The sequence below is a fragment of the Lygodium microphyllum genome, chromosome 2, assembly GCF_053477565.2.
Source record: "Lygodium microphyllum isolate KBCC chromosome 2, Lygodium_microphyllum_v1.1.10, whole genome shotgun sequence".
NCBI classification, from domain to species: Eukaryota; Viridiplantae; Streptophyta; class Polypodiopsida; order Schizaeales; family Lygodiaceae; genus Lygodium; species Lygodium microphyllum.
In genome coordinates this window covers 154,468,999-154,613,177 of record NC_141136.1, presented here as the reverse complement: position 1 = coordinate 154,613,177, position 144,179 = coordinate 154,468,999, and the positions used below count along the sequence as shown (strand labels likewise).

The window sequence follows — 144,179 nt, the reverse complement described above, 5'->3', positions numbered from 1 at the left end:
TATTCCGGCACACAGTTCTTCCTGTATTAATTTCCAAGTCCATTTTCAAGCCCATTTTTGGGGTTTTTCCCATGTGAACGCGGCCTATCTCAATCAAAACTGTGTTTTGTCATGATAATGTTGTTGGTGACCTTGTTTTACACAATTTTCCTTCTTTTCGCACTTCGTTCCGATACGCGGATTTTCCAATATTAATACCCATATGTGTCTTCGAGTTTTTTTTTGCATTTTTTCCATGTGAACACCCTGATTTTTCCCTGGACCCGGTGTTGCATATTTCCATCATTTTTCTCTCGTCTCCCGGCATATTTTTCCTTTTTACGGATTTTTGATCCGACAAACGGTTTGGATTTTATTAATTTTTCTTTCTTTTTCCCGTGTGATCGTGTTTCTCGTGTCGCACATGAATGCGCTTGTTTTCTGTTTTACGCTCCTCGGGATGCCCCGTGGCGTCCATGGTTTGCACGTCACCGTCCTTGCCAGTTTGACCCCATCACTACAAATTTTTTTACCCCTGCCCGCGCATGCACACGGGTCAGGGGTGCGTTTCTTGCCCCTCTAGTTTCCTCTTTTTTAAATTATTTATTTATTTTCCATTTAACAAAAACAAAAATAAGAAAAACAAAAACAACCACAAAAAAAAAACAAAACAAAACAAACAACTACCACAACAACACAACCTAATCCTAATAATACTTGACCGAAAAAAGAAAGAACAACACGAAAGAAAACAAACAAGAAGAAGAAAAAAAAACACACAAAACCAAAGAAATAGGAAAAAGAAAAAAAAAACAGAAGAACACAGAAAAAGAAAAAGAAAAAAAAACCACAAGAAGAAACCAAAAAACAAAGAAAAAAATAGAGAAATTTTAAGAAAAAGAAAGAACACAAAAAAAAAAGACAAGAAGAAAAAAAAAACAACAAAAAGAAAGAGAAAAAAAAAGAAAAAAAAACACCCTTGCCTGTTGATCGTTGCGATCTCGCGTCCATCCCCTTCCTCCCTCCTTCTTCCTCCCCCCTCCTTCTTTCTTCCCCTTCTTCTCTTCTCCTTCCCCTTCTTCTCCCCCCTCGGCAGTGACAGTGTCGTCGCCACCTTGTGCCGCGTCACCTCCCGCGGAACGCTGCCGTCGCGCCACCCTGTGCCCCGTCGCCACCTTGCGTTGTCACCTCTCGCAGAACACCCCCATCAGCGCCGGTGCCGCCACCACCAGAACCTCCTTCTCCTCCACCTCTTCATCTTCCACCACCGCCTGCGCCGCCACTAGAACCTCCTTCTCCTCCACCTCTTCGTTCTCCTCCCGTCGCCCCCATGCTCCTCTTCCTCCTCCTCCTCCTCCACCACCACCCAACCCTGCTGGTTAGTACTAACCTCACCTTAGTTAGTAACTAACCTTACATTAGTTAGTAATTAACTTAACACTAGTTCATAATCAAACTAACCTCAGTTAGTTAACCCCCCAAACTAACCTCAGTTAGTTAAACCCCCCCAAACTAACCTTAGTTAGTTACCTCCCCCCCCCCAAAACTAACCTCTATTAGTTAACCCCCCCACTAACCTTAGTTAGTTCACCCCCCAACTAGCCCTAGTTAATTTAACTATACCTGGTTAGTCTCCACCCTAACCTAGTTAACCCTAACTACCCTAACCTACCTAACTAACCAGACCCTGACTACCCTGACCTACCTAACTAACTAGACCCTGACCTACCTAACTAACCAGACCTTGACTACCCTAACTAGACCTAACTAACCCGACTTGACTAAACTGACCTACCTAGACTAACCAGACTTAATTGACTTGACTTGAACTCACTTAACCAACTAACCTCATTTAACTAACTTCATTGATTTACTCAACTAAATTAACTTAATCGACTTTATCAGACTAAGCTAACCTAATTCACCTAATCTATTCAGTTAGCCCCCGTTCCTGCCTTTTCTTCTCCTTTGTTTTCCTGCTGAGTACAAGTGTGCTAGTGGGCGTTCACGCGCGAGGACGCGCTTTCGACTTGTCCATGCGGTGGAGTATTGCAGATCCACCATTCACATGCAATCATCCTTCGCTGTTCACACGCAGCCCGGTCAGTGGTCTTTGTTTTTGTTTGATTGGATTCATTGCTTTTGGGAGACTACTCCGTGCGCCTTCAGTTTATTGCATACACACCCCTACCAGGTATTTATTTTGTGAGCTTTATTCATTTTCATTACCCCATTAACCACAATTAATTGCTAAAATAAACTATTTTTCACCCACCTTTTCCATGCGCGTTCGCGCTAAACACACAATTTAATAAATAAAAATCAACCAGCCGTTCACTTTGCACGCACTATGTGCGCTTAAGAGGCACCTTAATTTTTAATAAAAATGAACCAGCCGTCACAACAAAGCACGCATTGGCAAAAAAACGCTCCACATCACTATTAATGTTTAATTAATGAATTTGCATTTAGAGACCCAGTCTGGGAATCGTAGTCGGGGTTTCGATAAAGCACTGTTTCACCCTAATAAATTGTAATTAAAATTTTAAGAAGGAACCGCCATTTTCTTATTAAGGTTTATAACTTAATAAAATGTCACCCATTGTTAATAATTTCTTGAAATGAACCCTTCATTAAAACAAATTCCCCTCACTGCACTTTTTTTTCCTCTTTTTAATAAATATGCTTTGTGGGATGGGCGTGTAAAGTCCTCTAAGTTGAAATTGATGGTCAAGGTTATGGTCAGGTCTTGATTTATATTTTTATGGTATTCTGGTTTGTCTGTGTTACGATTACGGGTACGGTTTGTAGTTTTCTTTTTTTCTTGCCTGATATGGGGATTTGGGTACCTGTTTGTTGCATTGAATGAAGTTTTCGGTTGCATATGTGTAGAGGTCATGCCAAAAAAAATTTAGAATGTGTATTGTTCGGGGTGGTAAATGGGTTAGCTATGTCTGTGTATGTGTGTCCTTATTTTGATTGATTCCTTTTTGATAGCCCTTTAGTTGTTTTGTAGGCATTCTTTGTGATTGTTTGTGTTGTGATGTGTGTGTTTTCCATCTGAATAGCACCTCACGCTCCTCCTCCTATCTAGTATGTCCCACTGGTCAGTAGGGATCATTCTTCCCTATTGGCTTTTGAGCCTATAGCGAAAGCAGGACTTGTGACTTTCATGGCTGCTTCATTTCCACTGATTCCAGATGATCCATCCTTGTGTGATGAGTTCCTTGCCTCATACAGCAAGAAGTCGGGAAAAGGTTCATGGTGCTTCCATGATATTGACAACCCAAGGGTTAGGGAAGGCTTTGTCTCTTTCCTACAAAGGAGAGCCCTTTGTTACAGCTAGACAATTATTCTCCAACAATGAGATTTTCAAGCTGTTACAGAAGCAGACCAAGGAAATTTTGGATGTCAAGAAAGTGATCAACACTTTAGGAGTCTCTTTTTCCATGATCACTGATCCTCTGTGGAAGTTGGTCTGCCAGTTTCTCCAAGACAGGTTTATGCCTGCCAAAACACCATCCCATTACTTGTCCAAAGAGCTCTTCACAGCTTCTAGGATGGTGTTAAAAGGAGTGGCTATTGATTGGAGCACTTACATGCTTACAAAGATGGATCAACATTTTGTCAAAGTAACCAAGAGAAATGTCACAAATGTCACATATGGTTCCTACTTGAATGCTTTCTTGACATACTTGGGCCTAAAGAAGGGTATGCTACCACCTCTTCCGTCTGATCCAATACCTCCCCCTCCACCTTCAGAAGAGTCAGAACCTATTGACATAGAGGATCTTGATTCTCCTCCTCCACTGGTCATTCAGCGAAAACACTTGAAGCGTGTGGCAGATAAAACTCCTTCAGTTCTTCCTTCAGTTACAATTCCTGCTACATCTGGCAGTGACCTCCCTGCTTACCTCACATGTAACAATTTGTTCAGAGCACATAGAGAGGGTTCCTTGGACATATCAGTCCCTTCACTGAAAATTCTAGTATCAGGAGATGCCATTCCATTCCTTTGTAAAGACATCCAGAGTTCGATTGAACTTTCAGTGGCAGCCTGTGTTCAACAGCTATATGCTTCCTTTTATGAAGAACCGATGATGCAGTCCAAAGACCAGTTGTATAAGGCAACATCAGAATTAGCCTTTGCTAAAGACACACTTGCAAATCTGTTTAAGCAAATGGAGCAACAAACCCAAATGATTGAGACTCAGAGAGAAGAAATATATTCTTTGAAGATTCAGTTAACAAAAGCTCAATCAGAGATCACTAAAATCTCAGAGGAGAAGGAGAGGATATCCAAAGAAGCTCAAGAGTTTCAAACTCTTTTAGATGCAAAACTCTTAGCCTTACAAACTGCTCATGGCACGGTGGAATCACAAGCTTCCCAAATCAAGCAGTTGCAAGACCAGCTGACACAGTCATGGTCTGTTCCTCCAAGCCCCAATGTTCCTCTAATTCCTTCTATCTCTAAGCAGAACTTGGCAGTTCTCCAGAGACAGTGTCCATTATTCCAAGATAAAGTGAAAAGATTGCAGTCCAGGATGGATTTGTTATGGTCGACATTTGAGCATTTCCAGGAACATGTTCCTCCAGACCATTCTTTCTTTGTCCATTATCAATTGCAAAAGTTGGCATTTTACATGAAGCTTTCAACGATGGGTCTTCCTCTTCCAGAGGATGGTTGGAGTGGGGCTTGGTCTCCTGAGTTACTGACAAAAGTGATCCGTATGGTGTTTGAAGATTTTGTGACGACGAATACCATGTTGCTGTCATATATGTATCTACGAGGTGATCTGTTGATTCCAGATGAAATAGATATGGCCTGGTATGTGGGGGATGTGGTTTTGCAAGCTGTCTTGTATGTCAACTATTTAGAGTTGCGAATAGATGACATATTCCAGTGTTACTCTTCAAAAGTGGCTACTTGTCCTAACAATTTCTGGCACTCAATGATTGATTCTGTGGTCCTGAATCAACGTCAGAACATAGCTTCTACCTATGTATAGAGCACTAACCAACTGAGGGTGGATCTCTTAGCTTACCTTTCCAAAAACCATCCATTTGATTCAACCTTTTTTTATTCCTATCAGAGAAGATCTGTCTTAGATCCCTCTATTCCTAGCCTTCTATACTACCAACAAATGGCTCATCACTGTGATACCTATCTTTCCCTTTATCAAATCAATTCAACAGCAATCTTACCTCTTATTTTCCAACCTCAATCTTTTCCTCAAATTCCCATATTTACATATTGTTCTTTTATCGAAGATAGAGTATTTTCCCCTTCTCCACCATGCCCTTCTCCATCTATCCATATACCTTCTATTTTTCATGTTTATCAATTAACACCTTTCCTAACTGATTCCCTTAAATTTTTAGCCACTCCTTCTTTAACTTATTCCTCCTTTTAAGATTTTGCCTACCCCTCTCTTCATCCACTTTTACTTATTCCACTTCCATCTCCCACCACTTCTATTTCTCAACCCCCTCAATTGGTTAGTGAATACGAAGGGTTTGATCAGTAGATTGCCAGAAGACGAGTATGGAGCTCAACTAATTCTCTTATAGGACCTCAGATAAATTGGCCAATAATTCTAGGAGATTGGACAACTGCCAGTCAAGCATACCAGAACTACCTTCATTTTGCTCACCAATATTCACAATCTCTAGATCCTTCAGTGAGATTGACAACTCATTTTGCTTGGTATCTAGCATACATGCATAGGCATTCCCATAATGATCAAAAGGCCATTCCAAAACTTTGTATGAATGTCAATGTGAAGATTGACTCCCACCAGTTGGATGTCTTGTATTTTCATGCCCTATGTCTACCTGGCAGATACCTTGGCTAAAAAGGATGTGCTGCCTGCAGTTCTTTCAAAATCCTCCAAAGACATCTGTAGATGAATCCTTCTTCATGGATCGTTTTCGAAACCACCAAGCCTTTAAAAGGGATCATCTTCATTGATGCCTTTGCAATGTATTTTGGATAATTCTTAATTATATATATCTCTTTTTGGAGGTGTCATTCAGATGGTTGTATTAGTGTTTGTGTGTGTGTTGTAGTAATTGTATGTGATGAGTTTGTGCTGATTGAGAATAATTTGTTTGAGAGCTCTTTTCAAACTATTGATGGTGATGGTGGATGGACGCCTATGCTGGAAAGCTAAAGAAAAACCTCTCATATCCTTTACAATTTTGTTATGGCTTTTAAATGATTAATCAGATGAGTTAATGAATAACGAAAGTTTTCCTTTAGTAGTTTTTTCTATCAGATACAGGTGATAAGTTGGGGTCGTGGTTTGGAGAGATTATTGAAGATCCGACGGAATATAAATTTGAGCTCTTTAATGAACTTATATTCTTCTTTTCCTTAGATTGCGAGGATGCTTCCTTTCTAAGTGTGGGGATATGTTGAGAGTGGAAAAAGACTGAATTTTTAACTAACTTTTGTTATTTTTGAGGACTAAATGATTGATTTTTGATGGATTTAGAGTGATGTATGGTTGTTAATGGACGTATTTGAGAGTGTTTTGGATGATATTGATTAAGTTTTGGAAGTTCATGATGACTTTTAGTGGAGATATGAAGCTCTATGATGTTCTGTTGAGGTTCCAATTGGTTCTGTATACCTTCTGTATAGCTTCTATTTTGCTTTGATTTTCTTCTGTATGAAGCATGGATTGATGATTAATGAAGATTGAGATCTTTTGGAAGCTTATTGAATAGTTTTTGATAGTATGGAATGGTTTGAGTATGAGTTATGAGGTTCTGATGACCTTCTGTAACCCTCTATAGAGACTCTGTCTCTGCTCTGTCTCTATATTGTAACTGTACTGTAGCTGCTCTGATGGTGTACTGTAACTGTTCTGTAGACCTTATGTAAGTGTTCTGTAGAATGTATGTGTGACTTTGGAAAATTTTTCTAACCTTTGGAAAGGATGAATCTAAGTTCAAAAGAGCTAAAACAAGTGGAAGAAGCAGCTACTGAAGACTGAAGAGAAGACTAAGTGATAGTGGCAGTAGTGAGCTGTGAAAAGACACTGTAGTGGCTCTGGTGACTCTTCATATCAAACATACCTCTTGGGAGGTGCATCCACGACCTAAGAAGGATTATTGAGAGTTATTATGAGAGTATTGAAGTGAGGATATGATGTACTGTTAATAGAGAGAGAGAGAGAGAGAGAGAGAGAGTCAGAGATAGTCAATTCTATTAAAATAGTGTAACTATATATGAGAGATTGAGAGAGAGAACTATGAAGACATTTAATATGAATGCTATGTGATTGATTTCCATTCAAAAGATGGTGTATTATTTTATGTTCTTTGTTCTATTGATGGATTCTATGAAGATATTGAAGATTATGGTTGATTCTATCAAATCCGTGGGAGAAATCTACTATGATACTGCATGAAGAATTGTTGTTTTCTTTGTTTTGATGATCAAAAGAATGAAATAAAAGCTTGTTGATATTACAAGATAGATTTTCTTACAAGATAATTCATTTTTCCTTGGTGTTCCTCTTGGGGCTCCAACACGCCCTCAGTAGTAACAATCTGCATGATGGCTTTGAGTTGGTACTTCAGGTTGGGGTACTCCCTTTTCTAGCAAGGACAGGGAGTTTGATTCTGAGTCGGAAGTCAACTCAAGTAGTGATCTTGAGATTCCTCAACCTTCCAGGACTAGACACACCAAGGGGGATCTACCTGTCCACCTAAGGCGCAAATAGCTAAGGAAGGAACAATGAAAGCTACGTAAGGAAACATAGGCAGAGGATTAGCGAAAACCACAAGACCTACCAAAGCGATTCATGAAATTCAAAAAAGGAGATAGGGTAGTGATCTTGCTGGGCAAGCAAATGAACCAATCGAAGGGCTTGCCAATGTCGAAGAAGTCAATTTAGCGAGGGAAGGGGTGACAAATCAACCTGTCTTTATAGCCGATGACTTGACTGAGGAAGAGGAAGCAAGTCTCATTGCTCTCTTATGAGAGTATATAAATGTATTTGCTTGGTCTCTAAAAGAGCTCAAACGGGTAGACCCAAGTGTAGTGACTCACAACATATCCATGACACCAGACACAATATCGGTCAAGCAACGACTATATCCCATGAATCCAAGGCAGACCCATGCCGTCAAGGAAGAAATTGACAAGCTAATGATAGTAGAATTCATCTACAAAATTGAGCACACGGATTGGGTTTTGGTCATAGTCATCATATTGAAGAAGAATGGAAAGATTAGGGTGTACGTCAATTACAAGAAGGTAAATGCGACTACAAAGAGAGATAACTATCCATTTTCCATACACCTATCACATGCTCGAGAGAGTGGCTAGCAAAGAGGCCTACAATTTTCTGGTCTCTAGATACAATCAGGTGCAAGCGCATCCTAAGGATAGGCATAAGACCGCATTTGCCATCGAGTGGAGCATCTTTGCCTACATAGTCATGCCTTTCAGGTTGACTAACATGCTAGCTACATTTCAAAGACTTATGTGCACTATATTCAAATATATTCTTAGGAAAGAGTTAGAGGTCTTCGTAGGGATGACCTATGTGTTCACTCTACTTAGAGGAAATACTTAGATAGACTCTAAGCGGTTTTTGAATGGTGTCAACTATATTATCTCTCATTGAACCCCTTGAAGTACCAATTTTGGGTGAAGCACGAATGCATCCTAGAACATGTAGTGTTGAAGAATGCCATTGGCACAGATTTCTTGAAGGTCAAGGTTATTATCGATCTTCCACCACCAACTAATTACAAGGGCATTCAATGCTTCTTAGGCCATACAAGATATTATTGGTTGTTTGTGTTGAACTATGCATTGATTGCTAAACCTCTATACAAGATGTTGATCATATTCGAATGGACCGAGGAATGCCAATGCACGTATGAGGAACTGAAAAGGGCTCTAACCACAGCACCAATTCTACAAGTCCCAAATTGGACACTCACGTTCCATGTGCACATTGACGTTTCGAAATTCACCGTAGGAGCTGTTTTGTGCCAACTTGATGAACACAACCTAGATTACCCATTGAGCTTTGCTAGCAGACAACTCACTGAAATCGAAATCAATTACTCAACAATGGAGAGAGAGGGTTTGGCCAGGGTATTTGCTGTAAAGAAATTTTGGCATTATTTTTTGGCTACGCCTTTTACCTTCTTTGTTGAACATCAAGCCTTATTATATCTTGTTAATAAACCTTGCACTACAGGATGCATCTCTTGATGGCTACTTCTGCTTTTAGAATTTGACTTCTTGGTGGTGGTATGTAAAGGGAAGCAGCACTACATGGCTGATCATATGTCTCGCATCCCCACAGGAGAATCCGCTGGGCAAAAGCATTGTAGACGAACTGTCAGACGCATACCTATTCAGCTTGTCCAATGAAAGGGATTTGTTTAGAGCTGACGTATTGGGAAGATGACATAGTTCAAGTGCTGGAGCACAAACTACCTGAACAACCAATAGAAAAGGCCCCCGACTTAGGCAGCTCATCGTAAAGATCCAACCCTATCAGTTGATAGCAGGCCAACTCTACAAGTTGGGGCAAGATGGATTGCTGCACAAATGTGTGTATGAGCATGAAATGAATGACATACTCACAAAGGCACATGGTGGAATCAGAGGACGACACTCCTATGGAGATATGACATCCCGCAAGGTGCTACAATACCAACTATGGTGGCCCACTCTTTTCCAAGTTGCAGCACAATTTGTAAAGCATTGTGAGTGCCAATGGACTAAGGTCCCTATTCATAAGGATCACATGGAGCTAACCCCAATCATCGCATGACAACCCTTCAAGAAATGGGGTATTGATTTCATTGGACCCATTAGTCTCATGGCATAGTATTCACAAGTTAAATACATCATTGTCGCAACCAATTATCTAACAAAATGGGTAAAAGCACTCACTATGAGGAGAAATGACGCTAGCACCACTACCAAGTTCTTATGGAAGCAAGTGATCTCATGGTTTGGTTGCCCCATCGAACTTGTTAGTGACCAAGGCACACACTTCATCAACAACGAAGTGATAGCTCATCTCTTATCCACCTTCCTGATCATCCATCAGAAGTCTTCACCTTATTACCCTCAAGAAAATGGCCAAGCTGAATCCACAAATAAAATTTTGGTGAATGTCTTGACTAAGGTGGTCTCTACTTCGCGCAATGACTAGGATAACAAGTGGTTAGACTCCCTTCAGGTTGACCTATGGAACTAAGGCAATTCTACACTTAGAATTCTTCATTCCTAGCCTACGGATAGCCCTTCAAGAGAGATGGGATGGGAAGGAGGCATGGATGGAACTATTATTTCTGCTTGAATACTTAACGGAAACTCAGCTTCTAGCCACCCATGTGCTAATATATGAGAAGGCCCGACGCAAAAGCTAGTTTGACAAGCATATCAAGCAGTGAAACTTTGAACAGAGTGACTTAGTACTGCTATACTCAATCAAGGGACATAAATAGAAAATAAAGTTTAGGGAGTTAGGACCTTTCAGAGTTCGGGCCATTAGCCAAACTGGCAACATGGAACTCGAAACCCTAGAATGTGGGAGGATAGGCTTCTTCAATGTGGCAACCGCATAAAGAAGTACCACCCTCACATGCACCCACTGCATGAGCCCTCAATGCTGGAGTCCCGTATCAATGTACAAGTAGTCACCATCACTGACATGGATGATGAGGATGACATTGTAGAACCAATCTACCTAAGCATAATGATCACTGCCAAGCACACATGCACCCTCAAAGCATTAATCAATGAGGGAGCTGGCTTTGATGTCTTAACTCATGATCATTAGGCCCAAATTGGCAAACTGCAGTTATAGCCCACCAACGCTAAACTCAGCTCATATGGGGGCCGATCATACGCACTCTTGGGAAAGTGTAAGGTTGCAATTTCTATCGAGTCTGAAAGCATGCCGATAATCTTTTATGTGTTGCCCAACACTAAAGATCTAGGCATGGAGTCGCTGTTAGGATGAACCTTTAAGAAGCAAGCTCATTGTAATGTCGACTACGAGTTGCAACATATCCACCTATCCATGAGCAACATCCGAATAGTTACAGCTTTCAGCAAGGGCTGCGTGGCTCCTTCCAAGTCTGCAAAGCCACCGATGGAGAAACCTGCCGCCAAGTCTAAGGAGGGGGGTGGTGCTTCGTCATAACCCCACCAAACCTCAAGACTAGCAAATCACTGAAGTCAAAGCTAAAGCCCATGAGCCAAAGCTTCAATGGATGCCTAAACAGCAACAATTGCCACCTAGGGGCAGATGCCCACAACCCCGTAAGGCTAAGAACTCCACCTCATGCCCTAGGAGGCCAAGACGCAACTATAGACATCGATGTACGGTCAAGCCGCGATGGGTTCCCAAGACCCTATTGTGAGTGCAAGGCTATTACGAGGGTAACATCTAGATATGGATTCCTAGGGCCAAAATGACCTAAGGCACTAATCGAACGCCACCCTTGACCACACAAACCCACATGCCACACCCAAGGCCAAGGCCGCAAAAGCCTTTGGATTCAAAGTCTTCAAAATCACCAATACACAAACCAGTGAAAACTAAGTGAGTATATCGACCCAAACTGCAGCCTGCCTCCCACATACATGCCAAGACTAGTCCTCCAACTCATGGAACATCACCCAAATGTAGCAATGCATTATCAACAGCCACAACCTAGCCTACTATCAAAAGGCCCAACTGCAAGCTCAGGAACAACCAAAGTGGCCACCATCCAACTGATGAACCCTCTAGTTCAATCAAACCCTTACACCCTCTTATGAGCAATGATCAATTTTTATTGTGGCCCTGGACTTATCGGAGAACATAGGGGATGACTTGGTTGCATGTCTTAGGCGCTTAGATGCCACCTTCATGTCGCTTGCTTAAAGCTATGACCGCTTGGACTTGGGACTCTTGGACAAGCCTATAGCGACACAAGTACGAATACTCACATGTTCTTGGGAAGAATTGGAATTTGTGTTTGTCAAGGCTTCTGAGGCAGCTGAGGAGTTGATTGCCACTGATGTTTCCCGCGAACAAGTGAAGAAACAAAGCCTAATCACCTCATATGACAAGCGCATATCTTATGCCAATGATCAAGAGATAGAAGACTTGAAACAGCTTGTTGCTAGCAACTCCCCTTTCTTGAAAAAATGGTACACTCTTTGCCTTCAATGGGAGCTTGAGGGATGTCAAATCATGACAAATGCCGAGCAACAATGCGCAATCAAAACATTGGAGTACGACTGAACTTATGTCGCTCCAATCTCTTATAGACTATTAACGACCATTCGTGACCCCATGGAAGAACACATTCAGGGAAAACCCTACTTAGATTTCATCCTCGTCGAGAAGGAACTAAACATTGCTAATCACGTAGACTCCGGTGACTTCTTGCTCGATGTCCTTACTTACATCACCCAAGTAGGCATCCAACCTTCCGACATGGACCGGTATGCTCATATGGAATATAATCCAAACTTCTATGCTTGGCTCATGCAAAAGTAAAACACTAAGAGTATGTGATGAAGTCCCTTAATCCTAGACCCCTTTAATCCTAGGGAAGGATTCTTCTTATTTTAGAAGGGGGAGGGGGTAAGGTGAATCGAAATCAAATCAAACACCTAAGGAAACAAGAAAAATACAAACACATCTTAAAAGACTACATCCAATTCTAAGAACAGAAAAGGAAGGAAAATATTAAATAACGATTGAGAAAAATGTCACAAACTTTGAAATAAATCTTAGAAGGGAAGTCTATTTCTGTACTAAAAACATTTCAATTCAGCAAGCATGAAGTTTTTCTTCCAGTGAGTGATTGTTTTGAAAAGCACTAATGACAAACCATGGCTTATGATAGAAGCTGAAGATGTCGTAGCAAGACTGAGCCCATCACCTTCCCTTCACGAAAGAGGAAAGAGCAAAGTACGGCCTCTCCCTTGAAAATTGGGTGTACATCCAACTCAAATTTAGGAGCATTCACAACATCGAAGAGGTGGTGACCAGTGAGGAGGCTGTCAAGAGGATTGTAGACTAGTGCAACCTTGCCAAGTACATTGAAAAGTTTGGACAAGAGCCTGTGACCACACTAGCTGTGTGGAATTCCTGAGGATATATGACCCCGACAAGGAGAGTGGGACAATAACTGTGGGAAGTATAGAAGGAATCAAGCAAGTGCAGGTTCTGCTCAGTAAGGCCTTGGTGGAGAAGGCACTTGGATTGGAACCGAATGTGGAAAAGAGGAAAAAAAGAGACGTTTATGCCATGCTGAGGATGAGAAGGAGAGAGTCTTGACGAATGATGTCATAAGCATCTAGACACAGAAGTCACATTGCAGGCCAAGGTGATCCACTCCCTCTTCTCCAGTCAAAGGTACAACTTGCTCATGCATAGGATCAGTGTGCCCCTGCTGGAGAGCATGGTAGATCACTCATTGGATGAGGTGGATTGGAATTGCTACTTGTGGAAAAATATTGACCAATCCGCTAGAGCACTAGCCCTTGGAAGCAGATTGACGGGTGGAGAATCCCCAACGTTAAAAGGAGCTAAGAGGAAGAAGCCCTCAATCAAAGCCATGTTCATTGGGTATGGAGGAATCTTAACTGCTCTTATCCAAGAGGTGATAAAAGAGGCATAGGACGAGGAAGAAGAAGCAGATGAAAGGCCTAACAAGTCACCTCCTCGTCGCGACAAAAAACAATCAAGTGAGAGGACTATTAGTGAAGAGGACGAAGAGCAAGAAGCTCAATCCAGCAGAAGGAAAGCAAAGACGACTAAAGAGAAAACAACGCAGACAAAGCAAGAGGAATAAAGGAAGAAAAAGGAGAAAGAAAATTCGCAAAAAGTCAAGGAAGAGTCAAAACAACAGGCGTAGGAAAAGAAGAGAGAGAAGAGTTTGAGAGGCTGGCAGCAGAGTCAAAAAGAGCCGAAGAAGAGAGGAAGAGAAAGGCCATTGAAGAGGAGGAGGAATTGAAGAGGAAGGAAGAGGAGGACATCGCGCTAGCCACGTGCTTGTCCATCGAATAGCAAGGTAGGTTAGATGAGTTGGGTACCTTGAGCCCACAAAGAGATGAAGGCCCAAGCTCGAGTGCACAGGTGACAAACATGAAGCCACCGACAGAGACTAAAAGGGAAGGGCAAAGCCCCTATTGACCCCATCCCAACCCTCTTGATACCCACCACCATAGCAACAACGCCCACTCAGAGCACCCTAGCCATGGTCGATTCCACTAACCTCATGGCCTGGGTACAATATTTTGTTAACAAGGAACTAGCTCAGGCAAAGGGCATGGAAACCACGACTGTAGGGCAAAAAAGACCGACATCAATAGCAGATGCCAAGTCAAGGCAGGATGCTAAGCAGCAAAAGGTGGAAGTCTCCACAACTCCCATCCCCACAACTATGATGCCACCTGCTAACTACTTCGAGTATGTTACGGAGCTACTCTCCCAATTGGAGAAAGCCAAGGAGGAAAAAAGAATAGGGATGACTGAGTTGGAAGCCGAGAAGGAGTTGATGGTGGCCTTCCAGCTGGAAAAGACCAGGTAGGTGGCCATGCACAAAAAGGAAATACACGAGCTAAGAGAGGCACTCAGAACAAAGAAAGGAGACAACGGACAGTGGAAGGCAAGGTTGGCCAAACAAGAGCAAAGCTTCATGAGGATGCAGCAAAATGTTGCAGATCTGGGAGATCTGTATAAAGAACTAGAGGCAAAAATGGAAAATCTTAGGGATGCTACCATAACATTGGAAGCATATAGACAAGAGCATACCCTCAGATTGCACAAAAAAATAGAAAATTTGAAACAAGAGGCAACCTAGGAACATGAGGAACAACAAAGGCTCAAAAGAGAAATTGAAAACCAGGAACAGAGGCTCATGGTATTGGCTCAGAGGCAAGGGGAGAGCTCTGGGGAGATGACGAAGAGAGCAAAAGAGTGGGCAACCCACAATGAAGAGAGAGTGAGAACCCTAGCGCCCCATCTAGCTTAGGTGGAGAAAGACAAGGTAGTCACTGAAAGCAAAGCAAAGGCTGCCTAAGTGGGTTTCCAAACACAACAATGCACCTTCCTGGATACCTTGTTGGATGTCACAAAAGTGGAGGAGGGAGAATCCATAGAAGCTATCAAGAAAAAGCTAGGAATGGCATGTAGGGCCCTAAGGGCACGCCTCCTGTAGATGCCGCCATAACCTATGGGAGTTGGCCTTAGCATGGAAGAGCAGCATCACTATCTCTTATTGGTAGGCCTAGCTCCACAAGAAGTGGACACACTTGGATTCACTGAAGGAGAATAGCAAGAGCCAAGGCAAGAGGAGGAGGTGGACATGAACTTTGAAATGGGGCTGCACAAGGAAGAGCTTGTCCTACCACCTCCTTCCCCACGGCCTGATGAGCAGCGACACGCAGATTCATCTACAGAAAGAAAGGTAGCACTGAGAGAAAGAAGAAAATAAATGGTGGAGGAAACAAGAAGAAAATGGAATGCCAAATGAGTAAGGGCACCCCCGACACCTATCCCACCATGTGAGGACGATTCCCCAGCAAGCTTCCACGCCAACCTTGTAATTTGGGAAAAGCAAGAAATGGTCAAGAACCCCTTCGACTTTAATTTCCAATTCCCCACCACCCTACATAGATTTTTTCCCATCAAGGTGGTGGAGGAGGTGATTAATATCCATCTTTTGCTTAGGGAGGTGATTAATTACCTCACTCTAATGATGAAGACTAGCTTATGTCATAACTATGTAACTCAATACACAAAAAAAGGGGTGCAAAGAAAATGGAAATGGAAAGAGATATCACACAAGACTAGGAGCTGCACATCGATCACAGTCACTGCACCTAGGGGTTCTCAATTTAGGCACATCCGATGGCCTCAGTCGAGCTCTGTGTCTAACCCCCTAGCCCCTTTTTGACCCCCCCACTACCATGCTCAAGGCACCTCAAGGGTAGGACATACCTAGGGAGGTAACACTTGCCTATAGTTACATGTCACCCTAAGCTACCTGCACCACACCCCCTTATGCACACAATGGGTCCTCAAGTGGGGGACAACAACCCAAATCCCAGTTCCACTAGCACCGCACGGCATAGTAGACACCCCTAGGTAGTGCACCTTCTTTTCTTTTCAAGTACAAACAAAGGCCTCCACCACCTTAACCGGGTGATCCATTCTTCCCAAGTCCAATTCCCCTGAGACCCCATCAACATCAACTCACACATCCGTGCTTTCTCATCGAACCTTCACCAACTCAAAAATGAAAGTTTTCTGGAACCAGCACCCGCTTAAGAATAGGGCTATCTTATGTGACGACGTCACCATGTAGGCGAAACAGAACAGAAATAGACCGAGGCAATCCCAATCAAAAAGTGAATGAAGAAGCTCAATTAGAACAGTGCAGGAGAAGGCAACTACGGAGGACAAAAAGATGGATCCGTCTAAAATCATCTTTAATTTCAAAAGTGGATCCACCCATCAGTCTCTCTCCATGTAGGGATCCGTCCAACATGATATTCAATTTCCAAGGACAAATCCCCTCAATACCATTAGTAAACAGGGATCCATCTCAACTTTATCTCCAATTTCAAGGGCCAGTCCACCCAACACCAAGCCTTGCAAGGGCTTGTATACCAACTCAAAAAGCCACGCAGCTACACCCATCCCTCCTACCAACCACTCCACATTAGTGCCATGGGACTGGCACTAAACTAGGAGGAGGGGGATAATGTTAACCTCAGCTCGAGATAGAAGAAGCGGGTCGGAGAACAAGCAAAGGTGCAAGGACGGCCTCTAAAATTAAGTTAAAAGGCAAAAGTACATTTTTAAGTGAAAGGCGCCCCAAAATTTCTGTAAAAGAGCACCAAGCTCGCTCATATGCAAATTATAAAATGGTAGATGGGCATACGCTAAAGAAATAGGCCAAGTAGAAGGGAATGGAAAAGAGGGCCATGTAAAAAAGGGGATGACCACCCATGGGATTTTAGGGCATGTATATAAAGTTTAAAAAGTGAATGAAAGCTCAGTCTTTGGTGTGTGGCAACAAGATACTCTTCTTCTTCTCTTCTTCTTTCCTCTTGCTTGCTTGTGTGTGCTTGAGAGAGGGAGTGTGAGAGTGTGAGGGAGTGATTGTGTGAGGGTGAGGGATCAAGAAGCTCTCCACCATCTCCTCTCTTCTTCTTATCTTATCTTATCTTATCTTATCTTATCTTATCTTATCTTCTCTTCTCTTCTCTTCTCTTCTCTTCTCTTCTCTTCTCTTCTCTTCTCTTCTCTTAGGTAAGCTTACTACACTCTGATAGGATCGAAGGCATGTCGGCTAGGTGAGAGTTAGCCATAGGTGCTCACTTGAAATGCTTGAACGAATAAGCAGTCCGTGGGTCTTGGCAGTTGAGCGTGAGCTCCCTACACATGTTGTGTGTACAAAGGTATGTTTCATGTGTGCTATAAATGACAATAGACATGTCACCAATTCTCATAATATCCTTCTGTTCTCACCTCTCAGTTGTTTGAATAAAGGACTGGTCATGCTCAACCCTCACTATCTCACACTCTATTAAGAGAATGTTAGAGGATCACTTGATTCCTCGTACCCATTGATTGATCCTAGCAATCACTTGCGCATAGTTTTGCATGCCTTGTACACAATTGATGGTGCAACTCGTGTCCTGCTAGTGCTGGCATATGATGTGAGAACAAAAGGCCAAGGAACCCTATATCATTATGCATAGAACTGATCGTGCATTGTGCATTGAGAGACTCATCTTTTGCATGCAATGTTCATGTTTACACATCTAGCCTCTCATTGATTTGAAGGGAAAAGATTGGTCATTCACCCCACACTTTGTCTCATGCTCTATTGAGAAATATAAAAGGCAACCCTTATTCACTTTCCCATCTAGTTAGGATGAAAACTCACATCACTTAATTGTTTGTCACTAGAGATCCACTTGTTTATGATTGCAAAGACTCGATGTCAATGAAGAGATTGACCAAGATAGGTAGCCCATGTATCACAAACTTTTACTAATCTTAGAGGTTTTGCATATCATAGGATTAAATGTACAACAATGTTCAAATAGTTAGTGTACCTAGGGAGGCATTGTGGATTAGAAGGTGTATAGTGAAGAGCAAGAAGGGAGGTGGCTTAGGAATTGTGTCCACAATTGTTGACAAAAGATTGTTGCACCTAGGGAGACGGACATTACTCAAAGAAATGACCGTTCTTTGTCTTGGTGTTGAGCTTTTGAAAGTCTACATAAACACAAAGTTTTCCATTCTTCTTGAGTACGACCACAATGGGTAAAACCCATTCACTGTTGGCCACTAGATAAATAAACTTTGCTTCTAAGAGGTTTAGCAACTCAATCTTCACCAAAGCAATGTAATTAGGATTCAATTTACATTGACATTGACTTATTGGCTAGGCATCAAGCTCCAAGTTCATGTGATGCTAACATGTCGTGGGATGTATCTCCTTCAGTAGGTCACGTAGGGCCACTAGCTCCTCTTCGGGAGGAGCACTACCCATATCTGAGCTTCTATGGTTTTCCAATTTGGTGCTCTTTGGCATAGGGTAGATTATAATCAATCATTATCAATCTTCTCTTAGGATTTCAATACGTTTATTCTTCTTTGTCTGATTCTTTACTAGAAGTTTTTGGCACACCATTGCACAACAAACAGAAGGTTTCAATCCACGACTAGGACAATAGGAACCACTGATAAAGGGAATCTTGTTTTGATTGATCTACTTTTGGTACATCATGTGCATATTTTGGGGGATCATTAATCACTCAAGCCAAGTACATCATTGTTGCCGCAAACTATCTCACCAAGTGGATGGATGCTTGAGCAAATCGCAAAAATGATGCTGGAACCATGGTCAAGTTCCTTTTGGAGCAAGTAGTCTCATGGTTTGGTTGCCCCATAGAATTGGTTAGTGACCAAGGCACCCACTTCATCAATGAAGTGATCACTCACTTGTTATCCACCTTAATAATCCACAAGAATTCCTCACCATATTATCCTCAAGCCAACGGTCAAGTTGAGTCCATGAACAAGATCTTGGTGAATGTTCTAAGAAAAGTAGTCTCTGCTTCATGCAGTGATTGGTACAACAAGCTCATGGTAGCTTTTTGAGTATATAGAATGGCCCATAAAATAGCCATAGGACAGACCCCACTTAGATTGACCTACATAATCGAAGCTATTTTACTAGTAGAATCCTTTGTTCCAAGCTTGAGAATAGTAGCCAAAGAGAGATGGGAGGGTCAAGAAGCATGGAAAAACCAGTCAGTGGATTTGGAACACCTATCATGTGAGACTCATCTCATTGCAACCCATACTCTAATTTGTGAAAAGGCATAACATAAGAGTTGGTTTGACAAACACGTCAAACAACGAGAATTTAGGCAAGGAGACCTAGTCTTACTGTACTCTGTCAAAGGGACACAAGTAGAAAATGAAATTTAGGGGATTGGGACCTTTCAAGATTTGCAATATCAGTAGAATGAGCAATGTGGAACTCAAAACTTAGAGGGGAAGGGCATGGGCTTTTTCAACGGAAGTTGCATAATAATGTAGTACCCTCCTTCACATCCACTTCATGAACCTCCAATGATGATAGGACCACCATAAAATGTGAGAGTTGCAACCATCACAGAACTAGAGGAGTAGGGCGAGGAAGTAGTGGCACCAGCCTACCTGCAAATATTCGTGATTGCCCAAAAGGCATACACCCTTGATGCACTAATTGATGAGAGAGGTGACTCAAATATCTTAACTCATGAACATTGGACCACCATGGATCAACCCCAATTGCAACTGACCAATGTGAAACTTAGCCAGTTTAGGATGTAATCCTATCCACTCTTGGGAAAATACAAACTAATGATTTCTATCAAGATCAAGAGCCTACCCATTGTCTTTTATGTGCTACCTAACAAGCAAAGTGTTGGTAAGGAATCACTGTTGGGATGCATGTTCAAAAAACAAGCTCATTGTGATGCTGACTATGACTCATAGCATATTCACCTTACCATCGATAATGTTAGAATAGTAATGGCTTTCAGCAAGGGTACCATAGCCATCCAAAAAGCATGTAGTGCCACCAATAGCTAAACCTAGTATCAACCCTAAGAAGGGGGTAGTACACCACAACGTACACCCATTGCAAAGTATCACCACCTCTAGAAACCACACCCAAAGCTATGGACCAAATGCTCGAGTGGGTCCCAAAGTAGAGCCCATAAATTCAAATTCATAGTTTACATGCCTCAAACTCTAGGCCTAAACAATTGAGTTGGCACTCCTATAGCTCATAAGTGACTAGGCAGTGCTAGGTTCCAAAATCCCTATTGCAATCCCAAGGCTACTATGAAGGTAACAACTTGAGGTGGGTACCTAAACTCTCAAGTGCCATGTATGATCCTCAATCTCATGCCCCAAAAACCAAGGCCCAAAATGTCAACCAAAAACAAGGGAGGAGAAAGACCAAAAATAAGGGTACTCAATCCATGAGTGCTTCAATGGTCTATTGATCCAAAGCTCAGCCAAGCGTCCATGGGAAAAACATCCATGGGCAACCACTCATGAATGAGCTCCCACCTAATGACTCTAAGGTGATCACCACTACAAAACCCGATGACAAAGCGTCTTCTCAAACCAAACTTACCACACCCAATGAGAATCCCAAGGTGGAAATACCATGGCCCAACTTGTCTAGTCCAACTAAACAGAAGCCACTAATAGGCCTTATGCCATCATAGCAGCATTGATCCATTCTTGAAGTGGCTTCCAACATGGCTATGGACACGGGGGATGACTTAATAATGTGCATTCGACGATTGGACTTAACCTTCATGTTATTTTCTAGAAGTTATGAATGTTTGGACCTTCAGATACTTGACAAACCTATAGTTTATGAGGTACATTCCTTGCCATGTTCTTAGGAAGAATACAAATTCATTTTCATTAAGGCCCCCACTATTGTAGATGAAATGATTTGGCAATAAAATTTTGTGAGAAGAGGCCTTAAGTCAACATTAATCACATCCTTCAAGAAAAGAAAAATTCCCATGCTACCACACATGAACTTGTTGATCTCCAATGATTAGTCAAGTTTGAGTCCAATTTCTTATGCAAGTGGTATATTTTGTGCATTTCATGGCCTCGAGAGGGTTATCAAATCATGACCAATGCGAAGCAACGACGTGCCATCAAGACTTCTGAGTATGAACAAACATATGTGGCCCCAACTTCATTTAGGGTGTTAGCTATGAGAAGGAATCAACCATTAGAAGATAACATCATGCTCCACCGATACTTGGACACGATCCTAATGGAGAAGAAACTCCACATTGCAAGTTGATTCAACTACGGTGACCTCTTGATTGATGTATTAACTTATATCACACAAGTGGGAATGCGTCCATAGGATATGGATTGTTATGCGACCCTAGAGTATAAACCCAAGTTTTACAACTGGCTCTTAAAAAAATTAAGGCACACCTCCACAATCCTAGGAAGGATTGGCTATAATCCAGGAAGCCCTAGGAGAGGTGGAAAGAGAACAAGTAGTAGTGGAAATCTTGGAGCCATCACCAATCCAGAGGAGCATTGCTCCCCCACTTAAGCGAGCCCACCTATTTCACTCTTAGTAGAAGAGTAGCAGGAGGATGAAATCAACGAGGATCAGTAGGAAAAAACGGAATGAGCTGCTCATGAGAGAAGGAGGCTGACCGGCCCACTCAACCACAAGGAACCTCTAGTGAAAGGACGATCAAGGAGACGAGTAGCAAGACTCAAAGCTATCAATCTAGGGTGGGAGAAGGAAGATCACACTGAAAATTCCCCTCAGGAGAACCTAGTCCACCTCTGAAGAAAACAAAGAAGTGCAGAAGGTAAAAGAGGAATCAAAGAGGCTTGAAGAGGAGCACAAGAAGAAACAAGAAGAGGAGGAATGATTAAGGCAACAAGAGGAGGAATAGATAGCATTGACTATTAGGAGATCGGTGGAGCAACCCTCTTGATCTTAAGAATTAGCAATGATGAGCCCCATGCAAGAAGATGTGCCAGTAGGCACAAGTGTTGTAGTAGAAGAGGTAGGGCAAAGCCTAGTGGCAGAAACCAAGAGAAAGGTGCCTCTACACACAATCTTGCCTATCATGGTCACCTTGACAGTCATACCAATGCAAGGAACCGCTGAAGGGGTAGTCAATAAAAGCAATATTATAGCTTGGGTGCAGTATTTAGTGAGAAAAGTGCAAGAGATTATACTTGCATCTAGCGAAAGAGCCCCCCTTGTGTAGGAACAAAAAGGCCAACATCCTTGCCGATACCAAATCATGCCAAGGGCCAAAGGTACCGCATTTGGAAGTGTCAAGTACTTCAATGCCTTCAGCCCTACTGTGCGGAATAGTGAAGAATACGATGAGTTGGTGAAAGAACTTCATAGCCAACTTGATAAGATGAGACTGAGGAGAAAAAGACCATACTTTCAAAGCTGGAAGAAGAGAAGAATGCCTTTGTAGCCTACAGGATAGAGAAAAGGAGAGTGATGACCATCTTAAACAGGGAGATGATTGCCTTGAAAGATACTTGAAAGGCAAGTCAAGGAGAAGAGAGCTTAAAAGATGTGTATGATGAAGAAAGAGACCAATCGCATGGCCCTACAAGAAATGTGTGCCTTCAACTCTAGGAAATATAGATGCCTGGAGCTGGAAAATGAGGAGCTAAAAAGGCAAAGAGAGGAGGCAAGAAAAGAGCTACACGTGGCAAGGACGCGAAAGGATGAAGAGGCCATAAAGAAGTTGGTAGAGATGTACAACCAACTTCAAGTAGCACTCCATGAATAGATAGTACTACGGGAGCAAGGAGAGTGCCAAAACCAGGAACAACAATAAATGCATATATTGTGGCACAAATAAGAGCAAGTAATATATATTGTGTCCAACATATCACGCAATGAAGAGAAGGAGAAACACTTGAGGAAGTAAAAGGAAAATTAAAGATGACGAGGAGAGAACTGCAACATGAGTTCCATGCCAAGGCATCCAAGCCTAGCACTAGCTTGGGAGTGGAGGAGCAACGAGCCCATCTGATCTTAGTTGGCTTAACCTTGCAAGAAATTGACTTACTAGGGTTTGGGGAGCCGGAGTAGTGAGCGCAGCTACTTCCACAAGAGCCGATGGAGCCAATCCAAGATGAAGGGCTAGATATTTTGAGCATGACCAGGAAGAGAAAGAACAAGTGCATGAACAGAGCCCCCCTCTGTAACCACAAGCACAACCAAAAGAGCAAGGGGAGGAAGCCATACCACCTGAAAGGATGGTGGAGCAAATGCAGAGAGCAGATGGAATAAGGCCATAGGAAGCTCCAAGCCAAGCCATTGAAAGTTACATAGGTGGCCATCCCTCAAAGCAAGGAGCACGACCTCATAAACTAGGACCAGGCACTTGCAGTGTGGGAGCAAAAGAGAACCAAACTTTCCCTTTCCAATTTTGCTTCACCTTTCCGCATATGTTGAACATGGTACTATTTCCAAGGGTGGTGAAGGACGTAATAGAGATCTCGATGAGGCTAGAAAGGAGATGAGGCCTGGATGGCTTTTTGGAGTACCCTACCACACAAACAAGATGATCCTACCTACATGCCCTACTTGAGGAGGATTAGAGTTGAGTTCAACTGGGAGATGCATGGTAGGTATGACTTCCCTTTGATCTACAACGTGAATTCCTTGACCCTTGAAGAAAGCCTGATCTTCATTGAAAGGGACGTCCGCCCTATCAATAACAAGCTTCCTCAAAGAATTGCCTAGATCCTGTTTTCATTATCATCTATAACTATCTTTGCTTGATGCGAATACTATTAAGACAAAAACCTACCACAGAGAAGAGTGGTTATCGTCCCTCTTTTTTGATATTAATGTAGGAATATATAGCTTTGTAATGGTTTGCCTCATGATGAGAGCCACCCTCTTGCTAGCATTTTGTATGAACCTATTAGAAGACATGAGTGACAGTAGATTCATTGTGTATAACCATCCATTTTTGTTATCTACACCACTCAATGTAAGAGCTAACTTGAAGGGGTATATGTAGAGCAGGGCCTTCCCAAGCAAATCCTTGAAGCCTCCAAGCAGCTTGGCCTCTACATGTGAACGAGATGCCACTTAATATGCTCCCTTTGTAATTCAAAAAAAAAAAGGAGAAAGGAAAAGAACAAGGAAGAGAAAAAGAAGAAAAAATATTGCACAAAGAAAAGAAAGGAAAGAAGTAAAAAACGAAAGAAACACAAAAATAAAATTAGTCCATCTGTACCCTATGAGCATCACCATCACTGCACCTAGGGACCATCCTAGCCCTCCCCCACTTCACAACTTAGGGCACAGTAAGGGTAGGACATGATCGACAGACTTGTCTCCCTAAGTCACTTACAACACCTCCATTTACATGAACTAAGTCCTTAAGTGTGGAACAACAACTTAGGCTTGCCTATAACCAATCTCCCAGTTCCACCATCACTTGCACAATGCACTACACAGTAAGGTAGACACAACCCCCTAAGAAGTGCACTCTTTTTCTTTTTAAGAACATTGTACGACAGTGCAAAAAGCCAACACCTACGGAGGCCTTCTTTAACCAATCATCTATTGCCATCGACAACCTCCCAAACTCACTTCCTAGAGTATTCCCAACATGATCCACCTCTCCAAAGGTCCCAATGATTCCACACTAATCCTCTATAATTTCAGCTCGTACCATTAGGTGCCATGGGACTAGCACCTAGCTAGAGGGGGGGTAATGTTACATCCTCAAAAGACCAAGACAAAAAAGTCAAAAAATAAAAAATGGAAGACAAACCTAAGGCAAGAGGAAGATGGAGGACAAAGGCGCTCATAAAGATCCAAAGACACGAAGTGCAATAAAAAGTCTCAAATGTAAAAGGGAGCACATAATATTAAGCATACCCTAATATGTTAGCAATAAAACTACCAGGCGCATTGCAATTCATTTTGTAAAAGAGTGTCAAGCTCTCTCCCATGCAAGTTGCAAGAAATGAGGGTGTGGAATGAGGCCTATGCTAAAAAGAAGGAGAAGGAAAGAGAGTAGAGGAATGGACAAAGGCTGGGAACAAAGACTGGACCAAAAAGGGGATGGCCACCCAAGGAGGGGATAGGGCATGTATAAAAGTTAAGAAATGAATGAAGAAGCTCATTCTTGCATGTGGCTAAACTTGTTCTCTTTTTTCTTCTTGCTCTTACTTCCTTCTTGTGCACGAGAGAGGGAGAGAGGGAGTGAGAGAGAGAGTGTGTGTGTGTATGTGAGAGAGTGAGGGACTGTGGAGAAGCTCTTCTTCTCCTCTCTTCATCTTCATCTTCTTCTCTTCTCCCTTCTTGTGTAGATGGCTATGGAGGTCAAAGCTTGGAGCTTGCTTGAGAGTGCATCACAAATCATGGAGCTATTGGCGGATTTGTGGGAGGCACTCAATCGGATTCAAAGGTAAGCTCACTACATTTGTGTGTGGAAGAGTGCACACGGCTATGTGAGAGGTAGCCATAGCTCTTGGCTTGAAACACTTGAAGCAATAAGAGGTCCGTGGGTCTTGGTGGGTTGCTCACAAGAGTGACAAAATAAATACATCACTTTTTATCAAAATTATAAGCCTTGTCTATCACAACCCATGCTTTTATTAGATGACCTATAGCAAGGAAAAATGAAATATCCATATTTACAAAGTGCTTGGATATATGATGGCCTACATCTAAAGGAGCATGTATCAAGGTTTCCAGACCCAAATTTTCTCCTCAAAGTTATGATGGTTGACCTTTCTTTTTTATTCTACTTGAAGAGGTTGAACAAATCATGCAATGAAGGATTCGATGCAAGCTAGGGTTACAAGGTCAAGTGTTTCTTTGCATTTTTCTTCTATTACTCTAAGAGCTTGAACTTGTACTATTCTTTTGTCATGCTGTGGCTTGATCTAAAATACTTCTAGGAATAACTATGATTGCAATACATTGTTTATACGTCAGAGTGCACATCATTATCTTGAGTGCTAAAGGCCATCACCACAATTACCTTCTAATCACCATGATTGCAACTTGGATCAACATGACTGGTGTAAAACACCTCATTTATAGCTCTAAGTCCACCTCGTGTGTTGTGCACGAGATCCTTAGTTGATATTTGGAACTAAATTTGCATTGAAAATAGAGCAATGTTTGACTCTTAGCAAGTCCACAAAAGGTAGAGCATATGTGAGTTTGAAGTCTATAGTCCTTGAAGTGCTGAATTCAACTTTTATCTTAGACATTATGCTTTGAAGAGTGATCTTGGTGCTTGTGTAAAAAAATACAATTGACTATTAACTAAGATTGTGTCTTAAGTACTTTTGAGACGAATTCCATATCAAGTACTTGGCCTAAAAGGCTAGACATATCAAGTACCTTGCCTAAAAGACTAAACTTAAAAAAAGTATATAGCCTAGACTTATGAAATCTTGTGATAATCCTCTTGGACACTAAAAGAGTATCAGTCAATTTGAATTGAGATTAGAAACCCTAGAAGACCACTTGGCAACCAAACTATAAGACTTTTAGATCTTGCAAGGAAATTATGGGACCAAGCTTTAATGACCCACTTGTGTACAAGGGCATATGATTAAGATAATGATCACGCTTGTAGTAATGAGGTTTGACATCCAAATTTTAATTCTAGACTTAATATAAACTTGCAAGTAGAGTGCCATGACCTATAAAGACCCTAAGCAAGACATTGGAAGTCTTCTTGACCATTTACTAAGGCCAAAGAATGGCCTAGATCCACCTCAATGACATTTAATATATTATTAATAGTTTAGACCTAAAGAGCTAGTCAGGACTAACACTAGAAAGAGGGGGCAAAAGAGCTTCAACTACATAATACCAGAATCAAGTGGAGTGTAAAGTAAATGTTTCAAAGGACTACCAAAGTAGGGGACCTAGATTGTATAAATCAAGGAGCAAAAGAACAAAAACCTACCTTTCGCACTTGAGAAGCAAGACTTGCTTGAAGCATCTTAGAGAGAAAGTGCTATACGGTAATTTGTATTGTAACATACTCTGACCTTTGTACATCGTGCACAAACAATGGCTAAAAGTCTCTTCACAAGGAAATAAATTCCTCCATAGGGATCTTGTCCCTATGATGGTAGACTTTATAGAGGAACTCTTAAGCCACGGAGAGCGTCTTAGGATATCTGAAGCATGTATTAATCATTTTATTGAGGCCTTGAATCATAGTTCAGTAAGTATTATAGAAGGTCAATGACATACCTTGAGTGAGATACACTAAGATACAAGCCTCTAAAGTAGTAAGCCAAAACCTCATAAAGAGTATATTTTTTGGACTTGTTAACAAACAAGAGGCTAAAAAAATAGATGAGAACATGATGAAATGAAAATAATGATCAAACTATTAGGAGTTGCTAGAACCTCCACAGACTCCTTGCCAGATCTATTGATTACAAAGGGCATGAATAAGTCCAAAACTACAAAAAAATTTGGCCATATTGATGCTAAATGGCTTAAGAGTAATCCCAAAAACTAAGAAATAAGCTAAGATTCCCATTATAACTACCATATTTTAAAAAAATGAAGTTGGAGATGATCCATATAATTTTGTGGAACAATTCTAGCAAGTTTATGAGGCTAATAACCTCAAGTTAGTGATATGAATAACTCACAACTAATGGCTTAGAAGCAACCCCAACCTGTGTTTATAAGTTGGGTAGGGGGTTTTACTTGGTGTGTAACCACCCTCATATACCACTTCCTCTGATAGTTTCAAAGGTTCAACATCCCTTATATAAGAGAGGGGATGACTACCATTTGATAGCTCATACAATGTATCTACATGCTATCCAAAAACTCCATCAACAATTCTATTCCATAGAGCCACCATAATGTGTGTGTGTGTGTGTGTGTGTGTGTGTGTGTGTGTGTGTGTGTGTGTGTGTGTGTGTGTGTGTGTGTGTGTGTGTGTGCGCGCGTGTGTGCGCGCGTGTGTGCGCGCGTGTGCGTGTGCGTGTGCGTGAGCGTGCGCGTGCGCGTGCGCGCGCGTGCGTGCGTGTGCGTGTGCGTGCGTGTGCGTGTGCGTGTGCGTGTGTGAGAGAGAGAGAGATTTTGTTTTTGTGCACACACGTGCATGTGTGTGGGAGGGAGAGTATGCCTTTGCAGATCTTCTATCAATCCAATTTGCCAAGATTATCCTCACTCTTGAAAGTTACCATACTTTTGGAGGAGAGCTTGGATTCTACAACTTCGTATTGCTCTAAAGACATGTTTGAGGGATTATGTGTAAGAACTTGAAACTATCACGAAGCACTCAAATCCCAATGAAGCCCTTGCAATTGTGCTCGCTCCAAGGAGACATCCCAACACCACTACTTCCAAATACAAACCTAGGTTGAGCCTAGAAGCAAATTAGATAACCAAGCAATTAGTTACTTCTAGGATTTATAATAAGAGAAACTATGGACTAGATTATGAATTAAAAGATGACCTAAAGCATGTAGAAACTATATGATTATATGACTTATTATTGAAAAATGATGTATCTAAACTTGAGAAAGTTCGAGGCAACCTGAAGCCTTCTAATGGGAAAAGGAGGACTGTTACAAAGCCTAAATCAAAGGAAACAAGTAAAGGATTCTTGCCTACCTAACTCAAAAATGTAGGATATAGAAATAAGTCAAAATCCTAACCCAACCCTAGTAACCTAGCATGGAAACAAACCAATCCTAGAGAAAAAACTCATGAAGGGACCCCAATAAAGACCACAAGTCATTATAGCCCATTGTAAATCCTTAATATCCATCTCCCTTAAGAGGGATATTTTAGTGAGGTTTGTTTTTTAAGAAGTATGGACATTCTTAAGATCCTCCAAGGAGGATTACCCGCAGTCATTAACAAGTGTTTATTCACTCTTCATGAGTAGAATTGGAATGTTATCCTTAAAGGATTGCAAGTATATACATCATTGAGTAAAGATTGGAATCAGGATGTGGTTTCTCATTAAGTAGAATGATTTCTTGGAAATGACTTATTTTGTCCTTGGCTATTTGTTCCTAGTTCATACTTGTCATGGTAAGAGGATCCCTTAAAGATGGAGTCAAGTGCAAATTCTGAATTTTATGTTCTATTGTTGAATGTTCTTTTTTAGATGTGACTATTATATGATATTCCATTGAGGCTAAGGTATGAACATTGTTTAACAATAATATGCAATGCCTTGAAGAACAGCTTGATTTTTATGGAAGGAGTGTCTTGTTAGATGAGTTGGGCTACTTGCCTTGATTGTATGTGATACGCTATGGAATGTGATACGCCTTGATTGCCTTGATTGTTAGATGAGTTGTCACTTTTGCTATTCAAAACCTTGTATTGAGTATTTATGTCCAACAAAATAAAATGATGCAATCGTGTACTAAACTCATTTTATTTTCTTAGGTTTTAAATCTCATGCACCAAATATATCTCATTTTTCCAAGTCTTGGATCTAACTTATCTTGATGCACTTGAAAACAATGTACATAAGAAGAAGCTCTTTCTTAAGTAACAATTGCCTCCCTAAAACATGGGGAGGGCACAAAATCTTAACAAGATCCAAAAGTTTAGATTCTAGTATAAACATGCTTTCTAGAATAAATTTCTCTAGAAAAAGCTAGCCAGCCTTTCACCATACCATAATGAGGGTCATTGAAGATTTCTAAACTCAAGTTGACATTAAGGAGGAAAAAGCACTCACACTTGCTCCTTGCTTAATATAATTGAATTTGGTAGCCTCAAACATCTTGAGAGAACTACTATTGCCTCTTGACATTTTGAAACATTATCATGGTGGTAGTAAAAGGTTCATAAGTTACACTTATAGTTCAAAGGAAATCAATAACTTCTTTGGCCTCCAAATTGTCAATCATTGTAGTATGTTCGTGTTATGATAATTGCCCAAAAAAAAAAATTCCAAACATCAAAAAAAAATTCCAACAAGTTTCTTGAGTTTATCAAGGTTTTCACATCAACAATACAATAAAACCCATGAGGAAACTCTCACAGCAAGTTCCACCCATCTCACATGAGATCTAGTTTACTCCTAGATAAATCCATCTATGGCTATGTCTTGAGATTCTTAAATCTATGTTATGCCTTAAGACATTAATTTTCTCAAATCATAGCAATGGTTGACTCTTTCCAACTCGGTACTATGTTATATATTGGGTTGATAGGATCTGACATCAAAAACTTTTGGCAATGTTTGTTTTGTAGGCTAAATGTGGCTCTAGGCACACAAGTAGGGAGAGCGAGAGCATTCTCAAGTTTCTTAGATGTAATGGGCTTTAATAGATTGGTTTTTACTACCTACTCTACTTGCATTGAAGTTTTGCCAACAAAGGGGCTTAATAGGCTGGTTACTACTAACTACAATCACATACAACGTCCATCAACATTATTCTTAATTGTTAAAGGAGTCATTCGTAATTGTGAGATGGATCAAATTCATTTTGTGTGATGTTCCTTTAACACGATTCTTAACACCTTAAAGAGTTGTTTGTAGATATGAGGTGACTTAAAATGCATGTTGTATGAGGCTTCTTGGCACCTAAGCATTTCTTTCCAACAATTGCATGTTGTATGAGGATTTTTCTTTTAAGTCATTTATTAAGAGTTTATCATGTTGTTTATTTTCCTTATAATTGCTTATGTTTTGTTTATTTCCTTTTTGGTTTGTGGTGGAGGTCAAATGTGAACATTGAGTTTTTCATTCTTGCTCAACTATGTGGTAGATACGTTTTCTTTAATGCAACAATATTTATATAATCACTAATAAATAGGTGGTAAGCTTGTCTCAACAATAGCAATAACATGATCTTCTTTTTATAAGCTAGATAACATCTTCAGAATCCAAGAGACCACATTATAAGTAATACAATTAGTTTATGGAAACCAAGTAGCACGGTTAAAGGCTTTTTGTTTCTAGCATCTAATAAATATATAAGAATAAACCCTCTTAGTAACTAGCCACTTATTTAACCTTGCTTTCTGCTTTGAGTTTCACTTTGGGAAGTGGCATCTCATTAATGCTAGGTGACCTAGCCCTAGCTTAAGCAATAATCTTTTGTATCGTCCCATACATGTGTTGCTTGACTGAGGTGAATCAATTGATCAATCAATTTCTCTTCACCACATGTAAACTAGTAGCTACATTGGAGCCTTCTGCTTTGAGTTTCACTTTGGGAAGTGGCATCTCATTAACGCTAGGTGACCTAGCCCTAGCTTAAGCAATAATATTTTGTATCGTCCCATACATGTGTTGCTTGACTAAGGTGAATCAATTGATCAATCAATTTCCCTTCACCACATGTAAACTAGTAGCTGCATTGGAGCCTTCTGCTTTGAGTTTCACTTTGGGAAGTGGCATCTCATTAATGCTAGGTGACCTAGCCCTAGCTTAAGCAATAATATTTTGTATCGTCCCATACATGCGTTGCTTGACCGAGGTGAATCAATTGATCAATCAATTTCCCTTCACCACATGTAAACTAGTAGCTGCATTGGAGCCTTCTCAATACTCTCTCGGATGCTAGTTGAGACTGTTGTGAAGACTCTTAGATGCGTGGGAAGGGATTGAAAGAGTCCTTAGAGGATCTTTTTTTGGCTTAGAGATGAAGCAAAGTTTTCCATAACATTAGCTGGGAGAAAATAACCCATCATTGAGAATTTGTGCCTTGACATTTGCATTATCATCAACAAAGATTTACACACTATAGGCACAGAGCTTTCAAGTATCAGAAGTCCTCTTAGAGCCTTCTTTTGAACCATCAAATCCATGTTCTTGAGAAGTGAGCTCAATAGTCTATAGATGAGTGGAATCAAGGGCCATCCCTATGGAATGGAACACTTGAAAATGAAAAGTATCCTATCCATTATTACAAAGACATGGCATTAGAGAAAAGAGCACACCTGCTCTACAAAACCTAGAGTGAAAACCCACTTTTGTTAGAACTAGTATGGTAAAGTCCAAGCATACTTTGTTATACATTGTCTCAAGGCCAAGATTAATGAGAACAAACTTTTGCTTAGAATCAATCCAAAACACAAAATTCGAGATGTCTTCTTAAAATTTTCCACCCATGAAAAAACTTGAATTGCTTGGGACAAATGACCTCCATCGATAGGAATTTTATTCAACATGACAAAGCTTTGCTTAGTATTTTATAGATCACGTTCAAAAAAGTGATAGGATGCCAATTTTGTCACAAAACCCTCCTCATGGTTTTGGCCAAGTGTAATCTTGATTACACCAGTGTTAACATGCTCATACATCGTCCCCCTCTTGTAGACCTTGTTGAGCATTCGTGTGAGATCTTTCTCACAAACCTCTCAACACCACCGAAAGAAATCCACGAGAAGGACATCTTGGCCCAGTTATGGCATAGCTTTGAAAAAAGGTATAGCTTGGTCATAATAGTCATATTTAGTAATTTGAACTTTTCTAAATGCTAGAGAGAAAATTATTAAACACCAAAGCAATATTTTTGTCTCCTCTGTATGTGACACCATCCTCATTAGTCACCTCTATGATTAAATCATGCACTCAATTCTTCCTCACAACTTTGAAGAAGACTATCAAAGAGAAATTCGCTAGCCTTATCTATTGAATTCAAGATTGAACTCTTGCAATGTTGAGTCAAGACTCCTACTCCTTTTGAAAATTCTCAATCTCTTGCAATATAGTAACAATAATATGATCATGACTCATGAGAGAAAGAGCCAATAGCAATGATAAGGCCATCGTTTACCCTGATTTCTAGAGGGAACATCTTGCTTATTCTCCTAGTCTTCTCTTTGACATATTATTTATAAGCTCACATAATGGCTACAAGTTTTTTATCCCAACAAAAAATAGGGTCCTCACAAGATTGCATATTAGTCTAAACATTAATGATGTAGGACTTGAAAGATAAATGAGAGAGAAAAGAGCAATTAAACTTGAAAGATGGGGGCCCCTTTTGCAACTTGTCACTAGATAGGCATACAAACTTTAGGAAAACCGGAAAGTGATTAGAGGCAAAGAGCTTAGAGACAACCTCTACTTCCATGCCAAGGTCTAGATATCTAGTAGCCCCCCATAGAGGTGTAAGTCGAATAGAGACAAGAAGCCATTCAAGAGTCACCTCTATAGTTATTCCTCCATGTAAATTGCTTGAGACCACCATCCCCTCTCAAAAGAGTCGTTAGGTCCATTAACTACTTAAGTTTGCAAAATTCAATCCATGCATCCAACTCAAGTAAATATGTGTGGAAAAGAGGAAACTATGAGATACTTGCTTTGGAATGGCTGCATCACAACCGATGAATAGTAAGAGACTCTACCTCATTTTGTCTTTCAAGAGTAGGATAACATTGGTATGGATTTTTTTCTATCTCATGAAGTTGGAGCACATGAAAAGCTTATGCAAGTGCATCTCCAAACGTTAGAGTTTTGGTTCTCCAAACAATCAGGGAGGCAACAATCAAAATAATTTTTTTGAGGGGGTATTGGAATGAATATTAGTTGGACTTAGAAACTACATTTCTAAATGGTGATTTTCATGAGGAAGTGTATGTTTTTTAGCCTTATAGTTTTCTGGAAAAGAGCAAAAAAACAAAGTGTGTAAATTGAAAAATGCATTGTATGGTCTAAAGCAAGCACATCAACTTGGTATGAGAATACATATGCATACTTGAATGCCTTGTTTTTCGAATAGTCCAAGGGAGAGCACTCTATATGTCAAAAATGAGGGTGATGTGCTTGTGATCATTGTGGTTTACATTGATGACATGTTACTTAACATTGGTCCTATAATGAGACACGTATTGTTGATTTAAGGTTGAGTTAAATTCAACTTTTCACATGTCGTATTTGGGCCTTTTTATCATTATTTGGACATTTAGTTCATGTAATTTGATGGAGATATTTCTTTGTACGAAAAAAAGTATGTTGAGACATTATTCCAGAGATTGGTGTTGACGATTGCATATTTGCTCCTAAAGAGACAAGTTTAAAGTTGAGCCTTCATGAAGATGAAGACTACTTTGATGTCTTTCTTTATTAGCAAGCTATCCGATGATTATATGCATGAGGAGACCTAATATTTAGTTTCCAGTCTCACAGATGATTTGCTTTATGCATAGCCTAGGCACCAAGCACTAATAGGCAGTGAAGTAGATCTTTTACTACTTGAGTGGTATATGGTATCTTGGGTTGTCTTATCTCGGGAAAGGATCATTACCACTAGATTACATGCTTTTTTGGATTCTAACTACGCTAATCATTATGATGCTCGTGTATTTTACGAATGGTTTTTGCCTCATGATTGGTAGCTCATGTATTTTGTGGTTGAGCAAGAAGTAGCTCACTTTGGCCACTTCTAATTGTGAAGCTAAGTACATAGTAGCTTTCACTACTATATTTGAGTGTGTTTAGCTTAGATGCCTCTTGGCATTTGGGTGTTGCACAGTCATTTACTACCACAATCTTCACTGATAATCAAGGCACATTGGCAATTACATGCAATCCAATGTTCCATGCACATTCTAAGTACGTTAAGGTGCATTAACATTATGTTAGGGAGACACACACACACACACACTCTCTCTCTCTCTCTCTCTCTCTCTCTCTCTCTCTCTCTCTCTCTCTCTCTCTCTCTCTCTCTCTGTATCTATCTATTTGAATGCTTAACACTTATTAAATATGAAATATAAAGTAATAATAATATATATCAACATATATGATAATACATATTACGATTAGCATATTGTATATTGATATGTATCATAAATAACATTAACAATAGTAATTTTCATAAGGTTAATAATATGATATTGATACCTTGATATTAAAGTTTTCACAGATTGATACTTTGTAAATGTCAATAATAGTAATGATTCTAATATGAACATTATATATTCAAGCAACGTATATCAAGTGTATTATGATAAATGTATATTCTCAATTGATAGCATATACATACATACATACATACATACCCCTCCCCCCCACCCACCCATCTAGGTATGTATGTAAGCAAATCATATATTTCATATTTTATATTACTAATAGTAATATTTAAAATGTTAATATTAATATTAATACCTTAATATCATATGTTTAATAAACTTGATGGCCAACAGTTGTGCACTCTCATCCACCCGCAACCACATCGGATTGCTCTTGCCTATCATCCAACTCTACCACCCAACCACCCACTCTCATTCACTTATGGCCATCCCGGACTGTTCCCGACACCTACTTGTTACAAATCCTCCTCATTGATGGCCCTACTTGTAGACTTAGCCTGATACATGCGCATCACAAATTATTCTTCGTGGCAGCTTTGTCGGTTCAAGGGTTGGCATGATTCGTTGTCTCGGATTGTCTTGTGTCAACAAGCCCTAGATCAACATCGAGAACAGTGTTGCTGTGAAAGGGGTAGTTTCCACGACGATGCTCCACATTATCATAATCTTTAACGTAGTGGACGTCTCTGGGCCACTATCAACGATGACAAAGCCATCATCAACTTGAGCACATAGCAATTATACATGTTATTGTAATGGACGTTGAGGTGCCATCCAAGACACTCGAGCCATCAACCTCAACGTTTGTGCTCGAATGCATTAGTGCTCCATAGCTAGCACTTGCACGTCAATATCCAAAAATTCCAATTAATATGTGTATAAAAGATATTTGATCCAATCAATTGTCTCTTTGAAATGAGGCTTTAGCAGCAAGAACAAAGTGGCCATTGCTAGAGTAAGGCCCCTTATAATATACACAATGTGGATAGATGACTTCGTTGATAGGGCCCTTAAAATAGACCATGCAGATGGATGACTTGGTTGATAGATATCTAATTTCAATTGATTTATGATGATAGTTGTGTGAATATTTATATTGGATGTGTTCACATGTGGAGAATGTCTACATTCAGTCCTTGTCAAAGAATGTGAGATGGGTGGTTCCAAGCCATGTGTCAGTCTTGGTTGAAAAACAAAAGTTATGTTGTTGCTATTATGTGGCAAATCTAATTACGATTTGTTTAGAAATTCAGCATGTGGTCTCCAAAGTGATAGCCTTGTGGTAAATCTTATAATTCCTAACCTACCGATTGTAGATTCAAGACCCCCCAAGGTACATTATGGGTAGGGACACCTATGTTCACATGGAGTGTTCATACAGTCGTCGAGGCTCTTGCCCCTTGAACACTCGGATGAACCATCCTCCTTGGCGGGTGGCCCAAGGAGGAGGTTCCTAGTTGACATCAAGCTTTGCCATATGCTTGGCTCATGAATTATCCTTGGGGTCCACAAGAGATGCCTATGTTGTTCCATGGATAATATTTGGAGGATAGATGCCCTCCCCTTGTGGATGTTTGTGTGTGTGAGTCTAATAGAAGAAAAAAGAAATGCAACATATGGTTGTCTACAGTTGGTCTTCATCTACTCAATATTTAATGATAAATGAGAGACTTGGATCTACTTAAGCAAGTGTGCTATTTCATTCATAAACGTTGACTCTACCAATGAGGCTACTATTGTTGATTGTTTGGCACTTGCTCTTGTGTAAAGCCCAAATGTTGAAGCTCCTAACTTTAAGAAACATCATGCATATTGTATTTAAGGAGCTAAGAGACTACTATGCTAAACAAAAATTGTAAAATGACTCATGGAACACCCATGGTAAATCCTTGGTAGTTTTAATGGGTTAAACAAAACAAGAAGAGGTTCCAAGTATCCTTTAAAGAGAATATGCAATGTGGCTATTTTCATGTCTCTAATTGAAGCTTGACTTTTGAAGTTGTTACCATATTTATGTTATGATGTGTATCAACACATTTTGCATATATGAAGCCTTGTAATTCTTCTCTATTAACTTCACGGAAATTTTATCATTTTGTATAGAGTTCTCAATAGAAATCAATTCTGCAAATAAGAGACCTTATAGTCTTCTTTATACTATGCTACATGGCATAGGTTGGTTTTGTGCATATTTTCTTGCATATATACAACTTTTGCATCAAGGACATTCAATGGCCATGGTTGTAAAGAATGATGTCTTTTTATGTTGGTTGATGAGAACAAGTTAGATGGACTCAATATCCATTATGGGCTTATATGATACATCATCTATTGGTTGTAAAGGTGTTTGAAAACATTGTGCATGGAATTCAAAACATATTGATGGTAATTTGGAAGGTGCAAGTGTAGTAGAAACAACAAAAACATGTGTTGTTGAGAATACTATAGGTTCTAGTTTGGTTCAGTTTTAATGTTAGAGTAGCACCACCATGTACTTCTAAGCCAATTCATCAAGATAGAAGAGATGCACATGCTCATTCTTTGATTGCATTGCTTGTTAAACATACCATGATCTAACATATTCCCTCATGTGACAACTAAGGATACTTGGGATATACTTGCATATTCGTATCAAGGAAGACAAAAGGTTGGTGTTTCTTTCCTATGCAAGCATTTAAAGAGAGAACACATGGATCAAGGTGAATATATGGATGAAGTCACTCCATGGACAGTTTTGTTTAAAAATTAAGATCAAAGATCATAAGGACAAGTTGATCACTGCAATTAAGATTTTGCTGGACAATTCACTTGTGCAAAATGTTCTCATTGTTATCAAAGTTTTGTGTCTATTATTCATTTGATGAATGAAAGACAATCTAAATGTTTTGTTATTTAATGAGTTGCTCCCTGTTTTGTTGCAAAAGGAACAATCTCAAGAAAACTTGTTAGTTATGTGTGTTGCATATATCAAGCTTTTGTAGCCAGTGAGAGAGATAAAGGAAAAGCTACACTTTCTACTAGTAAAGCAGACATCTTGAAATAATGTTTAGATAAAGAAGGATGATAATGATGAAAGAAAACTAAGAATTTAATATGTTGCAAGTATTGTATGGTGAAAGATCGTGTCATCAAGGGTTGTCCTAAACTAGTTGCAAAAGAGGCCATGAAGAAATGTGCTAGTATGATTATTGCAAATATCTCTCCTTCCAAGTCAAAATATGCAAATGTTGTGCAGGATTCAAATTAGGCATTTAGTGCACAATGTAGGTATCACCCTTCTTTACATGAATAATGTATGTCTATTGTGGATTTAGGTTCGCAAAACAACAACTGAAAATGGTATGTGGTAAATTAATAAAAGCTTCTTAAGATGAATCCACAATCCAGTAAGACTATATACTCAAACCAATAATAAAAAGAACTTGGTCATTGAGTTTCCCAGCCAATTCCTTCATGACATCAGTACATTCCTCCAGTGTATACATGCTAAATTGAGAGTATAATATGTATAAATTGAATTAGCAACATTAGTAAGCCATCGAAAGTCATTTTTATGTCCTTTGAAATATCCATAAGAAAGGGTACATTAAACATGGAATGGTGAGAGAAATCAACCTTCCCAATTTGATGAATCTCTTGTACAAGAGCATTGAAATTAATATCAACTTGCAAAAAATTTGATGAATTGAACCTTTCATTTGCAAGTAAGACAATAAGTTTCTTACAAAAGAAAAAGAGGTGGTTAGAAGCTTTGTCGATACCAACAATTTAGAAATCATTGAGAAGCTATATCAAGTCCATTGAACAAGTACCATCATCAAAGTAAATATAGAAGCATTTCAACTTATTATCTAGGAAGGACTTAAATCCGCCCAAAAAATTGGACTCCTTCAACTTAAGAAACTTGAGAAATTAACTAAAACCGCACATGAGTGCATGTTTGGCATTTGCCTAATTGAACGACACGATGGGGATATGATTTCATCATTTTGCCAATTGTTTCCTTAGATATAAATTGGGAACAATTTCAAGATAATTTGTGCCAATATGTGCATATTCCATAAAATAAAAGTCTCAATGATAGGTATGACAATTACAAGAATCATAAGAGGTAGCAAAAGTAGCTCTAGGCTTATAGACCATCAATTTGAGAGGAGGCAAAAACCTCCAACCAAAATCAAATCTTTAAAGCATTTCTTAGGAGATATCTTGTCAAGGCATTATAAAAAGTTAGATGAATGATGGGCAAGGAATGCCTAGCATTATCTAGTTTGAATCGACCATGACTTTGTTGCACTAAAACCTATGTTAGTATTTAAAAAAAGTTGCTTAACAATAGAGCTACAATCCTCAAGATGGAAACCTTATCCTTTTAGGCACTGTGAGGTAGACTTGCTAGAAGCCTAATTAGACAAGGTTGAAGGCCTATCACCAAAGTCTCTTAGCTTATATTGATTTTGAGGGTGTTTATTTCCCTGTCATTGAACAAGACCTCCTTGCAGATGGGGTGCCATGTACACCTTGTATCTTAGATGGATTGAAACATCTATCAATAATCTTTACACCTTCACCCTTCATGCTTGGTAGAAGGCTAGCACATTTTTTAATATCATAAGGTTCTTAGGTGCAGTTGAGACCATTTCTCTAAAGTATGCAAATACTAGAAAAGCCTTGATTGCCTCAGATGCCTCGTTAGCAATCCAATTGAAGAATAAAATCATGGAACCCTTCAAAATTTTTGCCACAAAAATAGAATCCACATTATGCATCATAAACCACAATGCATGATCAAACAACAGAATGGTATTGTTTTTGTATTCCTCACAATGGTCAAATAAATCATAATAGCATTTGATGAATGGTCTAAGCAGATTGAAAATGTCATACAAAGACTTTCCATCAAGCTTTTGGTCATTAAGGCTTGGTGGATTTAGTAGCCAAGAAAATACCATATGAGGATGGGCATTTATTTGCTTCAAACAATGACGTTAATTGGTCCATTCAGTATAATAGTTTTGGAAAGTCAAGAAGTGGCATCCAATGCTAGAGAAGAAAATTCTTTACCAACAACAAAAATACTCTTCACCCAAATACATATGACCAAGGCTGATGGTTAATGGCTTGCAAATAAACGTCTAGGAGTCATGGTGGGATGAAGCATCCACATACGATCCTTACTCTTGTTTCTTAACCCATTTTGGGGTCTTCCATGTAGTATTTAGAAATTCAGCTTCCTCTAGAATAATCCAAAGGAACCAAAGCTTTTCTATCAGTTCCATCACGAGGAGTAGGGATGTCAAAACCCAAAGATTTTTTAGGCCTTTGATTTTGATCTTGAAAATGAATACTAGCATGCTAAAAAATTATTATTGATGATTGTCTCTAAAGAATCAATCCAATTGCTAAGATTGGCTTCATCTTCCTCCACAAGACTATCCATATTGTCCGTTAAAGCTTTAAGTTTAGAGATGGCATGCAAAGGACTCTAGAGGGAGATGTGATAGATCTTCAACCAACTGATTCAATCCAATTGTAAAAGCAATATTTTTTCTCAATTTTGGGATTGTTATTAAGGCTAGCTTTGTCAAGCTCAAAGTCCAATGGAAGTCTTTAGCACTAATGCAAGCTGGCAAACCTTGGATGAAAATAGGTGGTGTAAGTAGAGGATCCCACATAGCCAAAGGCAAGTAACTCAAGGTTCCACCCATTGTGCTACATAGAGATAAAAGGCGTCAATCGAGTACTAGCATAGGACATTACAAAGAATAGTAGCATTGTCCCCATGAGTGAGTGTTAAAACAAACCATAACATAATAGCTACTAGTTCTTTAATTGGATTACAAAGATTATTGTGAAAGATGAGCTAAAAGCTTTTTAATTTCAATGTATGAAAAGTTTAAAACAGAAATTCTACAATCCATTTTTCAAGAAATAGTTGAGACATAACTAAGAAAAGAAATTTATGTGAAAGAGGACTACTGCCTACTGCCTAGTTGCAAACAAGCTCGCTCATTATTAGTAAGAACTACGTAATCACACTTACATTGGAGGTGTCAAAAGTAGTACACAATTGTTATCCTTGTCACTAGAATGGGTTGTTATCCACACGAAAAATTGTATAAACAAGGAACAAAACATCTTCTAAAACAAGAACAAAGGCCTAGGATATGGCTTTAAACAATTGCCCTTTTTTTGGCCTATTGGGCTTTCTTCATGAAACTCATTTTTATATAAAAAAGGCACCTCATTGAGAATTGCACACAATTGTTCAATTGGGGGATCAAGTAGCACAAAGTGACATGTCAATAGCACACGTATGTTGCTTACTTAAAAAAATTCTTTGCTCCACATGTATATTATATTTCTCCTATCATGCATACACATCTATTACAAGCATCCCAATGTTAGAGAACTTATTAGGATCACAAATATTCACTTGTGGATAACCACTTCTATACATGCCCCATGTTTGGGACAACATGCAAAGCAGGTTCCTTCATTTGACTAAAGGCGTTAGAATTTGAAATGGAATAAAAGAAAAAAAATCCAGCACAATCCCTCTTGCAAATCCTACTCAGCATTAGGTTTATTTTTCAGGTTGTACTTATAAGCTTCCCAAACCTCTTTTCCTTGCTCTCTCTCTCTCTCTCTCTCTCTCTCTCTCTCTCTCTCTCTCTCTCAATCATTTTCACTTTCCACCCCCGTGTTTCCCTCTCCCTCTTTCCTCTTTCGCCTTGATGATACATTAAGCGCACAAGTATGCTTCGGATTGCACGTACTTTTTCCTTTGAAATGCGGCCACTATATTCCATCCCAGTTAGCAGGCAGTGCACGTGTGATGAGAGTATTGCATATGGCAGGCCCCCGCCATTGCATTGCCTGGTTTGCTTCTCAGGGAGAATTCGCCGATATGCACTCTCATATAACTGATTCAGATACCTACCATGATTAAAAATTCGCAGAAATGAAGATACTACGCTCACTATCTTACAATTAAGGGAGAATTCTCCCTTACGAATGCACTTACTTAAACTGTACTCTTTAATAATAATAATAATAATAAATGGGCGTGATGCTTCTTCAAACCTTTCATGGGCAACTGTGTGTGTGTGTGTGTGTGTGGCCATCCTTCATTTAAGCATTTTCTATGATGGTTTCTTTACCGAAAACTCTTGATGGCAGCTTACGATCCACATTCTTCATCAATTTCTTTAGCTGCCCCAAACATGCCTCTCACTGCCTACATTCCCCTCTTGCATGGTGCACACGGGGGATACATCCATAGCTTTACAGGCCCAGGTTTAGAGTGGGTTTGATGCTCATTATTGTAAGAAACGCTTCAGAAGTTTAAATATCGGATTTCTCTGCTGCACGCTGCAAAGCCTTCTAAGTGAACATCCCTACCATGTGAACCCAAACTAGCCTATTCATAGTTTGGTTAGGCTGCGTCCCACGTATCATAAGGCTGCCTGCACTCGTTCAGATCATCTCAGACTCGCACCCGTAAGTACCCTGTTCCTCACAAGTGACAGACATCTTGGCTCTTTGTAGTTTACCCCAGCAATTTCGTCTATAACATAGTTTCAAAGTATCACGCTCTTCATTCCAAGCAACAAGAGCACCACCCAGACATAGTTTACCCTTGCAATTTCGTTTAACATAGTTTCAAAGTATCAAGCTCTTTATTCCAAGCAAACAGAGCACCACCCAGACAAATGGCAAGAGCATCATCTTGATGAGTGACGAACCGTCAGACACTCAATCTTCATCAAGTCATCTGAAGAGGGACAGTAACCTCACCAATCAAACCTACGGCAATCAGAAGAGCTGGCACAAAATAACAACCATTTTTGTGTATTTTCATTCACTTCTCACTTTTATGGAAGACTAAGCTACAAAATGATTATAGAGTATACCGATTTGAACACGCAATGAACTCCTAGACACAGGTTGCTGAGGTTCGCAGGGTCCGGTCTGACGACAACTGAAGGATTCAGTTACTGGAAAAGACCGTAATTTCACATGATTACAAACTGATGCAAAAGCATCCGGTTAAGACTGATTAGGACTGGTGAAGCACACAAATTATATGCCTTTTTTTATGTACCATCTAAGAAAATGCAAGCTCCAAAATCATGTTCGACATTTCGCTGCGGTATTGCTTTATTCACGCTAACAGGAGAAAGCCTTAAGGGTTTTCAAACTCAAGGCCGATCCAGCACAAATTTCAAATAATACACCTAATTGAACACGTCAAGCCTGATCCAGCATAATCAACATATAACACACAAAAATTGAACATGTCAAGCCTGATACAGCATAATTAATTGTTGGCTGATACAAAACAAGCTCGCTCCATAGAAGCTTGAGCTCCGATAATTTTGAAGCATATACACATGCCAGCCCACGAGGCAACCCCTAAATAAAATTCACATTTCTTCACCACTTACTGATCCATCTGAATGTGCTCCAAAGTTCAATTCCTCATCAGAATCAATTGCATTCACAAAATCATAATATGCATTAACCTGGAGAACACAGAAAAATGTAAGAGCCAACAAACAATAGGTATCAGCATGAGCTACAGTCAGCACATTATTTTATGTAGAAAGCCATCACATATAGCATTTCTTCAAGACACTTCATTTGAAGATTGTCTAGCAAACCCTCCTTTATAAAAGTTAAAGCAGGTAAGTCACCGGTGGACTTGTCTTGTCGATCTATTTCTTGTAATGTGTACTTGAATAGTGATCTACACACATCTTAAGCTTCTCTACTATCATGGAATCCCACTTGGATTCCTTCCACACTATCCTAGATTCCCATTTTGGTATCAAACCATGACCATGTTGGGCTTGTGGCAACGAAAGCTTCAGATTGAGGTATCATTGAAGTGAATTGGACACCCATAGGGTGAACAGTGATAATATGCAGATCTAGAGTGAGTATCCATTCTTGCAGATGTTTATGGGCAACTGAACCACAACCTAAGAGAATATTTTGAGCAACCATTAAGGACTGGAAAACAGATTTTCTTCAGCCTTGAAGGACTGAGATGCTACAAGTCCAGACAAAAGTGTTGCCGCATATTTAGGGGCATGAAGAGCTGTAAACTGATACACTCAAAGCATTGAGTGAGATCTCAGAAAAATATTGATTCTTTGATAAGTTTGACGCTTAAGGGAGTGCCACATTAGGGTATTCTTAGTATTTCAAGGTCTCCATGCGATTGAGCTTTAAAAAAGCAAGATAAGAACAAGTCATTCAAAAATTAGATGTTTCAAGACAGTACAACAACATTGCAGTATTTCTGTAATAACTTTTAGTAGCAACATTGAAATGGCAATTTGATTGTATCATCAGAAAGCTGACTTAAATCTCTAAAACTTTGTAAAACAAGCGATGGTCTTATGAATCTACACCCAGAAAAGCCAAATGTAGAATATACACTCCCTCCTTTTTTGGACCATCAGTTTGGAATCTTGGATGCAGGTGTCATCACGCATTGATGCAAAGATATGGTCCTTGATACATAAGTAGTATTGAGCAGCTTGAGCATGCTGGTTAGTGTATATATTAACTTGATAGGATTTGGTAATACTTGAGGCTTTGGATAGCCATTTTTTTGCTATACTTGAGCAATCAGTTTTGAACAATTTTCTGACAGCATTTACCCAAAATAGACCCTTACATTTGTTCCTTTGAAGCAGCCATGTCATTTCTTTGTAAGCACAACAAACTACAAAAATTTAGATGAGTACAATGAGAATATTGTAACTCATTGCTAGCATTTCTAGTCACAATTTGGGCATTTATAGCCATAACATATTTCTTATGAGTCATCAAATATGTACAGACCATTTCTCAGAATTTTAAAAATCACAATGACAACAAAATGCAGTAGATTTATTAAGAACCTCTTCCTCAGGAAAAGTTTGAAGTACACTTAAGTTCTTACCCTTTTCTATGAAAGCATGTCTTATGTGACTACCTAATTAGATGGTGGAAAGTAGAGATATATTTGTCTTTCATTCACTCATCTATAATAAATACAAGCACTCTCTCATATCTAGTCACTGCAAACACAAATTTTCATTTTTATTTTCCTTCTCTTCTTCTCTACAGATTGCCACTCAAATCTTATACCCACAGAGAAGGCAGAAGTACTCTACCATATGGAGCATCCGTGACAACATTTGCAAAATCCAAGACCAAAGTTTAGAAAATATGAAAGAAATCATCGGTGCTTTATGTAATGAGGCTATGTAGGAAATGAGACAGGGAATGTATACCAAGATGCAAGTGTGGAAAGAAAGAAATGCCAACTCATTTCACCACATAAAAGGCAAACAACAAACACATTTCACTGCATAGAAGGCAAACAACAAACACATCCCACGAGAGAGAGAGAGAGAGAGAGAGAGAGAGAGAGAGAGACTAAACGAGTGTAGCTCAATTGGTTAAGTTGAATGTGTGGTGGCCAAAAGGTTGTGGGTTCAACTCCACATTCCGCACAATCATTTAGTATAGGTGTTTAAAAATGAAGATTTGAACCTGGGTCAGCAAGTTAATAAAACAAGATGCTTACCCAAGGTACTTAAGTATGATGTGTGTGATCTGTCCTATCTATGGACTTAGTATGGTACCGAATGTACACAAAAAAGTGTCAGATAAAATCTGTTGTTTCATATGGTCATTAAAAAAATACCTAGAAATTTGAGGGTAAGGCTAGTAAATATTACTTGTTTTAACATGAAAGTGGCTATCCATGAGATAGTGTCACAAGGCATTATCCATTCAATACTAATACAATTTACAAACCACAAATATCTTTGCTTCAATTTTCAGCAGTGTGTCATGAACATGATGAGAGGTTGAGAGAGAGAGGTAGAAGAAGAGGAGGTGGTAACTCAAGTACAGGTAGAGGACACTGAGGACAAAGAGGAAAAGGATAAAGCCCAAAAACTGGTTTTTAAAAAACACCAACTCACCCCAAAAAACTTTTAAAAATGGACAAAAACTAGACAGATCGTACACCTCTAACCGGACTATACGGATCATACTATATGGATCCATCCACAGACGAAACACAACCCTAGGCTTACCACTAGGGTAGCCACTTGATTAACAAAAGAGAGAGAGAGAGAGAGAGAGAGAGAGAGAGAGAGAGAGAGAGAAAACCTTTGGTCTTGGTAGCATAGCATTGAAAGTAAAAAAATGTGGCAAAGAGAAATCAGGTGACTCCAGCAGAATGTATGCTCCCTTATTGTTATACCTATGATTGCCAGCCTGTAAACAAACACAACTTTTGAAGTTAGAAAAACCACCCACCCACCTACATACACACACACACACACTCTCTTCTTTCTTTTTCGTAATAGATAATTGTATTAATTACGAAAAAGTACAAGATTACATGATTACAAGATGCAAGATGGCTCTAGGCCATCGTGCATACTCGCTTTACAAAAGATCAGATAACTAAAAGAGTACAAAAGTCACGGCAACACACCCCCCCCCCCTCTCTCTCTCTCTCTCTCTCTCTCTCAACACCACCAAAGAATACAAACAATACTATCAGTTCCACATTGTATTAGATGCCTAGTGCTCTTTCACTATTTTACTATCTTCACTTATTAGTTCTTTCCTGCCTAGATGTTTACTTTTAGATTATCGTTTCTTCATTGTACTCTGGAAACATGATAGTTCCTCGAAGTTTAAATGTATCTACTATTCTCATAGGCTGATTTGGCCTTTTTAAGATGTTAATATAACACACATGCACACACGCACACGCACATTTTTTTTATAAACTCATTGACCCAAGTTCAAATCTCACTTTTTTTAACACCTATACTAAATGACCGTGCAAAATGGAGGAACCTTTTCATCCCCACGCGTTCCACTAAACCAACTGAGCTACACCCATTTGGTCTCTCTCTCTCTCTCTCTCTCTCTCTCTCTCTCTCTCTCAGCCCAGGCACACACCTACCCGAAGTGAGGGGATATAGATGGGAGACAACATGCCGCCGTAGAGCCCGAACAAAAGGGGGGACCCGAGGGTCCGCAGGAGTCGCAGTGCTGTACATGGAGTTACAGCCCATGGTGCAAGTCATGCGGAAAGATGAGGAGGCCTGGTTCATGTGGATCCGGATACACATAGATCGCCCTTGAGACATCTACATGGCGGTGTGCTACTTCCCCTTGACACACTCCCCATACGCGCCACAAAAGGGGGAGTCACCATACCTACCACTGTACAAGGACATCATGTACTACTCCAACTTGGGGGATGTCATGTTGGCCGGAGACTTCAATGCCCACACAACACAAAGACAGACTCCCTTCACCACATATATAAACAGATAGCACTGGAGGAGATATGGCTCAACCGTACATTACAAGATGCAGCTGAATGCACCGAGTATGGCGACCACCTACTGGCACTAGGGGGACACGCATAGATTAGCCATCCTCAACCGGCTAGACAAATGGCTAGGCTTGGACGCCCTCACATGCTTCCCACATAAGCATGCGGCTAATTGCAACAAATGAGGGATACTAGGAGCTCCCACACAAAAACTGGGAGCAAGCACAATGGATTACATACTCAAGGCCCTATCACTTATCCCCGACATCCAGTCCTTCAGAATATCACCCCGCCCGCTCGCAGTGGCCACCGACCATGCTTGCCTACAATTTGACATCGCCTATAGACATGACCCAACCCCCCCAACAGGCAGCCTCCAAAGATTCCCCAGGTACCACTTCACCAAATTGCAAGCGCTTATTCCGACCAACTCTATTGGAGCCTGCAGGAAATGAACCGCTACTCAGAGATCACAGTACAATTGGCGGGGACACTCCACACCTAGGTGGCCAAGTACTTCCCCCACACATCCCCCCGTACCACAATCCACTTCACCAAGTTAACTGCGAGCGCTTGCTCCGACCACCTCTATTGGAGCTTGCAGGAAATGAACCCCTACTCAACCTTGGAGGAGATCACAGCACAACTAGCGAGAACACTCCACACCTTGACGGCCAAGTACTTCCCCCACACATGCCCCCGTCCCTCCCCTCTGGACAAGAATGTCCCACAGAATAGTTGGTACGACGTAGAGTGTAGGGAAACCCGGCTTTGTCTTCAACAAGACAAAGCACGAGGAGTACACATGCACAAACAGGCACGCCTGATCTTCCGCCGCCTTGTACGAAGGAAGAAACGGACCTACCTATCCAAAGTGGAACGAGAATTCTACCAGCTATTCTTGGGACACAATAGCAAGGAGGTGTGGAAGGCATTCCAAGAGCCCCGTGCTCAGACACCCATTACCTCCTCGAACACATGGCATGCATATGCGACCTCACTATACCAAATACTCGAGCAGCCCCCACTGCCCCGACTACCCATGAGCAGACCCGAGTCATCTACATTCTTTAGAACAGAGTGGGTTCGGGACGCCATTGACAGACTACAGAATGGCCGAGCCCAGGACCATGAAGGCTTAGTAGCAAAGCACTTGACCCATGCCCGGGACATACTTGCACCCCTTCTAGCCCATATGTTCAACAGAGCCTTAGGTGAGGGCTTCCCTACTAGCTGGTCGACCAACACCATAATAACTATCCTGAATGCTCGAGATCCCATGGCCCCCACGAACTACCAAACAATCATGGTTGGCCATGTACTAGCCAAGCTCTATGGATCCATCCTCAACCTTGAGCTGAGCAAGTGGATGGAGCAACACCAGCACCGGGCAATTGGGCAAGCAGGGTTCAAGAGGGGGTACTCCACTCTTGACCATATCCTCACACTTAAGAGCCATTATAGAGGGCATGGCACACGGGAGGTGGGTATATTGTTGCTTTGTGGACATCCACAAGGCCTTCCACAAGCCAGGCTCATGCAAAGACTACAAGAACTGGAGGTTCCGCCCGAAATGTGTTGGGAGATACTGGCACTATACGAATCGGTCACGGGCCGAGTTCGAACACCAAGGGGGCTGTCAAAGGAGATAACGAGCACCATTGGAGTTAAACAGGGATGCCCACTCTCACCTACTTTATTTGGTCTCTACATTGATGAGATATTAGAGTATGTAGATAGATTGAGAGGGGAGGGATCTAGTCTAGGAGGGATATTGATACCCATCTTACTATATGCGAGCGACATAGTTCTAATCTCCAACACGCCCGAAGGCATTCCAAGAGCCCCGTGCTCAGACACCCATTACCTCCCCGGACACATGGCATGCATATGCAACCTCACTATACCAAATACCCGAGCAGCCCCCGCTGCCCCAACTACCAGGGAGCAAACCCGAGTCATCTATATTCTTTAGGACGGAGTGGGTTCGGGACGCCATTGACAGACTATAGAATGGCCGAGCCCAGGACCATGAAGGCTTAGTAGCAAAGCACTTGACCCATGCCCGGGATGTACTTGCACCTCTTCTAGCCCACATGTTCAACATAGCCTTAGGTGAGGGCTTCCCTACTAGCTAGTCAGGCAACACCAAAATACCTATCCTGCAGGCTAGAGATCCCATGGCCCCCACGAACTACTAAACAATCATGGTTCCTCACACTTAAGAGCCATTATAGAGGAGGGCAGGGCACATGGAAGGCGGGTATACTACTGCTTCGTGGACTTTTGCAAGGCCTTCGACACGGTACCACGAGCCAGGCTCATGCAGAGACTACAAGAACTAAAGGTCCCGCCCGAAATGTGTTGGGGAATACTGGAACTTTACGAATCAATCACGGGCCAAGTCCGAACACCAGGGGGGCTGTCAAATGAGATAACCAACACCATTGGAGTAAAACAGGGATGCCCACTCTCACCTACTTTATTTGGTCTCTACATTGATGAGATATCAGAGTACATGGATAGATTGGGAGGGGAGGGATCTAGCCTAGGAGGGATATCGATACCCATCTTACTATATGCAGAAAATATAGTTATCATCTCAAGATATAGTTCTCATCTCCAGCACGTCCGAAGGGCTACAACGCCAATTGAAGGCACTACGGGCCTTCTGCCAAGATAAAGACCTCACCGTGAACCTGGGCAAGACCAAGGTCATGGTGTTCAACACTTCATCCCAATGGATTCGACGGTCAGTATCCCCCTTCACATACGGCGGGGAAACCGTGGAAGTGGTCCAAAGATACGTCTATTTGGGGATTACATTTTCAGGACCGAGATTCACTTTGAGAAAGGCACTAAAAGATAGATTGACACGAGGCTATGCAACCCTCGAATCCATGGAAAACCAATGTGCCCGCATACAATTCCAAGAGCCCCATATAAAACTCTGGCTGTTTGACACTCTAGTCACACTAGCACTCTTGTACAGGGCTCCCATATGGGGATCTAGTCTCTACCACACAGGACAAGCCACTGCCTCAGGAGGAGGCCACCTATGAGGGATGGGAGCAGATGGAAAGACCCCTAGTACTTATGATCTCACGGATGATCCGAAGCAAGCCCTCCATGCCACACGAGATCATCAAAGCAGAGATGGGGGCGCCGCCCATCGTAGTTGAGGCCCTCTTCCGAACAGTGGCCTTCTTGCACCAACTGTGGGACTTGCCTCGGCATTGGTACCCCAGACTCACACTGGAGTCGTCCAAACAACTAGCATTGCAAGGGCACATTGAAAGCTGGTATGCCCGAACAGAGACCTGGCTACGGCTACATGGCCTACACATGGACCACCTCCCCCCACTACAATACAGCCTAGATCGCCCCCACTTGGAGCTTAGCCGAGAGGAGGTGAACCATATCATCAGAATTGACATAATTCAGCTACACACGGCCAAGACATGGGTGACTCCTACAAAAGACCTAGGGATAAAGAAGGCTTTCTACCAAGAGCACTTCCTGCACATATCTCCTGACGGCTTCATTACCTGCCCAAGCTACATGGACACACACTTGTCCCATGGAGTCAAAAGCGCCATCAAACAGATCCGTACATCTTCACTAACCACGGATCGAGACAGGTAGATACGCGGCCCACCCCCTCCCCCTAGAAGATTGGATATGCCAAATCTGCTAGCTTGAGCCGGAGACAAAAGAACACTACATATGCAGGTGCCCAGTGTGCTACGAGATCTGGGAATGCTTCCACTACCTGTTCAGAGAAGGATTTGAGCAACTCTCAAGAGTGATGGATTTCAAGGACCAGAGATACTTGGGCTCTTCCTGCTAGAAATACGGCGCCACAGAGACCACCTCCTCCAGACCTTGGAGCAGAGACAACGAGCCAACTACCATCCCCACCCCTGGACCCCCACCAGCCCCACTGACCTCCCGACCGCGGGGGACCACCCTAGACATAGCCACAGCAAGAAGCAAAGCCCGGCGCCCACGCCCAACCGGCCCCCATCCCCGCAGGAGACACATGTCGAGGGTACAAGGGATACTACGCCGCCACCGCAGGGCCCTACCCTGCCGATTCAACCTCTCAATGTTAGATAGACCCATGCAGGACATTTTAGGATGACCAAGCTCCATGAGCAGTTCCACACCATACTTGGAACACATATGAATTGTACCCAGCCTATATACCACCTTGTACCTACTCAAATAGTTTATCATAGCATTAGATGGTAGCTTTACTGGGACCTGGAAAGTTTCCCAGACATTTTGTATGTAGCGTTTTGGTCTCATAGGCCACCTTGGCCTTTCGTAGACATTAACATAACTCTCTCTCTCTCTCTCCTGGAAAAAAACAATCTTTATTGTATTTAAGCAAATAACATTCGTAGCCCATGTAGGACCAACTTAGAAAGACAGAGAGACCACCCAACAAAGGTTACCTAGACACTAAATGACTTTGACCGCCCTCACCAAAGTAGCTCCTAATATTTTTCTATAGCCATGCTACTCCCATAGATGAAAGCTGCCACGAAAGCAACCCCTAAATTCTAGCAATATAGTCTAGATGCTTGGAGGAGAATAGAAATTGAAGATATACCTTCTCATGGTGATGTTCTAAAACCCTTGCCAAAAAAGAAAGTGGTTTTGTCTCCAAGGCTATCTCTAAGCCAATGCCTATTTTGTCAATATAAGTGGAAGATTAAGTAGCTGAATATACCTCCATGCTTTTCAAACTAATCTTGTGCTCCCATATACTCCATATGCACAATATAGTACAGCTGTCTACAAAACTATCTTCTATACAAGACAATGAGTACTTTCAACCCGACTCTTTCGCTAGAGGTGGGAAAAAAGACGGAATGGCATCCCTTGCTCAATGCTAGGCATGTCAATAGACAATAAACCCCATTGAGTAACATCTACGAAACACTTTTGGTCGAGGTTCATTGTTCTAAATCAAAAGTTTGTTTTATCTTTACTTGTGCAAACTCTGTGAAAGCTCTTTATGGGTTGAAGCAAGCACTGCGATCTTGGTTCCATAGGATGGATGACACCACAGACGCTACATGTGGGAGTTCACTTCCATTTTTCTAGAGAACAAGTTGATCTAGGAAGCACCACCTGCCTAAAGTTTCTACCTACATTCGACAATTTTGCAGATATTTTGACCAAAGGGGTCAACCAACCGGTTCTTCAATACATGTTACCCAAGATCAGTTTGGGTACACCCTCCCCTAGTTCTTCAGATTGACGGTGAGAGGGTGCTTTTCTCTTGCTTTCCCTTTGAGTTTGAGAGGAGCCGACTACTTCTCTTGATAGTGACAGTGATGATGCTTACAATTTTTTAGACATTTACTCATTATTCTTGTATTGTATTATGGAGATTTCTAACTTTATCTGCACTGTCAGGATGATATGATTGTAAAAGGGCGCTTGGGCAAGTGCAAATTTCCCTTGTGGGAGCATTGTCCAAGTGACACCGTTGCATTGCATCTTGCATGTGCATGACATCTTGTATCACCCTTTACGTTACCCCATGCATTGGCATTTTATTCATGTAAACATGCATCTGTGCGCATTTATTCCTTTCGGTCTTTTGGAGTGGTTGACTTTCGATCCACCATGTTCGTGGCATTGTCCACAATATGTCCAAGGCATTTTTTCCTTAGCTTGCTTGCTTGCTTTCCTTGTCTTGCTTGCTTCACATATTTGCTATATTCACACCTTACCCTTATTCTTCTTCATCGGCACCTAGTAATTTTAGAGATAGTGTGCTTGTTTTGTAAAGGTCTTGGGTCTACTGACCATCCTTTATCATTCTCGCGTTTGGGACACGGATACTCAATAGGACAAAAACAAGAGAAGAAGTCCATAGCTGATTCCATCCGCCTTTGTAGGGCTTGGTAGGCCACTGGGCAGCCGACGTGCACCCTTTGTTTGATGCCCTGTCCTCTCTGGGATGATCACTTCGGCTCCCTTGGTAAGATAACCATCGCCTCTGTAGTCTTAGTAGGCCACTGGCGGTCAACCAACACACATCCTTTGTCTGATACTTAGGCTGCTTTCGGGTGGGATGCCTTGGGATAAATAATCTTTCTCGTGGCACTGTTGTTGGGCCTAAGATGGGGTGTTGAGCTAAAAATGCATTAGCTTTACTTAAACAGCCCCAAAACTTGTTTAATTAATGAAGAAACCTAGTTTATTTAGAAGAAACGCGATCCTAGAGAGTTTATGTGTCCCATAAGCATAAACCCACTTGGGAGGGCCCAAACTTTCTATAAACAAGTATCCTGCCCTCCATTCAGCCCTTCATCTCGTTTTTGTAGATTTCAAGTGTTTCAGCTTGCTGCCCACACCCCGTTCGCGCAGGACATCTCAGCCGAAGTTGTCCATTGCTGTCTACATCAGTTGACGCTTGATTTCCAGCCTTCTTCGCGCAATTTGGAGCTGATCCCATCTGGGTGACTGTTGTTCCTACACAGACCTACTGCTGTACAGCCTGCCACGTCGTCACAGCCCTGCATTTGATTCCTACAGGCTGTCGCCAAGCTGTCCTACCTGCATTTGACAATTTTCTCTCTCCTCCAGCTGTCGCCAGCTCCTACACGCTGTCACCAGGCTATCCTGCCTGTGTTTGACAGATTTACTCTCTCCTCTGCTGTCGCCCAGCATCTACAGCCTGCGTTTGGCTGTTTTCTCTCTCACCAGCCTGCATTTACTGCATATTCTCTCTTTTGACTGCTGTCTACATCAGATCTAGCTTCTCACTACTGCATTTGCTGGTGTTCGACATCCGAAGGCTGCCTTGCTACGATTTAGGATTCGTTCGGAGTACGATACACTCTCCAGCTCATTACCCCTGCCCAGATCCTTGAGATACAGGAGTTCGAGGTTCAGTTTTCATTCACTGCATAGTGTGTTTGCTGCATGAGCATTGTATATTCAGCAATTATATCACTTCAATAATTTTCTGTGTTCATTGTCTTTGAGTTACCCTAACCCTAACTGTGTTCTTTTATCAGTCTGTGCTTTGTCGTATGATTGTTATTTGTGTTTCTGTGTCAGAGTATTTCTTTACACCCCAAAGAATAACTGCACAAAAGGCTTGGGACACTCAGGATGCCCAAGCATTGTCGCTTATTGCATTGGCGATTCAGCGGTCCATAATCCCGCAGAACGGTCTGCTACTTCTTCACGAGTAGCATGGCTTACACCTGAGCAAATGTTTGCTAGAAAAAATGAGACACATTGCTTTCTTGAAAAAGAAGCTTAAAAAATGTGAAGATGGACGAAGGTGATGCTACGCAAGATCATCTTGACAAAATTTAGGACTTACGTGAGTAGTTGATAAATGTAGATGAGTATTATTTTAATGCAAAAATGATCTCTACTACTTTGAATTCCTTGCCACCTTCTTATTTGGCCTTTCACACGGCATTGAATCTCACAATGAGAATTTCTCTGTAGCGACTTGCCTTTTTTCAGTTGGTTAGTTTGCTACTCCAAGAAGAGCAAATAAGGAAGTACAATGAGGTGAATGTTGTAGCCTCAGAACAGGCTTTTATGGCAAGACAGAAGGGCAAGGGCAATAAGTCTAGGAATGAATGCCCTGCAAAGTTTTGGAAGTTCAAGCACTTCACAGAACAACAAGAACTAAGGGGACATGCAAGCTAAGAAGGGCAAGTGTCATTATTATAAAAAGCCAGGTGAGTAAATCACAAAATGCAAGAAACGCATTGCCAAGGAGAAAAAGAAAGAGTCTAGGATGTCTACTTCCAATGCACCTTCTACTACTACTGCTATGGAGTCTACGTTGTTTATTATTGACCATGACTAAAGTTTTACATTTGCAGTTATGATTCTTCTTAGACAAATAGAGCATTCAACACCACTGAGCATGCTAGCACTTGGTTCTTTGACAATGGTGCTTCTAAGCACATTACATCTCGTAGGGATTTGTTTATCTCTATTGTTGCAGATCTTGTTGGCAAATCCATGCAATGTGCCAACAATGTATCTTATCCTCTTAGAGGTGTTGGAGAGATTGTCTTAAAAGCCATTAATGGCTCTACTCTCCGTTTGCAAGATGCATTATATGTGCCACGAATAAAGAAGAATTTATTGTCTGTTTCTTCTTTAGCGAAATGTGGAATGCAAGTCACATTTGATGATGCCAAATACATGGTCAGAGAGAAAGAATTCTTGACTTTGGTACTTATTGGCACATTATGTCATGGACTCTATGAGTTACATGCTCATTCGATTGATCAATCACTCTATTTGAAATCTACTATTACTCCTGCTATGCCATAGATAAAGTTATGATATGCTTGCATGCGGCATGTTAACTATGGCAGTTTGATGCTTATGCAATGTACTCAAATGTTAGATGGTTTACCTCTTGGAGAGACCTCCTGAGCATATTTGTGAGGAATGCATTTTAGAAAAAATGCATCAATTCTATTTTTCTCGTGACGTTGCTTTCAAGGCAACACTCAAGTTCAGATCTATGTAGGTCTATCCAAACAAAGTCATTGGGTGGATATTATTATTTTGTCACCTTCATTGATGACTTTACTCGCTTTTGTTGGGTCTGTTCATTGGTGAAGAAGTCAAAAGTGTATGATGCATTTTTGGCTTTTATTACACTTGTGGAAAATCAATCTGACTGTCAGATTAAGACTCTCTGTTTGGACCCAGGAGGAGAATACATATCTTCTTTGCTGAAGAATATTTTGAAGCAAAATGGCATTGCATATCAGTATACTACTGCATATACTCCACAACAAAATGGGGTTGCACACATGAAAAATCGGTTACTCATGGAGATGGCCTCATGTATGCTGAAAGCTAAAAATTTGTCACATGGTTTTTAGATGGAAGTAGTTATGTATGCTTGTCACATTTTGAAGAGGTACCCTACTAAGATATTGAAAAATGTCACACCTTTTCAAGCTTGAAAGAGCCATAAGCCTTCAATTGGTCACTTTCGTACTTTTGGGTATCTTGCATATGCTCATATTTCCAAAGTATTGAGAAAGAAGTTAGATAATAAGGTTATCAAGTGCATATTTGTGGGATACAACGATGAAAGCAAACGGTACAAATTGTACGATCCTATTACTAAGAAAGTTAGTAGGGATGTGATTTTTCATGAAAAATCAAAATTATCTCTTGTTGGTTTTGACACATATCAGGCTGCAAATGATGCGTTTGAAGGACTACTGTCTATTTCTTCTGGTGATACAGCTTGAGCTTCATTCAAAAGAAGATAATGTTCAACTAGCTACTCCATTGCAGAAATTCAGCCTATAACTAATCTGAATATTCAGCAAGATGTTGAACTTAATATTCAGCAAGATGTTGAACTTGAGGTTCATCAAGAGCATGTACAAAATCAGGAGGCTAGATAAATGCCTAGATGGTACTTGCAGACTTTAAAAGATAGTCATTTGGATGCTCCTCTTGCGGGTCGTACTCGAAGACAAGCACGTTTGCATGATCATGCTAATACAATGGAGTTTGTTATGGCAGCAGACACACTTGATGATGAGGAGCCTCATTCTTTTGAGGATGCACCACAAAGTGTGCATTAAATGGCAGCAATGCAAGCTAAATTTGATTCTATCATGAAGAATCAAACATGGGATTTAGTTACACTACTTGTTGGAAAAAAAGTCGTTGGTACTAAATGGGTCTATAAGCTGAAAAGAAAAGCTGATAGATCCATTGATAAGTACAAAGCTAGGCTTGTAGCAAAAAGCTATGCCAAAAGAAGGGCATTGATTATGAGTAGACATTTGCTCCTACATCCCTTATGACCACATTAGGTGTGTGGTTGCCTTGGCTGCCCATTCTGGTTGGATTGTGCACCAACTTGACATTAAAGCTGCATTTTTATGGGGAGCTTTAGAAAGAAGTGTATATTTAGAAACCTATGGGTTTTGCAATTGAAGGATCCAAACACTTGGTAAGCAAACTGAAAAAGGCTTTGTATGGTTTTGAAGCAAGCTCCACGAGCTTGATATGCAAAAATTGATGCCTTTATACTCAGCCAAGGGTTCCTTAACATCACATCTTAAAATGTCAAATTTAGGGTCTTTGCATTACTATTTGGGCATTTAGTTTATTCATTATGCTAGAGGCATTGGATTCTCACAATCCAGATATATCAGTAAACTCCTTCAGAGATTTGGCTTCTACGATTGCAAGCCAATTTATCCATGATGCTAGAGGCATTGGATTGTCACAATCCAAAAATATTGGTAAACTCCTTCAAAGATTTGGCTTCTAGGATTGCAAGTAGCACACTAATGGAGACTGGACTCAAGTTATCTACGCATGATGACATTGATCTCTTTGACATTTATGCATATACTCGAGCAATTGGATGCCTAATTTATTTATGCAACACAAGGCCAAATATTCGATTTGCAATTTCATCCCTATGCAAATATATGCATAGTCCACGCATGTCACATAGGTTATTGGGCGTCAAGTCCCTTCGTCTCCGTGTAAAGTTATACGGGTGTGAACACACCCTTATTTCTACCCTAACATATAAATACACTCTTTATTCTTCGTGTACCAACACAATCTGGTACACTCATCTTGGCATTCACTCTCTCTCACTCTCAACACTACTGCTCCATTTCTAACTTGCATTTCCATTCCGCACTCTTCCCTTCAAACTGATATTACAGCCATGACTAAGGTCTACACGCTTCCCAAAGTCTGTGCGTATCAGCTTCAACTTGTCCACGTGAAAAAACGTAAGCTTCAAGCCAGGTTGAGTATAGACAATAGTTTCAAGCATGTGTGTGTACTGGATAGACATGTGACAAGACAGAAACCCTAAATCTGTGCAGGCGATAGTCTTTTCAGTCCATTTTGATTAGGTGAGTGCAGGCGACAATTCCCAAGTCAGCGTGGACCAAGCAACAACTCACAACAGTTCGCGGCAATCAATTTTGACTAGCAAGACATACACAACAACTCACGATAGCTCACAACACACGACAGTTAGTCGACAGTACGTTTGACAATTTTGTGTGACTTGGCACATCTATCCAGGCCCCAATTCGCGCATGGAAGCACAATCAAGGTTTTTTCAAGAATTTCATGGCTAAAACTTAGGGCTTTTCCCATTTTTGATATTCTTTATGCATAACAGTAACATTTGACTTGGAAATTGTAAACATAGTGCACATTGATACTGAAATTTTTGGGCTTTTCATCTATCATTGAAATTTTGTTCAATCGAGCTGAATTTATTGACATTGGTGCACATTTGGACCTAAGAAATCAGGGCTTTTGCAAAATTTTGTGAAATTTTGCTAACTTTGCTCGTTTTATGCTCTCGGGAACACATATTAATACAATTGGGGTTGGGGTAGCTTGGTCAATAAAATTTTGGGGCTTTTGCTAAAATTTATGGATTTTGACAAAATTGATGTGTGCAATGCACTTTGGGGACATTGTTGAAGCAAACTTGGTAATCAATGTAATTTGAGTTGTTTATCTTCCATTTGTGAGATTTTGAAAAAATTAGAGAGAATTTTTGGGCATTTTTTGTGTCAAGCAGCTCCTATTGAGTTGACGTATTGCTGAATATTCATGGTGCAGCAGTCCTAGAGTTCATTTGCAAATCTGCGCTTGTTGCATATGTAATTTTTTGTGACATTTATGAAGTGGGAATCACCTGGCAATGATGTATGCATCTAATGTATGCTGAAATTTCAGTTAAATTGCTGAAAGTCATTCCCTCTACTGTTGTACCTGCATTTGGGCACTGTCTGTAATAGATTGACACTAAATCTTGCTCTTATTTCTTGAAATTTTTGGAAATCAAGAGGTTTGATGGCACTGGTTTTAATCTATGGAAGGAAAGGATGCAAGGCATTTTGTTTCTCAAAGACTGTGATGATGCTCCTTTGGAAACTAAGCTTGCAACTATGGTAGATGAGGATTGGGCTAGACTCAATAAGAAGGCCATTGCATACATTAAAATGGTTGTATTTGATGATGCACTTACAAACATTAAGCGTCTTGATACAGACTATACTGTATGGAAAAAGTTAATGGATACTTATGAAAATACGACTCCAGTAAATCAAGTGTATCTCATGCACAAGCTTGTGAACATGGAGTTGGATGAGTCCAAGCCAACATTTGAGCATTTGAGTGTTTTCACAACGATTTTGAGTCGGTTGCAGGACTCTAGTTTGCAACCCTTCAATGATAAACTAAAGGCTATTTTCTTGTTGATGACTTTACTTGATAGTTGGGAGACTTTGGTTGTTCACTTAGCGACAACACTGCTTTAACCTCTAATGGTGTTAGGGGCTCTAATCTCAATTAGATCAAAAGAAAGCCTAGTGGAGAAAGTAGTGGTTCAGCCTATCTTCCTAGAGATAGTCAAAGAAGAGGGGTAATGCAGCAAATAAAGACAAAAGTAGAAGGGCAAACAATAGGATGTTACTTGCTATCAGTGTGGACGTAAAGGGCATAAAAAGCCCGAGCGATTAGCAGATTTAGTTGGAAATCGAACAGCTGAAAGGCACCGTTATTAAAAGAACTTGACAAAAAGGTCAAATTTCAGTATGAACAGTCAACCATTCAACAACCCTTAGCTGAAGATTCAGTTCCTCTTGATGCTAAAAATGAGAAGCAACCCATTGTGCTACAACTAAAAGATAATAAACAGTAAATAGATGCACAAGATGGAGTAGGACAGCAAGAAGAACATGCTGAAAACAGGTTACAGCAGTAAGAAAATCCTGAAAATCACGAACCTGATAATGATGTGCGCGTACTTGAGGATGGGTAAGGTCTACAAGTGTCAAAAGGCAGCCATAGAGGTTTCAGCCATCTTTGGATTGCATTTTGTTGACTGATGAGGGTGAGCCTCTAACATTTAGAGAGGCACAGTCATGAGAAGACAAGAGAAAGTGGGAACTTGCTATGCAGGAAGAGATGAAGTCTCTGTATGCAAATAACACTTGGGAGCTTGTACCTTTGCCCAAGGATAGAAAAGCTATCCCTAATAAATGGGTTTACAAGGTGAAATGTATTGATGAGAAGCCCAAGTACAAGGCATGGTTGTTTGCTAAGGGCTATACATAAAAGGAGGTCTTTTTACCAGTGGTGAAGATGACTATGCTCTGTGTTTTGTTTGCTCTCACTCTATCCTTGAATTTAGAGTTGGATTAGATGGATGTGAAGACTACTTTTCTTCATTGTGACATTGATAAAGAGCTGTATATGAAACAGCCAGAAGGTTTTGCCATTCCAAGGAAAGAGCATTTCGTTTGTAATGCTGAAACACACCTTATATGGGTTGAACAAGCCCCTAGACAATGATACAAAAAGTTTGATACCTTCATGCTCAACCATGAATTTAAACGCAATCATACGAGATCATTTCTTGTACACTAAAAAGGCTGATAATGGAAGTCTTATTGTGCTGGTCTTATATGTGGATGACATGCTGATTGCAAAAAAGCATAAGAGTCCTTTGAAAGCTCTTAAAAGGCAACTAAGTTCAGCCTTCTCTATGAAAGATTTGTGAGCAGCTGAACACATTTTGGGCATGCGCATTAAAAGAGATAGAGGGCAGCACTTGTTGTTTCTCTCACAAGACAAGTACATTAGCGAAGTACTTGACAACTTTAATATAGTTGACGCTAAGCTTCTTGGTATGCCTTTACCACCACATACAAAGCTTAGCAAAGCTAATTGCCCAAAGGATGATACAACTATTAGTGCTATGAAGGGCATACCTTACGCATCAGCTTGTGGATCTTTGATGTATGCTATGGTTGCAACTCACCTTGACATTGCTCATGCAATGGGAGTTGTTAGTACATTCATGTCTAACCCTGGCAAGGCAAGCCACATTGGGAACCAATGAAATGTATCTTCAGATACTTAAAAGGTACACAAGAGAAGTGTATATGCAATGGAAAGGGTACACTAGAGATGCAAGGATTCTATGATTCGGACATGGCAAGAGATCTTGACACTAGGAAACCTACGAGTGGGTATGTCTTTACTTTGGCCGGTGGGGATATCTCTTGGTGTTCAAGGTTGCAAAAAATTGTGGCACTAAGTACTACAAAGGCTGAATATATTTCAGCCACAGAAGCTTTTAAGGAGGCTATTTGGCTTCGCCCTCTAGTCAAGGATTTTGGTCTTTCTTCACGTACCCCAATGCTTGGTTGTGATAGCCAGAGTACAGTATGTCTAGCTAACAATGCCATGTTCCATGCACGTACCCAACACATAGATGTTTGATACCACTTTATTCGACAGGTCTTGGATGATAGTCTTGTTACACTTACTAAGATCAACACCCAAGATAACCTTGCAAATGTTCTCACTAAGAGTCTTGCAAAGACTCAACATGAGCATTGCATCCGATTAGTGGGAGTTGATCAACTTAAAGGTACCACTTCGGGCCTTTAAGTGAAAGGTTGTTGGGTGTAAAGTCTATCTCTGTGTGGAGTTATACAGGTGTGAACACACCCTTATTTGTACCCTAACATATAAATACACTCTTTATTCTTTGTGTACCGATACAACCTGGTATACTCATCTTGCCATTCACTCTCTCTTACTCTCAACACTGCTGCTCCACTTTTGACTTGCACTCCCATTGCACACTGTTCCTTTTGTTGGAAAGCAATAAAGTGTGTTTTTCATTACTTGTAAGGCACCAATGCTCTTGGATTGCTTTGTACCCAAGGGGGAGCCACCACAGTTACATACTTACAATGAGTTGGTGATTTTGATTCATGTCACTCTAGAAGTGCAAATTGTTTCTTTCTCAGCTTATCTTGAACTTCTTGACTTAGCAAGAAACAATCCACTGTTGTCACATCGTCTTGTGAAGCTGAATACAAGGGAACTTTCACTACTACAGTTGAATGTGTATGGATAAGACGTTTGTTGGCTAATCTTGATGTATCTGTCATAGAGCCTACTCCTTTGTTTACTAATAGCCAAAGTACCATTGCAGTGGCACGAAACCCAGTGATTCATGAACGAAGGAAACACGTAGAGATACATTATCACTTTGTCAGAGAGAGGCTACATGTAAGGGATATCAACCTTGTCTACTATCCTACCAACAACAATGTGGCACACATCTACACCAAAGCTCTTTTTTGCAACAAATTTGAAGCATTTTGCAATGCTTTAAATTTGAACTCCTTTGGTGGATGATCCTTATATGCTAATCACTTTTCACTCCATGGAGGTTTGTTGGGTTTTAGTCGCACTTACACTCACATAGGAGTGTCGGTGATCCGCAATAGGACACTGGGGCATCTTTTGCTCTCTGTATGAGAGGTTTTTTCCCCTAATTACATTATTCTCTATTTCTGTGTTTATGTTACACAGTCCGGTCACTTACCACACTTTTGGCTATGAACGCACCTTAAGGCACTTACACAACCCTAAGATCTAAGGGTTGTACTTTGTACTTGACTTACATACTTGTGAATGATCGTGTGTCGAGCTGAATCTACACTCTCACTCTCTCTTTACTATTCACTATGTGTATTGAGTTGGGAGCTGCCATCTCCATCTTCAACAACCTTCTGGAAACTTTACCCTAACATTTCTTTCCTTATGTGCCAAAATCTGCTTGGGCACCAACTTCCAAGATCTCATCCAACTCCTCGCTGAAATTCAACCTCAAGTTGAATTTCACCAATAACATCCTCTAGCACATCAACATGAAAAGGTCTCGACATTGTGTATTTGCCAATGTGAAGGTAATTTCAGCCCATATGCATCATCGTTGATTCTCTCCAACACTCAAAAGGGCCCATAGTATCTCATACTTAACTTCAAATACAATCTCTCTCTACCTTTTATCTTTTTCAACCGTTACCTTTTCAAAATGCACCAATACATAATCTCTCTTTGCGAAGTGCAAAGCACATCTATGGCTACCAACAACCTTCTTTTGCTTTTCTTGAGATCTATGACGCACATACTTTATATTTGCATAGGTTGCATCCAAGCTTTTCACATAGTGATAATCCTTAAAGATCTTATCCTTAGTGTGCAAAATAGGTGGTACCTTCTTGCCACCCTCGACAACCTCGAATGGCACTTTGTTCATGGAACCATGCGTCGTATTATTATATGCAAATTCTACCAATGGCAAATATTGCTCCCACTAAGTCTTATATTCTAATACATGGCACCTCAAAAGATCTAACACTATGTAATTTCCCTCTTCACGCTAATCATCTACCTATAGATGGAAGGATGATGAGAATTTCAACATGGTACTAGCATTATCAAACAACCCCTTCCAAAATGAACGGATCATCTAAGGATCTCGATCACTAATGATCGACTTGGTATACTATGGTACTTAAATATATGCTACAAAAATAGACATAACATATAATCAACCTTTATCTTCTTCCTCACTGAAATGAAATGGGCTTGCTTACTGAACCTACAAATAATAGTTAATATCCCATCATTCCCTGTAGGTGTCCTAGGAAGCTAAAGGATAAAGTCCGTAGCAATGTTCTGCCAAGGTCTATGTAAAATAGGCAAGGGCTACAACAAACCTGACATCTTTTGCCTATTATGCTTCACTTTCTAACATATGATGCATATCTTGACAAATTGCTCTTCATCATGCCTCAAAGCTTTCCAATAAAAGAAATGCTCCACCGCTTTGATTGTGGCATCAATCCCTTTGTGCCCTACATTACGGGGAGGATGATTGACAATGATCACTCTACACCATTACAAAGCTAATCATACACATTGGCAAAATCCGAATCAACAACATATTAATCCTTCATGGCATCCAACTCACTGTAATAAATCATACTGACGACTGAAATCTGAAACTTTCATGATAGAACATCCAAATACAACATTCCTTTTCCCATCAACATGTACAATCTGAGAATGAAACATTGAGAGAAAATTTGCACATCTCATATGCTTCTCTCACAACTTTGTCTACGTCAAAAAGCATCTCAATATCTAATAATGCATATGCATTGTAAAATCAGCCCCTAGCAAGTAGTGTTTCCATGTAGATACTGCATGAATTACACCCAAGAGCTCTTTCTCATAGACCTATGAATTCCTCTCTACACCGTAGAGAAGATGGCCCTCATAAACCACAACTCAATCATGTTGCATTAGAAGAACCCTAATGATGCTTCCACATGCATCACACTGAACCACAAATGACTTCCTTAGATCTGGCAATACAAGCATAGGATCTAATGTCATCTTTTCTTTTAACTTATCGAATGCTGAAATTTCCAATCCCTGTCCATCTAAATGATACATTCTTTTTCTGCAAAGTATGCAATGGAAATGCAATTTCAGCAAAGCCACATACATACTTCCTATAATACGAACATAGACCCCAAAAATGATAAATCTCATGCACATACATTCCTCAAAGATAGCCATGAATGTATTGCCTTAACCTTTGCAGGGTCCATACGAATGTCATTAGCCAATACAATATATCCCAAAAAGTAGATTTCATGCAAAAAGATTTTACTTTTCTTGTCATTATTAACCAACCTATACTTACGCAACTCATTGAACACAATATACAAATGCTTTCTATATCATGCCCCATTCTTTGAGTAAACAATCATGTCATCAAAGAAGGTGCCCACAAATCCCCTATGTGTCTTAAAGATGCGATCCATCATTTGTTTAAAGGTGGCAAGAGCATTCGTAAGAGTCCAAAAGGCATGACAGCAAACTCATATAACCCAAAAGATATTCTAAAAGTTGTTATGGACATATCCTTTGATCTAATGCATATCTGATGATATCCACCTTTCAAGTCTATACGGTTGAATATAGCTTCCCCCTACAATCTATCATGACATCATCAATACGAGGGATCAAAAACCAATTCTTTATCGTGATCTTATTCATAGTATGATAGTCAATGCACATATATGCCATGAACCATGCCTTTTCTATACCAAAAGCATTGGAAATCAAAAAGGAGATGAGTTGGACTGAATCAAACCTTAACAGCTCATTCACTTGGCTCATAATCTCCTCCTGCTAGACTCCACTTACCCTGTAGGGTGGCTTATTAGGTGGCCTACTTCCAGGGATAATATCTATGTCATGATGTTTCAGCCTTTCAAGCGGTAGCTACATCAAAAGTGATTGAGAAAAGCAATCAGTATACATTTTCAAAAATGAAATGTAATCCTTCTGTAACTTTGCCATTTTTCATTATCAATCTATCCTTCGAAAAAGCATGTACAAATGTGATTTTTCGTTACTTTAGAAATGGCAGCAACCAATACAAAAAGGAGAGATTACCCTTTCAGCATTACATCCAAAGTATGGGTCTTGTCCTTATGTTGGATAGTGATCACTTTAACATGTGAATCAATCACTCCATGCAACTTATTCTAGGGATAATATCTATGCCATGATGTTCTGGCCTTTCAAGTAGTAGCTACCCCAAAAGTAACTGAGAAAAGTAATCAACATACATTTTCAAAAAATGAAATTCGATCTTTCTATAACTTTGACATATTCCCAACATTTTTATTATCAACCTTATCCTTAGTGAAAACCAAGTATGCAGAAAAGTGATTTTTCGTTACTTTAGAAATGGCAACAATAACTGATACAACAGCGACAAATTATCCTTTCAACTTTACATCCAACGTATGGGTCTGAATAGTAATCACTTTAGAATGTAAATCAATCACTGTATGCATACAATAGCACTATGGTACACCAAGCAAGATATCACAACTCTTAAGTGAAGCAATAAAGAACTCTTCGCTGTCCACATATCCCCGAACATGCAAATGAAGCCTTTCAATGAGCAATGTGATATGTTCTGCATGGCCCTTGCATGCTATAGCAACTTTTTCCATGGGTCCCATCTCATCCTATCTAATACCTAAACGGGCTGCTATGTCTCTAGAGATGAAGTTGGCCCATACTCCATTATCAAAGAAAATCAAAGCATGCTAATCATTGATTTTGCCCCATACTCTACAAAACTCAGTTGCATCATCATTGGAAAAATCACTTAAAATATCTATCACTAATTCCATGGATATTTCCTCCTGTTCATAAACAAAGCATTTATTTGCATCCATTAATTTCCTACATCGTGGAAGTGGTTTCCATTCCTTTCTCTGCTATTTTGGCCTCTTTTCAAGTTGATTTTTAGATATTCCCCTTTTCTCAACCTTTGACAACTTTTTTAATCAATTTATCCCCACTCTCTTGAAAGCCCAAATCTTTCCTACGCAACAATGCATTAGCTATGGCAACAGTCTCTATGAGCTGAGACATGCTAGACACATGGATTTAATGCAAAAATCATTGATTCCTTTAGGCAGCCCACATACATACTTTTCCACTTACTCATAAAGAGGAACCAAATGACAAGAAGTGACTAGCAGCAATGCATCCCAAAACTTCTTTTTGTATTGCTCCAAATTCTTACATTCTTTTGCATCTAGCTTATTCCAAGCTTCCATCATGTCCACCTCAAAAGTACTTGTCAACCAATTCAATGCAAATATTCGCTCGAATTGTACCCATGTTGACAATGCTCTACCTTGCATTAAGAGCGTGGCCTGCCCACTGCAATCATTCTTGAAAGTGGCTGCCTTCCGAATGTTAGAGGATTCAGTGAAGTTTCCCACCAAATGACTACATCCAACTACTGAATGAAAGTTAAAGCTTTCAGCCTATATTGTGCGCCACAGAAGGACTTAAACTTCACCCCTTTTCCACCCTCATCATAGTCTTTTGCTACCCCTTTGGGAATCAAGTTGTAATATACTGGCTACTACAAAAAGGGTGCATTTGCTATATTTGCATCATGACCAAGACCAAAAGAAACATTTACATGACCAGCACTCATTTCTCGAGCCCCATAAGCATTCGAGGGTGCAGATGCATTACCAAACATGCAACTTCGTATCCCATGCATCAAACCAATGTTGCCATACATAGGTTATGCATATTACCATCCGTACCCGAATACATTCGGCCTTGCAAACCATACATAAGTTGCTAAATACCATAAGAAGCTATGCCATACATTCCCATATGCGATCCTTGACCAACCATTGCATGAAAAACTAGTGCTACCACCAAAGTATCCTCGCTGCCCCATCATGGATGCATGCCTAGATGTCCAAAATCCATTGGATTGGCACTTCCATGGTGGCCTTGCATTCGCACTCCTTGCCCGCAAGTACCAACTACTTTTCTTTATTAGTTGTTGGTCTGTAAGGACACAGCTTAGAGAGTTTGAGATCGAGCAGGAGCATATGAGTGTGATGGCTAGAGAGAGTGTGAGCAAAGTGAAAGTTCGAAACGATAAGAGTGTACCAACAATGTGTTGGTACACAAAGAATAAAATGTATTTATACTTAGGGCACGTAAAGGGTGCACTCACATGTACAATGTGCGTGTACTATATACACGGAGGTTACCGGGCCTTTATATCCCAACAACCTCCCACTTAAAGGTCCAATATAAACCTCTAGCTAACCAACTCTCACTAGTCGAATGCAATGCTCGTGTTGAGCTCTGCTTAGACTTTTAGTGAGAGCATTTGCAGGATTATCTTGTCTTTTAATCTTGGTCAATGTGATTTGACCATCTTCCAGAATCTGTCTGATGAAGTGATATTGCACATCTATATGCTTTGTGCGTGAATGATACATGGCATTCTTAGCCACATACACTGCACTGTGGCTATCACATCCCAAAATTGCAGTATCCATAGACATGCCGAGATAATCTGCAAGTCTGCTCAACCATATAGCTTCCTTAGAAGCTTCAGTAGCTGATATGTATTCAGCTTCACTGGTACTCAGTGCAACAATGTTTTGCAACCTAGAACACCAAGAAACAATCCCACTAGCAATGTAAAGACATACCTGCTGGTGGACCTACGAGTATCCAAGTCACCTGCCATGTCTGCATCACAATAACCCTGCAAACTAAGTGCGCCCTACCCATAGCAAATACTTTTTCTTTGTGTACCCTTAAGGTATCGAATAATACACTTGGCAGCCTCCCAACGTGCTTTGCCAGGATTTGACATAAACCTGCTAACAACTCCCACTGCATGAGCAATGTCTGGACGAGTAGCAACCATAGCATACATAAGAGAGCCACAAGTTGATGCAAAGGAACTCCCTTCAAAGCATTTGCTTCCACGTCATCTTTCGGGCTGTTGGCTTTGCTAAGCTTGAGATAAGGAGGTAAGGGTATCCCAAAAGGCTTAGCTTCAGCCATGTTAAATCTGTCTAGTACTTTTCCAATGTACTTTTCTTGAGATAAAAACAGCAATTTCTGCATTCTATCTCTACGAATCCTCATGCCCAAAATATGCTCTGCAGTCCCCAAATCTTTCATGGAGAAAGCTAATTTCAGCTGATTTTTTAGAGCATCCAAGCTAGTCTTTCTTTTCCCAGCTAGTAACATATCATCCACATACAAAACAAGTATTATGGGGCTGCCATCTGTATCATTTTTCATGTATAAGCAATGATCTGCATGGCTACGTGTAAACTCAAGAGAGAGCATAAAAGTGTCAAACTTTTTGTACCACTGCCGTGGTGCTTGCTTCAGCCCATACAGGCTGCATTTTAGCTTACACACCATCTGTTATTTTCCAGGAACTACAAAGCTCTCGCGTTGTTTCATGTAGATTTCCTCATCAATGTCACCATGCAAGAAAGTTGTTTTTACATCCATTTGATACAACTCTAAATCCAAAACAGCAGTAACAGCAAAAAGCACACATAAAGTGGTCATCTTCACAACAGGTGAGAAGACCTCTTGGAAGTCAATCCCTTCCTTTTGTGCATAACCTTTGGCAACTAGCCTTGCCTTGTACTTGGGTTTCCCATCAACTGTCTTGACTTTGTACACCCATTTGTTTCGAGGTGGCTTTCTTCCCTTTGGTAATGACACAAGATCCTAAGTATCATTTGCATATAGAGATTTAATCTCTTCCTGCATAGCTAACTCCCACTTACTGCTAAACTCACATGACTTGGCCTCTTTGTATGTAAGAGACTCACCCTCATCTGTAAGCATCACATAATGCAAGGAGGGGTCAAACCTATGTGGTTGTCTTCTTACACGTGCAGACCTGCGTACCCAATGATCAACATTGTCAGGAATTGGGTCTACATCAGGAGGTATATTATTTTCAGCATTCATTTGCTGCTGTAAACCATTTTTAGCATGCTGTTCATGCTATACAGCGCCTTCAATTTCATTTTCAGCACCTGCATTTTCATAATCAGCAAGCCTATCTTGCTGGCCATGACCTCCTTGTGCTTCTATTTGCTGTCCATCATCATCTGGCTCAAAAATAACCGGCTGATCATCATTTTCAGCCTGTGGTACAGCACCTTGAGGCTCATTTTCTGAAGTAATGGGTGGCTGCAAGCTCTGAACTTTTACCTTTTTTAGATCTTCATTAGATGCTAGAATGCCTTTCAGCAATTTTGCCTCATTAAACACAACATTACGGCATGGACAGAGGTAACCACACTCTGTAGCCAAATTCACCCTCATCAACATAGCCCATGAAGATGCCTTTGGTAGATTTTGGGTCAAGTTTATTCCTCAATTCATTCCTAACATGCACAAAGACATCACAGCCAAAAATGCATAAATGGTCATATGAGGCCGATTTGCCAGACCAAACCTCCTTAGGGATGCCATTATTTAAGGACCTGTTTGGAGAGTGGTTGCAAATGTGAACCGCGGTTTTGAGTGCCTCTCCCCAAAATGCATGAGGAAGATTGGCAGTGGACAGCATGCACCGCACTCTTTCACATAAAGTCCTGTTATATCTTTCAACCACCCCATTTGAAGAAGGGTTGCAAGGGGTTGTAAGCTCCCTCTTAATACCATGCAAGTCACAAAAGGACTTATTCAGTCGATGTGCACTCACCCCCATTATCAGTTCGCAAGCATTTCAGCTTTCTACCTGTCAGAGTGGTCACAAATGCATGAAAAGTTTTAAAAACGGCAAACTCATCACTTTTCTTTTTCAGCAAGTACACCCAAATCTTCTTGGAACAGTCATCAATTAAGGAGACAAAATATGCAGCACCACCCAATGATTTCACGGGCATACTACATACATCAGAATGCACTAAGTCCAAGACATTGGACTTACGAGAGACACCAGAGTAAAAAGAATTTTTTATTTGCTTTCCAAACTGACACTCATTACAAAAATCAAGTTTTGAGCCTTTTCTATCAACCCTCTTCAAAGAGGTAAGGACATCAAGTCCTTTTTGGCTCATATGGCCTAATCTCTTATGCCATAACTCCAAGTGGCTGCAAATTTCAGCAACTACAAGAAACTTGTCATTCAAGGCTTTACAGTGCAAACAATACAATGTGCCCTCCTTGGTTCCTTTTGCAATCAGCACATGGAACCCTTTTTCCCTTTCCACAAACCACCACCGAACAGTGTGTGGTGTAGCCATGCAAGTCAAGCTGACCAACAAACAATAAACTCTTTTTAATGCCAGGCACATATCTGACATCTTTCAACACAAGCTCTTGACCATTGTCTAAAGACAAGTGTATGGTACAAATCCCATCAATGCTGCACACATGGTTATTTTCAAAGTACACATTTCCATAACTGCCTGCATTAAACATAGCAAAACACTCCAAGCAAGGAGTTACATGGAAAGAGGCATCAAAGTCTATAATCCAAGTCTGAGTGACACCATCGTCAACAGACAAGAGTGCATCAATCACATCAGCCTTGGTAATCTGTATATCCTGCATGTGACATACAAGGGCATCATAATCAACTGCACATAATACATCAGCCTCTATATCTCAAAGCTCCTCTATGACCACACTAGAGGCCACATTTGCCTTTTCTTTGCCTTTGGCTGTCTCCAATGCATCTGTCTTTTCTTCTTTCTTCTTTTTATCTCCTGCATTCTTCTTTCTCTCTTGTTCCTTCTTGTAGTACCTGCAATCAGGTTTCTTGTGGCCCTTCCGACCACAATGATAGCAAGTAATGTCACTATTATCCTTTCCTTTGCTCTTGCTCCTGTTTCTCTGCCATGCATATGCAGTTTTCTTTTCAGCCCTACCTCTTATATTATAAGCTGAGTTGCTGCCTTCTCTACTAGACATACGTCTAATTTCTTCATTCAAGATAGAACCTCTCACCCCATCATATGAGAGATTGGGGTTATTGCTGAGTGAAACCACCAAGGTTTCCCACGAGTCCAGCAGTATCATGATCAAAAAGATCGCCCTCAACTTATCATTAAAGTCCAAGTTTGCATCTTTGGGCTGATTTAGAATCCCTATAAATGCACTCAAGTGCTCCGCTGCAGGCTTTGACTCATCCAGTCACATATTCACCAACTTGCGCATTAAATGCACCTGATTAACAAGTGTGGTGATCTCATAAGTAGTTTTCAGCTTCTCCTGTATTGCATAACCTGTGTCTAAACCCTTAATGTCTGTCAGAATATCATCAGTGACACCCATCTTTATGTAAGCCACAGCCCTTTTATTCACTCAAGCCCAATCTGCATCAAACATTAGTGCAGTTTTATCTTCCTGCAAAGCATCCTCACAATCCTTCAGGAACAAAATGCCCTGCATACGGTCTTTCCAAAGGTCAAATCCATGGCCATCAAACTGTTTAATCTCCATCAAACTCTTGATGTCTGAACTGGAAGAAGTTACAGCCATTTTATCACGAACACAAGAGTAAATGCACTAATCTGCGGAAGCACAAGCTGAACCAGCAAAATACCCTGCTGTTTTTCCTCAACCAGAAATAAATCTCTGCTGTTTATACATTAACCAGCCATTGCACGGGCAAAAGATGTAGAAGTTTACCAAATTCTACACAAATCCCCAAAATTTCAAGTCCAAAATTGCATGAATGTCAGTCAATCTAACCCAGCTGAGTAAAGCTTTGCCTTTGCCAATACATGAAAAGCCCCAAATTTCTGGGATCCAATGTCAAGAAATTTTACCCAAAAAATGCAAAATTTCGACAAAATTTGCAAAATCCCCAATTTAATTGAGGTCTCCGCTCGCGATGTCTACAATTTCTGACTCAAAAGTCACTGACAGGCATGAATGATGCCAAATCTGGGAAAAGCTCCAAATTCTGTGGCCCGATTTGCACAGATTTTGAAATTGTGCCTCTGGTGTGTGAACACCTATCAAGGCAAGTGCTAGTGAGGGGATTAGAAAAAAAATTTGATTTGTTTTTGAAAAAACCAAAGGAACTAACCGGGGGGGGGGGGGGGGGGGGGGGGGGGGGGGGGTCGTCCGTTGACCCCCATCGCATCAGGTCGCCCATCACGCGAACCGCCTGTAGAGGTCGCCTGCACATCGGGTCGTTCCAATCATCGCCTGCACGTCGCGTCACATCTGACTGACGCTTACCCACCGGAGCTACGTGCCTGTTGCACATCACACGAGCCTGCACGTCGCATCACGTCTGACTAACGCTTGCTCGTCGGAGCTCCCTGCCTGTCGCCCGTCACACGACGTCTGATGCCTGCCTTTTCGCTGGTTCTCTCGCCCATCACACGACATCTGACGGTTCCCTGCTACAATCGCCTGCTGACTACTGCTACATGCCTGCTGCCGCAAGCCTAGCAGCGGTCGCCTCAATCTTGAAAGCGTGCAGAGTCTTCGCTCTGATACCAATTGTTGGTCTGTAAGGACACAACTTAGAGAGTTTGAGATCGAGCAGGAGCGTATGAGTGTGACGGCTGGAGAGAGTGTGAGCAGAGTGAAAGTTCGAGACGATAAGAGTGTACCAACAATGTGTAGGTACACAAAGAATAAAATGTATTTATACTTGGGGCACGTAAAGGGTGCGTTCACATGTACAATGTGCGTGTACTATATACACAGAGGTTATCGGGCCTTTATATCCCAACATTAGTATCATTGGGAGATTCATGTGAAGACTTTGGCATTTTCTTCGTTGCATCTTGCTATCCTGAAGGTGTAGAAGATAACTTCTTGTCTTTGTTATCCTTCGTTTGAGCATTCAAAAATCAAGTGAACTAAGGATATTTCACCAATTCAGTAAAGAGATATGCTAGAATGCTCATTCAATTTTTGAATTGATTATCAAATTCCTCATTCTTTTGCTGGTCATTAGCTTTGTTTTGCCTTGAAGGCCCTGCATCTTGAACAATAACAGCATTTTCAACTTGTTGTCCATCATGTGAGGCTTGTCCAAGGTTACGCATTGCATTTCCTTCTTCCCCATGAGAATGTTCATACTGAGAAGTATCATCATAGCTTGATCCATCTCACTGTATAAAGAAATTTTGTTGTAATTACTCACCTAAGCATAAATTTAGCATTACCACAAAGCTTCTGCCTTGCAATGGAGTGCCTCAAGCTCACCAAGTCAAAAGATTTGATGGTATCCCGGCAATGGAACCATGATACTAGCCTTCCTTCTTGGAAAGGGTAGTGAAATCCTGATCAAGCACTTAATTACAGCAATTAGCAAATTCACAAAACTGAAATGCACACTTTACCTTAACAATCTTGGACATTAGACACCCTGTTGGTCCCAAAACTAGCACCCCTTTCAATATGTTATCTTGTATTGCAACTGGATGGAGTACACCTGAGATTTCTTAGTCTCCCCTGCTGTTCCAAAAGCCCCTTGCTGTCACCAATAATTAACAAGCCTTCCAACCAATTTCCCCTTGGTTTCTACCCTACACTTCTGCAAATTGGACCCTTGATTGTCCAACTGCTACCCCAAATCCAATGAGATGAGCTAGCATCAGAAATCCCTAGCAAGTCCTTGAATTCCAGAGCTGATTTCAATGTACGATGCCTCTAACTACTGGCATGGGTCCCAAGGTGGCTATTAAACCCTAATTTCTGCTGTATACTAGGGTTTACTACAGAAATTCCACCGCTACCCATCAAATCTGGCTGAGATATCCTTCAAATGGCTTGAGATTTACTAAGATAATCAGAGAATGGATTGAAGAAGGTAAGAGAATGTTGAGGAGAGAGAATTTTTTGAGTTTTCACACAAGGAATCCCAAAAAATTAACTATTGCCTCCTCTGAACAGCCCCAAATGCCATCACCTACTACCAAGAAGGTGTCAAATTACTATCACCTACATTGAATGTTGTTACTTGCATTCGTAGGCATCATAAACCCTATCACTTGCATCTCCATGGTCTCCTACAGCAGTTGGCATATTACTTTATTTAGAAATTTTCTTACCTTGTTGTTCACCTTTTTTTGCTTACATGGCCATACAACAATATATTTTATCGAAAAAGAAAGTCAAAAGTCTAACAACTATTTCCTTGCATCGCCAAAGCTTCCCTTCCTGTGCTGTTATCATTTTCAGTAAGGTATATAATATGATTAAGATGAGCGTTGAAAGATCTTGAATGTCTCTCACAGCAGCAAAATTGATCAGCAGCCTCTCTCTCTCTCTCTCTCAGGCTGAACACACTAAATGAGCTTCTCCCAGCTATTGAAACTAAAAGTAGGCATGGTAGGCTTTGAAACTATACCTTCCACAAAATTGAAGTATTTTCTCGGAACTATGTTCAAAAACAATGTGACTTGATTGTCAGAGGACTTGGGAGTCCCCGTAGTGGAGAATTCAGTAAGAAGTCGCCAATACTCAGCCAACTTGACTTTCCAGTCATCCCGGTCAGTGATTTTAAAGAGTTGGAGCTCATGGTCAAGATTTATACGACGGGTCCTATCCCAAGCCGCATAGCAATCAATCAAGAGTGCCCCGCCCATTGTTCTGACGCTAAGTCAAACTGCTGAAGCTAAGAATGAAACTCAGGCAATAAGCCCTGTATCAGCACGACAATAGCAGAGGCATTCCTAGCCTTCCATGAGCGGACAATCTCATATGGAACAAGTGCGGGGTCGGGTTGGGGTTCCAACCCCTACACAAGATCCCGTAGGTTGTGAGAGTCAAAGACATGTCTCATCAAGTTCGACCAAGAGGTAAAGTTTGACCCATTAAAATGAGTCTTATCATTGAAAGCATGCTTGGCAGAAGATAAGGTGAAACCATGAGGTGTCGGGAAAGTGAGATAAGATGGAGGTGGAGGGTAAGATGGTGGTGGTGGGTGTGTCTAATAGGAAGAATGAGGAGGAAAAGGTGGATAGGCAAAAATAGGCTGGTAGTGTCCAGTGAGTGCCAATTGATGTCAACTGATTGTACTCTATCTTCGTCATGATTGTACTCTACCTTTTTCATAGTCAACTGATTGTACTCTATCTTCGTCATGATTTCCACCAGTATATCGCAAAGCGAAAGAGATAAAACACAAAGGTACAAAAGACGAATCTAAAGTACCTTGTACCAGAGTGGTCGAAAGAGAATAAAAGAATGAAACATACTCCGGATCTCTTTCTCCAACACAAAGAGACCCATCCTTGAGGAAGTCTCGATGGCCCTACAATATCATCAGATTTATGCGCAACATCTGATGAGAGAAATTCATGCATACCTTCATTGAGTAGCTTCTCCTAAAGGGCAATCCTTCGATCGAGCTCCTCAATCTTATTTCGTCTATAGTCCATGATCACATGATATTCTTCAGTGGAAAGCTTGTATAGCCTTTCTTCCGTGTTGTTAGAAGTGTCTTTCACTATGCCGGAACTTTGTGGAGCAAGCTATTCTCGGCATATGTTGTTCTAGAGACTGAGTTGGTGTTGATGTGTTCAAAGTCATTTGAACCTACTATTGTTCTTGCTTCTTGCGGAGAGCTTTTAGATCAAAAGCCTAGGTTTCTCAGAGAGTATCAAGCTCTAATACCATATAAAGAAATACTCTAACACAGAAACACAAATAACAATCATACGACAAAGCACAAACTGATAAAAGAACTCAGTTAGAGTGAGGGTAACTCAGAGACAATGAACATAGAAAATAACTGATATAACTACTCAATATACAATGCTCATGCAGCAAACACACTATGCAATGAATGAATACTGAACCTCGAACTCCTGTATCTCAAGGATTATGGCACCGGTAATGAGCTCGAGAGTGTATCATACTCTAAACGGATCCTGAATCGCAGCAAAGCAACCTTCAGATGTCGAACACCAACACACGCAATGAAAAGCTAGATCTGATACAGACCGCAGTATGAAGAGAGAAAGACTAAAAATTCAAGCTACCGGAACAGCAGTCGCCTAGCTAGAATCAACTCCAAACAGTGTGAAGAGGACTGGAAAGCATGCACCAACTAATGGAAACAGCAATGGATAACTTCGGCTGAGATATCCTCCGCGAACGGGGTGTAGGCAACAAGCTGAAACACCTGAAATCTGTAAAAACGAGATTGTAGATTAAATGGAGGACAACATACGTACTTATAAAAAGTTTGGGCCCTCCCAAGTGGGTTTCTACTTATGGGACACAGAAACTCTCTAGGATTGCGTTTCTTTTAAATAAACAAAGCTTCTTCATTAATTAAGTAAGTTTTGGGGCTGTTTAAGTAAAGCTAATGCATTTTTAGCTCAACACCAACCCCAAACAGCCTTCTCATCCATTGCATGGGCATTTTTGCCGAGCGGTAGCCTTTTAATCCCATTTTTCAGCAATTTTCAACCATTTAATTATTAATTCTAAAAATTAATTTCAACCATGCTAACCCTGCCCAAAATTAGATGTGCCCATACACAATTTCATTGGCTAGGCCATTTGCAATCCAAAGTGGTCCCCAACCTTAATTGACCCTTGGACAGACACAAATTAATTAATTAGTACCTAGTCCCTAGTGTCACCATTGACACTTAATAGGCTAAGCTGACACCACCTATCGCCCAAAACTTGGCTACCATAACTTGTCACAACTTTTGCCTTTGATACCCATTGCTTCTTCAAGGTCCTTGGCTTATTACCATGAAATAACTACTTGCATATCACATCTGCATCCCAATATTGCACATTTAATTAATTAAATTAATCAAAAGTCTGTAGCAAAAGCAAGCATCCAAAAATTTCACGTCCCTGTGACAGATTCTTTGATTATTATAAGATATAAAGATAAAAGGAGCTAGAAGAGAATCCAAAAATTCAAACTTTGGTTGAACAAAAGCGCTAAAGCATGGGTTGAAGCAAAGGTATTTGAAGCTTTCTTACTAAGAAGACTCTTAAGACAAATGGTATTACCATTACGAAGGCCTACCTCAGCATGAAAGATATCAATGTTATATATGCAACAGAGTCTATGAAAGGTAACATATCAGCTATCATTCAAGGATATACCATGTGGTGACTTCAAAGTCTCATCATACATAAGCTGCCTACTCTTGTCTTGAATCCCTCCATGGAGAAGGACAAGGGAAAAGTCAAAGAACCTGCTATCTTCATGGTAGCTGAATCTCCAAAGATGCTTTTAGCAAAGGAAAACAACACTACAAGAGACTTCAAGCCTGAGAGAAGAGCATCAAGTTTGGCATTTTCTATGGTAAGAGAGATTTTCAAAAGTTGTGTCTTTTGCTGGACAATTTGATGTTGCTTTTGGTAGTGAAAATTATACAAAGGAAATCAAGGATTAGGATAGTTGAAATGCATTTGAAGAATGTAGCTTTAAATTGGTGGCTCAAAGTTGTTCAAGAGAAAAAGGAATCCAAGTCTTGTAAAGAGTTTAAGGAGATGTTCGACAAGAAGTTTTTACCTTCATTCTTTGAAGCCAATGCGCATCAAGAATGGGATGAGCTGAAGCAAAGCCAAGGAGACAATGTTGAAACATATATCAACATGTTTGCAACTATTTCTCCTAAATTTATATCACTTGATGAAGTTGCTTCCATGATGAGAAAGTTTATCCATGGGTTACATCCAACAGTACGGCGAGCTCTCAAGATGACAAAGCCTAAGACTTTCGAAGAAGCCCAAGATGCGGCGCTACATATGCCATGGATGCTTATTAAGTCCTTCAAAGAAGAAACACAAAATAAGAAGGCCAAAATGTTTAATCAAAAGAAGTCACATCATCAAAAACCAAAGCAAAAGAATGTAGATACACTATCTTTCCTATCCAAAAAGGAGTTAACATATCAGCAATTAGCAAAATATACAAGAGAAGAGGGATGTTTCTTTATGGAGAAAAAGAAGGCATGACTGGCCAATGCCCTAACAAGGCAAAAAATGAAAATCAACCCCAAAAGAAAATGTTAATATCTAAGGAATCCGTACAACAAGATAAAACTCAATCAAAGAAAAAAAGGCTTTATATGCTTGGGGTAAAGATTGCTAATCAATCTGTTCTCATCATTTTGAAACAAGGGCTACCTATCATTATGTCCAACCTCGGATTGTTGAAGATCTACATCTACCAAAGGAAAGGTTTAAAACACTAGAAATGTCAGGTACTGCTTTTCAAGAAATGGAATCTCAAGTTACTCCAATCTTTGGGAAGCTACAGATTGAGATAGAAGACCATGTCGATCATGAGAGTTTTGTCATGAAAGATCTTGGTCATTGTGACATTGTAATAGGAATGCCTGGACATAGAGTAGATCTATTTATTAACCGAAATCAAAATAAATGTAGATTTTCTTTAAAGGGTAAAAGTGTATCTTTTGATATGGAAGTGAAAGCTCTATTCTCATCTTATCCCATGTACAAATTTGTAAAGCAATGAAAAAGTTGATTTTCTTATACTTGATATTTCTCAAACATTTTAACAAAGAGTCTAGAACTGAAGAATCTATCTCAAATATGAACGAGAAGCAAATGGTGAACGAGAAGCGAATGGATTTCTTAAAGGAGTATGAAGATTGTTTTGCAAACATTTTACCTAACAAGTTACCACTAGAGAGGCCAACACATCATCAAATTGATCTCATTCCTAAGAGCTCACTTCTAAATAGGCCACCTTATTAAGTGAGTCCAACACAATAAGAGGAGATCATAAAGCAAGTGAATGAGCTCTTGGAGAAGGGTCTAATAAGACCCTCTTCTTCACATTTTCTCCTAGTCCTCTTAGTACAAAAGAAAGATGAATCTTAGTGCATGTGTATAGACTACATGGCCCTCAACAAAACTACAATTTGAAATAGGTTTCCCATTCCAAGAATTAATGATATCTTCATGGATAGATTGGATGAATCCAAAATATTCACTCGGATTGACTTGAAGAGCCGCTACCATAAGATAACGATTGCTCCTCAAGATATTCATAAAATAGCATTCAAGATAACTTTCAATTTAAATGAGTTTTTCTACTACCATTTGGTCCCACCAACGCTCCTGTAACCTTTAATAGGATGCTCGAAAGAATCTTTAAAGTACATCGTAAGTTTATAAGTATTTTCTTTGATGGTATCTTGGCTCATTCAAAAGATGAAGAAAAGCATAAGCAACACTTGAAAATAGTGTTTTAATAACTCCATAAACACAAGCTTTATGTGAATGGCAAAAGAGTAAATTTTTCTTACAAGAAATTCACTACTTGGGCAATATTGTATCCAAAGATGGGATTTGGATGGATCTAGAAAGGATTAAAGCTACTATAGAATAGCCAAAATTAACTAGTGTTCATGAAGTTTAAAGTTTCTTCGGATTATGCTTTTATTACAAGAGATTCATCAAATGGTTTGCAGTGGTTGCTGGACCATTGAATGATTTGACCAAGAAAGTAGTGCCATTCTGGTAGACCAAACTAGAGAAAAAAGCATTTGAAGCTCTCAAGTTCTATCAACAAAGGACTTGTTTTTTGTCAAACCTTTCTTTGTGAAATGTGATGCTTCAAGAGGCTGCATTGGTGCAATCTTAAACCAAGAAGAATATAGTTGCTTATACAAGCAAAAAGTTACAAAATGCAGAAACGAATGCTATTTTTTAGAAACATATTTGATGGGCCAATTATTTAGCTCAATTTAACTTCCAAATATTACATATTTCTAGGAAGCAAAACAAGGTACTTGATGCCATGTCAAGAAAACCACAAATTTATGCAAACGTTCATGATTCATCATACAAATTTCACTAGTATAAGGAACATGTATATTTCAAACAAATCATTTGGGAGAGTTTGTACCTTGGTAAAAATATAAACTCTTATGCTATTAAAGATGGATTTCTTTTGATGGAGAATAAGTTATTCGTAACTGAAGATTTCACACCTAAAGTAATGAAAAAATGTCATTTTGCTCCCTACTTAGCTCGTTGCAATATTTTGGCCAAACCAAGACACTTGAAATCTATTTCTATTGGCAAATTGTTAAAGAATTTCTTGTATACCAAAAGATAAAGTTTGATCGCCAAAAGCTTACATGGCTTTTGCAGCCATTACCAATCCCGAGCCAAACCTTCGGAAAACATTGCTATGGATATTATTTTTGGCTTGTCAAAATCAGCAAACGACAACAATGGCATATGGACTATTATTCATAGGTACAACAAGTATGCTCATTTCATTTTAGTCAAGCAGACTATTGAGTCTCAACATATGGCTAGAATGTTTATTTAACAAATCTTCGCGCATCATGGGTGATCATAATTCATCATGAGTGATATAGATCCACGAACCACTAGTCTCTTTTGGCAAGCCCTCTTTTAAATTTGGATACCAAGCTTACTTTTTTTCCTTCTTATTATCCTCAAACAGATGGTCAAAGTGAGATAGTCAATCTCACAATTTTGAATATGTTGAAATACTATTTCCATGAAGCCAATCAACAATGGAAAAACTATTTGCCTTTGATAGAATATGCCTCTAACCACACAATTTATACTTCTATAAGTAAAGCACCCTTTGAGATTGCAAATGAAAAATCACCCTTCCTATTCTCAAAACAAAGGACCAGATATTTCATGCCGATGAGTTTGTACGTGATGTGGATACAGTTTTTACTCAAGTGAGACAAGCTATACATAGATCTCAAAAAAACCAAAAAAAAAAAAAAAAAACATTAGATAAGAATAGAATGCACTTGGTTTTATAAGAAGAAGATAGAATGTCTAAGAAGATCTAACAAGCCTTCATCCATTATGGGCTATTTCAAGTCACCGAAAAGATTGATGATTGTTACAAGTTACAACTTCCATAGCATTAAAAATTTCACAATGCTTTTCATTTCCATCTTTTGAAGCATTATGAAGGGCACCATTGAAACCTATAATAGAGGATTCACCTGAAGTAGATGAACAGGAAGAGATACGTCAACCAAAGAAAATAGTTTTTACATGATCAAAAAACAAGAAATAAACATTTTCAAACAATTTATTATAAAATTTTAACTAGTCACATTTAGATTCTAAATGGATGCTCAGAGTGTATTTTAAAGACTATCCAAAAATAGCAATAACTTATGAAGAAGCTATAGAACCAAAAGTACTTCAAGCAACATCCTCAGAATAAGACTGATTTCAAGAGGGAGGGATGCAACCAACCTTTTGGATATCAACGGTTACCAAGATGTATTGGCTCAATAATTCAAATTAATTTGATACTCATATACCTTGAAAGGCGAATTGTATATTATTCAAGTTTTTTTTTTAATTCAACTAAATGTTTATCTTTTCATACAAGACTGGCCAATGGCCAAAATGCATTGGCCCAGAATACCCTATAACTATATTTGGGTCATCATCGACGAGATGCCCAAGAGAAACTAAAAAGTTTAGTCAAGTGGTCAAATTGACCCAAAAGCCCAGATAACTAAGACTTTTTCACTCCAATCGTGGTCACATTGACTAGAAACCTGCATAATGAGTGGTTTTAGAAAGCAAAACCAAATGCTCATGATCAAAGAAACAAACCATCAGCCGGTAAACCTATACAATTAAGCTCTCCTAAATCCAAATTTGGCAACTTCTAAAATTTAGTTCCTATTTTGCGAACTTATTCAAAACCATACTTATATATTGGAGGTCTCTTCATTCAGAACAAGCTTTAATGCTGAACTTTCACCTACATGCTTGTCTAGCCCTCATTCAAGAAGCTCTTTCTACTTACATTAATCAAATCCAAGTACTAGAGAAGAAAATCAACTTATTGCCCAAAGTAAACAGAAATTAGGATTTCAAAACCCCAATTTTCAGAATTAGAGTAAATAAGTCCATGGTATTGACTCTCTTCCTTCTCTCTCTCTCGTTCTATCTTCTAATTTTGATCATTATAATTGATCAAGTTAGTTAAGTTCAAAGTATTGTCACTCTCACATTCTTCACTGTGCTTTATATCCATTCCAAAGACCCTCTCCAAAATTAAGATAGGGATTATTCACACTCAATGCCGAAAATAAAGAGAATACAAGTTGGTACAAAGATTTACGAGAAGGAATGACCCTATTTGCAAACAAGACCAATTGATGAAGAGAAGGCACTCACTAAAGAATACAAGTGACTAATAGTGAATGATCTAAGAGAATAAGTCAAGAATCTCCACAATATGCTCTTTTATAGGGATTTTTGGGTATTTTTTCTATTGTGCACAAACAAAGCCTTTTAATATAAATAAAGCCTTCCAAAGCATTTTAGGAAGCAAATTAATGCATTGATGCATGACAATTAAATGCTAATGCAAGCCTTGAATTTGGTAGCTTAACACCCTCCCCCCTCCTCAAGCCAAAAAGATACCCATTATGGAGAGCGCCATACTTCATTCTTATCAATGTTATAATTATAAGCCAATAAATAAACAAAAGGGTCGCCTAATAAGAATGGTTATGTAGCAAGGATGTCATTAACAAGGATCATCAGTAACTAAGATGGGAGTGAAATGCAATCACCCCAACCGACTAAAAGAGGAAGACTGAAATAATAGCACATGTAATTCAAGGTTGTAAGGCCCACGTTCCACCAAAGACGAAACTTGTGAGAAAGAACTATAACCAAGGTCACAGGTAAAGGTGCCCAAAACTCGAACCTCTGAGTAGGGCCAATACTTGTATCTCCATGTCGGTAAGAAGAATCCTTGGCCCTTGAGACAAAGGAAACTATTCCCCCTTGGTTTGTTAGACAAGATTCAAAGGTGCAACCCCCAAGGCATGGATGAAACGCCAAGGCTTGGGCTTAGGTAGAACTTATAGATCCTAGGTATCGTTGCTAAAACAGATAGATGAAAAATACCAAGGCTCATCCCCAAGGCATGAAAATGTCTACATGTGGATGGCGTATCCCCCAAGGAATGATCGCACTATACAATGGCCCCTCTAATCCCTTTGAATGAGACAAGGAATCCAAAAACTCATTTACAATGGCCTCTGAAGAAGAGGGATATCCACCAAGAGAGTCAAACAAGATATTTGGGATGGCCATAATTGTGGAGGTAGCAAAATACAATCCTTCAAGCAAGTACCACAAATGGCCTTCCAATGCTGAGTGGATGAGGGATGAGGAAAACGGGTATCACAAATGATCTCCTGATAGTGGAATCGATATCTGTGGAGTCATACAAGAGAGTGGGAATTCGCAACTCTTGTGGAGCCACAAATGAGCAATAGCCTTTGTCTCCAACAGAGCAAATTGCAAAGCCAAAGGTTGTGGAAGCCACTAAAGCAGAAAATAAGTGGGAGAAACTATCTCGTGAGGTCTCATGGCCTCCAAGTGCTCAAAAGAACTTAATGCATATCGTAGGCACATTATTGCCTTGAGCACAGAGCTTTGATAACCAACAATAAATTACCCCTATCGCCCAAAACCACGAGTTGGTTGCAAGGAGTGCCTTCGGAAAGACACAATTACATTGTGATGTAGGGAGTAATGGTTGATGACAAGCTGAGGTGGAGTGACCTAACTTGTTGCAACAGGTGCACCTAGTGGTTTTTGTTGCAACCTGACAGGAAGAAGCCATAGCATCAATGTGGCAAACCTATAATGGGAGAGTGGGAGGGAGTAAAACACAAGCCTCCTCAAGTTGAAAGCTGTCTTTTCACTGCCCACAACCTGTGTTCTTTGCAAAGGAGGAGGATCTTTAGCTCCACATCACCTCTGCTCTAATACCATGTAAAGCAATGCTAGGTTTTGTGGTAAAGAGAACTAAGTGTATGATAAACAAAAGTAGTGAATGAACTCACAAATACAAACAAAGGAAGAATAATGAATGAATTCCATTGATGATACAATGGGCCTAGGCCTCCGTTTCCCCAGGACAAGGGCTAAGGGGTGAGCCAAGGACTCAGTGATGATGGAGTGGCCCGAGATGACTGCATTATCATGGATGATGACAGGCAGCAGCACTTGTGGAAGGATTGTGCACTATGAAGGGAGTGAAACACAGCCCTCCAAACCAAGGGGATGTCAAAGAAGACATCATAAGAGTGTACACAGCAGTGAAGGGAGCGAAACACAGACCTCCATAGTTGATGGTGAAGCAAAGATGTCTTCTAGAGGCCACAGCAACAAGATGCAGATGCGCATGTCTCCAGATAGGCTAGCCAGCAGCCTGAGAATGGAGGTAGAAACCACTAGGAGCAGCAGCAAAATGCAAAGTGACAATCCTCAGGTCGTGGCAGCAACTCCAAAAGGGGCAGAGTACGCTAGCAACAGCTTGTGCATCCTGGGCAGCAGCTGGCTTGTGATGGCAACAGCATAGGCCGACCAGACAAACCTCATCTTGGATGAGCGGCAGCTGGGTGGCAGCCTTAGTGGCAGTTGACTAGCCCAAAATAGAGAGCGCACTCAGTGAAGAAGGAGAGTGATTAAGAGTGAATGCTCTAAGAGAATGAGTCAGATTGGATGCCCACAACATACCCTTTTCAAGAGGATACTTGGGCATTTGTCGTATGTGCACAAATAAAGCCATTTAACATAAACAAAGCTTTTTGGGGCTGCTTTTAAGGAGAAAAACAGGCATTAATGCATGCCCAATTAAATCTCTATCATGCAAGCCTTGATTCTGGTGGCTCAATAATGACTGCATGATCTGACCATTTAATGAGATTCAGCTTGTGCTAATTGTGTACATCAGAAGCATCATCAGCCCAAAACCAGAAGCTGTCATAGGTTGACGCACTAAAGACCAGCTCACATGATGATAAACTGAAAAAAAAATCAGTTATACAGCCACCATTGTGTATCAACTTGCATGTGTATGATCAATACTTAATTGTACATGAAGGATTTTGTGTAAAATGTTAGGGCCCCTGCTAAACCCATATTGATGTAAATTCAACTGAACAACAACTGGCACTTCAGAAATCACTTCCTCAATCTCTCAATCTCCCTCCCTCCCTCATTCACCTGCTCCCTCTCTCTTTGTAGATTACTATCATACAAATTTGGATAAAGAAAAATAGATGACCAAAAAGGACAGTAGAAATCAGTAAGACCTGAAATTGAGGATAGTCGGGAGCGCTGAAAAGTGTAATCATCTTTCCCGACTGAACAGTGTGATCTATTGTGTAGCCTTTTCCCATATCCTTCATGTCTGCTCGTTTTGCTCTTGCATCAGGACCCTCATGAGACCTTACAATCAACTGCATCTCCAACAATCAACTGCAGCATATCAACCTTGTCATGAAGACAACACTATAGGACAACTAAAACCTTCATAACTGATAGTTTATCCACAAGAAACATTCACAAAAATTGCAGATGTTCAATGCTTCAAAAACTTCCTTTTTAAATAGCTGTGAAAGGGTGCTACAACAAGTAGCACATCTATGGAAATAACAACTGGTTGTCATACAAAGGTCAAAGCATATGTTGGCAGTGAGAATTTTTAGGTCATGCAAATGTAGCAGCATGCCACAAAATGTAATTGAACAAATACATGCTGCACTTTCTAACCTTTAGTCCATTCATTTGTAAGAATTCTTCTGTGCAGTCCGGACCCCATAGTAAACCAAGTCCACGAGTAGCATTTGGTGAAAGACCTTGCTCAAGAGCAGGATCTGACCAGAGTACATCTCCGGGTATAGCATTCTCACCTTGCCCAGAGGGATCTAGGACACCTCTCCTGGCCCTTGCTAGCTCGTCTAGGGAGCCTATACGGAGAACTTTGTTCTCAGCATTTTTAAATCCTTTCCGATTCCTTCCTTTACGGCCCCCTGTCTTTTTTGTGACTTCAATATGACGAAAAAGCCCTCCATGTGCCATGTATACAGTATCTGCGATGATGGCAGCAAGAGGAAGACCTTCAAAGCAGCCTAGAAGCTTCCTGTAAAGATGTTTGCCTAGTGCACCATACTTTGCCAGAACCTCTTGTTCAAATCCATAGACCGAGGTACAGAACCTTGTTTCATGATTACCACGAAGTAAAAATACTCTATGTGGTAAAAAAACCTGACAGTTGAAATATAGTTATCAATATTTTTCTTGGCAGCACAAGAACAATTCTCTCTCAATAAGCAAGCTATCAAAAGAACTTTCATTCCCAGGAAAAGTAAATAGTTAGATTGCCCCCTCCGGACCTCGAACAAAAGACAGAAACAACTACTGCTCTAATTCTAAGCATCTCCAGAATGACCTCATTATTTTAAATGGTGCAAAAGTACTTAATAGAAGTTCATGTGTACAAAACCCACTTAAATAAACAACAGAGTGACGACTGAAAGGGATCATTACATAGCCAGAAACTAAAATTGTAACATATGCGCACAACCCAAATTCCATGTTTTAAAAAGGGGTGCAAGTTGTCTGCCTCCATTAAATTCATGCACAAGTCTCTCACCATTTAATCCACATCATACCAAATGATGGAGGCATATTACTCAAAGTTACTTCAGCAGATAAAAGTGAGATTGAGATAGAGCAAAATTCAAATGTATACTTCTGAACAAAGAGAGATACCCAGGAAGGATTCAAAATATTTCTGGAATGCCAATGTCTAGACAAGGAAACAGGCCAGAGAACACAAAGGAGAATCCATGCTGTATCAGGTCATGTTTGACCTATGTGACAACTCTTGCTATGTGAAGAATAGCAAAGTCACAAAACAAAGGGAAAGACATGGAAAAGCTGAAGTCCTGCTAACCAATAATGTCAATCTTTAAGCTGGATGTATTGTAAGGAACTCACCAAGTTCCTAAATGTCCAGTAGCCTGTATTAACTCCGGATCTATAGTCTGAGCATTACTGAAGCAATGAAAGGTGTGAGCGGTGCTTGTTTGTTGATTAATCATAATTGAACTCTTGAGATGGCCAGAAAAACTGCAAGACGAAGAATGATTCACCAGCACAAAAAGTAGGCTGTGGTAACTTGCACTTAGCCAAGAGAGACGACTTCAGCAGTTTTGTGTACAACCAGCAGTTTGTCTTACTTAGCCGAGAGAGATGACTTCAGCATTTTTTTGTACAAACAGCAATGTGTCCTGAAGGGGTACACTCTAGAGTGTGACATATGAAACCAGCCTTCCTCAAGGGAAAAGGTGGCAATGATCTGATTAAAGACTAATTACAGCAAATACTAAATTCACATAAACCGAAACTAAAGTATTACCAATTAATTCTTGGATATTTATCATGTTATTGCCCCCAAAATTGGCACCCCTTGCGGTATTTCTTTAGCTTATATTGCAATTTGTTGGAGCACAACTTTAAGCTGGATGTATTGTAATGAGCTCACCAAGTTCCTAAATGTCAAGTAGCCTGTATGAACTCCAGATCTATACTCTGAGAATTACTGAAGCAATAAAAGGTGTGGGCGATGCTTGTCTGTTGATTAATCATAATTGAACTCTTGAGATGGCCAGTAAAACTGCAAGACGAAGAATGATTCACCAGCACAACATGTAGGCTGTGGTAACTTGCACTTAGCCAAGAGAGACGACTTCAGCAGTTTTGTGTACAACCAGCAGTTTGTCTTACTTAGACGAGAGAGACGACTTCCGCATTTTTTTGTACAAACAGCAATGTGTCCTGAAGGGGTACACTCTAGAGTGTGACATATGAAACCAGCCTTCCTCAAGGGAAAAGGTGGTAATTATCTGATTAAAGACTAATTACAGCAAATACTAAATTCACATAAACCGAAACTGAAGTGTTACCAATTAAGTCTTGGATATTTATCACATTATTGCCCCCAAAATTGACACCCCTTGAGGTATTTCTTTAGCTTATATTGCAATTTGTTAAAGCACATTGAGATTCTTTTAATCTCCTCTATCAAAACATGACTAAGAGACCAAAGAGACAATAGGGTTTGTGGGGAGAAACACAAAGTGTGTACGGCAAAAACTAAGAGAAAGGAGAAACTCAAAAACACAAGAACACATTGATGACACATTGAATCATGCTATGACAAGACAAGCTAATATAGCGGAGCGGAAGCTCAGAAGATGACTGCAGTGTCCTATCTGGATCAGGTAGCAACACCTTTGGGAATTTGCACAATGAAGGGAGCAAAGCACAATCCTCCAAGCAATAGGCTATCGAAGTAATCACTGGAAGGTGGACAGCTATCGAGGGAGTAAACCGCAGTCCTCCAAAGCCATCAAAAATGAGGGAGATGATCACGAGTTGTCAAGGGTGAGAACCACAATCCTTGGATGCCGAGAAGATGGCATGGTTGCAAAACGCAAATGCCAAAGGCCACAAGGCTGCAAATGCAAATGTGATCATTGATGCCACGTGTGATGCACTACCGCCAAGGGCAAAGAAGCTAATGCCAAGGTCAAGGAGATGACACCAAGCAATAAGAAGGCCTCCAGACTCAAAAAAGCACATGCAAGGGTGATGCCAGGGTGATGGGAGCTGACACCTACTAGTGGAGAGCCTCGAAATGCAGCAAACACAAAATGCAAGATGACGCTAGCTGGTGGAGACTGACACCAGGGTGATGGAAGCTGATGCCTATGTTGCATATGTTGACACCAAGCTAGAAGAGCTCCAAACGCAAAACTTGAAGATGGAAATCGGGCATCTGAAGGAGAAGAGGAAGGGTGACCACGAACTACGATGTCCTCCAATAGGGGTATGAGTAGCAGTGGGGAAAGTGTCGGAATGATGAAGGAAGAGGGGTGAAGAATGACTGAAGTGGGTGAAGAATGAATGAAGCGATGGCCCATTTAAAGGCATAAGTTGTCTAGGGTGGCGATGAAATGACCAAAATGAGGACGCCAACCCTTTTCAAGGCTATCAGTGTGAAAATCTAAATGAAGTGTGTAAATTGAAAAAGTCATTTCTCAACACCCCCTCTCTAGCCCAAAAAGGGATGAAAAAAGAGGAGAGAAGAGAGATACAAAGAAGATATAGAGGATCCCAAAGATCCAAGATTTCCACCTAAAAGGTAGCTTGTAGTAAGTGTTGGGAATAAAGGGCCATTGTGCCTTTTATATGTGCACGGGTGTGAACACACCCTTAGCACATTGTACTTTCATATATATATATATCTATCTAAAAAAACCTAAAGTGGTACACTCGTCATTGTACCAAAAAACATGCTCACTCTCTACTCTGCTTTTTCACACTCTCTCTGTCTCTCACTGTGCATACGACAGTCTGCCTCAATCTTCGTGCTTAATCAATCCCTACAAACTGGTATCAAAGCGTAAGGTGCTGCAAAGATCGTCAAGCTGAGGCACAAGACCAGAGTGGTGATGAGACGGCTCAAAGTTGAGCTCTTGGTGGGTAGCAGACTGACTGTCAGACATAGGTCCAGCGTGGTCCAATAGGCGACAGCAGGTCCAATGTGGACCAGTGGGCGTGACGAACATGGATCAGTGGGCATGACGTCTGCAGGGAGCAGCGACGAGGCGCTAGCACGTCGGGCAGCAGTCGGCGACCAGTCCACGCAAGTCTAACGCATAGCGGGGCAACAGTTGAGCAAGGAGCAGGCGTGGCAGCGTGGCACTACAACAGACAAGGCACGGACCAGAGGGGCTCATGGGCTCAAGGACAGCGACCAGCGGGCGATTTCAGTGGAGTGTGCAAAGGTGACAGGACCAGCAGGCGAGCAGGCGACGGGGAGGACGGGAGACAGGCTTCGCGCGTGCAAGCACAAAACTCCTTCCTCTAACCAGGGTTCGCGCGTGCAAGCACAAAACATCAAATTTGTGCAATTTTGGCCCAGAAAGTTGAGGCTTCGCCAGATTGAGCACTGTTCGTGAAAAATTGAGGCATCTGTATCGGAATTGCAAACATTGTACGCATTTGAATTGGGGATTTCGCCAAAATTGTTGAAATTTTGCTCATCTGAATGAAATTTCTCAACATTTGGCCCAGAAATTTGGAGCTTTTCCCAAATTTGGAAAATTTGATGCAAGACAAGCAAATTTGTCTCAAAAATTGCAGGAATTTGCAACATTTTGTCCTCGACATTTGGGGCTTATCATATACATGCACAAATTGGATTGAAATTTACCCAATTTCTCGACATTGATGCACATTGAACCCCGTGCAATTTGGGGCTTTTGCAGTTTGGGCAAAATTTGTGCAGCATTTGGTCATTTTATGTACATGCAAGTTGAATTCCACGCAATTTGGACATCAACACTTGGTAAATTTGGGGGTTTTGCTGAAATTGCTTTATTTTGGCACAATTGGACAGTCCTATGCATGACAGAGGAAATGCAGATGTGTGTTTGACGTTTTGAGCACAAAATTTTGGGGCTTTTGATCATTCGTGTCAAATTTTATGCCCGTGGGTACATGTACAACAGAAATTACAACTGAAATTTTGGGATTTCTCATGTAATGTGATGCACATGTCCTTGGAACAACTGTAATCAGTTGGATAATGTTGTAGCACTTGGTTTAGCGCTTCTGAAAATTTAATTACAGTCCTATGCATGACACAGGAAATGCAGATGCGTGTTTGACGCTTTGAGCACAAAATTTTGGGGCTTTTGACCATTCGTGTCAAATTTTATGCCTGTGAGTACATGTACAACAGAAATTGCAGCTGAAATTTTGGGATTTCTCATGTAATGTGATGCACATGCCCTTGGAACAGCTGTAATCAGTTGGATAATGCTGTAGCACTTGGTTTGGTGCTTCTGAAAATTTAATTACAGATCTGAAATCTGTACTTTTGCGTGGTCATTTATTACTAATTGGTACTTGTTTGTACCTTGGTCACTTGGGTGACAGTTTGGGCTTGCATTTATTGATTTTTTGGTCACATTTGGGCTGAAAATCATGGCTGGCAGCAATGACAGCAGTAATCTGATGCACATAAAGAAGCTTGAAGGCGCACACAATTTTGCAGTTTGGCAAAAGCAATGTTACAATATCCTATTACAAAAAAAGCAGGCAAAGCCGATCAAAACCAAAGGGACAAAGCCCGCAGACATGGATCAACATGATTGGGATGAGTTGAATGAGCTTGCACGCTCAACCATAGAGCTATCGATTTCTGATGCCTTGCTGTTCAACATTGAAGATTTGGATTCTACATATGCTACATGGACTAGACTGGAAGAACTGTATGCACAGAAGAGTGCTGCAAGCAAAGTGTATTGGCTGAAAAAGCTTATGGATTTGCGTATGAAAGAAGGTACAGCAATGTCTACTCACTTGAGTGAGTTTAACTCCATTTTCAGACAGCTGGTTGCCTTGAAGTTCATGATTGATGAGGAATTTAAGGCTACTTTCTTGCTTTGCACTCTACCAGAGAGTTGGGATACATTCAGGACTACTATGAGTAATTCTAATGTAATCCTTTTGTATGCTGATGTAGAGAGTGCTCTACTTATGGAAGAGATGAATCGGCAGAACAATGCATTCAATAAGTCTTCCAATGCTTTGCATACTAGGGGCAGATCACAGCAAAAGGGCAAATATGATGGCAAGGGACGTAGTAAATCACGTGGCAAAGATGTTGAATGCCATCATTGTGGAAAGAAGGGTCACTTTAAACGTGATTGCTACAAATGGAAGAAAGAGAAAGGAAAAGGCAAGAAGACAGATGATAGCAAGGAAGAGAAGGACAGTCAGCCTAAGAAGAGCAATGTAAAAATTGAAGAGGTGAATGTAGTCACTCATGATAGTGATAGTGGGAGTGATGTACTCTTTGTCTCTTCACACTTTGGTGCACATGCGTTACTTGCAGATACAGATGATGACATGCATACCTGGATTATTGATTCAGGTGCTTCCTTCCATGCCACCCCTCATCGTGAGTGGTTTTCCGCCTATACAAGGGATCGACATGGTATTGTCCATCTTGGGGACAACTATGCATGTGAGATTGCAGGTATTGGCAGTGTGCAATTACAATTTCAGCATGGCTCTGTCTTTACACTTCAACATGTACAGCATGTACCTCAGCTCAAGAAGAGCTTGATTAGCACAAGGTAGCTAGATGATGATGGTTTTCATACCACCTTTGGTGATGGAAAATGGAAGATCTGTAAGGGATATAGGGTTATTGCCAGAGGTTGCAAAAGTGATACTTTGTACACTTCATGTATCTAGTGTGCGTGACCATGTTGTTACCGTGACCGAGCAGCCAAGCCTTTCTTTGTGGCATGGCCGGTTGGGACACAAGTCAAACAGGAATGAAAGTGCTTTCTCGTTTGGGTTACTTGCCTTGTCTTCGTTATGCTGATTTTGAGCATTGTGATCATTGCATTTATGGCAAACATGCACAAACGTCTCACAAAAAGTCTCTTTCTTTGAAATTTTCTCCTCTAGAGTTAGTACATTTGGATGTATGTCAAATGCCAGGGATTATCTTTAGGGGGAAAGAAATATTTTGTTACCTTTGTCAATGATACTACACGAAAAGTATGGGTTTACCCTATTTGTAGCAAGGATGAAGTGCTTGATAATTTTAAAAAATTCTTGGCATTGGCTGAAAATCAGACAAATAAGACACTTTAGTATCTTCGCTCTAACAATAGTGAGGAATATATGTCCAAGGCCTTTCAGGCATTTTGTGACAGCAAAGGGATAAAGAGTGAGCTCACTATACCTCATAATCCACCCCAAAATGGAGTTGCGGAGCATATGAATTGGACCATACAGGATAAGGTCCGTACGATGCTATCTCATGCTGCATTACCCCATGGTTTTTGGGCAGAGGCTGTTATGGCAGTCGTTCACTTGATTAATCGATCACCAAACAGGTCTTTTGGGGGGGGGGGGGGGGGGGGGGGGGGGGAGGAGAGGGGGGTTTCCCTAAGAAGCGTGGTCGGGCAAGCCACCTTCATATGCTCATCTGAAAGTGTTTGGTTGCGAGGCTTTTGTGCACATTCGTAAAGAAAAACGCAGCAAACTTGAGCCAAAGTCCTGTAAATGCATTTTCCTAGGATATGGTGACGAGGGTGAAATGGGGTATAAATTATGGGATCCTGAGAAAAGGAAAGTAGTACGCAGCAATGACATTATCTTCCAGGAAGATCGCATGTACAAACAGCCCGAAAAGACTGAGGAGGTCCATAGGGTTGTATTCCGGGAAGAAATACCTTTTGGATAGCAAAATGTGCCCGCTGTACAGCAGCAAATACCTGCTGTAATAACTGTAATTGCAGGAAATGATGTTGGAAATGATCAGCCAGCTATTGCCCATTAAAATGAGCCATTACATGTGCAGGAACAGCCAGGACAGCAAGCTGTTAATGCTAATTTGCAAACTGAAATGCCAGGACAGCATGTTGAAAATGGAAATTTGCAGAAACAGCCAGCAAACAATGACCATTAGGTTAGGAGATCGTCTAGGGCTACTAGGCAACCTGACAAATTTGTTCCTGGTGCAATTAATGTGGTTGATTATGTCATATTGACAGACTGTGGTGAACCATCTTGCCTCAAGGACGCAATGGACAGACAGGACAGCAAGAAATGGTATAAAGCCATGCTGTCAGAGATGGAATCTCTTGAAAAAAATGGCACTTGAGACTTGGTGCAGTTGCCTAAAGGGCAGAAAACCCTTCCATGCAAATGGGTTTACAAGATGAATGTCACTTCTGGTTCCTCACCCAAGTACAAAGCAAGATTGGTTGCAAAGGGGTACAAGCAGGAGCATGGAATTGACTTTGATGATATTTTTTCTCCTGTAGTCAAGATGACTACATTGAGAACCATTTTGGGCTTGGTTACAGTTGAAGATATGGAGCTCATACAGATGGATATAAAGACTGCGTTTTTACATGGTGATCTGTATGAAGACATATATACAGCAGCTTAAAGGGTTTGTTGAATAAGGGAAAGAAAAAATGGTATGTAAACTCAAAAGGAGTTTGTATGGGCTGAAACAAGCACCAAGAGAATAGTATCATAAGTTTGATACATTCATGCAGTCCCAAGGCTTTCATAGAAGTCAAGTTGATCACTGCTTGTACACCAAGAAGGCAGCAGATGGCAGCCTGATTATCTTGGTTTTGTATGTTGATGACATGTTGATTGCTGGCAGGGATACTCACGCCTTGGATTCATTGAAGCAAAGTCTTCATAGCAGCTTTGACATGAAGGATCTGGGTAATCCAAATCACATTCTTGGCATGCGAATACTCAGAGATAGATCTAAAGGCTTACTCTATCTATCTCAGCAGGAGTATATCTCCAAATTTTTGCAGCCTTTCAATATGGAGGGGGGGGAAACAATTGGGATTCCATTGCCTCCATATGTGAAACTCAGTGCAGAGGACAGCCCTACATCTGATGATAAGAAGGCTGAAATGGCCAAGATACCATATGCTTCAGCTGTTGGCAGTTTGCTGTATGCTATGGTTGCTACACGTCCTGACATTCCTTTGCAGTGGGAGTGGTTAGCAGATACATGGGAACCCCTGGCAAGAAGCATTGGGATGCAGTGAAAGGTATTATGAGATACCTCAAAGGCACAAAGGAGTTATGCATCTGCTTTGGAAATCAGAAGGCGTCTGTTGTTGGCTTTACGGATGCAGACTATGCTGGTTATGTGGACTGCAATAAGTCCACTTCTGGGTATGTGTTTACTTTCATAGAAGGAGCAGTCTCTTGGATCTCTAGGCTACAAAAGTGTGTTGCATTGTCTACTACAAAGGCAGAGTATATGGCTACCACTGAGACATGCAAGGAGGCTTTATGGCTTTCACATCTGGTGGGAGAGCTTCGCATCTCAGAGTTACCTGTTCTCCATTGTGATAGTCAGAGTGCTATCATACTAGCACAGAATCTTGTCTTTCATGCAAAGACAAAGCATATACAGGTAAAGTACCACTTCATAAGAGATGTACTTGACAGCAAGAGCATTGAGCCTGTCAAAGTGCATACAGATGATAACCCTGCACACCTTCTCATGAAAGGTCTTCCAGCAGAGCGGTTTGCGCATTGCTGACAGATGATGGGAGTTGGATAGATATATTTATTTCAGCTTTGTACATACCTAGACTTAGCTGATTCTTTTCTCCTCTTAAGACACATTGCCTTTACGTGGGAGATTGTTGGGAATAAAGGGCCATCGTGCCTTTTATATATGCACGAGTGTAAACACACCCTTAGAACATTGTACTTTCATATATATATCTATCTAAAAAAACCTAAAGTGTTACACTCGTCATTGTACCAAAAAATGTGCTCACTCTCTACTCTACTCTTTCACACTCTATCTCTCATTGTGCATACGACAGTCTGCCTCGATCTTCGTGCTTAATCAGTCCCTACAGTAAGGAATAGAAGATGGGAAGAACTATAGAACCTGACTCCACCTCGGGAGAGAAGCCACTAGCTCTGTAACTCCATGTTGGAAGGAATCCGAAGGCCTCATCACCAAGTCATGGCTAAACCTCCACGGCCCCGATCTAGATGGTACCTAAAGACCCTAGGTATCAATAGGAGAAATGACTGCACAAAGAGAGTCATCCCCAAAGAGTAAATGGTGGATGAAGAACTTCATGATGAGTAGGTGTCCCCTCTAAGGGTGGAGACACAAGAGCGCCCTCTAAAGCCGAAGAAGTAGGAACCCCTCTAAGTGCATGGAAAGAACATCCTCCTTGAAATTCCCCTCTATGAGAGATGAAGAATCTACAAACTTATGAATCACGGACCCCGAATCATCTTATGACGAAGGAAGAGCCGCCGGTGAAAGAACTTCCAAAAGTCGCCTCTCAAACCTAAGTAGTGTTGAGCTAAAAATGCATTAGCTTTACTTAAACATCCCCAAAACTTGTTTAATTAATGAAGAAACCTAGTTTATTTAAAAGAAACGCAATCCTAGAGAGTTTGTGTGTCTCATAAGCACAAACCCACTTGGGAGGGCCCAAAATTTTTATAAATAAGTATGATGCCCTCCATTCAGCCCTTAATCTCGTTTTTGCACATTTCAAATGTTTCAGCTTGCTGCCCACACCCCATTCACAGAGGACGTCTCAGCCGAAGCTGTCCATTGCTGTCTACATCAGTTGGTGCCTAATTTCCAGCCTTCGTTGCACAGTTTGGAGCTGATCCCAGCCAAGCGACTGTTGTTCATGCACAAACCCGGCCGTACAGCATACCACATCACCACAGCCCTGCATTTGCTTCTGCAGGCTGTCCTACCTGCATTTGACAGTTTTCTCTCCTCCAATTTGTCGCTAGCCCCTGCAAGCTGTCACCAGGCTGTCCTGCCTGTGTTTGACGGATTTTCCCACTCCTCTGCTGTCGCCCAACATCTGCAACCTATGTTTGGCTATTTTCTCTCTCATTCACTTGTGTTTACAGCATATTCTCTCTCCTAACTGCCGTATGCATCAGATCCAACTACTCATTGTTGTGTTTGTTGGTGTTCGATGCTACGATTAGGGATCCGTTTAGAGTACGACACACTCTCCAGCTCATTACCCATGACCTAATCCTTGAGATACAAGAGTTCAAGGTTCAATATTCATTCACTGCATGGTGTGTTTGTTGCATGAGCATTGTATATTCAGCAGTTATATCACTTCAGTTATTTTATGTTCATTGTCTCTGAGTTACCGTAACCCTAACTGTGTTCTTTTATCAGTGCTTTGTCATACAATTGTTATTTGTATTTTTGTGTGAGAGTATTTCTTTACATGGTATTAGAGCCTGGTACTCTCTGAGAAACCTAGGCCTTTAATCTGAAAGCTCTCCACAAGAAGCAAGAACAACAGTAGGTTCAAGTGACTTCGAACACATCAACACCAATTCAATCTCCAGAACAACCTATACCGAGAACTGAGCAAGATTGGAAAAAACAACTTGCTCCACAAAGTTCTGACATGGTCGAAGACACTTCTGACAACACAGAAGAAAGGCTATACAAGCTTTCCCCTCAAGAATATCATGTGATCATGGACTTTAGACGAAAGAAGATTGAGGAGCTCAATCGAAGGATTGCCCTTTAGGAGAAGCTACTCAATGAAGGTATGTATGAATTTCTCTCTTCAGATGTTACGCATAAATCTGATAATATTCTAGAACCGTCAAGACCTCCCTCAGGGATGGGCTCCCTTGTTGGAGAAAGAGATCCGGAGTATGTTCCATTCTTTCATCCTCTTCTGACCACTCCGATTCAAGATACTTTAGATTCGTCTTTTGTTCCTTCGTCTTTTACCTCTTTTTCTTTGCAATATATTGGTAGAAATCATGAGGAAGATAGAGTACAATCAATTCTTGTATGTTAACACACGTCATGGGGATTATAAGAAAAAGCCAAGTACCTCTTCTTCTAGCCTTCCATCTTTTCAGTTTATTTCTCAAAATCAGAATAAATTTGGTGTTCCTATTTCTACATTGCATGGTGCAACATTATCATCATCATTTCATTTTCAATTATTAAATGGTAAAAATGAACAAAATGCATCTGCACCTTTCACACCACAAATTCAAAACCCACCCATACCACTACATTTTTCCATTGCTTCCCCACTTCCCTTTACACCATTTACATTCCCCTATCAAACACCTCATGTGACACATCACACCGCGCCGAGGGGTTATGGAAACATAGGCACCGCCTTTAGGACCTCATCCTTTCCTCAGTCGGGGATCATTGCAACCTAGGTATCCCCCCAAGTCTCTCCCCAGTGTGGATCAGTTGATACCACAGCTTGCCTCTATAGCATTACCTAGTGGACCTCCTGGTCATTCTCCTCCCAGCCAAGCTTTGGACAAGGATTACGTATCCCAATGCCTCCACCTCCATTGGCACCTTAGGGAAACAGTCATGTTCCAGTGCCTCCACATCATTCGGCACTCACTGGACACTCCCAACCTATTTCTTCCTACCCACCTTTTTCCCCTCATTCTTCCTATCAGACACACCCATCACCACCGTCTTACCCTCCACCTCCATCTTATCCCACTTTCTTGACACCTCATGGTTCCACCTTATCTTCTGCCAAGCATGCTTTCAATGATAAGACTCGTTTTAATGGGTCAAACTTTACCACTTGGTCGAACTTCATGAGACATGTCCTTGACTCCCAGAACCTATGGAATCTTGTGCAAGGGTTGGAACCCCAACCCGATCCTCCACTTGTTACATACGAGGTTGTCCACTCATAGAAGGTTAGGAACGCCTCCACTATTGTCGAGCTGATGCAAGGCTTATTGCCTGAGTTTCATTCTCAGCTTCAACATTTTGACTTAGCGTTAAAATGATGGGCACACTTGACTGACCGCTATGCAGCTCGAGATAGGACCCGTCATATAAATCTTAGCCATGAGCTCCAACTCTTTAAAATCACTGACCGGAATGACTTGAAAGTTGGCTAAGTATCGGCGACTTCTTGCCTATTCCCGAATTCTCCACTACGAGGACTCCCAAGTCCTCTAATGATCAAGTCACGTTGTTTCTGAACAAACTTTCCAAGAAATACTTCAACTTTGTGAAAGGTGTAGTTTCAAAGCCTACCATATCTACTTTCTATGAATTTGAGTATTGGCTATTGCCTTACGCATGGTTGTTCAATCAATTTCATATAAACTTTTCCTCAGAGGGGACTCTTGTTGCTCATTCTCAAAAAGGGCAACAAGGGAAGGAAAAACAAAATCAAACCTCCACAAAATCCAAAACAAACTCAATCCGAGGAATCACAAGGAAACTCCTAGTCACAACTCAAACAAGGGTGGAAGAATGTTCCTAAAAATAATAGATATTGTCAACATTGTCAAAAGGCTAGTCATTTTGACGACGAGTATTGCTCAAAGGCCAGAGGCACAGCACCCAAATCTAAATCTCAGACCCCCGCCCCTCAATCAGGCAACCCCCAACAAGGGAGGCAAGGTGATGGCAAGGGGTAGTTTAAAGGTCAGACTCATACTGCCACCGCTCAACCATCTCAGTCGACAACATTCTCAACTTCAGAGAGATTGTCTGACTTGTCTGCAAAGGCCACATCATCTCCATAGAGACATTAGATACGAGTCTTGTCCACATCTGTGAGTTGTCTCCTGGCAAGGTTACCGCAGAGGCCCACTCGTCACAGCCAAGCACTTCGGCTCTTGTTTGGATTGTGGACAGTGGAGCTACACATCATATGACTCCTATAGAGAACATTTTCCGTACCTGAGTCCCTGCAGCCGGGCGGGTCCGCATAGAAAACTTCTTCTCGGTCAAGATTTAGGCTCAAGGTAGCATCAGTTTTGCCACTGACAAGGGTCCGGATCTGACTTCACTGGACAATGTATACCATGTCTCCCAGCTTGGGGTGAACTTGTTATCTGTTCAGTAGCTTTGCCAGTTGGGGCAAGCAATTTTCTTCACAACAATCATAGTTGAGATCCTTAACTCTGATTGATCGCGATGAGGCGCAGCCTAATGGCCTTTACCACATGACTCACTTTCTGACGGAGCCGACAGCCGAGGGCTCTGTGTTCCATAGCTCCCATGCATTAGCCACATCTCGGGAGCCTAGGAACAATGAGCGTCTTTGGCACTTTTGCTTAGGGCATCTTGGTTATGACTCTCTTTATGAGTTATTCCACCGTCACCTGGTTGAGGGCCTTCTCCGCCTGAAACTAGCTTGCGATTCTTGTAAAGCTTGTGAGCTCGAAAAGCAACATCGTACCCCATTCCCTCAACAATCCACACATCATGATGAGGAGCCTCTTAGATTGATTCATGTTGATCTTTGTGGGCCGACATCCGCTACCGCCTTGAATGCCATGCTATACTTCTTTTTGATAGTGGATGATCATTCTAGATACATACGGATGTACTTCCTCAAGCATAAGTGCGATGCCTTTACCTATTTCCCTGCTTGGGTGTTGTTGGTTCATAATGAGATTGGTCGTCGTGTTGGTTGCATCAAGAGTGATAGCTTCTACTCAAGCATGGGATCTCTCACCAGCTCACCTCTACTAACTCCCCCTCTCAGAATGGAATCGTAGAGCATAGTAACCGGAAAATCATGGAAATGCCACGCTCTATGTTGTTCGCAGCAGAGCTTCTTAAGCGCCTTTGGGTCAAAGCTGTTGACACTTCGGTGTACATCCTCAACCAGTGCCCGACTACGGCTCTACTTCAGAAGACCCCGTATGAGGCATTCTTTGGCTCTCGACCTGTCATTTTCCACTTCAGAGTCTTCGGTGTCATGTCTACACACACACGCCTAATGCTAAGATAGGAAAGCTCACTCCCCGAGCTGATCTCCTTATTTTTGTCAGATATTCCTCTGAAGCGAAAGCCTATCATTTATTCAATCCTCAAACAAACAAGGTGATCGTTAGGAGGGACGTCATTTTTTACGAGAGGGATATCATGGAGTCCTCTGCACAGGATTTTGATCCTATTCCTCGTTCCACATCATCGAAGATCGTGCCTACTGAGCCTGGTCTACTTTCCACTCTTGATATTCCTACAGTTTCTTCAATTACCACGCCCCCTCCATGAGACCCATTACCTCGCTCGTACCAGCAGACCATGCGGAATTCGGAGATCCTACGACCGGATTCTACTCCGGAGGGACCTAGAAGATCTACCCAATTTGCTCCTCATGCTCCATTTGCGTCACTATTTATAGCCGATTACATAGCACATTCTCAACCGGATACATGGCAGGAGGCTCGTCAACACCCTCAATGGCGAAAGGCCATGGAGGAGCTCAAGAGTATTGACCGAAATGAGACTTGGACATTGGTGGATTGTCCCAGCCATAAGAAAGTCAACCCAACAAAGTGGATTTTCAAGACCGAGCTAAAAGCTGATGGGACTTTAGATAAGTACAAGGCTCGCCTTGTCGTGCAAGGGTTTCAACAGAAGCATGGCGTTGATTATGAAGAAAACTTTGCTCCTACCGCGCGATTGGCATCTTTCCGGCTGCTTCTCGCGCTAGCCACTCACCACGGTTGGTTGATATATCAGATGGATATCAAGAGTGCCTTCTTGAATGGTTATTTGGAGAAGAAAATCTATGTGGAGCAGCCATCGGGCTATCCTTCAGGGAACCCGAGAAATAAGGTATTCCGCTTCTAGAAAGCTCTTTATGGGTGGAAGCAAGCACTGCAATATTGGTCCCATAGGATGGATGAGTTTTTACACACTCATGGATACCATTCTACCCGTTATGACCCGAAGTTATATGTTCGATCTATTGCAAAGGGGGTCAGCTATATCCTGCTATACATTGACAACTTACTCGCACAGGCTCAGATTCTACTGCCATAGCCACAAACCTTGGTTTGTTGTCTTATTTTTTGGGGATGGAGGTAGTTCATTCTAGGAAATGCATTTGTGTCACAGCAGAAGTATGCACTTCAGCTAGTGGAGCAGCACACTTCAGATCAGACAAGGCCTGTAGCCACGCCTCTTCATCCTACTATCCACTTGTCGAAGGATACACTGGGACAGCCCTTTGATGCACATACCTATCGCTCTATAGTAGAAAGACTTCTTTGGTTAATTCATACTAGGCCAAATTTAGCTTACTCGATTAGCATACTCAGTCAGTATTTCACAGCACCTAGAATGTCACATTGGATTGCTTGGCTTCGTGTGTTGCATTATTTACGATGTACTTATTCTTATGGCTTGACATATGGTTTTGGTTTATGTTTGCAGGGGTCCACGACACCTGGTATTCCCATGGCGGCTACCTCTTTACCTTGGGCACAGCTCCCATTTCTTTGTCAAGCCGTACGCAGGAGACGATGGCGGCCTCCACGGCCGAGGCTAAGTAGTGGGCTCTCTTTGATGGCACTACCGAGACCGAGGCCATCTACCTGAGCAGTTTACTAATTGCACTTCATTTCCCATGCGACTCTCCCACCGTTGTCTACTGCAACAACCAAAGTACCATTGCCCTTGCGAGCAATCCGATCATTATACCACGGACGCGGCATGTGGAAGCCCACTGCCATTTTTCCAGAGAGCAGGTTGAGCTAGGCACTATCCGCCTAGAGTTTGTACCCACATCCAACAATTTTGCACATATTTTGACCAAAGCGGTCAACCGGCCGAACTTCAATACCTGTTACCCAAGATCAGTTTGGATACACCCTCCTCTACTTCTTCAACTTGACGGGGAGAGGATGCTTCCCTCTTGCTTTCTCTTCCAGTTTAAGAGGGGACGGCTACTTCTCTTGATAGTGACAGTGATGATGCTTACAGTTTTTTAGACATTTATTCATTTAGTCTTTTGTATTGTATTATAGACATTTGTAACTTCATCCGCACTGTCAGGATGATATGATTGTAAAAGGGTGGTTGGGCAAGTGAACAATTCCCCTACGAGGATACTGTCCAAGTGGCACCGTTGAATTGCATCTTGGGTGCGCATGACATCTTGCATTACCCTTTGCATTACCCCATGCATTGGCATTCTGTTCATGTAAGCATGCATCTATGCCCATTTATCCCTTTTCGGTCTTTTGGAGTGGTCGACTCTGGATCCACCATATTCGTGGCGTTGCCCATGGCAATCTCCAAGGCAATTTTTCCTTAGCTTGCTTTGCTTGTCTTGCTTGCTTCACATATTTTCTATATCCGCACCTTAGCCTTATTCTTCTTCATCGACACCAAGTAATGGTAGGGATAGTGTGCTTGTTTTGTGAAGGTCTTGGGTCTGACCATCCTTTACCATTCTCCCGTTTGGGGCACGAATACTCAATAGGACGAAAAATGATTTGAACCCACACTTAATGCTAAACATATCAAATTCCCAAAACTAAAAAAAACTAAAAAAAACTAAAAACAAAAGAGAAGAAGTCCATAGAGTATTCCATCTGTCTTTGTAGGGCTTGGTAGACCACTGGGCAGCCGACATGCGTCCTTTGTCCAATGCCTTGTCCTCTCTGAGGTAATCACTTAGGCTCCCTTGGTAAGATAGCCATCGCCTCTATAGTCTTAGTAGGCCACTGGGAAGCCGACACGCACCCTTTGTCCAATGCTCTGGTTGCTTTGGGGTGGGACACCTTGGGATAAAAGATCTTTCTCGTAGCACCATTGTTGGGCCTAAGAGGGGGTGTTGAGCTAAAAGTGCATTAGCTTTACGTAAACAGTCCCAAAACTTGCATAATTAATGAAGAAACATAGTTTATTTAAAAGAAATGCAATCCTAAAGAGTTTTTGTGTCCCATAAGCACAAACCCACTTGGGAGGGCCCAAACTTTCTATAAATAAGTATGCTGCCCTCCATTCAGCCCTTAATCCCGATTTTGCAGATTTCAAGTGTTTCATTAGCTAATTAATGAAGAAACATAGTTTATTTAAAAGAAATGCAATCCTGGAGAGTTTCTGTGTCCCATAAGCATAAACCCACTTGGGAGGGCCCAAACTTTCTATAAATAAATACGCTGCCCTCCATTCAGCCCTTAATCTCGTTTTTGCAGATTTCAAGTGTTTCAGCTTGCTGCCACACCCCGTTCGCGGAGGACATCTCAAACAAAGCTGTTCAATGCTATCTACATCAATCGGTGCCTGATTTCCAGCCTTCTTCGCGCAGTTTGGAGCTGATCCCAGGCAGGCAACTGTTGTTCCTACACAGACCTGCTGCCGTACAGCCTGCTACGTCATCACAGCCCTGCATTTGCTTCCTGCACGCTGTCGCAAAGCTGTCCTGCCTGCGTTTGACAGTTTTCTCTCTCCTCCAGCTGTCACCAGCTCCTACAGGCTGTCACCAAGCTGTCCTGCCTGCGTTTGACGGATTTACTCTCTCCTTTGCTGTCGCCCAGCATCTCCAGCCTGCGTTTGGCTGTTTTCTCTCTCATCAGCCTAAGTTTACTGCATATTCTTTCTTCTAATTGCCGTCTGCATCAGATCCAGCTTCTCACTGCTGCGTTTGCTAGTGTTCGACATCCGCAGGCTGCCTTGCTACGATTCAAGATCCATTCAGAGTACAACATACTCTCCAGCTCATTACCCCTGCCCTGATCCTTGAGATACAAGAGTTCGAGGTTCAGTATTCATTCACTGCATAGTGTGTTTGCTGCATGAGCATTGTATATTCAGCAGTTATATCACTTCAGTTATTTTCTATGTTCATTGTCTCTGAGTTACCCTAACCCTAACTATGTTCTTTTATCAGTCTGTGCTTTGTTGTGCGATTAATATTTGTGTTTCTGTGTCAGAGTATTTCTTTACAAGTATTTGAGGGTGGGGAAAGGTGATGCTCATGCGAAGCCAAGGGTGGGGCAACAGTCGTTGTCTCTCAATGGAGTTGACTGCGGAGCTAAGATAATGAAAGGTGTCGAACAACCACTGTCTCATGAAGGAGCGAACTGTCAAGGGGATAGTATCCAACAATCACCATCTCTCAAGGGAGCAAATTGCAAAACCGCGGGTTGTCCAGGTGGCATTCCTGAAACCCTAGAAGAAGTAGAAGCAACCTCCGTAGCACATTGCACCGATCGCGACCTCTCTCAATGGAGCAAATTGCAAAACCGCAGGTTGTCCAGATGGCATTCCTAAAACCCTAGAATAAGTAGAAGCAACTTCAATAGCACATTGCAGCGTTCACGAGGAGGTCCTGGTGCTTGATGATCCTCCTTTTGCTTGATAGAGCTTAGTGCGCATCAAATGCATCTTATTGCCTTGAGCATAAAATTCTAAAAGCTAGTGCAGAATAAACTCTGTTATCTAGAAGAGAGAGATGGCACAACAAGTACCTAGGGGTGGACGCATATACCCCGGCGGTATAGGGAGTAAAGGTCCATGTTGGCAAGCATTGGTGGGAGCTCCAATGATGCCAAGAGAGACAATGGTACAACAATATCTCAGCCCATTCAGAAATTGGAACAAACAGTCAGAGAGGAGCAAGATATTTCTTGCTCTCTTGATACCTATATGTCTCTACAAGTATTACAAGTTTACACAATAGGTACCCATTATTTACAAGTCTACTTTGATCCCCATAGGTTTCCCATAACCCTTTCCAGGCCCTACAAGTGTTTGCAAGGTTTATGGTACCCAAGGAGTTCTTACAAGTCTAAACAAGGCATTTACAAGTAGTAGACAGGGTGCAAGAAACTTCTATACAGCAATGAAGATCTTATTATAGAAATTTCTCTATTGATCCATAATTGGAGCTTGATAGCTTGATATATAGAGGGGATATTCAACTCCATTTTGAATCAAAAATCTCATCGATCGGATATCGAGGGCTTAAGATATTTCAATCTTATTGACAGGAGGACAATCTATCTGTTTGCATGTGGAGAAGTCATAGCACCCGAGTGTCAACCTGTAAAGAGGGAGGGTGGAAAGGAGAGGAAGAGAAGGGTATCTATGTTTGCTGGTGATGCAACGAAAGGGGGAAAATCAATAGACGATGCCAAATCCATAACTAGTCTTTGCCTTGTTTGATGAAGAGGATCTTCGTGGCTCATTAAGCGCCTCTAGCTTTGACACCATATCAAAAGATGACCAAGAGACCAGAGAGACAGTAGGATTTGCGGGGAGAAACACAAAGTGTGTACAGCAACCACTAAGAGAGAAGAGAAACTCAAAAACACACAAGAACACGGTGATGATGCACTGAATCATGCTATGAGAAGAAAAGCCGATACAATGGAGCCGAGGCTCACAAGATGACTGCATTGTCCTATCTAGATGAGGTGGCAACACTTCAGGGAATTTACATAGTGAAGGAAGCGAAACGCAATCCTCTAGGCAGTAGGCTATCGAAGTAATCACTGGAAGGTGCAAGACAATTGTCAAGGGAGTAAACCGCAATCCTCTGATGCTGTCAGAGATGAGCAAGATGATCACCAACTATCAAGGGAGCGAACCACAATTCTCAGATACCAAGAAGATGGCATGGTTGCAAAACGCAAATGCCAAAGGCCACAACATTGCAAACACAAATGTGATCACTGACACTAGGTGTGATGGATTGTCGCCAGGGGCAAGAAAGCTGACACCAAGATTAAGGAGATGACATTAGGCAATGAGATGGCCTCCAAACTACAGAACGCAAATGCTAGGGTAATGCCAGGGTGATGGGAGCTAACACCTACTAGTGGAGAACCTTTGAATGTAGCAAACGCAAACTGCAAGATGATGCTAGCTAGTGGAGGCTCACATCAAGGTCATGAAAAACCGATGCTCATGTTACAGATGTTGACGCCAATCTAAAAGAGCTCCAAACACAAGACCTGAAGATGGAAACAAGGCACTTGAAAGAAAAGAGGAAGGGTGACTACGAACAGCGATGTCCTCCAATAAGGGATATGGGCAGTAGTGGTGTGGAGAGGGAAAAGTGTCGGAATAATGAAGGAAGAGGCGTGAAGAATAACTGAAGTAGGTGAAGAATGAATGAAGTGACGGCCTATTTATAGGCATAAGCTATCTAGGGTGGCATAACACTGAGTGGGCACCCACTGACGAAATGACCAAAATGAAGATACCAACCATTTTTTAGGCTGTTAGTGTGAAACCCCAAATGAAGTGTGTAAATTGAAAAGGTGGTTTCTCAACATCCTCCTCTAATCCAAATGCCTCCAGCTATCATAAATGACTAGCAAGTAAGCCTTCAATCTGATTTGCTCCTTGATCCAATTATGTCTGGTAAACCCTAATTTTTGCTCTAAATTAGGTTTAGAAACAGAAATTCTACAATTGCACCCCAATAAGTTGGAATTCAAGGCCTAGTACTTGAAATTCAACGACTAAAATTTGGAGATTTTAGAGAATTAAAATAAGCTAACCAGCACACATTAAGTTTGGGATAGAATTTGTCTTCCAAGGAGCAAATTGCTATCCATAGCAGCTAGAAAGTTTTCAATTTGCTATCCATATGAGCAAATTGGTTTGAAAACTTGCTAGCTACTATGGACAGCAAGATGTATTGAAGATTGAAGGAGATCAAGCTAGATCTCAGTGCACTTCAACCTTAAGCAATACAAGTTAAAGAAATACAGCAAGAAGCACCAGTTTCGAGGCCAAACAAGAACTCTATTGTCCCAGATTGATTGGTAACATTTGTATTTTAGTTTATGTGAATTTTATGGTTACTATATGCTGGTTTCAATATACTCTACTAGCAACACGACGATAAAGAGTTGTTGAAGACTATCAAATGACAAAGACAAGAAGCAATGCTAGGCAAGATCAATCATGGTGGTGTTGTGGGTTACGATAAAATGATGATGGTAACCATATACAAGCCTTTTCATAGGCTAAATGGTCTAAAACTGACTAGCTACTAAGGACCACCAGAAAGGCTACTACCCCTTCCTATATGCTGTCACCTGCACCAAAAGGACCTTTGGTTGCGGCCACCTACACTTTGAGGGCTCCAAACTGTTGTTGCCTGCCTAGCGGGTGCAAATCACATCAGCAACATCTCCTTACTCTCTAATAGCCTTCTCCTCTCTCACAATGGCTAGAAGCCATCAACCAGCCTCCAAAAACGTTTTTTCCACTTGCATGGGCAAGTCTTGCCAAGTGGAAGCCTCTTAATCCCATTTTTCAGCACTATCAACCTTATTGAATTAATTTTAAGAATATTAATTCTGAAAATTACTTTAATAAGTATATTAGTGCTCAAAAACTTAATTTCACAAAGTAATAATTAAATTTGCTAGGCCAATTTGTCCCCCAAGTACCCTTGATCAGTTTCATACCCTTAGACTAGCATTAATTAAAGCAATTAATGCCTAGCGTGTTGGGTGTAAAGGCCGTGTGTATATTACTTAATACATGTGAACTCACCCTTGCGGGTGTAAGTGTACCTATACCCTAAGTATAAATACATTCATTTATTCTTTTTGTGTATTCCACTGGTACACACTTATCGCTTGACTCTCACTCACTCACTCATTGTTCACTCAACCACTACAGCACCTCAATCAATGCATATACTCTATTTTACTTCCGCTCGTACTCTTCAAACTGGTATCAGAGCACAAGAATCGATGCACGTAGTCGTAACCTGCAGTCATTGGCAGTAGTGACTAGTACCAAGTGGCAGGTAGGCAACAACTGTGAGCATCAAGTGCAAGTCTGTGACGAGCTGTCCACAAATTTGACAGATTTTCGGCACCTGGCCTACAACAAACGAACATGCAACAAGGACCCAACTCAGGTAGGTCAAGCACGCAATAGGTGTAGGCGTGGCAGGCAAGTCAGGCAACAAGCGATAGGCATTGGCATGGCAAAAGGCAGAAGGTTAACTCGACGACTGGCGAGCAACCAGATTGCGCACATCAAATAGACGGTGACGGGCCAGGACTACAGGCAACACGTCAAGCAGCGGGCAACAGGCCAAAACAGTCAATGTTTTAACACTATTTTATTTATTTAATTTCTTGAAGAATCAGGTCTCTTATTTTACCAAGTGTTCACACGCACAAGCACAAAACACATATTTGTGTGAATTTACACTTGAAATTTGGGTCTTTTCCCAGATTTGGTGCCAGACACACATAACAATAACTATTGACCCATAAATTGCACACATTGGGTGCACATGCCTCAAAATTTTGAGGCTTTTCACATATAAGTGAAATTTTGCTCGATTGAGTCAATTTCAATGAAATTTGTGCATCTTGGACCCCAAATTTTGGGGCTTTTGCAGAATTTGTAAAATTTATGCAACATTTGACCATATTTGATGCTCGGGAAGATGTATTGATCCAATTGGGGTAGATTCACTACAAAAATTTTGGGGCTTTTCACATCGGTGATGTACATAGAGTCGATTTGAGCGTTGACAATGAAATTTCAAAAACAGATTCACTGCTAAGTGGGAGAAATTTAAACTTGGGATGTTTCAAATGTTGTAAAAGGGCAACTTCTCTTGACACATGTATTGCTGAATGCTCACTATGCAATCAAACAATGGTATATACAGTACTTGGGGTATTGCATTTGGGCAATATGGTGATGTATTACTAAAGTGGGAGCTGACATTCATGCAAATGTATTAGATTTGATTTGTGTACATGCTGTAATAAGTACTTGAGACTGAAATTGCAGTAAAACATCAGCTTCTTGGACATCTTGGAAGTACAAGTGTGTGTACTTGCTGTTACATACAACAACTTTGCTAATTGGCTGAAAATATTCAGCACTTTATTGCAGTTTTTATTGCTGAAGATGGCTCGCAGTGCATCTACATTTGACACAAAGAATCTCCTTGAGATTTGTAAATTTGATGGCAATGGCTTTGATCTTTGGAAAGATCATATGCAGGGTATACTCTTTCTGAAGGATTGTGATGATGCCTTGGCAAAACATAAGCATGTTGCTTTGTCAAATGAGGAACGTGCTAAAATGAATAAAAAGGCCATTACTTACATTAAAATGGCTGTCCAGATAATGACTTGCTTCATATCAAGGGACTTGTTACTGCCTATGCAGTTTGGGAGAAACTCAAGGCTATGTATGAGAATACAACTCTTATCAATCAAGTACATCTCATGCGAAAGTTGGTCAACCTGAAGCTTGATGAGTCTAAGCCTGCCTCAAAGCATTTGAATGCTTTCACTAGTATTTTGAGTCAGTTATAGGATACTAGCTTACTAGTTTTTCATCCTAAATTAAGGGCTATCTTCTTGCTCACGACTTTGCTCGATTCATGGGAAGCACTGGTTGTGTCATTGAGCAACAACCCCAACTTGACATTTGATGGTGTGCGTGGTTCTATTCTCAATGAGAAGATTAGACACAAAGCAAGTGGGGAAGATAGTGGATTAGCCTACAATGTAAGAGGACGAACTGAAAAGAGGTCAAATGGTGCAAATAAGAATAAAATTCGCAACAAAAGTAAGGAAAACAGCAAGATGTCACTTGTTATCAGTGTGGTCGCAAAGGGCATAAAAAGCCTAATTGCATGTGCTTTAAAAAGGACAAGAACGCAATAAGCAAGCTAATGCAAAAGACACAAAGAATGAAAAGGATGGCAGTTCTACTTCTAAAGAAACAGAAAAAGCAAATGTGGTATCTAGTGTTGTTATTGAGGAGCTAGAAGAAGATAAAGATGTTGATTTACTGGTTGCATCTTCAAATCCACATGCTATGACAGTGGAGGACATGTATATCACTAAAAGGGATGTGATAGATACTTTGTTGTCAACTCATGATGGTTTGTCACAATCATGGATTGTTGATAGCGGTGCTTCATTTCATGTAACTCCATCTTTGGAGTGCTTTTCTTCTTATGTAGAAGGTAATCTTGGAAAAGTATATCTAAGCAATAACCACGCACGTGATATTGAAGAAATGGCATCACTAAAAGATATGATAGATGCTTTGTTGTCAACTCACGATGGTTTATCACAATCATGGATTGTTGATAGCGGTGCTTCATTTCATGTAACTCCATCTTTGGAGTGCTTTTCTTCTTATGTAGAAGGTAAACTTGGAAAAGTCTATCTAAGCAATAACCATACATGTGATATTGAAGGAATGGACACTATACACCTAGCTCTTCAAAATGGTCAGGAATTGATCCTTCATGATGTTAGATATGTACCTAGCATCAAGAAGAGCTTACTTTCTGTTGGGCAGCTAGATAGCAAAAGTTACTTCACTACTTTTAGTAGTGGAATGTGGAAGATACAGAAAGGTTCTATACTAATCACTACAGGTGGTAAAAAGGGCACTCTATATTATCTCTACTGCAAGGCACTTCCTGGAAAGTTTGTTACAGTTGATGAAGTACAATCACACATTGAGTTATGTCACAAGCTTCTTGGATACATGAGCCAAAAGGGTTTGTTGGAGCATTCTTTACTTGGAAGAGTTAATGTGAAAAACTCAAAGCTTGACTTTTGTGATGATTGTGTTTTGGAAAAACATATAAAGAGTCCATATTCTCATGGAGCCTCTAAGGAGACATGTATCTTGATTTTAGCCCATTCTTATGTATGCACCATGCCAATAAAAACTCAAAGTGGTTTTTGTTATTTTGTCTCTTTTACTAATGACCATTCTAGAAAGCTATGGGTTTACTTGCTTAAGCAAAAACGCAAGGCATTGGACAGATTTAAAAAGTTTTATGCATTTGTTAGTACTCAAAAGGGTTTAAAATTAAAATGCATAATAACAGACAATGGGGGAGAGTATGTATCTAAAGAATTCAGTAAGTTTTGTGATGTCAATGGGATTAAACGAAAGCTTACAGCTTTTATAATTCATCATCTAATGGTGTGGCTGAGCAAATGAATTGCACGTTATGTGAGAAGATTCGGTGCATGCTGTCCACAGCTAATCTCCCGCAATTGTTTTGGGAAGAGGCACTTAAAACCGTAGTGCATATTTGCAACCGATCTTCACATCGTGCACTTGAAAGTGGCATCCTTGAAGAGGTTTGGTTTGGCAAACTTGATTCATATGACCACTTAAGGGTCTTTGGCTGCGAATGCTATATACATGTACTTGTTGATAGCAGAACCAAACTTGACATGAAATCTCATAGAGGCATCTTCATGGATTATGGAGATGAAGGTGAAATGGGCTATAGAGTTTGGATTCCAAGCATGAAAAAGGTGCTACACAATCGAGATCTGGTATCTAATGAGTCAAAGCCGCTAAAAAATGTCACATCTAATGACTTAGACAAAAAGAAAGTGAAATTTCAGCATGGTCAGCCACTTAAACAGCCATCAACCCCAGAAAATTCAGCTCCATTTGATGCTGGTTATGATAACCAACGTATCATCATTGAGCCAGATGAAAATGGGTAGCAAGGGGATCCTGAAAACCAGCTTGGACAACAAAATCACCATGCTGAAAATGAATTACAGCAACCTGAAAATGTATTACAACAACTTGAACATTCAGTTCAGCAACCAAATAATTTGGTTACAATGCAAAAAGTAAGGGGTACCGCTTGTACCAACCCTCCACTATCAAGAATTTATGTTCATAGAGATATCATATTCACTGAACATGTTGGCCAGCCCTTCATGGACTGCAAAAATCAGCCCAATGTGGAGCCTATGGATATGTCCAACACCTGCCAACACCTTGTTACCGTTGCTTCAGCAAAGTGCACCCAAATTTGGTCAATTTCAACAACCTATTGAAGGTTTACAGCAGCAAACACATGTTGAACAACAGCCTGATTTTCAACTTATTGATCAAGGCATTGTGGATGATGAAGTCATATTCACTAAACATGTTGGCCAGCCCTTCATGGTTTGCAAAAATCAGCCCAATGTGGGGCCTCTAGATATGTCCAACACCTTCTTACCCTTGCCTTAGCAAAGTGCACCCAAATTTGGTCAATTTCAACAACCTATTGAAGGTTTACAGCAGCAAACACATGTGAACAACAGCCTGATTTTCAACTTATCAAGGCATTGTGGATGATGAAGTTGCCTACAAGAGAGCTACTATTTGGGAAGCTAAAATCATCCCTAGATGGCTGTTGGATTCAATACAAGACAACAAAAGATCCATTCCATTCCCGCTAGAACTAGAGCAACGACTCGCCATGCGTAAGGTAACTTGGTTACACAAGCACTTGTAGCTATTGCATGCAACGAGGACCCTATTTCGTTACATGATGCTTTAGAGAATAATCATTGGATGATAGATATGCAATCAAGAATGGATTCTATTCATAAAAATGGCACTTGGAAGTTACATGACTTGACTAATGGTAACCGTGCTATAGGCACAAAGTGGGTCTACAAATTGAAACGCAAATTAGATGGTAGCGTTGATCGCTACAAGACACATCTTGTTGCCAAAGGGTATGCCCAACAACATGGGATTGACTATGATGAGACATTAGCACCCACTTCATGTATGACCACTATTTGAAGTGTCATTGCTTCGCTTGCCCATTTTGATTGGCATGTGCATCATTTGGTTGTAAAAGTATAATTTTCTAAATGGTGATCTTCATTATGCCACATGTATACCAAGTTGGCTCACATATGAATAGCTTGTTCTATTCTTCCTCATCCTTTAAATACACCTTTTTACGGTTAGGGTTTTCCACCTCCCTCTTGGGCATCCAACCCTCTTTTTGATCCAATGACCACTCACCACTTATTGCATGCTTTTCCTATGGTAAGAATAGAATAGAACCTCTTTGGTTGTTCCTCTTCAGGAGTCTACATTAATATCAAAAACTACACGAGATCAAGCCCAACTTGTAGATTTTCATGGTATCAAACGTAATTGCTTCATGATTTAATTGTGCAAATGCTTTGTGCACATAGCAACAATGATCTTTGAATTGTCATGGCACAATACGAAAAATGTGCTCCATTTGTGCCAAGATGTTAGGCTCCATCATTGCTTCTTGAGATTAACAATAGATTGTAGCCATATAGTTAGTTACTACCTTTATTCAAACAAGCTTAGATAGCAAAGTGTGCCGATTGCATAAGGCCCTCTATGGTTTGAAGCAAGCACCTAGGGCATGGTACAAAAAGACACATGTATATTTTATGGCTCTTAACTTCAATAATTCACATACTAAAAGCACACTATATGTTTGCAAAGATAGGGATAACCTCTTGATTCTCATTCTTTATATGGATGATATGTTGTTGATTGGACCTCATGAAACACAAATTGCAGCCTTAAAGGCTGAATTGCAGCACGCTTTTGATGTCATAGATCTTAGCCAATTGTACTACTATCTTGGCATACAGTTAGATAGAGATAACCTCTTGATTCCCATTCTTTATATGGATGATATGTTGTTGATTGGACCTCATGAAACACAAATTGCAGCCTTAAAGGCTGAATTGCAGCAAGCCTTTGATGTCATAGATCTTAGCCAATTGCACTACTATCTTGGCATACAGTTTACTATAGTTAAGGGGAGCAATCTTTTGCAACAATCTAGGTACATTGGGTGGCTCCTTGAGCATTTTCAAATGCAAGATTGCAAGCCTATCTCTACTCCAGTTAAGACAAGTCACAAGTTTACACTTGCTCAAATGCCTTTTGGTAGATCTCGGTGGAGGACAGCAATCACCCACTGCTATCTAAACTGACGATCAAAGTGCCATGGTAGTTGCAAGGAATCAATATTTCATGCTCCCACTAAGCACATTAAGGTGCATTATCATTGTCAGAGAGAGGCTCAATGCAAGGGAGATTGACTTGGTTTATGTCCCTACACAAAACAACTTGGTAGATGTGTTTACAAAAGCTGTCTCTAGAAAGAAGTTTGAAGCCTTTCACAAGGCTCTAGGCTTGATACCATTTGGGGATTGATTTGCCTATTCCTTGTATATGTTCACATCATTTACTTGAGGGGGATTGGTTACACTTATCCTGTTCCTCCATAGTTTTGGTATAAATGCTCCCTTATCCACAGGCACTTTTTACCTTCTAGTTGAAAAAGGGTTTTTTTTCCCGTGTGAACACCTATCAATGGGTGTGGTACTTAGTACCTTAGGGATTGTACTTTCATAATCATTCTCACATAGTGGATGTGACCTTTCAACACTCTCCTATCTTGCTATACACTTATTCACTATGAGTGTGTGTGTTTGTGCATGTTGCTATCCTAACCTAAAAGAGATTTAATGTGTAATGCATCTATTTTAGCTTAACAATACATCACCTTTGCAACAATGGTAGGCTCTTCAGCAACCCATCCTCAATCTGCCGATGCCTTGGTTTCTTTGGGGTGGGACCTCTCAAGAGTCAAGTATAAGATAAGAGGTTGAGGACGTGACTTATTGTCTTGGGTGCACAATCTTTTCAGCCCTAAGAGGGGATTTCGTGCCAAGAGCCCCAAAAGCACAAGTCTGCCTTCTTGAATGGCGTCCTCTAGGAGGAGATTTATGTTTCTCAACCTCTAGGTTTTCTTATGCAAGGGAATGACCATGTCTACAAATTGCAAAATGCCCTCTATAGCCCGAAGCAAACTCCTCATGCTTGGTATCAAAGGATTGATTGATTCTTTCTACATAGTGGTTTCCATCGATCAGCTCATGACCCCAACCTATACTTCAAGGTTGAGGGTAACAAGTGTATTTTACTCATCTCGTACGTGGATGATCTTAATATTACAAGGAGCTCTACACAAGAGGTTGATCATATTCCATGCAAACTAAAAGAGCCAGTACCCTGACCAACCATAGCATGAAACATAGATGTACCACCAAAGTATCCCAAATGTCCCACATTTGGATGCATTCCTTGCTGTCCAAAAGGCATAGTATCTGCATTTCCAAGATTGCCATGTATTTTCTGTCCTTGTCTCAGAGCAAACATTTCCATGTGTGCATTCAATGCATCAATGCATTTAGAGGTGGTGCCACATCCACCTTTACTCGTATACGTTTTCCCGAAGCATTTGAAGGTGCCTTCCCTTCTTATCCTTGCTGCCCACCTTTGGGGACTGCATGAACTTAGCAAAAACGTGGGTCTTTAGTACTAACAAACTACCCACTACTGCAATAAATTGTGCCTTGAATTGAGCACCTAAGTCTTCTTCTTCTTGCTGATTTTCAACATTATGTGGCATTGAAGTTCCAACTTCATGACCAAGATCAACATTTTCAATATGCTACCCAACTTGAAAGCCCATTCCAAGATTGGCCCTTGCCTTATTTCTACTGCCTTGAGACTCTTTTAAAAGTGATGCATCATTAAAGTGAAACTCTTCACTATCAAATGAAGACATATTGAATTTTTGTCATAGCTAAATATTGCAATCAAATGCCCCAAGCCCACCTTCTCGAAAGAATCAATGTTGTTAGAATGATGTGAACCAATGGAAACAAAGAGATAGAGTTGTTGTAAACACAAACAACTAAACAGAAGAACAGGAACACATGAAGTCAAAGATAAGGAGCTCGAGAAACAGAATCCGTATACCAAAACACAAGTGTGTTCAAAGGCATGGACTATGGACCACTAGTAAACTGCTCCTAGTCCCCTTCTATCTAGCATGATAATTGTACAAGGAGGAATGATGAATTAGATAGAGAGGTGGCCAATAAATAGGCTAAAATAATACATCAAAATTATCAAGTAGGCTGGTATCAAAAAAGACCAATAAAACAAGTCGGCCTACTAATGAAATGTGTCATCTCAAAAATGCAATGCACTAATTGTGGGCCTAGAGAGAAATGATATATACATCCCTAACACCCTCTCTTGCATCATGGGTGATAAGTAAAATAAATTAAAATATGTTAAGTACACCCACCATAGTACATAAACCAATGACAATCACATAGAACCATGGTTATCCAAGCATGACCACAAAGAATAGAAATAGTTGAATCTTGATGCCTCTCAAAAACCAACTATCTGAAAAGTATTATCATGACCATGGATTCTCCACCTTTAGCCTGGCTGCCATGTCCCCTAATGTGAGAATAAACTATGAGCAAAGAATGCTCTCCATCTCACCTCCCATGATGAGCCCAAAAGGCAAACCAGCTCCGAGATTTGAATCTATCAAAACTTCACCCATACCTATAGAAAGCCATGCTCAAGGTCCACCACATCTACATATGGATGGGACTTGCATACCCCACCACCGTTATCTGCTCACAAGGATGGCAGCATCACTAGGGCTAGAAACACAGTTTTGGGGCGATTGCAAAGTCAAAATCCAAGGATGGTGAAGAGTCAAAGGAGTCTTTGCTCTTCTTCTTCTCCTTCTCATTTTGTTTCCATAACACCAATAGCTTCTTGCTTTCCTTATGGAGGTCCCCTTCCTACCACAATGTTAGCACTAACCCTTCTTCTTCTACATATCATCCCTGTCTAAAAGAGTCAAAGCACTCGAAGGGTGGCCAACAAAACAAGATGGAAATCCCCCCTATATTCATAAGGCACATGCGCAAGTAGCAGAAATGGCATGTTGGAAACTAAGGGATGAACTCAATCTCTGAGCTCATGAGGCATCAGCAACACAACCAAACTCCAAAGACAATTTGTAAAACACAATTCCCACATGATGGGATTCTGGAAGAGCTCACCGCATGTTGTGAAGCTGATTCTACATTTCTATCACTTGGAGATGAATGACTAAACCATATCAATCGCCTCAAATCGGATATTCCACAATTGACTGTAAAAGATAATAGCTCTCATGGTCAATGGATCCTCATACATAAATTGGAGCTTCTCCCACACCTCAAGAGATGTCCTACAAGAGGTGACCACCAAAATAGGACTTCCTTAGAGATGCATCGAAGAAGCATTAAATATGCTTTGGTCTCTTGGTTGTCCTAATCAAGGATTGCTTCCTCATTATTGGCTTTATCCCACTCGGATGGAAGAGAAGAGGGTTTTCGAGTATGCAAGGCATAACCTAAAAAACAATATACCAAAGTCACTTCTACACAAACCATGCCTACATCACCACACTCCAATTTACATAGTCAAGACCTTTAAGCTTGCTATCAATGTTGCAATGTGGAGGAGCCACTGAAAGATGGTATGTAGAGAAGATAACTAGGGGGTCTTAGAGAGAAGACATGGGACATTTACGATTAATAAGCCCAATACCAAGAGTTCAATAATTCAAGCAAGAAAGAGAGATAAGACAGAGGAACAGAATGTGAAGTGACTATAGTAAACAGAGGTACGAACTCAAACATGTGTGAACCTTCCCTTGAATGTGTAAATCGAGCTGAAACCACAGAGAGGAGGAAAAAACAGGCTATCCAAGTTGACGCCTGCAAAAAATAAAATAAAAGTGAAAATTGACTGTATAGAAGATGAAAACATCAGCAGTGAGTCAAAATGATGGCTAGGTAGAGCAAAACACAAGCTGAAGCAATGAAAACACATGGTCCAGCACTGGAAAACACAGTTAGACAGGTCGCCCAGCAGTTTTACATTGCTGCCTACTGTCAAATTATGCACCCAAGTCAACCAGATTAGGACAACAATAAACGCAAGGTTTGCACCAGTCGGGAAGAGCCATTGTACCTGAAACACCAATCAAAAACAAAGGACAGCACCAAGATCAAGGTTAAACAACAGAAGCAAAGAGATACAGCTGCTGTAAACACAAAAAACTGAACAGAAGAATAAGAACAGTTAAACTCAAAGATAAAGAACTTGGGAAACGGAATCCATATACCAAGACACAAGTGTGTACAATGGCTGTGGGCAACCAACATAGTGCTCTCAATCTCCCTCTCTCTAGTAAGATCTAATATGCATGTATAAATGATGAATGAGATAAAGGAGAGGCAACCTATTAATGTAAGATGGTTAGCCAACATCAGAAAGCCCAATAAAATAAGTCAACCAGATGATAAAATATGCCACCTCAAAAATGCAATACACATCCGAACAGCCATGATATATACATTGCTAATAGATGTATCCTGCCCATGGAACATGAAACAGCATTTCACCACTTTGGGCTAAATTGCCCTAAAGAAATTGAGATGAGCCAACACTGATTGGCCTTGCCCGTTTCAAACTTGGAATCAGCAATTCCCAATCAGCAACACTTTAGCTCCAAAGTGAGGCTTGAATCTTCAATTTTCATCACCAGATTCGACACACATTTGACACACCATCAGAGAAGAAGCATGAGAGAGAAAAATCTGATTTCCATCCCCTAAATTCAACCTAAAAAGCAGTTTTCACTTCCAATCAATGTCAGCTACTCCTAGGAAGTGTCACACTATTGTCGCCTGCTGTATATCTCTCTTCAACATTGTGGGAAGCCCTAATATCAGCAGCCATGCTCTATTTCCAGCTCTAAAAAGTACAGCCAATCAGGTTTCCCTGCTATCTTGATGGTCCTCCTGCTGTCTCTCAGCCCAAAACTCAATTTTCCACCCTCACAGATGCCCCTGAACTCACAGGAACTTGCATAGCTCCTAAACTTAGCTGACTCCCAAGTGACAAACCTGCCCATGCAAACTCAACCGCTAGACTTGATTTACAGCTAATTCAATAAATACATAGCCCCTGCCCAAACTTTGCTAAAGGAAGAGTCAATGATGCCATGAGTCAGCAAGTTGAGTGTGCTGTACTCAAACGGATCCTAATGAAGAGTTGGAGTACAATCTGGAAGTACTATGAAGATGATGAAGGAGGTCTACGTTGACTGGACTGAACAGTCAGGAGCAGCACAACTATGTTTTGGAGGGCAGGATGCTCTTTCGTTTTCTCTTCTTTTTTTTTTGGGTGTGTTTTTGTGGAGATGGCTGTCTGACAGCCTACAAGCTCACAACAGCAGCATAGCTGTCTAGAGCAGCAGCATGGCGATCTAGAGCAGTCGCTGGGCACTAGAGGGGCTGGAAACTGTGTGTTTAGACACCCAGCAGCGGTGTATGCACTGAAGCAGTAGTGCGTGTCATCTGGAGCCACCAAAGGAGGCAGCTGCAGCTGTATTTTGGCAGCATACGAGCCGTGGCAGTAGAAGCAATGATGTGGCAGCAGCTGGAAGGGCTAGAGCATCAAAGCAGGCTGCCAGAGCTGCATTTTTAGGTGAACAACGGCGTAGCAAGTCTGGAAAAGACAAGGGCAATAAGGTTACCAGCAATGAAAGTTGGGGATGACAGGATGAAGAGTGGCTCCCCCTGCTCCCCTTGAATAAGATTGGGCAGATAGTCTGAAGACCCCACAATAGCTTTTTGAGCTTTGCCTTTTGGGGCTATACAAAAACCATGAAGATTGGCCAATAGTTGAGGAACCTACTTTTTTGTAGTTTAACAATGGACAGTGGCAACAAGGCATGAATGTGCATGAGAATTTCGCAATTCAATCTACTTAACAGCAAACAGCACATTGTACAGACTATGTTGTGACCCAGCACTTCCAGATAGCTCCTCATTCTGATGGATGTATAATAGCTGCTTCTATTCCAAAGGACCCTTCCATTCAATCAGTGCTGGTGACAGATGTGGACCAGCACTTAAAGATCCATCCGCAGACTTGATGAACACAAAAAAAACAATTTCCTTATGTTATGAATAGCCTTGTCCTCGAGAAACCCCTGCCGTACAAAACTACAAAATACTATAATGACTATGGATCAAAGCATAAATGAGCAACCTTGTCATTCCATTGGCTCTTGCCGCGAAACTTTAAACTTTAATCCTGCAATTCTTTTGTTCGGGTTTGCATCAGTTTGGACGGATATACTCTGCTAACACGTTCCTACGGTTGTACTATCGACCTAAAGCTCATGAAATTCCATTGTCGATGGATGTGCTTACACACTAATCTTGTTCGAATGCAGAGTAAAGGTTTTCAATACATCTCCTGGTCTGTCGATGTTAATGGTGCTGATTTCATAGACAGGCTCCTTCAAATCGGCCCGACCCTCCCCCCCGGAGCTCCCTTTTACATACTTCATGACTTGCGTAACAGCAAGAACCTCGATAAAAGTCACGGATATTTGGTGAATTGAGAGCTAGTGAGATACGATTCTAAGAATGCAATCAAGAAAATAAACGAACGGAAGGTAGCTACGATTGAAGTACTACTTGCCTTCCAAGCCAATAATAAAAGGAACGTCTCGAGGCCCCAAGCGCCGCGGTCGACGTAATCCCCGTTGAAGACGAACATGCGAGAGGAGGAAGGAGGGCCAGTCAGACGGAGAAGGTGGAGAAGATCGTGAAATTGTCCGTGGAGATCACCCACTAGCACCGCCGAGGACACGGAGCAGTCGTCGTCCACCTGCAGCGACAGGCAGTTGGGCTCGCGATGGAGGAGCCTGGAGGCGCATGCGATGAGAGCGTCCGCCACTGACAGCGGCAGTAAGGAAGGCAGCTGCGACGGGGGAAGGTTGTGCGACGCCCACTCCAGACTGGCCGCCAACGACGCTATCCAGCCCTCCGTCACAGCCCCCTCCCCAGGCCATTCCACCGCTGCAGCTGCAGCGGCGCCTGACGTCGCCGCCATAGTCAACAGAAATAAATGACCGAATGAGAGAGAGAGAGAGAGAGAGAGAAAAAAAAGGAAGGGAACGACTACGATAACAACGGACCTGTTTCCACCACCACGAAAGTTCCCCAACCAGTGTGGGGAATCCATCGGGTCTGGGCTGGCAGGTGCAAAGCCACGGTCACACAGAAAAGAGCATGTTCAAGAACATTGGAATCTGTGCCGACCAATACCAAAAATCAAGAATCAATAATAAATTTTCCAAAGGTTACACGTGCCAGCTGGTTGCAAATCCCAAACCTCTTTGCACAACGCCGAACCTGTTCCCACCAGCCTGAGGTTCGTAACCAGTTGCAAACTCCTTGTTGAACCGTCGGAGTACAACGCTCTAAGACCTTGAACCTTGAACTTCTTTCCACCTTTGGTTGTAATATCTCCATCCGCTAACTATTTACTCCCCCTCTCCCAATCAACGCCGCCAGGGTGGCGAAGGAAAGGGGAGCTATAGTCGATGAAGATGAAGTGCGAGAGCAAGACGGCGGAGCTACAGTTGGCGATTATGTTGAGGACGTTAAAGAAGATGAGGGCGACAATGGAATCAATGGGGGGGAGGGGCACATGTGTGTCACCTCACCGCTCCCCCCCCCCCAATCCCCAATCGCAATAAAGGAGAAGAGCCAGGACGATACAGGAATGAGAGAGAGAGAGAGGGAGACAGGGAGAGAAGAAGAAGAAGAAGAAGAAGAAGAAGAAGAGAAGAAGAGGGAGAGAAAAAGGAGAGAAGAAGAGCATTGAGGGTGCCTCAATAGGCCGGGAAGGTGCTCGAGAAGTCGGGGAGTGATTGGAGCTTAGGAAGATCGAGTATGGCTGCCGGGAAGGAGACCCAATAATGTAGGTATTTGAATGGAAGCTAAGAATGCTACGAACCAAGCTTGGGAAGTTAGGAAGCCTCTCTCTGATACCAGTTGATAGGTGAGAAGGATTGAAGCTTGCTTGGAAGTGAGCTTTGGTGGAGAGCAAGAGCAAGAAGAGAGAGAGACACAAATCGAAACTTCAACAATCACAATGTGTAACTAGGCCTTCGTTTATTCAAACTATCACTAAAAGAATAAAGAATAAAGTGATGGTGACGGAAGCACGCCACCTGCAGTGTGCAGTGGCGGATATTATAAATGCAGTAATATACGGGCGGCTAGGAAGAGGCACCTTTACCCCCAACAAGTGGGCGGCGATATTACATCCTCTCTCCCTTAGAGAATTCGAGATATCCTCATCTTGGAAGGAATTGGTGATTTCATTCTGGAACCTATGGGGTAGGACCCATCACATATTCGTTGCGACACTTTGATTACTCATAAGCATACGGTCTTTTAAACAACTACTTATTGTATTAGATATATTCGAGTCTAAGTTACAATAAAAATTTTATTGTAGTTACATCTCATGAATATCCTCTAGATTTTCCCTAAGTATCTGGTATATTCTGGATCACTAAAGCTTGTACAATTTCATTCCTTGTAAGTTCAAGTTCTCTTTGAGTCCTATTGGGTCAATTGACGTGGTTATGTCCAATGTTATAGCGCTTGAAGCGTTGGTGTTTAGGGTGCTTTGGACATTCCCTTTTGAAATGACCTAGCTCCTTGCAATAGAAACAATGCGTAGCTTTATCATTTGGAGTCACAAGATTTCTAGTCATCCTTGGTTGGATTTTCTTCTTTAAGCCAAATTGTCCTAGGATCCTTTTAGCAAACTGAAGTGATCCTTTAGTGCACAAACTTTGTTTTCGAATGGTCCTCTTTTTAGACTTGGACTGAGATCCATGGTCAATCGGCATTGCTTGTAATATTAGAGAATATTCCCAAACTTCAACATTCTCGCAAGACCCAATCTATATTAGTCAAGAAGAACACTTAAGGAAAATTCATTACGAGTTATAACTGCCATTCCTCGTTATTAGAGTATCTCTAATCATTATAAGTTCTAAGCTCAAAATTGATGCAACTTATATTACTTGGGTTAACTATAGTTACAAGAGTAGGGTTTATTTTGTTTAGGATATGTCTACGAACTATACATTAATCAATCATATATCATTACAAAGTTGCGGTCTGATACCAACTATAATGTGCCCGCCTATCAGCTATCCAAGCATGTTTTAGCGGTCCATCGAGAAACGAATCTAAGTGTCGCTTTTCCCGACACTCCTATGAAATGTTTCGAGGTTTGTCGCCTAGGGTTTCCTGAGTCCGCATCGCAACGGAACCTTTGCAGCCGAACCCACTAGGATCGACCTGAAATCTGGGTTTCTAGGGGTCAAGATCTCCTTACAGCAGTCTAGTGTCGGGTTTTGGACATCCTACTTTATGTAGTGATACCCAAGCCCAAGCAAATCCAAGCTACACTTGGTTCAAAGAGAATGGAAAACGAGAGGGATGCGCTACTCAACCTCTCTGCCCGTAGGGCTTACTCCCATTTTGGTCCCCTAAAACGGCATGAATTGAGTAACTTAACAATACCTAAAGGTCAAACCTTGTAAAAAGCCTCCCAGTTCTCTAGGACTACCCTACCATAAGACAAACCCATCGGGGGTTTCACCCACCCGCTTCCCTCAATAGGTGTTCTTTAGTTATTTCAGTAGGTCCTATCACATTTATGTGTGACATTTAAAATCATCTTCCTTAATTGAGCCTTTAGGGAACATGGTTCGTTCGCGTAATTTACAGCACGCACACAAAAACAGAGCAAGCAATCCTTTTGACAAACAAGTTTCTTAACTTATCTTCAAGTTAATCTTTGTCTCCTACCCATACATGAGAAATTATGTATCCCTTCTGTCCAACAGAAGTACCTGGTCCAAATCACATGGTACCATAATTTTTATCCTTTATCCAGAATAGGATCTTCCAACGCCCCAAACATTAGGCTCACAACAGTCTACAAATCCGTCTTGGACTCGGCAAGGGGTGTCCAGAGCTCCACTGACCCCAAGCGGTCTAGGAGTAAGACACAATTTTCGTGGATGGCCTTTTCACCACTCGACCTTCGGCCTGTGAATCGAGTAGTGCCCTCTCAGGTTGAAATGCAACGTGACCTTGGAGATGATCCACTCGCATAAAATATCCTTTCTTATTTAATCCATTTAGGAATCAAGCACAATCCAAGCAATCAGCCTAACATCATCTTTCAAAAAAACATTCACTTATTCCCATGGCAACTTGTCATCACAGACCCCTGCCATGCATTTACCATCAAGCACAAAGCACTTGGAATAATCATCCAAATCACATCCCAAGCATGAGTTTCATGCAAAAGCATTTAGGATGTTATCAATCAATAAAGTAATGGTATTCTTTTCCAAACATTGCAATAATAGACGCGTTAACATTTCCTTAGCACATTTGCTCTCCCCCTTGGGATCAAAGAGCGATACTATGCAAAATGTTTCTTAAAATTTCCTTCCCTTGGCTAAGGCATAGGTTAAGAGTTCAAACACTGTACTCGACGTAAGTTCTATAGGTCACTTACATTGATCGATAATCCAACCCCGAATCGGATTGATGGAAGTTGTAGTTAACAGACGATTCTTAAGATAACTCAATTTCAATCCTTATGATTAATTTCTTGTACTAGCCCCTAGTCAAGCCATGAAGTAGCACGAAATCATTCCCATATATGGAACTTGTTATAAGCATAATGTGTAAACACTTGATAAGATAAGTGCTAGATAATCTCAGGTAAATTGGACTCTAACATGCCTTGCATTGAACTAGAATCTAGGGTTCCTTGTTATTTGGGCTCTTAGGCTAGGTACTTTTGAAGTATCCAAACTTTAAGCTGGGACTTTCCTATTCATGATTCTTAATGACATATTTTTCTTGCAATTATGCTACTTAAAGGTATTGATGTGTTCTTTTAGTGCTTTTATTCAGTTCTCAGATTGCAATCAATCAGGGCAGCCATAGCTCAAACCCTTGGAGCTTGTATCTTGCTCCTTCTTATACTTGGGCACTTGAGGCTTGTTGTGTGTCTCAAGTGCTCCTTCTTACACTTGGGCACTTGAGGCTTGTATCTTGCTCCTTCTTGCACTTGGGCACTTGAGGCTTGTTGTGTGCCTCCCTGGGCAGCCCCTGGAGCCTCTAACCACTACCATTGAGGCCATGTGGATATGCAATAATAGAAGCATACATCAACAAATTCGTACCATTTTTTCGGCTGATCTGGACAGCATACTACAATAGCTCACCTACTCCTCAGTGATGGCTATGTTATGCTTCTTTGGGCTTGGCAATGCACTTGGCAATGATCTCTAACATGTGTTGAAGCCTCCTTGATCATTGACATCAGATTTGGGTCTGATCTGTACATTCCCAGGACTATTTACAGTAGTCCCATAGTCATGTTATGTAGAAGTAACATTGGTACCTAATGCTATGCTTGTTTGGGCACTTGTACTTAACCGGTTTGGTACCTAATAATGCTCGATTGTTTGGGGGATGCAAGGCACATGTTATGCCATTATTTTGGACTGATTTTCTTGTTGAAAATACTCAATTTTAAATAGTAAATCACTGTTGTACAACAATGGGCTGAAGCCCATTACTTCATGTTTGGTTATGCCTATTGGTTTCGGGCTATGTCTTTGGGATATGCATGAAGTATTTACCTTCAGGCTACGACATCGAGCTTGTCTTTGATTCCAGATCTTCATTTGAGCTTGAGTTCAGCTTTGGAATGCATTTGATGCTCTATCTTGGATGTACATATGGCGTGTATGTTGCCTATGTTTGACCAGTCTTGACATGCTTGGCCTATGCCACTACTACATGTTAGTCACATTGTTAGCGCCGATTACTACTAGTGCCTTGTCTTGGCTTGCATATGGCTTCCCGAAACTTACTTTGGATATTTCTTGGCTCGCTAGAGTTGTATTTGGGATACAGTTGATGTCTATGGATGCCCTATTTGGAGGCTACATAGCCTATATGCTCTTGATGTCTTATTGATGTCTAGTCTCGGATCTTTCATCACTAATGCTCTCATATGCCTTTCTTGAGCTTCTTGGCTTGATCCATACGGCTTTTATGCCAACGGGAGCATCATTGGATGTTTGACAGACATTGAGCAGGTGGTTTATGCTATTGAGCTTTGAGTCTTTTGAGACTGGGATCTTCTTCACTTGGATGTTGCATGGTTGATATGTTGTGGTCTGCATACATGTACTTGGGCTGATTTGGGCTTCGCACTCCCTGAGTATACACCTCTTTGTGTCTCAAGTCTTGCCAATGTTGTGTACACTTTGCCCTATTACATAAGGGGCGTGCCAGCTTACTGACAAATTCGTTTGATATGATTGGGCTCGATGTTCATATGACTGTCATATGCTGATTTATGCCCACTTGATGCTGGTTATGCTTTAACATTCAATGGTTGACTTGGTGCATTGATTTTGCCTATAGTTTGCTCTCATTGTATCCGATTGTAATTTATTATAGCAAGCAATTATGTATGGACTAATGTGGAATTTTCATGCTGAATCATCCTAATTTTATGTGCTTTTGATTTTACTTGGTGGGCAACATCATTAGCTATCAAATTGTGGTCATTTTGCCTTGGTTTTGGTGGTATTTTGGCTGTTTACAACAAAAAATAGCAAGCAGTTTTGAACTGTCTACATTGTTTTGGACTTCATTATGGGTTCTTCTTCCACTGACAGTGCTATCTTCAATATCACTAACTTGATGGTACGAATTATGCCTATTGGAAGAGCCAAATTTGATAGGTATTGGTGCAGAAATCACATATAAAACCACTAAGGATGGATGGCAAGCAACCTAAAACTATGACTGATGACGAATGGGATGAGCTTGATGAGTTATGCAAGTCCACCCTCATCTTGTCTCTCACTGAACAAGTGCATTACAATGTGGTTGAGGAAGGATAGAGTGCTTGGCAGATTTGGGATAAATTTAAGAACCTTTATGATAAGAAAAGTCCAGCAACAAGTGAGATATATTGGCTAAAGCAACTTATGGACCTGCGTATTGGAAGAGCCAAATTTGATAGGTATTGGTGCAGAAATCACAGATAAAACCACTAAGGATGCATGGCAAGCAACCTAAAACTATGACTGATGACGAATGGGATGAGCTTGATAAGTTATGCAAGTCCACCCTCATCTTGTCTCTCACTGAACAAGTGCATTACAATGTGGTTGAGGAAGGATAGAGTGCTTGGCAGATTTGGGATAAATTTAAGAACCTCTATGACAAGAAAAGTCCAGCAACAAGTGAGATATATTGGCTAAAGCAACTTATGGACCTGCGTATGAAGGAGAATATGACAATGTCTGCTCATTTGAGCCAGCTCCATGCTTTTATCAAGAACTTGACTTTGCAAGGTATTACCTTTAATGATAAGGTTACTCCATTGTTTTTGCTTGGGACTCTCAGTGAGTCATGGGATATATTCCGCATTGCCTTATGTGCTCCTACTACTATTTTGAACTTGCATGATGTAGAGAGTGCTCTTCTACAGGAAGAGATCAATCGTAAGAAGTTGGATGCCTCTCGTGTGTCACATGCTTTGACTACTAGAGGCACAGATGGTAATGGCAAGAATGATTGTGGGAATGGCCATGGCAAAGACTCATAGAAGTCTAGGTCTAAGTCACATGGTAAGTCATGTAGCAAGTCTCATGGGAGAAATACTAATTTAACATGTCATCATTGCGGCAAGAAGGGTCATATACGCCCACAGTTTCATGAGTTGCACAATGAGAAGCGCAAACAGAAGGGGAAAGACAAAGTACATGAAAAGTCCTTTGATCGCAGCATTATGCCTGTGAAATCCAATGTGAAAATCGAGGAGATAAATGTCATGCAGAGTGATGACTCCGATGGAGAGTGCATACTTGCAACTAGTTCTTGTGATGCTACGCCATTGACCAATATTCATTCTATGTATGCGCAGTGCTGGCTTTTGGATTCTGGTGCTTCATTTCATGTTACACCATGCCATGAGTGTTTCCACTTCTACCACACTGTCTCTGGTTCAGTTCGCTTGGATGATGACAGTTCACTTGCTATTGTTGGCATTGGGGATGTACGATTGCAGTTCCTTATTGACAGTACTTTTCTGTTACAAGATTTACGTCATGTACCTGCGCTTATACTCACTCTTATGTCTGTAGGGCAGCTTGATGATGCTAGGTTTTATGTTTCATTTGGGGATTCATTTGGGTTTCATGTTTCATTTGCAGTACCTCTAGCAAGCCTCTATCCTCTTGTAGTTGATGGGTTCTTTGTTGACCATGTTTTTCAGTGGGTTCCATCCCACATGTATCTCTTTGGCATGCCCATTTCGGCCATATGTCCTTGAAGGGAATGTAAATTCTTTCTGGTTTTTGCAGTACTTACTGCTCCCCTTGACTACTCATGTTTTGATTCATGTGAGCATTGTCTTTATGGCAAACAGACTAGGAATACGCATAAGAAGTCTAGTAGGATACGCATGAGTGAGCCCCTAGCATTGGTACGTTTGGATATTTGTGGACCCATGCCTTGTAAGTCTATGGGTGGTGCAAAGTATTTTGTGACGTCCATTGACGATTTTTCGCGTAAAGTCTGGGCTTACCCCATTAAGCTTACGTCAGAAGTCTTGGCTGTGTTTCAGAGATGGCTTGCATTGGTCGAGAACTAGACTGGGCATAGGATGAAATGCCTTAGGATTGACAATGGGGGAGAATATGTGTTACGTGCTTTTGAGAAACTGTGTGACAAGAGGGGTATTAAGCGTTAGTTGTTCGCCCCCTATACCCCACCCCAAAATGGTTTGACTGAGTGGATGAATAGAACCATCCAGGAGCGTGTACGCAGTATGCTTAGCCATCCAGGCTTACTAAAGAGATTTTGGGCTGAGGCAGTTCAGTACAGCTGTGCATGTCATAAATAGATCACCTTCTAGTGGTTTGGATTTCCAAGTTGCAGAGGAGGTATGGACTGGGAAACCTCTATCTTATGTGCAACTATGTGTCTTTGAATGTGAGGCATTCTACCCAAAGACAAGCGTACTAAGTTGGATCCTAAGTGTGTCAAATGCATTTTCCTTAGCTATGGGGATGCAAGCAAGATGCGTTACTGTCTTTGGGATCCGCAAGCACATAAAGTCATCCACAGCCATGATGTAGTCTTCCATGAAGACAAGATGCATAGGTAGCCTGAGAAGGTGATAGAGATACGCATGGTTATATTCTAGGAGGAGCCACATGCTCTTTCACAGCCAATTGGATGGCCTGCAATAGCAGTTGGTACACATGGCCAGGGTATTGGACTGTATCCACGGACCGCGGCCGCAAAGCCTGCTGTGAGACGGTCTACTAGAGATAGACGTCCGCCTAATAGATTTGAGCCCTCAATGCATTATGCCTTGGTTACAGATGCAGAAGAGCCTCTCACCTATGATGAGGCTATGCACATAGGTGACAGTCACTCTTGGGAGAGGGCTATGCAGTCTGAGATAGACTCCCTGCACAAGAATATGACTTGGGATTTGGTTGCACTACCTCAGGGCAAGAAGGCTTTGCCATGCAAATGGGTGTACAAGCTGAAAAGTACCCCTGGAAATCCCAAGTCGGCTTATAAGTCAAGACTTGTCGCTAAGGGTTTTAAATAGAAGCATGGAGTTGACTTTGTTGAAGTCTTTTCTCTTCTGGTCAAGATGACCACCCTACGCTTGGTTTTGGCCTTAGTCGCGTTGCTTGACTTGGACTTGTACCAGATGGATGTGAAGAGTGCATTCTTGCATGGGGATTTGCATGATGAGATATACATGGAGCAGCCTAAGGGCTTTGCAGATCTTGGTAGGGAGCACCTAGTGTGCAAGTTGAAGAAAAGTCTTTATGGCTTGAAGCAAGCACCTAGGGAGTGGTATTATAATTTTGATGCCTTTATGCAGTCACATGGCTAAATAGAAGTCCTATGGATCTGTGTCTTTACACGAAGAAAGCCCTGATGGCTCATTGCTTATTTTGGTACTTTATGTGGATGATATGATGATAGTAGAGAAAGCTCATGATGACCTGGATGCTCTTAAATCTTAGCTAAAGAAGAGCTTTGAGATGAAGGATTTGGGACATGCCTCTCACATTCTTGGTATGCACATTAAGCGCAACAAGCATCAGGGACTACTCTACCTCTCACAGAGGGAGTATATTCATAATGTCCTTGAGTGTTTTTGCATGCAGGACATAAAGCCTATTGGCTGTCCATTATCTTCTTATGTGAAGGTTTTGCACGTCGATTGTCCACATACGGATGAGTAGAGGGTTGAGATGGCCAAGATCCCTTATGCATCAGTCGTGGACAGTTTGATGTATGCCATGATAGCCACTCATCCATATATTGCCTTTCCAATTGGTGTTGTGGCATGCTATATGGCTGCACTTGGCAAAAAGCATTGGGATGCCGTAAAGGGTATCATGAGATACCTGAAGGGCACATCAGATATGTGTATTCGCTATGGTAGTTAGGATATAGGAGTTGTTGGCTACACAGACTCCGATTATGCAGGACATGCAGATAGTAGGAAGTCAACTTCCGGCTATATCTTTACCTATGCTAGAGGTGCCATTTCTTGGATGTCCAGGGTTCAAAAGTGTACGGCTCTCTCTACCACTAAGGCCGAGTATGTTGCGGCCATTGAGGCTTGCAAGGAGGTCATATGGTTGGGCTATTTAATTCACAACCTTGGGATTGATACTATACCTATGCTACATTTGGATTCTATGAGTGCTATTCAGCTAGACAAGAATCCGATCTTCCATTCAAAGACAAAACACATTGACGTGAGGTATCACTTCATACATGGGGTTGTGGAGGACAAGTCTATTGGCCTTGTCAAGATCTCCACTGACGAAAATCCTATAGATCTACTCACGAAAAGCCTCGCTATTGAATGCTTTGCCTTCCTCAGGAGATTGATGGGTGTTAGATGAGATGACATTTTTCCTGATCCTGTTGTACATGTGTACATTGTACTGTCTTTTCTTTTTCTTTTCACTCCTCACTAGGGCAGATTCGCCTTTAAGTGGGAGGTTGTTAGGGGTAAAGGCACCTCTGCCTAGCCGCTCGTGTATTACTACACTGACAGTACTTGCCAGTGCACACTATAGGTGGCGGGCGCCCATCACCGTCACTTTATTCTTTATTCTTTTAGTGATAGCTTGAATAAAGGAAGGCCCGGTCACACATTGTCACTATTGGAGTTCCCATTTGTGTCTCTCTCTCTTCTTGCTCTTACTCTCCGCCATAGCTCATTTCCAAGTAAGCTTCCATCCTTCTCACCTTTCAATTACAATTTTTTTAAGTGCACCCTCCCCTAGTCAACGCCACCAGTAGTAGCTGACAGAGGGGAGGGGGAGTTGCAATCGACGAAGATGAAGTGCAAGAGCAAGATGGTGGAGCTACAATTGGCCATGATGTCGAGGACATCAAAGAAGATGAGGGCGATGATGGAATCAATGGGGGAAGGGGCACATGTGTGCCATCTCAATCCTCCCCCACTATTAATTTCTCTCCCCCCTCCCCCCCCCCCAAAATCGCAATAAAGGAGAATGGCCAATACCTTGTAGGAAAGAGAGAGAGAGGGAGAGAGGGGAGAAGAAGAAGAAGAAGAAGAAGAGAGAGAGAAGAGGAAGAGAGAGGGAGTGACAGAGAGGAGGAGAGAGAACCACCCCAAGAAGGTTCTCCTCCCTTTCCCCTCCTTAGAGGGTGGCCACACACTCTGTCTCTTCTCTACAATTTATTCCCTTTCCCCGTGAGTTAAACCCCCATTGCAATGAAGGGAAGTCACCTCAGCACATCATCTCTTTGAAGAGAGACAGAGAAAGGGAGAGATTTATAAGCCGAAAGTATACCCCCCAAACAGAGGGAGACATGCACCAATGGTAACCTTGCATCCAACAATGGAGCCACTGGTCAGGGCATTACTGCTAATGCGAATACAATGTTGGGTACGGATAATTCATCTCCGAATGCCCATGTATTAATTGGATCTTCTCTATTAATTAGTCATATGTTATATTCCTTCATTACGCGCATGAATTCATGTAAGGGAGTAACTTGAAATTATCCCTATTGTTATGACTTGGCATTTCGATTATTCCTTTTAACCCAACTTAGCTGCATACGACTTATTTGATGATAGGGCAACTAGGAGGAAGAATTAGTCAAGGGATACAAGCATCATAATTGCAATAAAAATATGTCATTAAGAATCGTGACTAGGAAAGTCCCAGCTCAAAGTTTGGATACTTTAAAAGTACCTAGTCTAAGAGCCCAAATAACAAGGAACCCTAGATTCTAGTTCAATGCAAGGCATGTTAGAGTCAAGTTTACCTGAGATCATCTAACACTTATCTTATTAAGTGTTTACACATTAAGCCTATAACGAGTTCGATATATGGGAATAATTTCATGTTGCTTCATGGCTCTAGGGGCTAGTATAAGAAATTAATCATAAGGATTGAAACTAAGTTGTCTTAAGAATCATCTGTTAACTACGACTTCCATCAATCCAATTCGGGGTTGGATTATCGATCAATGTAAGTGACCTATAGAACTTACGCCGCGTACAGTGTTTGAACCCTTAACCTATGCCTTAGCCAAGGGAAGGAAATGTTAAGAAACATTTTGCATAATATCGCTCTTTGATCCCAACAGGGAGAGCAAATGTGCTAAGGAAATGTTAACGCGTCTATTATTGCAATGTTCGAAAAAGAATACCATTGCTTTACTGATTGATCAAATAATGTCCTAAATGCTTTTGCATTAAACTCATTCTTGAGATGTGATTTGGATGATTATTCCAAGTGCTTTGTGCTTGATGGTAAATGCATGGTAGGGGTCTGTGATGACAAGTTGCAATGGGAATAAAGGAATGTTTTTTTGGAAGATGATGTTAGGCTGATCGCGAGGATTGTGCTTGATTCCTAAATGGATTAATTAAGGAAGGATATTTTACGCACGTGGATCATCTCCAAGGTCACGCCATGTTTTAACTAAAAAGGGCACAGCTCGATTCACGTGCAGAAGTCAAGTGGTTAAAAGGTCATCCACGAAAAATTGTCTCACTCCTAGACCACTTGGGGTCCCTTGCAGAGTCCAAGACGAAGTTGTAGACTCTCATGAGCCCAAGGTCTGGGGCATTGAAAGATCCTATTCTAGATAAAGGATAGAAATTATGGTGCCATGTGATTTGGACCGGGTACTTCTGTTGGATAGAAGGGATGCATAATTTCTCATGTATGGGCCTGAGACAAAGATTAACTTGAAGATAAGTTAAGGAACTTGTTTGTCAAAAGGATTGCTTACTCTATTTTCATGTTTGTGCTGTAAATTACGCGAACGAACCATGTTCCCTAAAGGCTTAATTAAGGAAGCTGATTTGAAATGTCACACATAAATGTGATAGGACCAAATTAGATAAGTAAATAATGCCTATTGAGGGAAGTGACTCGGTGGAACCCCCAACAGGTCTGTCCTATGGTAGGGTGGTCTGAGAGAACTGGGAGGCTTCTCACAAGGTTTGACTATTAGGTATTGTTAAGTTAGAACCCGATTCTCGCACTTTTAGGGGACTAGAATGGGTCTAAGCCCTACGAGCAGAGAGGTTGAGTGGCACATCCCTCTTGTTTCCCATTCTCTTTGAACCAAGTGTGGATTGGATCTACTTCGGCTTGGGTATCGTTGTGTAAATTAGGATGTCCAAAACACGATGCTAGAATGCTGTTAGGAGATATTGACCCCTAGAAACCCAGATTTTGGGTTGATCCTAGTGGGTTCGACTGAAAACGTTCTGTTGCGAGGCGGACTTGGGAAACCATAGGCGACAAAACCTGGAACATTCCATGGGAGTGCTGGGTAGCAATGCTTAGATTTGTTTCTTGATGGACTGCTAAAACGTGCTCGGACAACCAATAGGCTTGCACATTACAGTTGGTATCAGAGCGAAACTTCGTAATAATATTTGATTGATTAACGTATAGGTTGTAGACATATCCTAAACAAAATAAACCCTACTCTTGTAACTACAGTCAACCGGAGTAATATGAGTTGCATCAATTTTGAGCTTAGAACTTACAATGATTAGAGATACTCTAGCAAGGAATGGCAGTTATAACTCGCAGTGAATTTTCCTTAAGTGTTCTTCTCGACTAATATAGATTGGGTCTTGCGAGAATGTCGAATTTTGGGAATATTCTCTAATATTACAAGCAAAGCCGATTGACCATGGACCTCAATCCAAGGCTAAAAAGAGGACAATTCGAAAACAAAGTTTTCGCACTAAAGGACCACTTCAGTTTGCTGAAAGGATCCTAGGACAATTTGGCTTAAAGAAGAAAATCCTACCAAGGATGATAAGAAATCTTATGACTCCAAGTGATAAAGCTCCGCATTGTTTCTATTGCAAGGAGCTAGGTCATTTCAAAAAGGAATTTCCAAAGCACCCTAAACACTGACGCTTCGAGCGCCACAACATTGGACATAACCACATCAATTGACCCAACAGGACCCAAAGAGAACTTGAACTTACATGGAATGAAATTGTACAAGCTCTAATGATCCAGAATATATTAGATACTAAAAAAAAACCTAGAGGATATTCATGAGATGTAGCTACAATAAAATTTTCCTTGTAATCTAGACTCGGATATATCTAATACAATAAGTGGTTGTTTAAAAGACCGTATGCTTATGAGCAATCAGAGTGTTGTAACGAAGGTGTGATGGATCCTATCTCACAGGTTCCAGAATGAAATCACCAGTTCCTTCCGAGATGAGGACATCTCCAGTTCTCTAAGGGAGAGAGGATTCAATATCATCACCCGCTAACAATTAATCATACTTTTCTTTAATGCACCCTCCCCCAGTGTCGCCAGCTGGCGGAGGGAGGGGGAGCTGTAGTCGACAAAGATGAGTGCGAGAGCAAGACGACGGAGCTACAGTTGTTGATGATGTCAAGGACGTCAAAGAAGATGAGGGTGACGATGAAATCAATGGGGGGAGGGGGCACACGTGTGCCACCTCACTCCTCCCCCACTATGTGTTCCCCACACCCCCTCCCCCCCAATGGCAATAAAGGAGAAGGGACCAGGATGCTGTAGAAAAGAGAGAGAGAGAGAGAGAGAGAGAGAGAGAGAGAGAGAGAGAGAGAGAGAGAGAGAGAGAGAGAGGGAGGGAGGGAGGGAGGGAGGGAGGGAGGGAGGGAGGGAGGGAGGGAGAAGAAGAAGAAGAAGAAGAAGAAGAAGAAGAGAGAAGAAGAGAAAGAGAGAGAGAGGAGAGAAGAAGAAGAAGAAGAAGAAGAAGAAGAGGGATGGAGAGGGAGAGAGAGGGAGTGACAGAGAGAAGGAGACAGAACCCCCCTAGAAGGTTCTCCTCCCTTTCCCCTCCTTAGAGGGTGGCCACACGCTCCATCTCTTCCCGTAATTTATTCCCTTTCCCCACGAGTTAAACCCCCATTGCAATCAACAGAGGTCACCTCGGCACATCATCTCTCTGACGAGAGATAGAGAAAGGGAGAGATTCATAAGCTGAAAGTATGGCCCTCAACCAAATGGAGACACGCACCAACAGTAACTCTGCCTCCAACAATTGAGCCATTGGTCAGGGCGTTACTGCTAATGAGAATACAATATTAAGTACAGATAATTCATCTACGAATACCTAGGTATTAAATGATATCTTCTCTATTCGTGAGTCATAGGTTATATTGCTTCGTTACGCGCATGAATTCATGTAAGGGAGTAACTTGAATTTATCCCTATTGTTATGACTTGGCATTTCGATTGTTCCTTTTAACCCAACTTAGTTGTATACGGCTTATTTGATGATAGGGCAACTACGAGGAAGAATTAGTCAATTGCAAGAAAAATATGTCATTAAGGGTCGTGAATAGGAGAGTCCCAACTTAAAGTTTACTTCAAAAGTACCTAGCCTAAGAGCCCAAATAACAAGGAACCCTAGATTCTAGTTCAATGCAAGGCATGTTAGAGTCAAGTTTACCTGAGATTATCTAGCACTTATCTTATCAAGTGTTTACACATTATGCCTATAACAAGTTCCATATTTGAGAATAACTTCATGCTCCTTCATGGCTTGACTAGGGACTAGTACAAGAAATTAATCATAAGGATTGAAACCGAGTTGTCTTAAGAATCGTCTGTTAACTACAACTTCCATCAATCCAATTCGGGGTTGGATTATCTATCAATGTAAGTGACCTATAGAACTTACGTTGCGTACAATGTTTGAACCCTTCACCTATGCCTTAGCCAAGGGAAGGAAATGTTCAGAAACATTTTGCATAGTATCGCTCTTTAATCCCAAAGGGGAGAGCAAATGTGCCAAGGAAATGCTAACGTCTCTATTATTGCAATGTTTGGAAAAGAATACCATTGCTTTACTGATTGATCAAATAACATCCTAAATGCTTTTGCATTAAACTCATTCTTGGGATGTGATTTGGATGATTATTCCAAGTGCTTTGTGCTTGATGGTAAATGCATGGTAGGGGTCTGTGATGACAAGTTGCCATGGAAATAAAAGAAATGTTTTCTTGGAAGATGATGTTAGACTGATTGCCTAGACTGTGCTTGATTCCTAAATGGATTAATTAAGGAAGGATATTTTACGCACGTGGATCATCTCCAAGGTCACGCCATGTTTCAACCTGAAAGGCCACTCCTCGATTCATGGGCCGAAGGTCAAGTGATGAAAAGGCCATCCATGGAAATTGTGTCTCACTTCTAGATCGTTTGGGGTCAGTGGAGCTCTGGACACCCCTTGCCGAGTCCAAGACAGAGTTGTAGACTCCCGTGAGCCCAACCTCTGGGGCGTTGGACGATCCTATTCTAGATAAATGATAGAAATTATGGTGCCATGTGATTTAGATAGGGTACTTTTGTTGGACAGAAGGGATACATAATTTCTCATGTATGGGCAGTAGGAAACAAAGATTAACTTGAAGATAAGTTAACGAACTTGTTTGTCAAAAGGATTGCTTGCTCTGTTTTCGTGTTTGTGCTTTAAAGGCTTAATTAAGGAAGCTAATTTTAAATGTCACACATAAATGTGATAGGACCTAATTAGATAACTAAAGAATGCTTATTGAGGGAAGCGGGTGGGTGGAACCCTTGACGGGTTTGTCCTATGGCAGGGTGGTCCCAAAGAATCGGGAGGCTTCTCACAAGGTTTGACCTTTAGGTATTGTTAGGTTAGAACCCGATTCATGCCGTTTTAGGGGACTAGAATGGGACTAATCCCTACAGGGAGAGAGGTGAGTGGCGCATCCCTCTCGTTTCCCATTCTCTTTGAACCAAGTGTGGCTTGGATCTGCTTCGGCTCGGGTATCACTGCATAAAGTAGGACATCCAAAACACGACGTTAGAATGCTGTCAGGAGACCTTGACCTACAGAAACCCAGATTTCAGGTCGATCCTAGTTGGTTGGCCGTGAATGTTCTGTTGTGAGACGGACTCGGGAAACCCTAGGTGAAAAACCCCAGAACATTCCATGGGAGTGCTAGGCTGCAACACTTAGATTCGTTTCTTGATGGACCGCTAAAAAGTGCTTGGACAATTGATAGGCAGACACATTACACTTGGTATCATAGGGAAACTTCGGAATGATATGTGATTGTTTAACGTAAAGTTTGTAGACGTATCCTAAACAAAACAAACCTTACTATTGTAGCTATTGTTAACACGAGTAATATGAGTTGCAACAAATTTGAGCTTAGAACTTATAATGATTAGAGATACTCTAGCAAGAAATGGCAGTTATAACTGGCAATGAATTTTCCTTAACTGTTCTTCTCGACTAATATAGATTGGGTCTTGCGAGAATGTCGAAGTTTGGGAATATTCTCTAATATTACAAGCAAAGCTGATTGACCATGGACCTCAGTCCAAGTCTAAAAAGAGGACAATTCGGAAACAAAGTTTTCACACTAAAGGACCACTTCAGTTTGCTGAAAGGATCCTAGGACAATTTGGCTTAAAGAAGAAAATCCTACCAAGGATGATAAGAAATCTTATGACTCCAAGTGATAAAGCTTCACATTGTTTCTATTGCAAGAAACTGGGTCATTTCAAAAGGGAATGTCCAAAGCACCCTCAACACTGATGCTTTGAGCACCACAACATTGGACCTAACCACATCAATTGACCCAACAGGCTCAAAGAGAACTTGAACTTACAAGGAATGAAATCATACAAGCTCTAGTGATCCAGAATATACCAGATACTTAGGAAAAACATAGAGGATATTCATGAGATGTAACTACAATAAAATTTCTATTGTAATCCAGACTCAGATATGTTGAGATTCAAGCTCATATGTCTTCCCTAGTTGAATAAAGTTAAGTCATATTGACTTAACCATGGTTAGTATTAGGTTGCTTTGTTTTGTATGTGTATAGTACATACAATTGACTTTGGAGACTCTGTGTTGATAGGAATGAAATGAACACAAGGGAGCATGACTACTACCCTTTAAGCCTATGTCTTTGTCATGGTCCACCTCTCTCTCTCTCTCTCTCTCTCTCTCTCTCTCTCTCTCTCTCTCTCTCTCTCTCTGAGAATGTTAATATGGTATCAGAACTTTGAAACACAGTCCTGCAGATCTAGATAGACAAAGAAGAGCTCAAGATCTTGGCTACAAAGACACTCAAAAGACCATGGAAGAAGCCAAAGAGGTACACGACCTCGGCCTCCATCACCATGGCATAAGGCAAGCAAAGAGATTGTTGGGAGTAAAGGCGTCTCCGCCTAGCCGCCGGTGTATTTCTACACTGACAGTCACGGCCACTGCACACTGCAAGTGGTGGGCGCCCGTCATCGTCACTTTATTCTTTATTCTTTTAGTGACAGTTTGAATAAAGGAAGGCCCGGTCACATATTGTGACTATTGGAGTTCCCATTTCTAGTCTCTTCCTTTCTTGCTCTTGCTCTCCCGCCATAGCTCTCGAGTCCAACCTTCGATCCGTCACTCCCTTTCAATTGGTATCAGAGCTTTGCTTTCCGACTCTTGAGCTTAGTTCATGGCATTCTCAGCATCCCATCAACTCTCTACTTGCATTGGGTCTCCTTTTCGGCAGCCATATCCGACTCCTTCGAGCTCCCGTCACTCCCCAGCTTCTCAAGCACCTTCTTGGCATTGTTGGGCACCTTCAGGGGATTACATCAGAGGTATTTGATTATTTTCTTCAGAGTTTTACTTCAGTTCTCAGGTCTCACAGACTGTAAACAAGTTGTAGGCAGCCATAGCTCACACCTCTTGGAGCTTCCTTCACCCGGATCTTGCTTCCAGCCTATCAAGGCTTGCTGAGGCTTGGTGTAGGCCTTCTTTGGCCCTCATTTGTGCCCCCTTTGGGCCCTATTGTTGACACGTGAGATAGTAGACCCCCCAGCCAGCTCACGTTTTTTTTTTGCGCATGTTTCAAAATCTGGCCCAAAATCACTCTTTTTGTCATATCTTGGGCATTCGGAACCCAATTAAGGCAAGATAAGAGTCTAAGTTGGGGTTTTGGCACACTCCGGATGCGATGGTGATGTCCGATTTACCAAATTCTGATGACAGAGTCTTTTGCAACAAATTTCAAGTCTGAGGCAACATGTATTTGTATGCCTATGCTTGTTTGGGCATGACCACATAACCGGTTTGATGCCTATTGCATCCCGATTGATTGGGGGATTGAAGCTACATGTAATGCTATGGTTTTGGACTGATTTTGGGGCTGGAAATACACAATTTATAATAGTAAATGCATGCTGAGCACTCTTGGGTTGAAGCTATCTTTCATGCTTTGACATATGCCTATTGGTTTCGAATGTATGCCTTGGGTTATGCTATGATGTATTGATTATCGAGAGATGACTTTGAGCTTGTCATTGAGTCCGGATGCTTTTGGAAGCTTGAGCTTATTTCAATCCGCACTTATTGACATTGGTATATGCTTTGACAGTGATGCTTCTTGGGTTTATGCATACATGTTGCCTACGGCTTGATGCTCATGTCACGGTTGATTACCCTATGCATACGTTGAGCTTGAGTGCTCTTTGAAGCTCCACCTTGGATGCATTTTGGATTATCTAGAGTAGTCTTGGATGCTACTTGGCTTGTCAGAGTTTGGATTGGGATGTATTTGATGTCTTACATGCTTACGGATGCTACATACGGATGCTCTATCGCCTACATGTTCGGGATGTACTATTGATATATTGTCTTGGACTTATGTCATTGGCACTATGTCTTGCCTTAGCTTGAGCTCTTGAGCTCGTACATACAACTTTTGTGGCATTGGGAGCATTCTTGAATGCTTATTAGACATTGAGCAGGCGGTACTTTTATGCATTGAGCCATTACATGCCATTGAGCAGTTACAGACACTTGAGACTTTGGGACTTCTTACATTTTGGGATGATACATCATATGTCTTGGTTCGCTGTATGCTTATGAGCTAAGTCTCAGTTTTGGATCTGTATCTTTGTGAACTGACACCTACTTGTGTCAAGTTTTGGTAGTGGCAGGAACACTTTGCCTCGTTGACTGGGGGGTGTGCCTACTCACTGGCAGATGTTTGTATGACATACTTGGGTGTTGGATTCATGCTTATCAACCGTCATATGCTTATGCTATGCCCGCATGATGCTAGCTTTGGTCTTGGCAATATTTGATTGCCTTGGGATCTGATTTTGGCACTGTTAGCTCTCTTTTACTGAAATTTGAAATTTATTACAGCAAACATATATATATGGGTTGACATGGATTTTTCATACTGAAACACTCTGAAATGATGTACTTTCACTAGTAATTGGTGGGCAATAGCTTTGGTTCCACTTTCCTCGCCATTTTGTCTCGATTTTGGTGTTTTTTTTAGTCATTTTCTGCAATACATAACAAGTAGTTTTAAACTGTCTACAGTCTTCCAGCCTGTATTATGGCGAGCTCGTCCCCTGATCATGCTATTTTCAACATCACTAAGCTTGATGGTACGAATTACTCTTATTGAAAGAGCCAGACTTGGCAGGTGTTGGTGCAGAAATCGCAGATCAAACCTTAGAGGTTAAGTGAGCATTCACCTGCAACTATGCCAGATGAGGAATGGCTTGATGCTTGATGAGTTATGCAAGTCCACCATTGTATTATCTCTCACAGAACAGGTTCACTATAATGTCGTTGACGAAGAACAGAGTGCATAGCAGTTGTGGGAAAAGATAAAAAATCTCTATGACGAGAAAAGTCCAGTGAGTCAGATGTATTGGCTGAAGCAGCTTATGGATCTGCGCATGAAGGAGAATGTGACTATGTCTCCTCACTTGAGCTAGTTCCATGCTATACTCAAGAACTTGACTTCACAGGACATCACTTTTGTAGAGGATGTCACTCCTCTTTTCTTTCTTGGTACTCTTAATGAGTCATGGGATGTATTCCGCACTGCATTATGTGCCTCTACTGCTACCTTGAAATGATCTGATGTTGAGAGTGCTCTTCTGCAGGAAGAGGTTAACCGTAAGAATTTGGATGCCTCTCGTGTGTCTCATGCTATGATAGTTAGAGGCAGGAATGATGGATATGGAAAGCATAGCAGTGGTAGTGGCCGTGGATGGGATTCTTAGAAATCTCGGTCCAAGTCTTGTGGGAAGTCACGTAGCAAATCCCGTGGCAGGAACGCAGATGTTACTTGTCACCATTGTGGGAAAAAGGGCCATATTAGGCCACAATGCCATGAATTGCGCAGTGAAAGGCGCAAAGATAAGGGGAAAGACAAAGTGTAGGAAAGTCTTCTGATCACAGCATAGTGCTTGCAAAGTCCAGTGTTAAAATTGAAGAGATCAATGTTATGCAACTTGAGGATGTTGATGATGATGATTATATCCTTGCAGCTTATTCTAGTGCTTCGTAGATGACAGAGATACACTCTATGTATGCACAGTGTTGGCTCTTGGACTCAGGTGCATCCTTTCATGAGACACCTTGCCGAGAGTGGTTTCATTCATACCATACTGTTTCGGATATTGTGCGCTTGGGTGATGATAGCTCCCTTGATATTGTGGGCATTGGTAATGTTAGGCTGCAGTTTCCTTCTGGCAGTAGTCTTGCTATGCAGGATGTACGTCATGTACCTGATTTGACACGCAGTCTCATGTTAGTTGGACAACTTGATGACGCAGGTTATCATGTATCTTTTGGAGACTCTGTATGGAAGATCACTCGTGTGGCAGACTTGTAATTGCGAGAGGTGCCAAGGCTGGCAGTCTCTACCCCTTGATTGTATCAGCTTCTTCCCTTGATCATGTTTTGTCTGTGGGTTCTATCCCACATGTATCTCTTTGACATGTCCGTTTGGGCCATATGTCTTTGAAGGGAATGATAATGCTTTCTAGTTTGCAATACTTACCGCCCCTTGATTATGCATGTTTTGATTCATGTGAGCATTGTCTTTATGGCTGGCAGACTAGGTCTACGCATCAGAAGTCTGGTAGACCATGCATGAGTGAGCCCTTGGCATTGGTACATTCAGATGTCTATGGGCCCATGCCTTGTCAGCCTATGGGTGGTGCAAAGTATTTTGTTATGTTCATAGATGATTTTTCACGGAAAGTTTGGGCTTATCCCATTAAGCTTGTTGGAGGTAAAGGCGCCTTTGCCTAGCCGCCCGTGTATTACTACACTGACAGTCATTGCCACTGCACACTACAGGTGGCGGGCGCCCGTCACCATCACTTTATTTTTTATTCTTTTAGTGACAGTTTGAATAAAAGAAGGCCGAGTCACACATTGTGACTGTTGGAGTTCCCATTTCTTGTCTCTCTCTCTTGCTCTTGCTCTCCCGCCATAGCTCTCGAGTCCAAGCTTCGGTCCTTCTCTCCCTTTCAAGTGGTATCAGAGCTCAGCTTCCCAACTCTTGAGCTTGGTTTGTGGCATTCTCAGCTTCCCATCGACTGTCCACTCACATTGGGTCTCCTTCCCGGCAGCCATAGCACATTCTCTTGAGCTCTCATCACTCCCTGGCTTCCCGAAATTCTTCCTGGCCTATTGAGGCACCATCAGGGCATTGACATTGAGGTATTTCTTCATTATTTTAAAGTTTTACTTCAGTTCTTAGGTCTCACAAGCTGTAAACAAGTTGTGGGCAGTCATAACTCACACCTCTTGGAGCTTCCTTCACCCGGATCTTGCTTTCAGCATATCAAGGCTTGCTGAGGCTTGGTGTAGGCCTTTTTTGGCCCTTATTTGTGCCCCCTTTGGGCCCCATTATTGACATGTGGGACAACAAACCCCCCTAGCCAGCTCACGTTTTTTTTGCGCCTGTTTCAAAATCTGGCCCAAAAATCACTATTTTTGTCATATCTCGGGCATTCGGAACCTGATTCAGGCAAGGTAAGAGTCTAAGTTGGGATTTTGATACACTCCGAACGCGATGGTGATGTTGGATTTGCCAAATTATGATGACAGAATCTTCTGCAATAGATTTCAATTTTGAGACAGCATGTATTTGTATCCCTATGCTTGTTTGGGCATGACTACATAACCGGTTTGATGCCTATTGCATCCCGATTGATTGGGGGATTGAAGCTACATGTAATGCTATGGTTTTGGACTGATTTTGGGGCTGGAAATACACAATTTATAACAGTAAATGCATGCTGAGCACTCTTGGGCTGAAGCTATCTTTCATGCTTTGACATATGCCTATTGGTTCCGGATGTATGTCTTGGGTTATGCTATGATGTATTGATTATCGAGAGATGAATTTGAGCTTGTCATTGAGTCTGGA

General features: G+C 41.2%; 1 protein-coding gene across 3 annotated transcripts; it reads right to left on the bottom strand.

The window, feature by feature from the left end:
* Window positions 1-43,163: 43,163 nt before the first annotated feature.
* Window positions 43,164-121,421, bottom strand: PP7 (serine/threonine phosphatase 7). Of its 3 annotated transcripts, none has more exons than XM_087699874.1 (5): window positions 120,948-121,414; window positions 86,093-86,587; window positions 85,633-85,779; window positions 46,075-46,182; window positions 43,164-43,421 (listed from the first exon to the last, which is right to left on the bottom strand). In XM_087699874.1, exons 1-5 carry the CDS (start codon window positions 121,359-121,361, stop codon window positions 43,323-43,325), a joined length of 1,263 nt encoding a protein of 420 aa, XP_087556000.1. In that variant the 5' UTR covers window positions 121,362-121,414; the 3' UTR covers window positions 43,164-43,322. The 3 variants fall into 3 exon arrangements, with proteins under 3 accessions (XP_087556000.1, XP_087556008.1, XP_087556017.1); XM_087699891.1 differs by lacking the exon at window positions 43,164-43,421 and adding an exon at window positions 65,328-65,458 and having other exon boundaries at window positions 120,948-121,421; XM_087699882.1 differs by lacking the exon at window positions 46,075-46,182 and having other exon boundaries at window positions 120,948-121,419.
* Window positions 121,422-144,179: the final 22,758 nt, after the last annotated feature.

Excerpts from the sequence above, each read along its gene's own strand:
- PP7 (XM_087699874.1), bottom strand. The coding sequence starts at position 121,361 with ATGGCGGCGACGTCAGGCGCCGCTGCAGCTGCAGCGGTGGAATGGCCT. Across the intron at positions 86,588-120,947 it reads TTTTATTATTGGCTTGGAAG|GTTTTTTTACCACATAGAGT; the intron begins GCAAGTAGTACT and ends TTCAACTGTCAG. Across the intron at positions 46,183-85,632 it reads CCGACTATCCTCAATTTCAG|GCTGGCAATCATAGGTATAA; the intron begins GTCTTACTGATT and ends GTTTGTTTACAG.